Raw genomic sequence first — 134631 nt, 5'->3', positions numbered from 1 at the left:
CTTTGTACCTCAGAGATGTAAAGAACTGAGCTGGGAGAGAGATGGAACTGGGAGAACGTTGGGTCAGGGATGACTTAGCAATGACCTGGGCAGTCAAAGAAAAAGCCAGTAGGAGCAGGGATGCCTTCATGAATAGATACCGACCCAAACCAGGTGAACTCAACCATATGGTGCATATGCATGTGTGTGTGTGTGTGTGTGTGTGTGTGTGTGTGTGTGCGTGTGCTTGTGTGTAAATCCTCCATCGACAGAGCCCCGCAAGTCAACCACAAAAGCTGAATGAGCAAGGGTTGAAGAAACAAAAGAACTGAGGCTGATCAGAGGAAGCCTGTCAAGGAAGCGGCAAAGATGTAACCAGGCAATGGCTTCCTTATGAAAGTTGTTTAAATAGCTCTTTGCAATTTTTTGTTCTATTATGCATGTATGTTCCTTTTGTACTTTATTTGGAAGAAAAATTTTCTTAAAAAACTTAGCTAAATGGTTTAAGTTAAAAAATGCTGATTGCTAGAGAGAAGGTCAAGATGCAGAGGAAGGACACCTGAGGAAAGTTAGTAGGCACTGAGACTCAGAAACATTGAAGAGTAAAGCCTGAGTTTTATTGGGGAAAATTTTTTGGGGGGGGTATTTCATTATTTTTTCTCTATATTTTCTAATTTTCCTACAACAAATGTGCATTACTTGTGTAATTTTTCAAGGGGGGAAAAGACAACTCACGATGCTCATAGTAAAGATGCATATATAATTCTAATCTCCCTTACTCTGTATTTAAGAGAAGGAATAAAGGTAGTAATAATAATAATAATAATAATAACAATCATTAATAATAATAATAAAAGAATAAGTCATAGATAGCTTTATTCTCTTCCCCCATTTGCTGAATCCAGACAGAAATGAAAGAACAGACATTCCAGTGAGCCATCAAAAAAAGCAGAGGCCAGAAGTTCCCAAAGGGAAAGATGTCTTTAGAGGTCCAAAGCCTCAGGAGCCCTCCTTAAGAAGTTACTTCAGATGAAATAGCAGCCCACCTGAGGATGAATGGTTATGTACTTTGGGGCCAGGGTGTGATTTTGTGATCAAACTAATTCCTTATCAATAAAATGTCTTGTGAAGCCATATAAGTTCCAGGTTGCAGTAAATGATAATAATCCCAGATAAAACAAACTCACTGCATCCAAAGTGCATGAATAGTCCTCTGGAGCTCCTTGGAAGTGGGTTTGACTTATGCAAGGTTTTAGCTTTACTGTGTGATGCTAAATATGTCACAAGAGAGAGTTCATGTTATGATTGCACTCATACCTGTGATAAACCCAGACAGAACACACTATTCAAACTGAAGCATCCCGAGAGAATGAAAAGAGAGTAGAAAAATCAGATACAGAAAGAAATGGTGCTGATGACCCAGGGCAGATAACTAATTTGTTCTTATAGAATCAGAGTGAAAAAAGCTTCTTCAGAAGGGGTCAAATCCCCCACACATTTAGAAGCATGAACACCCTTCTTGGCTCTGTGCCCTTCTCCATTGATGTGGTCTCTATGCAAAGAGAATTGGATCCTGGTTCTCAGAAGCTCATGTTTCCTGTTTGTCAGGGATCTCATTTAGCATTTGATGGGAATTTTGTCCTTATCGGCATCATTTTTCAATATTCCTCACAATGATACAAAATCAAAAGGTAAGAAGAGTCCCTTTGGGATGTTTTAGATTATGATTCACCAGTCCCTTCCTGCCTCACTGGGCAATCTCATCTACATACAGAGGTTCCATTGACTCCAATGGTCCCCGTCAAAGCCAAATTTAAGAATGGAAAAGATGAGCTGGAGTCTCTTTCTTGTTGGTCTCATCAGCTAATTTCTGTTGCAGTCACAGGTCAGAGGACCTTAGCATGAAAGAGGCAGGAATAAAAGAGCTGTTCAAATACATGGGGGTTTCTAGCATTCTGACTGTAAATGGATCCAATAATTTACATGCAAACCATTGAGAAGGAGATGAATGAACAACAGAACTCTGCAGAGTCTTTTTTTAACATGCAGTTCACCCTGTTTTAACATGTGCAACTAAAGGGAGTGCTGCTGTCAAAAAGCCTTGCCAATTTTGTTTCATTTTACTTTAATCTTGGAATAGAGAAGGAGGAACAGAGTTTAAGAAAGTTTATTCAAACCTGGGCAATCTAAACTCTTTCTAGAGACATAGCAACATTGGTATTTTGAAAGGCTCACTTAAAGATTCAACAAGAAAAATTATTTTTTTTAAAATTGTTAACTTAGACTAGAAACTCCCTGTACAATATCCCTCACTCTCTCAGAAAGAGAATGGAAGAAAATTGACCATAGCATGTTTATAGGAAATTTGTTCTCTGGAAACATGAGTATTTTTGTGTTATCTGTAAATAAATCACAAGACTTATTTGTCCACTCATCCATTAATCTTTTCATTTTGTTCATCTAGTGAACATTTATTAAGTCCCTTCTATGTGTTAGTAACACTGGTAGACACAGAATGTATAAGATTAAATCAGGCTCTGGTTCCATGTCGGATGAACAAGACAGAATGAGAAAGCTTGGTTTTTTTCACCACTTGGTGAAGCCATAAAACCTGGACAGACTACATGGAACAGGTATTCAATACCAAGAAAAGTAAATAGTAGCATGTGGATTGGGAAAAGAACAGAATCTGATGGATCACTAAGCTGATGGTAAGTTTACTACTTTTCCTCCATCTGGTATCCCTTGGCCTGAACCCAAGGAAGCCCCAAAACCTAGAAGTAGGCACTGACAGAGGAGTAGGGAGGGAAAACGTGTCCTAAATCCCCCATTTTTCTTTTTTCTTCTTTTTCTTTTCTCTACTTCCTCACAGTCCAGACTAAGGCCCCTTGACCTAAAACTCTGAGGGAGAGGAAACTTTCCTTTCTGCTTGGAAGAATTGTGGTCCCAATGGGTAGCACAAATTCCTGGTTTTTTAAATTAAATTTAATTAATTAATTAATTTTTATTTTTTATTTGTTTTAATTATTACACATGACAGTACAATGATCTTGACATGTCATACATTTGAATCAAATGGGGTATAATTTCTCATTTTTCTGAGTGTACAGGTTGCAGAATCACATTGGTCATACAGTCACATAGATACATACACCAATAATAGTGTCTATTTTATTCTGCTTGTCCTAGTACCACTTGGCCCCCTGTGAAAAGGAGTCTGATTATATTTTTGATGTCTGCTGACAACTTCAAGCCCTACCAAATTCCCTTCCCCTCCAGCCTGGTCCTGGTGGGAAGTTCAAACCATGAAAACTCTAGCCCACACATAGGAACTCTACCCCAGATAGCCTAAAAGCCCACCCAGTTTTCTTCTTAGCTTTTTGCAACCATTTTCAGATCAGCTCAGGATATCATCTTTGATTTCCCCAGAGAACTTCATTCATCACGTGGACCTTTTTATACCCTCTTGTTGCATGTTGGTATCACAAATCTCAATATCCAAAACAAATTTAGAGTAGCGGGTCCATCTCGTTTCTACAAGTGTCTACAACAACCCTGAATGTGGGCTCAATTGGGAAATGTTAGGCAGATGAAAATCAAAATGGGAAACTTCAAAGAACCAGAAAGTACCAGAGGGATCTTTGCACCTTATTCCCAATTTGTGCATGAAGACTATATCATAGATTTTGAGGAACAGAACTAGAGGTGAAACCATTGTCCAACTGCCCAAGTAGGCCACTAGGTGGCATATAGATCAGCTAGATCTGAGAAGTACTGCAAAAGCTTTCAAAATAGAACTGACAGGAAAACCACTACCCACAGAAGACTAGTCAGAAAACTTGATGTTTAAAACCACCTAGGTTGATAGCTAAAGAAAAAAAAATTGACATTTTTTTTTAGGATTTAAATAAGACCCAGAGTTTCTTAAGATGATATTCAAAATATCCAGTACATAGTCTGAAATTATTCAGCCTATGAAGAACCAAGAAAATGTCAACTTTGATATTTACAAACTCATAAACTGCACGTTAAAAATTCACTCATGATATCTAAGTTTAAAAATTCAAAAGTTCATATGATGCCCTTTGCTTATAAGAAGTGCTCAATCTAGTGTGGGAAATAGAATCATAAATGGGTAAAGACATAATGTTTGGTACCCATGATGATAGCGATATGGATAGGCCAATGAGGGAGCATAGATGGATACTTAACCTAACTTAGGAAATAGAGATCAGGCAATTGAGATTGGCTTCCAGGAAGAAAAGATACTTTAGTTAGGTCTGAAAAAATGGTAGACAAAGAGGACTTGGAGAAGTAGAAGGTATTCACACATCTAAGTAAGGGATAATATGATCAAAAATATAAGGCTAGTTCTGTTTAGTTGGGATACTTGCTGTCAAGCAGGGAGTGGCAGAGAAGAAGGGTAGAATGCCAAGGACCTGGTCATGGAAGCTTTCAAACACCACCGTATATCACATTTAATCCTTCAGAGCATCCTATCCAGAATCTGATCATAGTTCTGTCAACACTAATACCATAGCCACAGTAAAGTTATGGCACCCATTTGGACCTTGGTTTCTTGTGGCAGGAATTATTGGTACATACCAATATTTGTGTGATCTTACCTGTTTCCCAGCCTCCTTTGTAATTGGTTGACTGCATGATCCATTCTGCCCATGACTGTGAGGGAAAGTGATGCATGTCATACTTCAGATTTGGACATCTGAAGTATCAGGGTGTCTTTCCTGAAGTCTCTTTCCTTTCACAATGACCGTGTGTTTTAGGGCCATGAGAGAAAAGGGAAGGAACCTGATCATTGAATCATCCCTTAAAGGAGAGTTCCTGACTAGGAACATCTATGAAGAAGTTTTCCCAGGTGTGTAAATAAACTTTTCTTGTTTCATAGTTTATTAATGCATCCTCATCCAGCCTACCTAACAGTTTCTCCACCTCTTTATCAAGAGACAAAGAGCCTCCCACCAAAGTCATTTCTGGCTCCATAAGTCCAACTTAATGTAAAGAAAGCCCTCTTCCACTTATCTGATTCCTTTCTGGTTCTTTGCCCAAACTTGATTTGTCCTGCCTAGGTTCTTCTCCAGGGACTTCTGCATCTTGCCTTGAAAAATGATCACGATGTCTTAGATGCTCAGGATTCAGTAGGCTCTCAAAGCTCCTCTAGTTTACCTTACTTTCTGGTGCCAGACTCACTTTTACAACAGCTATGTGGTGTTTTAGGTTCTGATTGAAAAGCTCCTGTAATTAGAAATTTGTTGCTCTTTCTATACAAGAGTTCTCCTCACCTCTACATTCTAAATACGGATACTGCACTGCCTATAAGTTCTAGTCCCCATAGAATGTGTTTACAATCTTTCTATTTCATTTTTGTTTTCCAAATGAGTAAGAGCAATTCCATTTAAGTGAATGGATAGTAACTTCATTTCATTTGGGAAACCTGAGCTTCTTATTTTCCCAGCATGGCAAGAGTTCTTTTATTTCTTTACTTAATGAACTATTTATTTAAGGAGGTTATGTGACCTATGTGTGAGAGTCCAGAAATTCTCCTTATATCTGTCAGTGCCATTTTTCCACAAGTAGAAAGCACTTTTTTAAAAGAGGATCTTGTCTGCAATGTCAAGAACAAGAGCAATAGGAGTCTCAAAATTCAACTTTTGGAAGCTTCAAGACTATCTATATGTCCTTGGGGGAATGTCTGAAACTACAAATATTTTCAAAAGTTAATACAATGAAACAAGAAAACATAAATAGCATCCTCATTAGGCTGAAAAGTTTTAACATGAAAATTATTTGTAACAAGAGGTTCTGTGTTGGATGTAACTGCTGTTCAATTATCTGTAATGCTGGATAATTAATCACAATTCATAAAAGGAAAAATTAATAAACTGAATATGTCAAAATGTAAAACTTTTTTTCTGTAAGACTCTCTGAGAGCATGCAAATAAAAGTTGCAAATAAAATATTTGCTCATCACAAATGTTCTAAAAGACTAGTATCTAGCATATATAAAGAACTCTCAGAACTCAATGGTAAGAAAACAAATAATCCAGTTAGAAAATGGGAAAAAGATGAAATAAGCCCTTGAAAATATGTTCAACATCATTAGCCACTAAAAAAATGCATATTAAAAGCATGATGTGATATCACTATATACCTATCAGAAGAACCAAAGTATAAAAGAGTGACAATATCAAACGCTGGTAAGGATGTAGAGAAACTGAGTCACTCATGTTGCTGGTAGGGATGGAAAACAGTATATCCACTCTGGAACATAGTTTGTCAGTTTCTAAAACAAAACAAAAAACAAACAAAATAATGAAATACGCTCCCATGCAACCCAATAATTCTACTCCATGGCATTTATTCTAGAGAAAAGAAAATGTATGTGCACACACAAAAATATGTACTTGAGTATTTATAGAAAGTTTATTCCTAATAGCCAAACCTTGAAACAATCCAGATGGTTAAATGAACTGTGACACATTAATACTATGGAAAAGTAGCAACAAAAAGGAGTAAGTATTGATACAGGCAACCAGCTGGATGAATGTCCAGGGAATTGTACTGAGTGAAAAGCTAATCTTCAAAGGTCACATGCTATATCATGCCGGAAGCCACCTGTGAAGTACTTGAGGGTCTTCTCTCAGTAGGGCAGCCAGGGAGATTTTAGGCTTAACCTTGGGAACTATCTCCCACACAATAGATGGCCCAAGGCACATGTCCTTTATCTCCTCTCTATTAGGAAGATCTCTCATAGTAGCTCCAGAGATGGGCATAACCCACTGGGAACTGGACAACCTACCTAGAACCTTTTTTGGTGAAGAACATTCTATGGAAGGCCTTTGATGTCCCCGATACAAATAAAGCAAGTGCGGGTTCCATTTGGCCTTTTTAGTATAGAAGCTGGATCTGTGTGATTGGCTAGCCCATCCTGTCCCCGCTTTCTGAAAATATTTCCTGGGTCCTGTGGTTTTTTCGTTGTTCTATTTTCCTTAGCTTTGATTTCGCAGCCAACCCATTCCACCGACGGGAACCCCATTCCCATAGCCTGCGTGAGAAGCGGGTGAGAGTATCACATTCATATCTGATTCTTAAATGTACAATTATAGAAATGAAGAACAGATTTAGTGGTTGCTAGAGGTGAAGGAGGAGGATAGAGTAGGTGGGGAAGTGGGTGTGGTTATAAAAGGCCCACAGGAAATGTTTTGATTCATGAATGTATCAGTGTCAATACCCTGTCTGTGATATTGTATTATAGTTTTAGAAGATGTTACCATTGGGGGAAACTGGATAAAGAGTACAGAGAATCTCTGTGATTTCCTACAACTACATGTGAATCTACAATTATCTCAATATAAAAAAGACTATTTTAAAAATCACTCCTCATGCCTGTGTTGCAGCCCATGCTGATTAAATTACCATGTCTATGGGTGGGAGCCAGGCATCAGTATCTTTCCGACCGGAAGCCAGTTGTGAGCAAATTTGGTAACCAATGAATTAGGCATCTCAAAAACCTCTAAGGAGATCTTTAAAAAGGAGGGTGGAGAGAAGTTTCCCCAAAGTTCTATCTATAAACAGATTTTTGTAAAAGGGTACAACAAAGAAGCACTCTATCATGTATTCTGGTTATAAGCACAGTCAATATGAGGGAGAGGCCTTGGGTACTTTTTATTCATCTGGTAGGCTCCTAACCTTAAAAAGCTTCACTAGATGAAAAGTAGCCTAAAAGCCAACATTATTAACCATTTCATTACTGGAATAATTTACCAAAAATGTTTTTAAAAGTCATTTCATAAATACTGCAATTTCTCCCTATTTGTCTCCATCCTAATACTTTTTTGTTTTTGGTCTTGGGGATTGGATTGAACTCATGGGTGCTTAACCACCGAAACCATATCCCCAGCCCTTTTTATTTTATTTTTTGAGACAGGGTCTCACCAAGTTGCTTAGGGCCTTGTTAATTGCTAAGGCTGGCCTCCTGCCTCAGCCTCCCCCAAGACGCTGGTATTACTGACCTATGCCACCATACTCAGATTTAATACTCTTTATTTAAAAGTCTAGTCGAGCTGAGTTATTCGACTGTTAGGTGTTCCTGAGTCTGCCCAATGTATCACAGGAATGTTGCTCTGTTTTAAAAGTAACATTCCATTCACACCTGGCGGTGTTGAAGATTTACTCTCCTTCCTTCCAAGAAATTTCTTAGAGATCCTACTTATACTTGTTAAAACAAGCAGCCTCTTAGGCCAAGCTGTAAACATAAAGAAGAGAAAAATTAAACTCATTAAAACTTGTACCCAATTTGACCTTTACAGTGAATCCTATTGTATCATTGAAAGGATTTTTAGAATGTTCCCTAATTGGATGTTTTCAAGTATTATCATGCTCTATATTTGGCTTAAACCTTGTCTTGGGATTTTTCTTTTAAATTAAAAACATTGTTAAATGCATTAGTAGAGTAACACTATTGTAATGAGAAGTGGTAGTCTTATCAGATGATAATTGTTTTTCTGTTCTTATTGCCTTAAGGTTCCTTTGCTCAAAGAGTCCTGAGGAAGACATCTGGATTAACCCTGTACATCAAGTCTTCTCCCTCACCACGCCCATTTTCTATTGGATTTTACACCCCAAGAATCACAAGTACAGTAGCAACTCTGGGCACTAACAGAATAGGAAAGATTGAACTATCTTTTAAGTAAGATCAAGTGTTGTTCATCTATGCTAGTTAATGCAGTAACTTTCATCTGTCATACAGAAGAGCAAAATTGTTTTTATTGTTAAGCAAAACAGAAGAGTAAAGAGTCATTTCATTTAAGACTGAGGCTCTTCTGAACTTACATATACACAGACACATAGCGTTAAATTTAGTTATGACAACCAATGAAAAACAGGCTGCACACAAAGATTACCTTTCACCCCATGATGTAAAGTTTCCACTCAGCAACATCTGGAGGCTACAAAGTCCAGATGATTTAAATAGACGACTCAGAGGCAGGAAACCATACTTAGCGGTGGTTCTTTGTGAACACAGCTTCTTGCTGAACCAATTCACTCTGCCTTTAATTCACGATTTTCCAGCCCCAAGTACCTCATTTTGTTTTCACATGTCACGGGCCCTTTCCCCACTGTGGGCCTTGGCTCAAGCCATTCCTGTTGCCCCAAATGTGCTTCCCCTGGCTCCCTGCCCATTGGCTGCCTCTCAAACTTCAGGTTTCAATTAAAATAATATCACGTCCCATCCCTTTCCCTCTAGAGTTAGTTAGTCTTTTGAGTTGGCACTCTGCTTATTTCCAAGTCCTTCTCCAGACTTGATGTCTAATAGAAAAATATCTATGAATTAATAAGTGCTTCCTCCAAAAGTTAATACATCAACAAAATGCTTTCTTTAACTAGAAACAAAACAAAAAACCTCCCCAGATATCACACCATTCCCTAACTGAATTTTAATAACAATATTTTTAGTTAAATGCACACATGTAATAAAAACAAAGAACATAATGATTAGCTCAGTCATTTGGGATCAGAGGCGGCCTTCTAACAGTGACCAAGAGGTAGTCATGCAGAATTTTAAGCAAAGTGCCACATTGAGCAACCTGTACATCAGATCTGACCATTCGATTTCATATGTGGTCCCTCTTCAGAAAGATTCTATGCATCTGTTATGCATCCTGTTCATCCAGTCAGTAGGTCTCTCTAATGCTTTATGAGTCTTGTCGACCTCTTCCACAAGCTATTAAGCTCCTGGAGAACAGGCACAAGTCCTTAAAGAATAATGGCAAATGCTATTGTGTATCTCTTGTGAGACAGTCATAATGCTATGTGCTCTCCCGTAATGATAAATCTATGCAATTAAGCCATAGTTCAAACCCAGGCCAGAAGGACCCAGAATGACCACATGACCTCTACACACACTTTTCTTAATCCTGGGCCTGACAAGTTACCTCAATTTTCTCCTCTGTAATATGGGGAGGATGGTAGTGGCTACCTCAGAGGATAAAGCTTATGAAGTTGGACATAGGTCAAATGCTTAGAATGGTGCCTGGTACACAGTAGATATTACTGTTAGGAGATGTTGTCCTTATCATTGCTTATAGGAAAGCTCAGTGTCCCAGGAAACTCCTCAGTCCCATTTTAGCATGCACAGTCCTTGGCAAAAGTTCATCCTGGATCCAGATGACTAGTCTAGAACAGGGAGTCAGCCAGTGTTCTGGTGGTCACTATCCACTGCCCTGCATCTCCTTCAGAGCTTACCTCAAAAAATATCCTTCTCTCTCCTGTGATTGGCTTTTTTTTTCTTCCTGACACAGTATTTCAGAAAATTGTACTCCTTAGTCCTCAGAGTGTAGTCCAGAGATAGTGTATGGTTTTTGCACATTCTTCCACATAGGCCATCGCCCTGTTTCCGGCATTTACTAAGAGCAAACTATTTGATACATGATAATAATTCTTGAAGGGGTAAAGCGCCACGCCTACCCGAATGCAGCCCTAGTATCTAGTGCCCCCTGCTGCCTTTTCACAGGAAAGGCAAGCGAACGACAGAAGCTTCACTTACTCAATGTTTATTTGCCAAAGCCGAATAGAAAGCTCTATAAATGTGCTAAATTTGAAGTTAGAATCATGTTTATCTTTTCTTGACTCACCCCTTGACTTTTAGATTTTTATTTTGCCTTTGTAAAAATTGTTTTTTTTGCTTAATTATTCTTTTCTCACTTACATTTGATTTCCTTGATTTGTGGCTCTTTTGCTATTTTTCACTTTGGCAAGGCCCGGACTCCAGTGCGTGGCCGAGAGAGTACGGGGTCTCTAGACCTTGGGCATGGACAGGGGGTCGTCCTGCCCATCTCGGGGATCCTCCGCAGGGTCCAGGCTGGGCTGTGTATTAAGTAACCGGAGGACAAATCCACATGGAGAGCACGTTGTTGCAGCCAATGAAACCCTGGTGCACGGCTGATTGTCAGGCAGAATTAACCAGTGAGAATGCGCTTTGGGTGACGTGAGCCCGGCCCCCGAATTGGGTCTTAGAACCGAGCTGGCCCGGGCCAGCGTGGTGAGGAATCCGCTCCACAGCGTACAGTGCCGCGAGAAGAGCCGCCCCGGCCACCCACTATGTCACAGGCAGATGAAAGCAAGCAGCAGGTGGAGCCAACCAGCGACAGCAAGCAGCCACATCAAGCCACCCCCGAAGGCGGTCCCCGGCCAGGAGCAGGACACCCTGGACACGGACCAGAACGGCCAACCTGGCGGAAGGCGGCAGGAGCCCGGAGGACACCGGGCAGGTGCTGTGGAGTTGTGACAGTTGTTGGTGGACTTTGGCGCCGTCCTGGAGTCACCCAGGAAAGAAGATGCGCGACTAGAGGGGCGGGTTTGCTCGCTCCGGGCCCACCTGGGCCCGGGTCTGGGTCCTGAAAGGCCCCCATTCCTTTCCCCAGCCTTCCCTCCGTCCTCCCTTCTTTCCTTCCTCCTGGGTACCAAGTCATTGTCAGAATGAGGTCTCGGCCCTGGGAAGGTAGAGTTCTTTGAATGCGATGTCTGGGCGCCAAGGAAGAAAGGGAAAGAAATGTGGCGGCGAGGTGAGCCTTTTATAAGATGAATTTTAGACAAATTAATTTTCCATTGTGAGCAGTGCCCAGGGATGATGCCAAGGCAGGGTAACGTTGCTTTCCCTCGCCAAAGCCTGGGGATGCTGAGGTCTTGTTCAGCTTTGTTTCTGTCAAGGAATTGAGATCTCAGGAAGACGATAGTGCAGATCTGTGAACATCTTTGATGTAGAATGTATCACTTGGTGTAGACCTTGTTTTGGATAGTGGCTCTGCTTATAATCCTTCCCTCTTCATAAACTCCATCTAATTTCTAAGCTCACTGCTTCCTTGTAAAACTTGTTCCCATGACTATTACACTACCATTTCAGAAAATTATTCACTGATGAGCTAAATTGGGATACAAGCAGAAAGTACCCCCAAAGACTATTTTGCCAAATTTGGAGAGATTGTTGACTATTGTAAAAATGGATCCCAACACTAGAAATCAAGAGGGCTGGGGCTAAAGATGAAGCCAGGGTGGAGAAGGTAAATTGGGTACTCCAACAAGGGCCCCTGTATATGGGATATGATTCTAAGGGAACATTTCTGGATCATGTTTAGTTGGACTGAGCTACATGTGGCCAAGTACATGGAGGGGTGGGTGCAGAGTTCAAGCACTTGTTCCTGTACAGATTAAATGAGGGAGTGAGAGGTATATGGATTGGAGTGGCCCAGGAAGGAGATAGTAGATATTTAGTACCTATTTATGTCTCTATTTTGGGGGAATGTGCTAAATGCTTCACATATGAGGATTAGAAAAACATCCAAGGATGCTATGAGATAGACATTGAAGTGCTGTTTACAGAGGAAGAAACAGATTCAGAGAGGAGTGTAAGTAAGTAGAAGAGATCACACAGAGAGTATGGGGTGGAACAACCAGAATGCCAACCCTAGCAGCCCAGATCCAGGCAACTGTTTTAATCTCTGCTGCTTTACTCCTGGAGGAAACAAGCCTTAGAATGGGACTTTCATGGCAGGAAGAAGGCTCACAGTTAACAAACTCCAAGGGAGTGAGTACAGATTTATGTGTGTTGGGTAAACTGGATTTCAGGCTTAGAGAATATTGGGAGGACAGACTTGGGTAGAGTATGGTGTCTTTGGAAGGGATGAAATATTTTATGTACCTATGGTAGAATCTTGTGACTCAAAGTGAAGGTAGTAACTCCTGGGCAATGCTCCTAAGAAATGCCAATGAGAATTGGAATGAGAGTCTGCTGGTGTTAATGTTAGAGATGCCAATGAGAATTAAAATCAGTTTCTCCTTTCTCAGAAGGACAACTGTGGTTTGCAGTTCATAATGGTTTTCTACCCATTATTGAATTACTCAGAGTAATGTGATTGAACATATTGTAACCATTAAAATTGAGAGTCCATCTTTCACTTTGCTTGTGGATGAACTGCTGTGTTCTGATTTTTAAGAAATCATTATTGAACATTTGACCATGCTTTCTAAGAGATCAGATAATGAAAATGAAAAAAAATTATAATAACCAACACAAGTAGGACCCCCATCACAGAAATAGAAGGCTAAAAATCTGTGACATTTTAATAATAGATGGAAAGAAACATTTCACTGTATTAGGGAGTTAATTAACCAAAACAGAGCATGCTGCATGTTATGCAGAAAATAATTTGGAAACAGAATGGGGGAAGAAGGAGATTGAATCTCACAAGTCAAGAATGAGAAAGGCAAATATTTCTAAGCCAATTAAAAATACTTGTTTTCAAATCATGAAATTTGCAGGGAAATGGATGGTACTAGAGCAGATTATGCTTAGTGAAGCTAGCCAATCCCTAAAAAACAAATGCCAAATGTCTTCTTTGATATAATGAGAGCAACTAAGAATAGAGCAGGGAGGAAGAGCAGGAAGAAAAGATTAACATTAAACAGAGACATGAGATGGGAGGGAAAGGGAGAGAAAAAGGAAATTGCATGGAAATGAAGGGAGACCCTCATTGCTATACAAAATTACATATAAGAGGTTGTGAGGGGAATGGGAAAATAAACAATGAGAGTAATGAATTACAGTAGATGGGGTAGAGAGAGAAGATGGGAGGGGAGGGGAGGGGGGATAGTAGAGGATAGGAAAGGTAGCAGAATACAACAGTTACTAATATGGCATCATGTAAAATTGTGGATGTGTAACCGACGTGATTCTGCAATCTACATTTGGGGTAAAAATTTGGAGTTCATAACCCACTTGAATCTAATGTATGAAATATGATATGTCAAGAGCTGTGTAATGTTGTGAACAACCAATAAAAAAAATACTTGTTTTCCAGAAAGACATCAATGTTTAAAATTAACAGCTGCTGAATTAGCTTGGGCATATCACACAAACAGACATGCATAATTGTATTGCTCTGTGATTGCTCTAAAAAACTGAGTAAAGTTACATTTTCTGATTCAGAAGGGTTGCAATTAAAAAATCCTGTGGGTGAACAATGGGAAATTTTGATAACAGATGTATTGGCCCTTTACTGTGTAGAGCTGATTTTGTCACATCTCACCACCAATCATACTTTCTACAGTGTATCCATTTTAAGTGATGCACTTATCTAGATCACATTGTTGGAATAATGAGGCATTCCAAGAGGGCTTTACTTATTTTTAAAAAGCAATTATGTATTTATTTTTGGGGTACTGGGGTTTAACCCAGGGATGATATATCACCTAGCTACACCCCTAACCTTTTTTTAAAAATTTTGAGACAGGGTCTTGCTAAATTGCCAGGCTGGGTTCCCACCTGTGATCTTCCTGCCTCAGCCTCCTGAGTAGCTGGGATTATAGGAGAGGGCCAAGGGGCCTGGGGAGGATTTTATTTTTATTCTGAAAAGAGAAAGTGTTGAAAGAGAAAGGGAGTCTGAGGAGTGGGGGAGATGGCTGAGATAAGGATGGGCATAGAAGGCAATGGAAAGGACAACTGGGAGAACTCAAAGTCAAACTTGAGAATACCACTTCCTCCACACTCCAGTGTCTTGCCATCAACTCTCCCACGAATCTCCAGGGATCCTATTAACTCCCTAGGACCAACAGACTTCTCTTGAGTTAAATACTGTCGCATTACTTCCCTGAAATACTTTCACGTGCAAGGAATAGATTCAATAAATTTCACAAGATTTAATATGTATATTAGCTTCCCTTCTTTCTTTCCTTCCTGAAATTTTGCTGTTAGTCCAGCCCAACAGAATCCTAGAGCTGCTTGGGCTCCTAAAGGAAAAGCTTCTTCAAATCCCTTAAGGACTGCTGATAAGAGGGTTGGAGTTACTACATCCAGCCGAGAAGGCTGAATTGGAGTGAGATATGAGTGTTCATTGGGAAGCACAATTTCAAATGAATTTAAGGTTTATTCCTGGGAACGGATTATTCTGGACTAGAAAAGTTTTAAAGTGCTTTCCAGCTCTGGGATTCTTACTAGTCCTCCTAGATATTTAAACCCAGCCATTTCGGGCCTGAAGTGTTAAACCAGAATCTTGATCTCCCAAACACATTTTATGACCCCATAGATGATGTAATGAAATCAAATTTGGGTTCTGACTTTAGACATCTTAATCACTTCGCCTCTTGAACTTTAGCTTCTTCCACTGAAAATGGGGGCAATCTGCTTGCTAGTGCGTAAAACCCTTGGGTTTGCTAAAGGTCCCACAAACGTCCCTCGAATGATGAATGATGAATGACCTTCTCTGTTACTCTGTCTCACCTTCTGGGATCTTTCCTGCACCCAGACAAGCTCCCTGCGAGTGCCTGCCAGTCCCGCAGGAGACAGCCTGCTTCAGCCGGAGATTCCTGGCCTGGGATGAAGCACCAAAGAGTACCAAATAGGCGGGACCGGGCGCCTGGGGCTGGGCTGCACCGGGTTCAGTCGAGAGAGGGCGGGACGCAGCGCGTGCGCACAGCAGGGAAGGCGGTGCCCGGAAGGAGCTGCTGGGCTCCGCGTGAAGGCAGTTCGCGGGTAGAAAGGTGCTGGTGTGGAGACCGCTTCCGGACTCCAGGTATGGCTCTTGCCAGCGTCCGGTCCCCTCCTTATCTCACGGGGAGGGTTCAGGCTGCAGCTCTACTGTGCATCCGACAGTCGAGATTTACCTGCCCTGGATTTTCTTGTAAAGGCACAGAAATAAAAGGGCCTTTGCTGAGCGCTCCTCGACCTTTCCAATCCCTACAGCAAACAAGGATGCAGAGGACCTGGGATGGGGTAGGGAGGGACTTTGGGAGGATTGTGCAAAGGGTGGAGTCTGCCCTCTCAGCGACTTTTTTTTTTTTTTTTTTAACTCCTTCTGGGAATTTTCTGAATTACTGCCTTCCTGCGGCCCTAAATCTTCCACCCATACTGCCTTCTACCCTTCTGGAGCTGAGCTGTTGGTTAAGGTGGTGGGATGAATTCATGGACTATTGCAAAATCGCTTGATAGGATTTTAACCTTCCCAGCACCACCCAGATTTCACTCGAAAATGTCAAGTCCAAGGAGCACAAGGATAGGTAACTGTTATATTCTTAGCATGCGAAAATGCTTTGTGTATTAATTTACAGAAGATCTCTTAGTTTTCCAAATTTTGGAGGACTTGGCGCTGGGAGCAAGGCATGGCCTTGTCACCTGGTTCTGTTCGCAGTGCAGTAAACCATTTTGCTGCATTGCACCCAACATGCTTTCTGGCTTTTTATAAGTCTTGAGGATCTACTTTAGGACAGGAGCATGTGAGGGTGTGATGGGCTGCCCTGCCCACACCTCATCTTTTTCAGGTTAACACAGCCTCTGGCTTTAATGTGTGCTTCTGGCCTGGCCACGTGGCCCTGCCGTGGCAGAGGAGCAAGAGGGGTGCTTATTGTTTGTACAGATTTTCTCTGTAACAACAACATTTCGTAGGATTAGGAATATTTATTTTGCCTCTTTAGAATAACAGTTCACTCAGTTTGATTCTTGGCAATATAGCTAGAGGTGGGGGTAGGGAACAGATGAACTACAGGTTATCCTCAGGTGGAAGCTGTTTATGTCCCATTAATTCATTCTTTACTTAGTACCTACCTTGTGCAGGGCAGTGTGCTTGGTGCTGTCAGAACAAAGAAGTGAATCTGGGTTTGTCCTCAAGGTGAGAAGAGAATACTGGCTCCCTGAGCCTGCAGAGGGTGTGTGGGCTAGGGAGAGAGGGAATGGAAAGAGGAGAAAGGATCCCAACCTAAGGAATTCTACACCAGGTAAAAGGGAATGTGTCCCCAAGAGAGAGTCATAGGAACTCCTGGGGGATGGAGCCTTTCATTGCTTGCTTGGCTTTAGGAGAAAAGTAAATCCTCCAATTACTACCTGATGATGAATGATCTCTCATAAGCTTCAGATCTGAACTAAAGGTATTTTCCTGACTCAGACAGAATATAAAAACAGGTCACATTATTCTTGGCTACGTCCCTCCTCCCAGCCGCTCCAGCATTCTGTGTCTCAGGGAATCATTAAGGCCCTCCACCCCTACTTCTCCTGATGGTTTAAGCCAGAGACCTAGAGGCTGAGTCATCCTGACTCATCCCTGCCTCTCCCTCCCCATACCCTGGTCTCTTGATTCTACCTCCTTCACCTGTCTTAAGTTCATCTGTCTCCCTCTACCTTTTTGTCATTTCTTTAGGCCAGGTTACCATCGTCAACTAAGTTCTTGCTTAGTTTACTGCAACTATCTCCCAGCCTCACTTTAATTCATCTTTCACTATCGCAGCCAGGATGCTGTTGCTGGTGTTTAAATCTGGTTGTGAGGCTCACTTCATTCATCTCACTATCCTTAGGACAGAAGCCAAATTCCCTCTGCAGGGCTTACTTGAGGGTCCTGTTTCTCACCAGGCCCTCTCTTTTCACGGCCCCTATGCACTTCCTTTTATTTTGAGATCTTTGTCATGCTTTTTTACATCAGGAAACTTTCACACATTTTCCTTCTTCTGCCTGGATCCCTCTTTCTTCAGCTTCATCCTGATCTCCCCAGGGTACCAGCAACCTGTAGGCATCCTTCTCCCCGTGTCAGATGCCTGCCCCTTAAGGATCACTTAGCATCTCCCTCCTCTTGCTGTGCTATTCTGTGGGTCCTGAAGGACCAAGACCATGTCTTTAAGATAGGAGGCCAAGCAGGAGATTGATCCATAATCGAAAATTCTGAAGCACATCAGCTTTGTTTGCATGCTCAGCCAGCTAACTTAGTTCTCAGAGGTGTTGCATAGTGTTTAGAAGAAGTGAGACTTACTTGAATGTGAAATCTTGGCTCTGCTCTGTGACCTTCTGGGATTGTTTGCCTTTTCTGTGCCTCACTTAGTTTCCTCATCTGGAAAATGGGGATAATAATGTAACATTCAACCATAGGTTTGTGGTGGTGATTACATGAGATGATACATCTGAGACCTCAGAATGGTGCAATTACATGGTAATCGCTCACAAACATTGTTAATCTCAGTATTATTATTACTAGTTTAACCATCATTCAGTCAACAAAGGGTTTTGAACCCAGGGCCTTCCTACCTGTCACATCCTACTGCACCACCTCCTGGGCACAGATGAGGGTCTTTTTGTAGGTGTTGAGGGCTTTTTAGTGCCATCATTTGCTCCTGTGTCCCTCTGGCAGACCCTCCCTCATAGTAATTTTGATTGGCTCTTTGAGATAAGTGCAACAATTCTTTTCTTTTTCTTTTTTTGTTTTTCTTTTTGTTATTTATGTATGATAGCAGAACACATTACAATTCTTATTACACATATAGAGCACAATTTTTCTTATCTCTGGTTGTAACAAAGTATGTTCACACCAATTCGTGTCTTCATACATGTTCTTTGGATAATAATCACATTCCAACATCCTTGTTAATCCCCTGCCCTCTCCCTTCCCCTCCCACCCCTCTGCCCTATCTAGAGTTCCTCTATTCCTCCCATGCTCCCTCTCCCTATCCCATTATGAATCAGCCACCTTATATCAAAGAAAACATTTGGCATTTGTTTTTTTGGGATTGGCTAACTTCACTTAGCATTATCTTCTTTAACTCCATCCATTTACCTGCAAGTGCCATGATTTTATTCTCTTTTATTGCTGAGTAATATTCTATTGTGTATATATGCCACATTTTTTTATCCATTCATCTATTAAAGGGCATCAAGGTTGGTTCCATAGTTTAGCTATTATGAATTGTGCTGCTATAAACATTGATGTGGCTGTGTCCCTGTAGTATGCTGTATTTAAGTTCTTTGGATATAGTCCGAGGAGAAGGATGTCTGGATTAAATGGTGGTTCCATTCCCAGTTTTCCAAGGAATCTCCATACTACTTTCCATATTGGCTGCAGTCCCACCAGCAATGTATGAGTGTGCCTTTTCCCCACATCCTCACCAACACTTATTGTTGTTTGTCTTCATAATAGCTGCCATTCTGACTGGAGTGAGATGGAATCTTAGAGTAGTTTTGATTTGCATTTCTCTAATTGCTAGAAATTAAGAATATTTTTTTATATATTCATTAATTGATTGTGTATCATCTTCTAAGAAGTGCAACACTTCTTTTCCATTCTTCTGAGTTAGTTTATTGTCAGTATAGGGAATAAAAGACTGGTTAACTTAAATGATGAGCAGTGAGAAAATTGAAAAAAATATATAAGAAATCCCATATATCATTCTCCTGTTTACAAAGGTAACTATTTTCCCTGTGGGAGAAATGTAGATATAAGAAAATTGAGATATAAAAGCGCCACCGGGATTCTTAGAATTCAAAAAGCAGAAGAACTTCAGAGCTCCTCTCATTTATTTCTCTCACTGGGAGGACTTGGAAGAAGGAAAGAGCATGGTTTTAGGACTGACTGCCAGCAAGTGACCAGAACCACATCTTTATCCTGTGGCCAGTGCACTTTCTACTACATCTTAAAGAATGTAGAAGCTGGGCACCAGTGTGCATACCTGTATTCCCAGAGACTTGGGAGACTGAGGCAGGAGGATCACAAGTTTGAGGCCAGCCTCAGCAACTTAGTGAGGCCCTAAGCAAATTAGGGAGACCCTTTCTCAAAAAATAAAAAAGGAGCTGGGGATGGGACTTAGTGGTTAAGCACCCTTGGGGTTCAATTCCCACTACCAAAAAAAAAAAAAATAGGGCAGTGTCCACAGGGATCTTCTCACCTTCTCACCCCGAGATATGCTTTGATCGTTGCTGTGATGCAGGATAAGATGTTACTGTCATGCAGTTAACTTTGTGCCAGCCCTTCACTTTCATTTATATTTTTTACTGATTTGTCATCACTCTGGTGTGGATGTCTCTGCCTCCCCAGAACTGTCTAGTGACAGAGCATATGTTTAAAGTGAAACTCTGGCTCAGTCTCCAAGCAGACACCCATGAGCTATATGCATGGGTGTCTTCCTTTTCTGTTCTACAGTATGGGGAGCATGGAAGGATGAATGTCTGCAAAATATGAAAGAATTATACGATGGAGTTTCAGAAGTCATTTAGAGGAAGAAGAAGCTAGAGTGATTAAGGGGATCTGGGTGAGTTAAGGGCAGAGGTGAGGAGAAGGTGCAGAAGCTGGTTGGGGTCCTGTAGGTGGAGGAGAGGGAGGATGTTATAGAAATGGAAGTAGGAAGTGTAGATTGTAGTGTTTCCATCCAGCGAGGAGACCCAGCTGGCAGAGCAGAAACCTTATTTGAGAAGTAGAAGGACCTAAATAGCTGAGGGTGCAGCTTGAAGACAGAAAGAGGAGAGTTAACCTGAGGTGCTCCCCCGCCCCCCCACCCGCCATGCCTGAGAATGAGGATAGCAGGACAGTGGTGTTGGGAGTGGCCTTCACCCTTCCTTTAGGGGACTATAGAAATTAATTTTTATGATTCTGTGGGGTGCCTTTCATTTTACTATTTATTTGTTCCCCCAGACTCTTTATTTTGTATCATTTGTTCCTTCCTCCTTTCTTTAGAATTGCAGCCTCACCAATGGACCTGATTGGTTTTGGTTATGCAGCCCTTGTGACGTTTGGAAGCATTTTAGGATATAAGCGGAGAGGTAAGCCAAAACATAAAATTTTCATCAAAGGAACTTACTGGGGAGTTGCTGAATGTGCTAGGATCATCTGAGGGTCTGTAAGTAGGACAAGAAGTTAATGATATCTTAGAAGGAGGTGAGGACCAGCATGTCATGGAAGAGATTCATGGAGGGAAGGGGTTTACATGGGACTGAGCATGACAGAGCATTCCAACGTGGGGCTTCTCCGGCATAAAAGTTTAATTTCACCTGCCATTATGAATTGCATAGTTAATTGATTTAACCTTCCTCAGAGCTTGCTTATTATTAAATAAGGCTTTTTGTGTTTTACATAATTATGTCAAAAACTGAGCTTTATTGGTATGTGTTGCAAAGGAAGAGATTTGTTAAATACCAAGGTAAAATACCCAAAGCCACCTCTTCATCTGTATCTAAAAGAGGGAGAAGAGCCTAGTTGATTACTTAAAGGGTTTTTATGGAGAAAAGTAAAAGGTCAAGATTTTATACTTTACTTTGTTCGAAGTAGATGCATGTGTAGTCATGGTATCACATGTTTGTTTCTTCTATTTTTAATGAGTTTTTAAAAATAAAGCGGTATTTCAAAGGGCATTACATCTGTGACATGGGTAAATTTGAATTTGAGTGAAAAAAACAGGTGTACATAGTTAGAAGTTAGGAACTTCCTTAGAGGTATCTCAGAAGCAACGGGCAGAACAGTTCTGTCTCATAGCAGAGCAACTGGCAGATTAGAATAGATTCCCTTCTAAGATTCCTTACAGATTGTAGTTCACCTTACATTTTTGTTTGTTGTTTTTCTCTGAGTATGTGTATTGTAGATATTTTTTGAAGGACAAACAATGATGCCACCAAAGTAATACCTGCAAATAATTTCTTAAGGGCTGATATTTTATGATCTACTTCAAAGAGGACTCAGTGTAAAACCCTGATCAGATTGTTACTGAAGAAAGAATTTTTCTTGTCAAAGACATATCTAAAAACTTATATAACAGAAAAGAACACCTAAACAGTATTTTTTTTTTTATGCTACCAGTGATTGAACCCAGGGGCACTTAACCACTCATCCTTCCAAGTCGCTGGGATTAGAGGTGTGCACCGCTGTGCTAGGCTTAAATGTTTTTGCTTGCCTTTTTTAGGGATGTAAAGAATTTGTGTGTGTGTGTGTGTGTGTGTGTGTGCACATGCGTGTGCACGCTCATGCGCAAGCACATATGCTTATGTTTGCATTTCCTGCAGTGGTTCTTATGCCTGGCTACATATCTGAATTCCCTGTGAATATTTAAAAAAATAGAAATACCAGTCTTACCCTCATGGATTCTAATCCAGTAGATTCTAAATGAAAACAAGTTCTGTGAAGCAAGGATTGTGTGTGCTTTGATCACAGTGTCACCCTTGATCACAGTGTCACCAGCATATAGCTCCCTGTCTAGTGCACAGAAGTGCTCAGTGTTTATCATGGTGTCCTGGGCTGGGTGGATAGGCTGCGGACTGGCTTGTTGGGTCAGTGCCCTGTATCTTCGACTTTCTTGGTATAGTCTCCTCTGGCGCCTTAGGGCTTGATGATTTGTTAATTATTCAGGAAAAAACCATTGCTTGGCTTGCACAGACCTTCTGTCTTTACCTCTGTGAGCTAAAAATACCTTTGGGCCTCATTTTCCATCATCACAATTTCATAGTAAAAATGTAGATCCAAGAGAAAAAGCCGGGAGGAAAGAGTTCATAAAAGTGAACTGATTGCCCAAGATCATACAATCAAGTCAGCACAACTACTACAATACAACAATACAAGCTTTTTTTTTTATTCCTCCCAGTGACACCTGACCCCTGCATTGCCCTGTGTTTAGAGTTCCTCTGCCTTATGTTTTGGGGTTCAACATCAAACAGTTGTTTCTTAGAAACCATCCCTGAAGAGACCTGTACTTAATTTGGCTCTGTCACGATGCTCGAGTAGGAATATGTTCAAAGGTGCCTGTGTTGCACTTGAAGTGATGAATGAATTCCTTTCACTTTGAGATTCTCTTTGTGAGTCCATACTTTTCTCCCCAGGTGGTGTTCCATCTTTGATTGCTGGTCTTTTTGTTGGATTTTTGGCGGCCTATGGAGCTTACCGTGTCTCCATGGACAAACGAGATGTTAAAATATCACTATGTAAGTAAGGCACTCCCCCGCCCCAGTTACAGACCATGAGACCTTGGAGCGGCCTTCTTGATACCCTGTACCAGGTTGACTAGAAAATATGTTGTCAAATGTTAAGTGGCCATGCACTTGGGTGGAGACTGAACACAACCCTTGTTCCTTTCTGATAAAAAATGGTACTGCCACAATGCCTTCCAACTCAAATTTCTCTAAAACTTGTTATAAGAAAAATGAAATTAGAAAAAGCAAGGAACCATTTCTAGATTTTCTGCTAATTCTCCTATGTATAAATTAAACATGGTTGTTATATTGCTGTGAAAATATCTAAAAAGAGACAACCTATTTTATTTAATCCACAAACAGCTTTTAGATTATGTCCTGCCTTGAGAAAGCAAGACTGACCCCTTCTTAGCTTCTTCCTTTGTGGGCTTTAGTGAGAGAGTGTCCACAGAAAAAAATGGAAACCTATATGTTTAAGCCCTCAGAGTACTCGGCTTTCTTTTGTCTAGCTTGAAAGAGAAATACAGCAAAGGTTTAGACAACTACACCACGAAAATTGTCTTTATTTGATTTATTCAAAATGCCATGGTGAGATATGGAGGAAAATATAAATAAAAACAAAATTTTATTTTGTTTATATTTGGGGAAGAGAAAGAGATTAGGTGTGTTTTTCTTCCCTTATTTTAAATACAAGAGTAGGGATATTTCTAATAATGAAGATTGTTTCAGAGCTGAACCTATTCAGCAGGGTATAGATATGTTGAGCCTTTTATTCATATATACTTAAGTAGGGTTTTAGTCAGCTTTTTCACTGCTGTGACTAAAAGACCAAACCAGTAAAATTGTATGGGAGGAAACGTTTGTTAGAGGGCTCACAGTTTCAGAGGTTTTAGTCCATAGAAGGTCGGTTCCATTTCTGGGGGCTCGAGGTTAAGCAGGATATCATGACAGAAGAGTGTGGCAGAGGGAGGCAGCTCGAATGATGATCATGAAACAGAGAAAGAGAGACTCCACTTGCCAGATACAAATATAAACCCCCCAAATCACACCCCAATTTCCACCTTCTGAGACCACGCCCTACCCCTTCAGTTACCACTCAGTTAATCCCTATTAGGGAATTAAATTATGATTGGGTTAAGAGACTCACAATTCATTCATTTCTCCTCTGAGCATTTGGGGGATACCTCACATCCAAACTATAACAAATAGTTCCTATGTTTGTTATCAATCATATTTTGCATCAATATGTATTTTATATGAATACATATTTCAATTTTATGTCAACAGCTTTGAAACTGTTTTTAAGTTGTAATAGTGACACCCTGAAGTCTCACACAGAAACATCACTCTCTCCTGTGGGTTCAGCTCCTGACCTGATGATTCTGAATATAAGGTTGTGACTTAGTCTCCAGCCATTTAATCTCCCAAAATAGAATGCTATCAAGAAAACAGTTTGCCTTCTAGTATTAGTTTATAATCAGATCTTTTAAAAGAAACACTTGTATTATTTTCCTTACTAAGTTAACCAGCATTTATTGAGTGACTCCCTGTGGGAACCTTGTGTAGTTCTTGCCTTTGAGGAGTGTCCTGTGAAGAGAAATTTAGGTAGAAAAAGAATCTTTGGAAGATATTTCAGGAATGGACCTTAATATGTTTGTTTACTCAAAAATTTTAATAGACTGATTAATAAAGCATTTTAACAGAGCCCTTTATTTTTTCAAGAAATAGCAACTCAGTGCCTGTACATAATAGTTATTATATGGAAAGCTTTGAAACAATATCCTATTTATTTATTTATTTATTTATTTTTCTGCAGGCAAGCACTGATAACATGTTTGATACTCTGGTTCATGGATTGATTTTGGTTTTCAGTTACAGCTTTCTTCCTGGCCACAATAATGGGTGTGAGATTTAAGCGTTCTAAGAAAATAATGCCCGCTGGGCTGGTTGCAGGTTTAAGGTAAGAACTATTGAGATTTATACTTTCCTCTGCCATCATTTTGAAGGGCTGATTTTTGTTCAAAAGTCAATTTTAATTTGAAAGGTGAAAATAGTTTCTATTATAATAAGCATGATTGTAAAAACTATAAACCGTAGTGGATTCAGTCAGTGTTTGGCACTGATGTGTTCATAGTCATTCTTCCCAGAAACAATTAGTGTCACTGTTATCTGATCACATGTACACAGTTACCTTTTTCATAATTCAGAGCTAAATTCAGCCTTGTTTCCCCACAAGATTCATCCACCTAAAGCTGTAAATTTCTTATTTACGTCTCTTTTAGAGAGGTAGACAGTAATAATCTCGTGTAATTATTTTGAGTTTTTTGAAGGGAGATAAATTTTAGTATTTTTTAAAAAGATAGGTAGGGGGTCTCCAATTTTTGTCAATTTGATCTGGTAATTTTGTCCATGAGATTATCCATGTTACCAAATAAAAATTTAGAGATGATATATATTTTCATTCTTCCTAGCTGACTTTTAAGTGTTAAAATCCGGGGCTGGGGATGTGGCTCAAGTGGTAGCGTGCTTGCCTGGCATGCGTGCGGCCCGGGTTCGATCCTCAGCACCACATACCAACAAAGATGTTGTGTCCGCCGAGAACTAAAAAATAAATATTAAAAAAAAATTCTCTCTCTCTCTCTCTTTAAAAAAAAAAAAAAGTGTTAAAATCCATCAGTAAGTCAGTTCCCTTTGACATGTATTTTCACTGTTTGGAATTTATTTAAAAGAAGTGAGATGTACACAAAGATTGAGCCTTCATTGAGACTTTATTTCTAATGGAAAACATGTTAAACTGAAAAATTAGGAACTGCCTAGAAATTCACCAGTAAGGAAATATTCCAATAAGTATTTTGCCCACGTAATGGAATATTGAGTAGGCATTTGTACATCATGTTTTCAAAACCTGTTTAATAGCATTAGAAAATCTTGATGACATAATAAAGTATAAAAATAAAATCAAAATCCACGGAGCATAATTCGGAACCTATTGTTTTAAAATGTCTGTATGTAAACAAAGAAGATAAGAAGGAAACACCTCAGACTGTTAATAGAGTTTTTTCTGTGGGTAATAATAGCATAATAATAACTTCTATGTTATTTTTTTCCACTTTTGTATAGAATTTTCTAGTGTAGCTAGATGTTATGTTTCTAAGGAGGGGGAAAATTTGATTACAAAGGACTGCTTTTCAGTTATAATCCTGCTCTAAAAAGGATGCTCTGTGTTAGAATCAGAAGTAGGGTTTGCTGTCAAGAGGACAAGACCCAGTTAATGGCCATCTCCTTGATTATTTTTCTAAGTGGCTTTACTTGACTAGCTGTTGAAGGTTTTTGTTTTTTCCTAGACCTTTCTTTCACGAACCCTCATCCCAAGCTTTGGAACAGCAAGTTCTTATTTTTCTCATTCATTCAGTGAACATTTTTATTTCCTGTCTGAGAAGTTAGAACACACAGATGATGTGTTCGCCCTGTTCCAAGGAGTGGAGCTGGGAGAGAGTCCTGGAAGCCAAGGCTTAGTAACATGCCTGCATATAGCGTGTGATCCTTTCTATCTTATGCCAGGTAAGAATGACCTCCCTTTGCCTCTATCTTATTTTAATTCAGCCTCATGATGATCCTGAGACTTGTCTTACTGTTGCTGTGAGCATCCAGAAGAACCGAAAACTAAATTCCTGTCATTCTACTGTAATGGGCAGAGTATTCTTTGTACTTAAAAGATAAATTTCAATATAGAATGTCAAGTCTCTTATTTTATGTCAGAAGCAAAAGTTATACTGTCTCCTCTAAGATGAATAAAAGTTTAAGGTAGTTTTTTTTTTTTCTTAGACAGCAAAAATTCAAACTGTTTCTATTTGTTAAGCGCTGTTTTCATTAAAGGTGTTTAATGAATCCCGATACGCTCTTTCACTTGCTGTAGCTATTTTTATATTTGTAATATTGTTTTTGACAGTTATAAATACTGATGACTCAAGGAAGTTTAAATTAAACTACAACTTATCCAATAAAGGAATTTCCTAAGTAGACTTCACAAAATACTAACTTAGATGTTTGTTACTTGTGCTGTATCAGAAATTTTATTTTTTTTTTCCATTTTAATTGCATTTAATTGCTGCCAGTGTTATTTTTCCTTTAAAAGAATTCCATTCTAGGTATACTCTAACAGAATATATCAGTATTCAAATAAAATAATAAAAATGTTTTAAAAAGTTTCGTTGTTGTATTTTTCTCCCCTCAAATCACCACTTCAAATTTGGGCATAGTTAGAACTTCTAATGTCCAAGGCATCTGCCGCTGACTAGTGTGTTCTTGGGAGGTTACTCCCTGTCTCTGGACTCAATTCCTCTTCCTCAAGGAAGACTTTAACTTAATGGTCAACAAGACCCCTCAGAGGTCTAAAAGCCTGTGATTTTAGTCCTATCGGTTCCATACCCTTTGTTTAAGCGAGGGAGTGCAGAGTCTTCAGCCCTTAGCAGCAGAATAGATCTGGTTGTGCTAGGTTGGTTTCATTTGCCAGCTGATAGTGACAAGGAATTCAATTAAGAGGAAAAAAACCCAAACCCTATTGGTTGAACCCCAAAGGAAACTTAAACAAAGTCCTTGATATACTTTAAAAAAGAACCCCCCCAAAAAAATCCCATCAATTCTAATGATGCCAAAGAAATTATTAACCACAAGCAAGGCTGGAACATACTGTCATAACTGAGCTACTCTCCTTATTTGTCACCTGTCAAAGATGAAGGGAAGAGCCTGCAGGTTCAGACTGACAACAGCTTTTACTCAGCCTTTGATTATGACAGTGATATAGAAATTGATCATAGAAATATATGAAATACTGTGACATACTCAAGTGACAAAGTTTTAGGAAGTAATTGAAGCTGTACAGAGTCCTGGACTGTTCCCAAAAGATGGTAGAAGTGAATGATGGTGATACATGCCCTTCTTGCCGTTCGGTTTTTGGTTTTTAAAGAAATCCTTGATATCTGTTTGCTTACTTATGATTTCACCCTTTGCACATGGAAAATCCAGAAGAATTCTTTATTATTTTTTTTAAAGAATTCATATTTGGATCATTCTAAGTGGTGTCAGAATATTTAGGAAAAATAGAAAAGGAGTTTTCTAATTTGCAGGCAAGTTTTAGGGACTTTATTTCCTTATGCATTTATTACTTTTGTTTCTTTATTAACATATCTTTAGAATATTTTACTGGGCCTTCCTATAAATGAAGTGTGCAGTATGTCCTGAACCTCTTGAATTCAACCTCTTGAATTGCTAATACTCAGCTTCTATAGTGCTCATGTTTTTGAGAAACATGCCATTTTCAAATTTGAATATTTTCTTCACTTTCTTAATGGATTCTTCATCCAGTGGAGGCTTTCTCTGGCTTCCAGGCTGGAGAAATTTGTAAATTGTGGGGATGTGGCTGATTCTGACCTTGAATTCCTACAATATAAAATGTCAAGATTCATGAGAGAAGAATATAGTACAATAAACAAAGTAAAATTCTGCTGACTTGTAAGGAGAAGTCCTCAGTTTTCCTATGCCATAAACATTTTTCATGTTCTTACATGATCTTTGAAAACATCATTTTAAGTAGCTGCACAAAATTCTATCCAGCTGATGTATCTCATTTATGTAGATATTTTTTCAGGTATTGGACATTTAAGTTGTTTGTGATTTTCATTAAGCACAATAAATGGAATATTATGTATTGGAAATTTCAAAAAACATTCAACAGATAAAATTGTGTACAAGTGAGGTAGACTAAATAACAATAGTAAAACATGGTTATAAAGTAATATGAAGTGGAAAATTGAGGCTGCAGAATTGTCATTAACTCATGTTACAAATATTTTAATTTTTGTGTGTGTGAATTTGGTGCTAGGGATTAAACCCAGAGCCTTGCATATGCTAGATAAGCACTCTACCAACTGAGCTACATCCCCAGCCCTCATGTTACCTAGCAATGTTTGAAATATTTTAAAGATTATAAAGGAAGCCACTAATGTAGCAAAATCTTTAGAACTTGGGTCATGGAATCAGACAGACTGAGGTTTGCGTATAAGTCCCAAAACCCAAGTTATTTATGTGCAAGTATGTGCAAGTTATTTAACCTCTGAGTCTCATTTCCTGTCTATCTTGAGGATGGAATAAAATAACTGAGGTAGGGGCTGGGGATGTGGCTCAAGCGGTAACGCACTCGCTGGCATGCGTGGGGCACTGGGTTCGATCCTCAGCACCACGTAAAAAATAAATAAATAAATAAAGATGTTGTGTCCACCGAAAACTGAAAAATAAACTTAAAAAGTCTCTCTCTCTCTCTCTTAAAAAAGATAAATAAAATAACTGAGGTAAAGTGCATTTGATTCTTGGTTCGATGCATGACATGAAGAAGCTTCATCAATGGTTATGTGGTTGTTGTTGAGTAATGTCTGTGCTGGGATGATATTATATATATATATTTTTTGATCCAGGGATTGAACTCAGGGGCACTTGATCACTGAGCCACATCCCCAGCCCTATTTTGTATTTTATTAGAGACAGGTCTCACTGAGTTGCTTAGCACCTCGCTTTTTACTGAGGCTGGCTTTGAACTTGTGATCCTCTTGCCTCAGCCTCCCTAGCTGCTGGGATTATAGGCATGCACCACTGCACCCGGCTATGATATTATCTTATGTTTTTCTTCTTACTTCATCTAGAAAATTAAGCAACTTTTATTGAGGCTCTACTCTGAGGCTTCAGCCCTGCAAGAAGCCTGCCTCAAATCTCTGTGCTGGTGCAAGTGACCCTTGTCTGCTTTCCCATGTTTTATTTTTTAATTTATCACATTGTATAGAAGATACCTGTCTGTGTGTCTGTCTCCCTGACTAGGTATGTTTTTGGAGGGCATCTTTATATTTCTAGTACAGGCCTTGGCATAAAGAAGTTAGAACGTTCTTGAGTGAATGACAATAAAAAAAGGAATGATGCATATTCATTCTCTCTGAAATTCTTGGGGACTCTGGATAGCATTACCTGTAGCAGAGGGAAGTCTGAGAGGACACTGGGTTTGCACTCTTCAGCCATTAAGATGACTTCAAGGAGCTGTATATCAGCCCAGCTCAGCTGACTCCCCACAAGGAAATCTTTCCCAGGGTCTCTTAGTGCCTGCATGATAGTTGAGAAGAAGGTAAAGGACTAAGGGCACACCTCACATGTAAATTAGTGATCTAGTCTTCTAGAAAAGTCTTCTAGAAAGTGTTCTAGAAGTTAAGAGACCTGGTTTCTAATCTGTTCTCTGCCCCCTGGGCAGCTGTATGAGCTTGAGCCAACCCCGTCTCTTGGAGCTTCAGTTCACCTGAAAGAGGTGGAGCAACTCCAATCCCCCTGACCTGACCACAGGAAACGGCTTGCTCCCGTGACCTACCCTGTGAACCTCTATGAATGGTTTTAGTGCAGCACCTGGCTTGGTGGCTTTTCCAGGTCTGAGTGTGCCCTGCCTCTGAGCAGATTCCTTAGTTATGCTGCTTCTGGAGGGGACTTTGTTTTCAGGGAGTTTTTACAAGTGAGTTTTCTTGTAATAGAACTGTAATTTATGAGTCACTTTGAGTTAAAATTGATAGAATACAAAATGAAAAATTAGATTGTAAAGTATATGCTAGCTCCCCAACTTTATGATCTTATGGCGCATGGACATGTGATCAGAATTTAGAGACTTGAGTGCAAGTGTCAGCTTTGTTAGTTGTATGACATTGGGCAAGTTACTTTCAGCTGTTGTTGCCTCATCTATAAAAGGGACAATCATTGCACCTCTTTATGGACTAAGATTAAAAGGGCAAATATGCCAAATACATAGCACAGTACTTATCATTCTGTGGAGGTGACAATGACATCATCATGATTAATACTGCAGTTAGTGATATTGTCATTGTCACTATCTTCAGCCATGAGAGAAGTGTCTTTACTTTATGATACTGTATGACAAAAACTTCAGTCATTAGGAAGAGTGGTGTCAGACATCCTTTCATTGCCAATATTTATAAAATTATAGGGTAAAAATTTCTTAAATTATGTGCCGATTACAAGTTAGTATATTATCTTATATATTTATGAAGGAAATGATACAGAGAAAATGCAAGGTATAGAATATTTACAGTTTGATACAACTTAGAACAAAGAGACCGAAAATTCACAGAATGTGATTAAGAGAAAAAAAGTGTGGTTTGGGAAGTTAGGCTACCTGTAATCTATGCTAAATACCTAAGTATTAATTAAATAGTCTGATTACACGATTTGATGGTGATAAATACATTTAAATATATGTACTACGTCATTCTTTTAGAACTATTGTTCCTGAGCCCAGAAAGGGTGGACTAAACCAGCATTGGCAGTAGATTTGGAAAACTCATCTGGATCATTTATTTTTTTACCAAAACCATGACATTTTTAATGATTCTTTCCGACACTAATATCATAATGAGTGTTCCTAGAGGTAAGAGTGTAGATAGCTAAAGAAGGTCCTAACCCTGGTGTTAGCAATGCAGTCTAGGTGTTTGCTTAAGGCACAAGCTTTTCAGACATAATTTTATAAATGCTAAAAGTTTAGAGACACAAGAAACAAAGGGTTATTTTGAAAACATTTTTTAAAGTTTTAGACTGTTGCATAGGATTCAGCTAACTTGATAAACTTCCCTGAACCCTAGTATTAGCCAGTGCATTTTAGAAATAATATTATCCTTCCCAACAACTCTTTAATTAGTGTGCGACTCTGATTTCCACCCCAAGTCCTGTTTTAAAGCTTTATTTTACTCCAGAATTAAATCAGGTAACTGAAATTCTGTCAGCACCAGAACCACAAATGGTTCTGAAGTTATGCATGAAATCCTTAAAAAATAAAACAAAATTCAGAAGAGCCTAGTGGGAGGAAGGCAGATTTGTTTTATAACTGCAAGTGAGGGAAGAATTTTGAGTTTTTACAGAGGGTTTGGCCATCCTTCATCCACCATAAAATTCTTTATTTACATTTAGTTTAGTTCATTTTTCTTCTCCTTGATCCAAGTCATCAAGCAAAACATAAGTCTGTCACTTACCTTCTCATAGACAGGGAAGAATCTCGTAGTGGCTCGCTGGAGAATATACTCAAGATTCATTTCCTTCTCTTCAGGCAGAGATAGTGGAAAGTACATAATCATGTCACTCAGGTCCCTCAAGCCTTCTACATACATGTCAATCCTATAGGAAGGGTGATAGTTCCAAAAATGATTAAATATATGCATTTAAATATATTTAACATGGCTGAATCATATAATACAAATTATTTAATTAACAGTTATTTAGCATAGGTCATAGGTACCCTAACTTTCCAGGTCGTGTTTTTCCAGAAGAAGGGAATATCATGTTATGGACCAAAGAAACATTTAAAGTAGTGCCTCAGTTTCATCTTCTTGACTACCAGGGGCCCTCCTGGAATATTGTTTTGTGAGCTAACACCAAGCATAATAATGGAATGCTGTTCCTTTGGGATATTAAGAGCTCAATCTGGAAGATAGGAATAATTATAGAACTCAAATATCTAGGCAGGTGTGTGTGTGTGTGTGTGTGTGTGTGTGTGTGTGTGTGTGACGTCAATTATGTAACACTAATGTTAATCTCTCACACACATAGACATACTCACACAAAGTATTAAAAGGATGCCATAATAATAAACTGGTCAAAGATTGTATTTGGTTATTTGAATGTAATAATAGTGTGATCACCATGTTAGTACATGTGATACATGTGGAGGAAGAGGTAACTACAGACCTCTGTCCGGCCCCAAACCTCTCCATCTGTATCAGAAGTTCTCAAACACAGACAGTAGAGCAATTTAACAGAGCACAAAACTTGCTCTGCAAGTTCCCACTTGCCTCCACCTTCATTTCCATGCCTGAATGGAAGGAAAGATGGCCTTATGTCTGTCAAGGAACCAAGGCATAGTGAGAATACTCCTGGTGTGGGTATTGGAAAAATCTCTGTCCAAGGGGAGTTTCCTAATCTTTGTGAAACATGGGCCTTTTAGCTTTAACCCAGAATAGTAATGTGTGTCTTGAAAATGGTCTCAAATTCTTTGCTCCTCCTGCCATTGGATTAAGTCTCATTCTCCCCTTGGATATGAATGGGCTTTGGGCACTTTCTAGACCAGTGTAGGGAAGTAATGTTCTTGGATTTCCATGGGTAGGCCATAAGAATCCTTCCAAATCCCACCTGGTTCTCTTATCAATTGCTCTAAGGGCAGCCAGCCTCTATTTAAGAAGTCTAACTACTCTGAGAACCTCCTGCTGTACACTCAAGCTGGCCACATGGAGAAGGTATATGGGGGAGAGAGAGGTGCCTGATGTTGTCCACATGTTCCAGGTCTCCCAACCCAGATGCCAGACATGAGTGAAGTGCTTCATGAGAGACTCAGCTGAGCCCTGTCAGCTTAGAACTGTGGGAGAGTATGTGGCAGCAATGGATTAATATTAGAGAACCATTAAGCCTTAGAGATGTTGTGGGACTGTGTAGTTGGTTAAAGGAGTTTTAAAATATAAACACATACGAGACTTTATCATAGTGACAAACCAATTAAAGTATGTATAAGTAAATCATTGATTCATTTTCAATTTACAAACATGAGTTCTAGAAATTAACTACTTTAAAACTATTTTACATTAAAAAGAACCACAGCTCCTTAGAGAAATGACTGAGTCCAGGCCTGAAGCAAGAGATAAATAGGACTGATCTGGATCAACACATTATACCAGAAAATAAATAAGTTATCAGAGCCACTAGGGTAAGGTAAAAAAATTCCAGGAGCCACTTGGATCCCATTGACCAAAGGCAGAACAATTTGAGCATATAACAACGGAAATAAATTGAAACATATTAAAGATGTGCAGATTGATTCGTTCAGATGCATAAAGAATAACAACAAGCAATAGGTCACTTTTGGAGGATGCATGTGAACCAATTCATTATTTGGAAAACTGGTCAACAAGGAGAAAGAACCAAGCATCAATCCTGTCTTCTGTCTTCTCTATAGGAAAATGTACCTCCAAGTAACCAGGTAGTACGTGAGGGAGATTTTTTTTTATAGAAGTATTCCAGATAATAAATGTGGAAGGAATGATAGCACTGAAGCCTACAGCTACTAATATCATGACGGATAGATAAGTAGACGTTCTGCTTCTCAACACCCATGAAGTAGTCTTGCAAAACCCACTGGAACCTGTATCTAAAAAACCTGAGTCTGATAAACCCTCTAAATCCAACTAGCCCTTTATAAAAATAGAGACAAAGGATCATGTTAAACTACACTGCAGCAATGTAGTCGGCAGAATTTAGAAGGAACTACTAGAAAGCAAGAGAATGCTTATGGTTAAGACATAACACAGGGTCAATCTAAAAATTTGTATTGCATGAAAATTTTAAACTAAGTTTCTAAAAATACATTTTTGAAATGAAACAATGGCTTAATCAATGAGAAAACACTTCTTATTTAGTAAAAACGAACTCTTTGTTGTTTACCAAACAACGGCTTTCTAATTCTGTGCAGTACTTTACAATTTAGGGTGGTTGTTTTAAACAGGTAAGACAAGACTTTTACTAGTTTGTAGATGGGTCTGCCCACACAAATTGACTGGTTGGTGCACATGAGAATTATCTATAGAGTCTGGGAAGCTGGGGGTGTATCTGGTGTATTCTGAGTCTGATGAGGTAGTTTCCAGGACCGTGTCCAGATTCAATTTCACAGGGTTAAATGGCTCCCTGACAAAATATTCAGTATTCTTTGGATTTACTCTTGAGTGCTGCTTCCACCTAGTGGAGGCAAACAAATCATGAGAAATGCCTGATTTCTTTTATGAATGAGAGCTAAATATAGCATCTGGATGTTAAAAAAAAAAAAAACTGTAGTGTTTGGCCATGAATTGGTAACTATGAAGATAAATGTTTTATAATAGGTGCTATTATATTCTCTCTTTTGATATGTGTTACATTTTTCATGATAAAATGTTAAAAAACAAGAAAAGAATTTTCTATTAATCAAGAATTACACTAAATGTGGCAGCTAATAAACCTCAATGTTAGGTTTTTATTCTGTTTTTAAGTCACAAGTGTTTTCTGTACCAGGCTTGCTCCTTCAGGTTCCTTCCATACAAGCCATATTTTGCAGCTATGTATCTTAGAATGGCCTGGATTCTACCAAATTCATTCCATCCATTTCCACCATGGGCACTCGTTCATACATCAGGGTTCCACCTTGAAAAACACAAAAGAAAGCTGGATTATATATTGTTCTTGATAGTGGTAACTGAGTTTTCTTTTCTAAAGATGATACAAAATGGAACTATTATAATAAAATAATTTTTATCAAAATATTTTTAGAGACTAAGTAAAAGGAGAAATATTTATGCATTCACTTATACAAAAACAAAGTGTGGAGGGTCAGACACAGTATTGAATATCCTGGAAGACACCAAAAAATATATATATATATATAAATATATATTATATTAATATTATATATATTATAAATAAATATAAGTATGTGTATACACACACACACACACACACACTTTCTTGCCAAAGATTCCTCTTTAATTCCTTTGTCTCTCTCTTTTTTTTTTAAAGAGAGAGTGAGAGAGGAGAGAGAGAGAGAGAGAGAGAGAGAGAGAGAGAGAGAATTTTTAATATTTATTTATTTTTTTAGTTGTTGGTATGTGGTGCTGAGGATCGAACCCGGGGCGCACGCATGCCAGGCGAGCGCACTACCGCTTGAGCCACATCCCCAGCCCTCTCTCTTTTTTTTAATACTCTTTTTTTAGTTATACATGGACACAATTCTTTATTTTGTTTATTTATTTTTATGTGGTGCTGAAGATTGAACCTAGGGCCTTGCACATGCTAGGCAAGCACTCTGCCACTAAGCCACGACCCCAGTCCTCCCTTGTCTCCTTTCCTATGGCCACTCCATTCTTTTACCTTTGAGCTACCATGATAATACCCTGAGTGTTAACTCAGGCTCCAGATGGGCCATTCTTGTCTATCCCACCTTCTCTGCCTGGTTGTTTTCATGAAGTCATGAGACTATTGAACATATTTCCATCAATCCCTATTAATTATCAGTGAGTAAGCAGAACTATTTAACCACTGTATTACTCTCTGTAATAAAACCAACCAACAAACTAATCATAACTAGGGAGGGCCATGTTTTGATTAAAAAGAATTCTCTCTCTCTCCCTCTCCCTCAACTCTGTGTGTCCATCTGTCTGCATCTCTTCCTCAGATGGGCAACCGTAAGGCTGGCTCTGCACTTTCCCCATCAAACACCTGAAGCTGGGCCAGTTCTCCTTTCCATTATCTGAGGGTCTAACTGGGAAACTGAGCCACGCCAGTTACTTTTGCAGAGAGAATTTAATATAAAGAAGTTAACTAAGTCCTGGAAAACTGAAAAGAAACAAAGGAGCAGTGCAGTATCGTGACGTTGGAAACCGCAAAAAAAGAAGACAAAGTTCAGGGGAAAGAAAAGGAGAGAGCTGGAACTATTAGACTTAGAAGCGTGGAGGCAGGGCTCCTGCTCATTGCAAGACTCAGGTACTTCCTTCCTTATATAGGAGTAAGATATTGATAGTTACTGTCAGTACGGTTTTTATTTCTCTTATTCAGAGTATTAAACAGAGGGGTGGGGATGGGGGTGGGGAGAGTGATCATAGTAATGGAGACACCATCTCATCTCTTTGATCTAATGTAACATCAAAAGTAATAAGATTTTCATCTCACCTTGAATTAACTTTTCAAATTCTTCACGTGTTTCAAAGAATTTTTCTTCAAACTAAGGAACAAACAAACAAAAAGAATGTAAGAATACATTGTTATTAGTGTTTTTATTATTATTACTCTTGATACCATGGGAAAAAGTTACATGGAAGTCAAAGGATTAGGTATGAAGTGACCCCCAAAACTCATGTGTTGAGGCTCTTTCACCAGTGAACAATGTTCAGAGGTGGGGCTTTTGAGAAGTGATAGGATCACAAGGGCTCTGATCTCATCAGTGGATTAATCCATTTGATGTTTGATAGCTGATATTTGATGATAGAATAGATTACTAGGAGGGAGAACCTAGTTGGAGGAAGTAGATCACTGTGGGCTTGCTCTGAAGGGTAGGTAGGGTATTTCTTGTTCCCTGCATGTGCATCTCTTTCTCTCTCTCTCTCTCTTTCCTTTTCTGCTTTCCAGATGCCATGAGCTAAGTAGTTTCCCCTGCCATGTCCTTCTGCCATGATGTTTCTGCCTTGGATTCAACTGACCATAGACTGAAACTTCTGAAACCTTGAGCCAAAATAAATCTTTCCACCTTTATGTTGTTTATGTCAGGTATTTTGATCACAGTGATCACAGTGATGAAAAGCTAACAAACACAATGCCTAATTACTGACTAAAGTAATGTTTTAAGTATACCAAATATGTAGTTCCTTTGTGTCACTCCTGAATCCTTTAACAATATGAAACTGAAGTGTCAGACCACCTCATTTCTACACCTCAAAGACCAGCATTAACTTTAACTCTAATCCAAGAGCAGGAAACACAGCAGTCTCCAGGGAATTCTGCTATTTTTATAAGACAACAAAGACTGTAATCCCAGTGGATCAGGAAGCTGAGGCAGGAGGATCTCAAGTTCAAAGTAAGCCTCAGCAACTTAGAGTCCTTGTCTCAAAATAAAAAAATCGAAAGGACTGAAGATGTGATTCTGTGGTTAGTGCCCCTGGGTTCAATCTCTGGTGCAAAAAAAAAAAAAAGATGTAAGAGTTCTTACTCATTTAAAATATTATCAATATTATTGTATAAATTATAGAACTCTTCATAGAAAAATCAGAAAATAAAGATATGCTAAAAAAATTGTAAGTCATCCTCATTGGGCTCTCCTCTAGAAATGAGCAGGTATTCAGTAGACATGTTCTTTTCCTATGGCTAAGTCAGCACAAATATGGCATTCAAAAGGTGGAAGTTGGACCCTTGCTACACATTTAAAAGAATCTTTGTGCAGGGATAGAGTGTGTAATATGTATGTGTGAGGGGTCTCTTTTCTCTTAGTCCTTTGATTTGATAAATTTTCTTCTGCTTGATGATCCCCAGTACTAAGTATTAAGTACTATCTTACCATCACCTTCTATTCTTGGTTCAGATAGTTGGTGGTGTTCTCTCTTTTATATTTTCATCAGTAAAAAGAACCATGAATGAAAAGCCAAAAGAAAAACACACACAACAACAACAACAACAACAAAACAAAACAAAACAAAAACAAAAACAAGCTCTGCTGACAGCTGGCATAATATTGGAGCTCTTCTTCTCCAAGTTTTCATTTGATGCTTAGGAAGCCCAGAGAGGCCAAGTGACTTGCCTGAAGTCCCTCGGCTAAAGGATAGAAGAACCAGGGCTGGGTTCCCTTCATTCCAAGGGAAAAGGTTTCCACTACATTTCCAGATATTATTAGCTTGGTAACTGTGTTGTCTTTATTTAAATAATCATTTCAATTTGAAGCCATATTCCACACTTGATACCAAGTATGGGAGTACAGAGAAGGACAATCAAGGTATAAAGCAAAGCTTTCTTTCTTCCTTTTATTTTTATTTTTATTTATTTATTTTTGTGGTGGTTGGGGGGTGTTACTGAGAATTGAACCCATGGATGCCTTACCCCTGTGCTACATTCCCATCCCTTTTTATTTTTTATTTTGAGTTTTTCCTCCTGAACTTTTTTTTTTTTTTTTAATGATTTTGTACTTTGCATAAAGGCTGAGTGAGAGTCTGTGTTGGGCACTGTGGGGTTTCCAAAGATAAGTGAAGCATAGCTATTTTAGCAAACTGGTATATACAAGAGCATGCTTAAGCTTTTGAAAATTCACTGTGACTCATAATGACAAGGAAAAGTTGAGAAAAGAAGATGGATACTGACTGTAGAATTGCCTTCTAATTCTGACAAGTTATGATGTTATCAACATGAATCTAAAACTCTGGGAGGAATCAGAAGGCCCAAGATAGAGATTCATGAGGCTCAGAGAGAAAGACTGATCTATTACTGTTTTGTAAAAATTAGGCCTTTAGAAGGAAAAATGAGAAGTTTAAGTTTTTTTAAAAAACTATACTAAAAAATATTTAGTAACCTCCAAAGAAGTTGGAATGTTTTTGATAGGTAACCCTTGTCTCCTGTGCATGTTTTATGATGCCATATTCTTTCTTCTTGAATGTTAAAAGTATTTACTGACCATATCCTTTGTTCTTATAAATACCATAGTATTATAAAGCAACAATACGAAAAATTGAGATTAAAAAAAAAGATATAAAAGAATGACCTGTGTCTCTCTCTTTCATCTTCAACATCTATCATCTGTCATTTATCCAGCTGAGTTTAAAGAGAAAAATAAAGAATGATACACAGAAGGAGCCATGTAAGTAAATTTTTTCCCCAAAGTGCACAAGTCAAATTTTGGCAAATACAGATAAAAATGCAAAAATATAAAAGCTAGACTTGCTAGATACAGGTTATTCAAGCAGACCGGAAGATGATGGTCCAACTGAATTTTAGCTTTATCTGTTAATGTTTTATTTTTAACAGAAGACTATCTGACTATATTAAGTGAATTAGGACTAAATTTTAACAATTGTTCATCTCAGGTAGCAGGGTCATGTTCATTTATAATATTCTTTGTACATGCTTAACCTTCTAACTTGATTTAAAATTAAAAAAAAAATCCAGATACAACTTTAGAAAAAAATGAAACTTCCACAGATATTTTGTTGTTGTTGCTTTATTCAAGCACTTCTGGAAGACATAATGTGGTACATTTCACAAAATATTCCAATTTAAACCATGTTCTGAGATGCATTCATATAAGGTATTTTCATTTCTGGAGAGCAGATGAACGTAAGACCTCTGTTAGATCTCAGACAGCATATAAAATATCCTAGTGAATGTCAAGTCACCAGTATTGTTTGCTAATTTTTCACTAAGTCACCATGGGACAGACCATAAGTTCAAAGAAAACTTGTTCCTTTATCTAAGAGACCATTTAAGAGTAACTGAAAAATGCTTTTTGTATGGATTCCAGAAGAGGCAAATTGCTTTATATTCAGAATGTGCTAGAGGCACAAAGATTTATTTGGAAAGCTCTTTATAAGCTTTAATAAACTACTTTTAAAATGTATTGAGAAATTTTTAATAATTAAAAAATTCATTGATGTGTAGGACAGCTATAATTTTAGTGGTAAACGATAATGTTATGTCAGTACTGTTCTGTGCTTTTAAAGAAAAGTACTATTATCTTAATAGTCTTGATTCAAATGTAGTTAAATGAATGCCATACTTGGCTGGTAAGAATGGAATCAGAAGCTATGAAGCAAAATGAGTCTCTTCCTTTCTTTCCTCTGTGCCTCCCTCCTTCATTCCTTCCTCCCACACCCTTCCTTCTTCTTTTTTTGTTAATTATTATAGAACACTGTAACATCTTGGATATGTTTAGTATTAACAATTACTACAGTATTTAGGCATTTAATTAAAAGGACTAATTAGTTCTTTCACAGCCAACATTTAAAGAGCATGTGGTAATAGCTGCTTTTTGTTTTCTAGCTGGTGCAGTAGAGTAGGCCTGTAATCCCAGCAACTCAGGAGGCTGAGGCAGGTGGATTGAAAGTTTGAGGCCAGCCTCAGCAATTAGCGAGGGCCCAAGTAACTTATCGAGACCCTGTCTCAATATAAAAAGAGTTGGGGATACAACTCAGTGGTGAAGCACTTCTGAGTTCAACCCCAGTGCAAAAATTTTCAAAAGTAGTTTTCTATAACTTTCCTGAAATAAGTGTTTAATGATCTGCAGACAAAAACAATAGCAGTCCACCCAGCCACCTTACCTCCACTCCTGCTGCAGCCAAAAGCCATCGGATGGACTCCATTCTGCCCCTGCCATTGAAGTAGTGAAGCACAGGCTTCCCCGCCATGACTAAGAATCCCTGAAAATCAAGAGGGAACAACTGAGATTTGTTCACAAAGAGAAACAGAAACTTATAGAGCATCACAAAATTCATCAGAAAGATATGGGCTTGCAACTTATGCCCCAGACCCAAGCGGATCTTAGCTCCAAGACTGCCTGTAATGTAGGTTCCTTCCTCACGAGTGGAGCCTGTCTTCTGAAACTGGTGCTCTAGATTTTTAAAAATTAATTTAATAACTGACTTAAAAAATAGAAAGAAGATAAGTGTAAGCAAGTCAGATAGAAGGAAGGAATTCAGGACTAAGGCTAACCTGTTTTTCTTCTTGTGCAGGTGACAAGATTTTAGCATTTTAATCTTTCCTCTCCCTCTTTTTTATACAGCTCCTCCTCCCTCCTCCTGCCAGGACAAGCCTAGGCTGGAGAAACTGAGTGAGAATGGAGAACTGAGAAGGAAGCTAGCATTTTTCACTTTCCAAAGTCATCTTGACATATTAGTCACAGCATACTCTGGAGCCAAGAGCAGCATGCAAGAGGGTTTTTGACAATTGGGATTTTAAGCAAAAGTACAGTTAGGCAAAGGGTGACTTTTCTCACCTTAACATTTTTTTCCCTTTGGAAAAAAATATTTTTAAGAAATAACAACTCATACTCATTTTGAAGAAATTGAAATAATGCAGAAGTATAGAAATTAAATGCCCATCCTCACACCATCCCAAGAAAGCCTATGTGGCTTGAGGGATGTGAGAGTTTGGCTTGATGGGGTGACAGGTTCTGAACATTCAAAGGTTGCAAAGGGGAGCTGTGGGGAGGAGGAGAGTGGCTTTAGGAATGGGAGGGTCTCCGTGGTATAAGGGGGAGCTGATTTATTTTGTAGCATGTCAATTGGCTCACTTTCAAAACTGGCCCCTCTACACATGAAGAACTCAGCAAAACAAATGAGGAAAGGATAGATTGCGGAAATAACTATCTTGAAACTCAGAATGAAAAAAGTTGATCTACCAAATTACATTGCTGTATTGTGTGCATGTGTGAGAATGCAACAACAAATCCCACTATTATGGACAACTATAGTGCACCAATAAAAATATGGGAAAAAATAAAATTCTATTTTCTATTTATTAAAAAGAAAGTTGGTCTAGGCCAGTGGATTTCCAATCCTACCTGCTGTCTGTTAGAATCATCTGAGGGACTTAAAACATGCCACAATTCCCTTCTCAATTTTTGCTGGTTTAAATTTGAATCTCTGGACTGGAGATCCAACATGGCGGCGGGCGCAGAGAGATCAAGTCTCTGACCTCTTCAGCTGCTTGGGCATAGGGAGTCTTAAACCGTCTAAATGCTGTTTGCTCAGGATCACTAGCCAATGCTGAGCTGACGTGGATCTGGGGCGAACAGTCTGGGCCTCTCAGAACACACACTGAGCCCGGATCGACTGAATTCAAGCTCCCGTTCTCCTACGTCTCGCAGACAAACCACTGTGACTCAGCACTAAACAATCCCACTGAAACAACTGGTCGGCCTTTCTGAACCTGCAGAGGTTAATACCAACCGAGCCTTCATAGGCAGTGGCCACAGGATTGAGACAGGGCTTGGGAGAGCCAGTCAGGACACACCGGTTGCATTGGTCACCCGGCAAAGGGAATGAACTGTCGTCATTTGCATGGGATACCACCATGGCAGAGAACTGACGTCACCAGAATGCGGTGGAGGAGATAACTTCATTGAAACTGGCGGTGAAAGGTGTGTAACCCTAGCCCTCCCTCTCCACACAGTGGGGAAACCTTAAGGGCCCCTCCCAGCTCTCCCGTGAGCGCGATAGTCAGACTGAGGGAATGAGGAGTGGCGCGGGACCCTCAGCGTGGAACCCCCAGCTACCACTCCTCAGTGCTGACAACTGAGGTCTCTTGAACCAGCTACCGGGGGCATGGCTACCGGAGGGCAAGCAAAATACACTGAGGGTTCTCAGCCCCAAGCTCCACAAACTTAGGGTCTGAGGGAATGGCAAACAGGGAGAGTGTGCCCAGTGGTTCAAGAAAATAGGGCTCTCGGGAGCATCAGACCTGGCGTGTAGCCAGTATTGTGGTTAGCGTCACCAGTGAGCAGGGCCTGGCTTGAGGAAAAGTGGGGAAGTGACTAGACTCAAGAAAACGCCCTAGGCACTCAGGATTGGAGACCTGCCCAGTCTGGGAGGAGGAGCTGCTGCACAGTGATTGGTTCCCGTGTATTGAGAGGAGAAGCTCAGCCCTGTGGGCACAGCTCCACCTACTGGAAGAGAAGTTAATCAAACTCTAAGACTGCATTTATTAATTTTTTTTTATTATTTGTTGTTTTTTTCATTTTCATTTTTTCATTTTTTAAATATTTTTTATTATTTTTTTATTTTTATTTTGATTATTTTAAAATTTTTTTCTTATTTATTTATTTTCTATTTTTTTCTTTTCTCTTTTCATTTCTTTTCAATTTCCTTATTCCCCTTCCTTGAATTCTACCTGCTTACTCTAATTCTCTTTAATGACTTCTTCCCTTCCCTTCTAATACCTTTCCTCCCAAGCATCAAATAAATTTATAAGAGTAAACAGTAACTCAGCAGTCAAACAGAACAAGAAGTAACAATAGCAGCATGAAAAAGCAAGGAAGAAAAGAAGTACAAACAATGCAGGACAGCCTATATATTAAGAAGGACCAAGAGGCATCAGAAAAATGGTCAAATAAAGAACTCAAGGAATACCGTAGACAGATGCAATGGAATCTTAAAGAGGATATGAGACAGCAAATTCAAACAATGAAAGAACACATTGAAAATGAATTACATAAACAGATAAAAGAAGCAAATAAGCATCTTTATCAGGAGATAGAGATTAAAAAAATCAAACAATAATTCTAGAAATGAAGGAAACTATGAACAAAATTAAAAACTCAAATGAGAGTATCACTAACAGAGTGGAGCAAGTAGAAGCCAGAAGTCAGATAAAGAAGACAAAATATATCATCTTGAAAAGAGTCTAGCCAACTCAGAAAGGCTGGTAAAAAATCACGAGAAAAACATCCAAGAGATATGGATAACATAAAAAAACCAAACTTAAGAGTCATCAGGATAGAGGAAGGTATAGAGGTTCAAACCAAGGAAATGAGCAACCTGCTGAATGAAATAATTATAGAAAACTTTCCAGAAATAAAAAAGGAAACGGATGTACAAATTGTAGATGCATACAGGACACTGAGCATACAAAATCACAGTAGACCAACGCCAAGACACATTGTTATGAAGATATCCAATATACAGAACAAATAGAAAATATTAAAAGCTACAAGATAAAGGAGGCAGATTACATTTAGGGGTAAACCAATAAGGTTAACAATGGATTTTTCATCACAGACACTGAAAGCGAGAAGATCCTGGAACAACATATTTCAAACACTGAAAGACAATGGATGCCAACCAAGAATTTTGTATCCAGCAAAATTAATCTTCAGGTACGACAACGAAATAAAAATCTTTCATGATAAACAAAAGTTAAAAGAATTTGCAGCCAGAAAACCAGCATTGCAAAGCATCTTGAGCAAAACACTACACGAGGAAGAAATGAAAAACAATAACCAAAACCAACAGTGGGAAGTACCTCAGTAAAGACAGAGGGCAGGGGGAAAGCTAATCATGGAGAAACAAACCAAATTAAAAAAAAAGACAAATAATCAAACATGGCTGGAAGTATAAACCATATATCAATAGTAACTCTAAACGTTAATGGCTTAAACTCTCCAATAAAGCGACATAGGCTGGTAACATGGTTTAAAAAAAACAAATCCAACAATATGCTGCCTCCAGGGGACACATCTGATTGGAAAAGACATACACAGGCTGAAGGTGAAAGGTTGGGAAAAAATATACCACGCACACGGTCCTCGTAAGCAAGCAGGGGTGGCCATCCTCATATTGAATAAAATCAACTTCAAGACTAAGTTAATCAAAAGGGATAAGGAAGGACATTATATACTGTTAAAAGGAACCATTCACCAACAAGACATAACAATTATCAATATTTATGCACCAAATAAGTGTGCTGCAACATTCATAAAACAAACTCTCCTCAAGTTCAAGAATCAAATAGACCACAGCACAATAATTATGGGTGACTTCAACACATCTCTCTCACCATTGGACAGATCCTCCAAACAAAAGTTTTATAAAGAAACTATAGAACTCAATATCACAATCAATAACCTAGACTTAACTGACATATATAGAATATATCAACCATCATCAAGTGGATATACTTTTTTCTCAGTAGCACATGGATTCTTCTCAAAAATAGACCATATATTATGCCACAGGGCAACCCTCAGTAAATATAAAGGGGTGGAGATAATACCATGCATTTTATCTGATCATAATGGAATGAAACTGGAAATCAATGATAAAAGAAGGAAGGGAAAATCCTATATCACGTGGAAAATGAACAATATGTTACTGAATGATCAATGGGTTACAGAAGACATAAAGGAGGAAATCAAAAAATTCTTAGAGATAAATGAAAATACAGACACAACATATTGGAATCTATGGGACACAATGAAAGCAGGAAAGAGGGAAATTCATTGCCTGGAGGTCATTCCTCAAAAAAAGGAAAAACCAACAAATAAATGAACTCAAAGCCCTAGAAAAGGAAGAGCAAAACAACAGCAAATGTAGAAGAAGGCAAGAAATAATTAAAATCAGAGTGGAAATCAACAAAATGGAAACAAAAGAAACTATTGAAGAAATTGACAAAACTAAAAGTTGGTTCTTCGAAAAAATAAATAAGATCGACAGACCCTTAGCCATGCTAACGAAGAGAAGAAGAGAGAGAACTCAAATTAATAACATACAGGATGAAAAAGGCAATATCACAACAGATGCTACAGAAATACAGAAGACAATTAGAAATTATTTTGAAACCCTATATTCCAATAAAATAGAAGATAGTGAAGACATCGATAAATTTCTTAAGTCATCTGATTTGCCCAGACTGAGTCAGGAGGATACACACAATTTGAACAGACCAAAACCAATGGATGAAATAAAAGACGCAATCAAAAGACTACCAACCAAGAAAAGCCCAGGACCGGAGTTTTACAAAACCTTTAAAGAAGAATTAATACCAATACTTTTCAAGTTATTTCAGGAAATAGAAAAAAGAGGGAGCTCTTCCAAATTCATTCTATGAGGCCAACATCACCCTGATTCCGAAACACAAAGACACCTCAAAGAAAGAAAACTACAGACCAATAAATAAATCCTCAATAAAATATTGGCGAATCGGATACAAAAACACATCAAAAAAATTGCACACCATGATCAAGTAGGATTCATCCCTGAGATGCAAGGATGGTTCAATATAGGGAAATCAATAAATGTTATTCACCACATCAATAGACTTAAAGATAAGAACCATATGATCATCTCGATAGACGCAGAAAAAGCATTTGACAAAGTTCAGCATCCCTTTATGTTCAAAACATTAGAAAAACTAGGGATAACAGGAACTTACCTCAACATTGTAAAAGCTATCTATGCTAAGCCTCAGGCTAGCATCATTCTGAATGTAGAAAAATTGAAGGCATTCCCTCTAAAATCTGGAACAAGACAGGGATGCCCTCTCTCACCACTTCTATTCAATATAGTTCTCGAAACACTGGCCAGAGCAATTAGACAGAGAAAAGAAATTAAAGGCATAAAAATAGGAAAAGAAGAACTTAAATTATCACTATTTGTGGAATACATGATTCTATACCTAGAAGACCCAAAAGGGTCTACAAAAAAAAACTACTAGAACTAATAAATGAATTCAGCAAAGTGGCAGGATATAAAATCAACATGCATAAATCAAAGGCATTTCTGTATATCAGCGACAAAACTTCTGAAATGGAAATGAGGAAAAACACCCCATTCACAATATCCTCAAAAAAAAAATAAAATAAAATACTTGGGAATCAACCTAACAAAAGAGGTGAAAGATTTATACAATGAAAACTACAGAACCCTAAAGAGAGAAATAGAAGAAGATCTTAGAAGATGGAAAAATATACCCTGTTCATGGATAGGCAGAACTAACATCATCAAAATAGCGCTATTACCCAAAGTTCTCTATAGGTTTAATGCAATGCCAATCAAAATCCCAATGGCATTTCTTGTAGAAATAGACAAAGCAATCATGAAATTCATATGGAAAAATAAAAGACCCAGAATAGCAAAAGCAACTCTAAGCAGGAAGTGTGAATCAGGCGGCATAGCGATAGCAGATTTCAAACTATACTACAGAGCAATAGTAACAAAAACAGCATGGTACTGGTACCAAAACAGGCAGGTACAGAATAGAGGACACAGAGACTAATCCACAAAGCTACAACTATCTTATATTTGATAAAGGAGCTAAAAGCATGCAATGGAGGAAGGATAGCATCTTCAACAAATGGTGCTGGGAAAAGTGGAAATCCATATGCAACAAAATGAAACTGAATCCCTTTCTCTCGCCATGCACAAAAGTTAACTCAAAATGGATCAAGGAGCTTGATATCAAATCAGAGATTCTGCATCTGATAGAAGAAAAAGTTGGCTCCCATCTACATATTGTGGGGTCGGGCTCCAAATTCCTTAATAGGATACCCATAGCACAAGAGTTAATAACAAGAATCAACAAATGGGACTTACTTAAACTAAAAAGTTTTTTCTCAGCAAGAGAAACAATAAGAGAGGTAAATAGGGAGCCTACATCATGGGAACAAATCTTTACTCCTCACACTTCAGATAGAGCCCTAATATCCAGAGTATACAAAGAACTCAAAAAATTAAACAATAAGATAACAAATAACCCAATCAACAAATGGGCCAAGGACCTGAACAGACGCTTCTCAGAGGAGGAAATACAATCAATCAACAAGTACATGAAAAAATGCTCACCATCTCTAGCAGTCAGAGAAATGCAAATCAAAACCACCCTAAGATACCATCTCACTCCAGTAAGATTGGCAGCCATTAGGAAGTCAAACAACAACAAGTGCTGGTGAGGATGTGGGGAAAAGGGTACTCTTGTACATTGCTGGTGGGACTGCAAATTGGTGTGGCCAATTTGGAAAGCAGTATGGAGATGCCTGGGAAAGCTGGGAATGGAACCACCATTTGACCCAGCCAGTTCCCTTCTCGGACTATTCCCTGAAGACCTTAAAAGAGTGTACTATAGGGATACTGCTACATCGATGTTCAAAGCAGCACAATTCACAATAGCTAGACTGTGGAACCAACCTAGATGCCCTTCAATAGATGAATGGATAAAAAAATGTGGCATTTATACATAATGGAGTATTACTCTGCACTAAAAAAATGACAAAATCATGGAATTTGCAGGGAAATGGATGGCACTAGAGCAGATTATGCTAAGTGAAGCTAGCCAATCCCTAACAAATAAATGCCAAATGTCATCTTTGATATAAGGAGAGCAACTAAGAACAGAATAGGGAGGAAGAACAGAATAGGAACAGAATAGGAAGAAGATCACCATTAAACAGGGTCAAGAGGGGGGAGGGAAAGAGAGAGGGAGAAGGGAAATTGCATGGTAAAGGAAGGAGACCCTCATTGTTACACAAAATTACATATAAGAGGAAGTGAGGGGAAAGGGGAAAAAAAACAAGAGAGAGAAATGTATTACAGTAGATGGGTTAGAGAGAGAAGATGGGAAGAGAGGGGGGGAGGGGAGGGGGGATAGTAGAGGATAGGAAGGGCAGCAGAATACAGCAGTCACTAGTATGGCAATATGTAAAAAAGTGGATGTGGAACCAATGTGAATCTGCAATATGTATACGGGGTAAAAATGAGAGTTCATAATCCGCTTGAATCAAATGTATGAAATATGATATGTCAAGAGCTTTGTAATGTTTTGAACAACTAATAATAAAAAAGAATCAACAATAAATAAATAAATAAATAAATAAATAAATAAATAAATAAATAAATTTGAGTCTCCTCTTCCTTAAAGAGAAGGTTCTTCATAATGAGAGGTTTGGGGGAGCTTCTCTCTCCTCTGTATAGTTGATGGTGTGAGTGGTAAAGAGATGGCTGACAGTGTCCAAACCTTTTCCCTGGACCTTGGCGGGGGAATCAAAGGCTCCATATATCATCTCTAAGCTAGATGCTTGAATTCTATAAAAGAGAGGGGAGCAATGTTGAAGGAGGGCGAGCAGTGTTCTGGGGCAGAGAATAGAGTGGAAACAGAGTGAGCCATGATGATTAGTAGAATTTCCCTGTGCTGTTCTCTGGTTTGGTCTCCTTTTGTTTTCTCCAGTGATTTTCTCTGTGCTTGTCAGTAGCAGCCTGAATTAGGAGTCAATTCCCAGTGCTCTTTGGAAAAGTTGCCATGTTCATGCTTGGAAAAGTCATGAACACCATTTGGTTTTAAGACAGAGCTGACCTAGCATTTGTGCTATCAGGGAAGACGCCTCACCATTCCCATGTGTCAGCAAAATAATTGCTGACATGCTCTTCAACCTTTTGCTGCAGGCTCTTTTCCTTATCCAGAGAATGATTGTGAGTTTCTTTCCATCCATCATGTTGGTTAACTGGTGAGTTTGCTGCATAAATCCCTTTTCTGCTCACTGTACTCCTTTGAACACTGTTGGTTCAATAAAGGAATTTAAATGCACCAGCGATTTTCAACATAAAGGAATTGGCCTTTCTGCTTTGCAACCGGCTTGCCCTTGGCTTTCTCAGCAATGCAGTCCTCACATATTACCGGTGGCTCCTCTTCTCTAGCCTCTTCCCTTCATTCACCATCAGTGTCAATTGAGCAAAGACCCCTAAAAAAGCAAACTTTTGCAGTTGCACCTCTTCTCCTTGGTGATCTTCTTAAGCAAAAGATTCTTTCACAAGACAGTTCACCTGCCATCTGCCCTGAGGAGTTCAACTTCTCTGCAGAGAAGTCTCCTTCACCTCATCCATCTCCTGCAGGCCATGCAGGTCCCTGAGCCACCTGCTCTGCAACGGGGAGATGGATTGGAAGGAAGCAGTGGCAACTCTTTTCTCCAACCTCTCCCGGCCAGGGAAGACAGGATTCACTCTGCCAAGGGTCCTCTTCATATTCCCTTTCCTTTGAGGAATTGAAATTTTTGTTTCTGGTACACAAAAGGCAGAACCTTCCTCACACCAATATGTGAATTTTTTAACATAATTATTAGTCTGAAATTTTTTTTTCTGCAGTTATTTTCTAGCATTTGTCAGCCCCTGTGCCTGGACTGGTTTCTCCCTGTGCCATTCACCCTCCCACCTCTGCTTCCTGCCCTCCAGGATCTTTGAATGAATGGATCTTATGATTCTCTCTGTCATATCTTGTGGGTTTGTTATTTTTGTTGTTTTTCTGTGAAGCACATACATTGGAAGTGGGAAGTGAAGAGTATTTCAGGCGCTCCTAGTCACACACCATTTATGGTCATGTCTTGTTTCTTGTAACTCTGGTTAGATTTTGGTCTCAATGGCTCTTCTGCAAAGAGAGGAAAAGGTAGGAAGGAAGAAAGGAAGGAAGGAAGGAAGATAGATAGATAGATACTGGCTACTCTGCAAAGCCATTTTTGCATTGTCCAGCTTCCCCATTGCTGCAACCTCCTCTGCCACCACAGACTCTGGTAGCTTTATGGCCAGAGTCTCTGAACTCTAGTTTTCTTTTTAATACGCTGCATGGGATCACCAATGTGTCCCACTATGTCAGATGTGGTGGATACCAGCTCCAAGATCACCATCAAGGACTTAAAGGAGAAGGAAGTTGTGGAGGAAGCAGAGAATGGAAGAGATGTCCCCCCCCAAATGGAAATGCTAATGAGGAAAATGGAGAGCAGACAGTGAGGTGGAAGAAGAGGAGGAAGAGGGTGGTGAAGAAGAGGAGGAGGAGGGTGATAAAGATGAGGAGGCCGAGGCTGCTACAGGCAAACGGGCAGCTGAAGATGATGATGTTGATACCAAGAAGCTGAAGACCATGAGGATGGCTAGATAGTGGGGGAATGAAGCAGGAAGGCAGACCTCCCACAAGCAGAAAGGATAATGGCTTCAGAGAAGGGAAAGAGGGAATGAGACCATGCCATCCTGAAAGGAGACATCAGGCCTGGAGAACAAGCTGTCACTGCTGCTGACTAATTGTCAACTAAGGCTCTTCCTTTGCTAACCCTACCCCATACGCCTAGCAACAGACCACCAATCTACCCTCGCCTGAATCACTCCTTCTCCCAGTTTGGACCATCCTCATAAATATGCACTTCTGATTGGCTTATTAAGGTGGGAGCTTGAAGAGTTTTGTTGGTCCTTGGTAGCATTCCTCACCCCGCCAATCACCTGTGCTGGGCCATCAGATATGCCTTTAAAAACCCCTAGACAATCGACACCTGATGGCATCCCTCTCGGGACCCATCCCTCTTCAGGATCTCTGCATTCTTTCTATTCCTCTAATAAATCATGTTACTTTACTTTCACTCTTGTGTCCAAGGATTTCATTCTTTGAATTCCTGAGACAAAGAACCCACCCATCCATGCTCTGTGTTAAAACAGCAAAAAAAAAAAAAAAAGACCACCATGCCTCTTCACCCTCCACTTTGGGTCTCAGAATGAAATGTAGTCACCTTGGATACAGAGGCCCACCTGCCCCCCTCCCCAGTGCTACCCACAGAAAACACGTGCTCTCTACTGCCCCACCAAAACCACAGCGTGACTTTGCAACAGGGGAGGAAAAAAAAAAAACTAAGACTTTCAAGGCCCTGCTTTTTTTCTCAAAAGTACTTTAAGAAAGGAAATGTTCATATTTTTATTTACATTTTATATTTTTGTACATATTGTTAGGGGTCAGCCAGTTTTAATGATGTCAGATGACCAAACCAGCCTTCAGAATATTCTCTGTCCTACTTCTGTTTTTAGTTGTGACATGACCATGTTCATTATAATCGAGAGAGAGAGAGAGAGAGAACCCTTGTAACAAAAAGCAAAAACAACAATAACAAACAAAGAAAATAATCTTACTGCAAGCATTCCAGGAATTTTTTTTTTGTTTATGCACTTTAGCTGCACTGTAACTAGTTGGTTTGTATGAGATCATTAAAAAGGTAAAAGGTTTCTTTCTCTTTTTTTTTTTTTTTGTCTATGGAATTTCTTTTTGTTTTATTTTATTTTATTTTTGGCCTCTTTGATGTATGTGGGAAACAAAGTTGTCCAACAATAAACTGAAATTTTATTTTGCTGATTTGTTCTTATAAAAAGAAAGAGGGGTGGGGTGGGGAGGAGACCCCAAAAAGACAGGACAGAAAGAAAGACCTTCACAGCCAGCTCAGGTTTTGAGAAATAGTTTTCTTTCTACCCCTTGAGGACAAAATAGGTTTTTCCACTGGTACATATAAAGCTCCCAGCTCTGGAAGATACCAACTCTGGACAAATGTCACTGCAACCCAATGCGCAGAGAACCGCAACTTTTTAACTTTGGAGGGTGGGAATTTACTGTTGGCTGTTGCTGGGTCTGACTGGTATTTCAAAAGCATATTGGGTGCTGCAAAGCGGAACTGGAGGGGTGAACTTATTAACTCCATTAAACCTGTGATTGGTGAAGTTTCCCTGTCATTTTAGGAGACTAAATATGGGTTGGGAGCGGGTGTCAAGACACTTGTATGATTTTAAAATTTCACAAATGCAAGTTGACTTCCCACAAACAAAACATATGCCACAGTTTCTTCATCTGTAAAATGGGAATGGTAGCATCAATCTTATAATCACTGACATTTTTGAATGCAATAAAACATGTAATGTGTTTAGCCCTCAGGGGATGATGAGCAATGGTAAATGGTTCATATCTATGGATGGAGGGAAGGGAAGGAGATATTGGGGGAGAGAGAGAGAATAATTATATATGTATATATAATAAAATATATATTTTTATATTTATACATATAATTTTACTTTCATATTAATTGGTTTACTCTGCACCTATTTATAATTGAGGCTTGATTTGTCTTAGGTGAGGTATAGTTATATGAGTTTGAGTTGTTTTATCTTACATTTGCTGGTTTGTTTGTATTCTTCTTAGTCTTCATATTAGCCTCATCAAATCCTAGGGGAGGCTGGTTAAGAATCCCATTGTGATTTCGGGTATGTGAGAACATGGGAGACCATTGCCTTGTTTCTTGAAAATTCAGAATGACTCAAAAACATTGAGTTGACATGTCTGGGTCTGTGCCTAGAAAAGTGGAGTTGAAACAGCCTCAGAGCTCTCCATGTCACAGCAATGCAGTTCCAAGTTTAAAAGGCCTGTGTGTTAACAAAGGGTCACAACAGTCTTTTGCAAAGATCTTCACTGGGAGATTAGAGGGGTGTGAAGATGAAGACATCTTGGCAGTCATGTTTGTAGACAGATATCTGTTGAGGTCAAGATGTCCCTCTCCCTAGTGCCTTGGTATTCCATAAACATAGATGCCACCTTCACAAAAATGTAGGCTGAGCCTTGGGTCGAGGGGGGGACTGAAACTGTCAGATTTAGTTTGTGGTTCCTGATGGAATGTAGCTCAAAACAGAAATTAAACTCAGTTTGGAAATATAAAGAAAGGCTTGCAGTCTGGAATTTGTGAATTGGTTTGTCTCTGTAAAGTTTTTCATCTATATAAAATAAAGTTTCCTTTTCAGAGTGGACATTACTTACAATTTCTTCATTATCAAAAGAAACTTTACAATGAATGCACTTTTGTCACAGAAAATGGAGGAAACTATCTTGTTTTATATTCACAAAGTCTGTTCTTCATAATAATTTCTGAGACTCTGTTAGATCTCAGAGTTTTAGAGTTCCATAAAGATGGCATGTTAGAATTTATTCTGAGAAGCAAGGCTGGCAATATTTTAATCCTATCTTATCCTATTCTTCTCTTCCCTTCCTGTCCTCTTTAGTCCTCTCCTTCTTTCTCTCCCCTCCCTTCTTTTCTTTCTTCTTTCTATTTTCCAGTACTAGGGATTGAACCCAGGGGTTCACACTGCTAGGCAAGTGCTCTACAATTGAGCCACAAATCTCAGCCCTTTAGATTTTTTTTTTTAACATTTTGAGACAGGGTCTTGTTAAGTTGCCCAAGCTGGCCCTGAACCTGCAATTCTCCTGACTCAGTTTCCTGAGTAGCTGTGATTTATTACAGGTGAGCATCACTATGCTTGACTTAAAAGCAAATATGTATTTGGAAGCATTTAACTTAGTTGTTATGTTACATATTTCAAGTCAAAGTGTCTTGTCTTTGTATGGTATTGGTGTATTTATCTCCGAGAGAGAGAGAGAGAGAGAGAGAGAGAGAGAGAGAGAGAGAGAAAGAAAGGAAGAAAGAAAGATTACAAGTGAGTCATCTCTGACAAAATATAATTCTAATAATTCATAGCTATATAAAAGCATAAATTAGGCCCAGGGAGAGGCCCACCCCACCACACTGCCCCAGCAACCAGGGGAGAGGTGCCCCGTGCTGGGGTTCCTTATTCACCAACGCATGACTCCACAGTGCAACATCAGGGTATATATAGGCTTGAGGCTGCTGCCACCTTGAAACTGGAATATGGCCACTTCTATCAAGAGACAACAATAAGGACCTGGTGAGACGTCACCAAGGGCCCTGTGGGACTGGCTGTACCAGAGGTATCTCTACTAGGTGATGCTAGCAGTTATCCTGTTGCTGAGGTAGCAGGGAGTCTTGCATGGGGTGGCCTCTTTCTTGTGCTTGCTTAGCAAGGGTGAGGTCCTGGGTTCAATCCCCAGTACCATACACATATTAAAAAAAATTGTGATTGATGGAGAGAGGGGTGACTAAATGGACACTTAAGATAATCTAAGTATAATAAGACATTCGTTATAATATCTAGGTGGTGGATATCTCTACAAGTTTTTTAAGCATTTATTTAAACTCTTCTGTATATATGAAAATTTAATAATAAAATTTTAAGGTAATATGCACCATTTAGTAAAATATCTCAGTGATATTAAAATAATAAAGAATAGTAAGAAAAACCACACATATATATGATACTTTTTATTGTACTGATTTAAGAGAGTGTTTTGGCTAATACCCTTTCAGACTGTGTATGCATATCAAAGAATGGATGATTACTTGGTACAATAACAAAATGAGGCATCAAATGTTATATAATAATATACACTGTTCATTTACGTATGGAGTGCTTTGATTTCTCAGTACAGATGAGTTGAACTGAAGTGCTGGAGACCTTGCCATCAGTGATGTCCCTTAAACTGTCAGCACCATGAGGGCTGGAGGGGGAACTCAAGAATCTGATTACTCTTAAATCTTTGCTCTTTACATTGGACCTCACGCATAAGCATGAATTAACATTTGTTCAGATGAATGAAAAAATGATCCATTGTTCTGTAAGACAGGAGTTTAGCAAATAGTCTTTTATTTTTAAGTCTTTGATCTTACAATCTTTGCTTGGTTCTGTGATTTTTTTTTATTCAGCATGATATAGCTTTGATCTTGGAATGTTCTCCTTTTAGCCTCAAAAAGAAACCTTAGTTAAGTACTATGTATTTGACTTTAGAAGTTATTTCCTTATTTTTGCATAATTTTTCTCAAAGATCTGAGAGTCATATCCCTAAATTCTGTAGATTATTTTCTCTAATAATGCAGGGATTATAGTCTCTTCATCTTCTCTTCCTCTCCATCTCTCTACCACCATCCCTGTGTGGATACTTCTCATCCATGCTTGAGACACTACAGTACGCTCCTGATGGACAGCTGGTCTCACATCTCCATACACATGGCAACGGAAGATTTCCTGCTGTATTGCTTTCATCATGTTGTTCTTAAGTCAGAAGACTGGGGTGCTCTACATGATCCAGTCCAGTTTCCAATGTGCTCAGAACTTCCCATAACCCAAGTGCTGACTATGACCATGGAATTCTGTCAAATAGAGAATGCTAGTTTGAGTCCTAGTAAACTAAAAAAAAAAAAATAACTTTGGCATAACTAGTGCAATGCTTCTTCATAGTCTATATTTACACAATGCCTTGAGTGCCAGAGAGGTAAGTTAATATGGAAGAAGATATTTGGGAAGTGAAGGTCAATGCCCCAGGATTAGCTGGACATGTTTTTCTGTTTCTGTTTGTTACAGACTGAATGTTTGTGTTCCACAAAGTTCATATGTTGAGATACCAATCCTCCCTGTGTTGGTATTACGAGTGGGTGGTGAGTAAGTCCTGTGATCGAGCTCTCATGAACAGCACAAATGTTCTTATCAAGGGGGCTTCAGTGATCTGTCAGCCCTCCACCATGTAGGGACACAGCCAGGTGTCAGCCATCTATGAACTAAGAAGAAGCACATTGTCACATACTAAATCTTCCCAGGGCCTTGACCTTGTACTTCCTGCTCCTCAGAATGTGAGGGGAAAAAAGTATTATATAAGCTACTTAGTCAATGACATTTTTTGTACTACCATCCCTAACTACAAAGATACTCTTTTAGGTCTAAGATGGCATCCAAACTTTTAGTGCCCTAAAGGTGAAACAGCTCCCAATTACATTTAAAAAGTCAGGAAAATAACAAATTCTAGCTTTCTCTTTGACCCGAGTAAGACTTGCATCTTTCTACTCAGGTGGAAGTTATGGGTGATAAGTATTTCATTCAAATCTGCTGTACTTTCTTCATACCTATCACTCCTGAAAGACAAAAACAATCACTGGATCTTATAGTTTAAAACCTAAGGAAATAGAGCATCACATGGTGGCAAAATAACTCAACTCTAGGGGCCCTTTCATGAGCCAGTCATGATGCTCTCATCTTTACTTATAGGTTAATATTTATCTCTTAAAACAACCCAAGGAGTAATTATGTCTAAAATTTTTGTTAGCCACATGACCAAATATGGGTACATAGAACATAATGACTTGTCTGGAGTCATAGTCATGAGAGAACTTGGGGTAATCTCTGCATGGAACCTCTGATAGTACAAATAGGGTTTGCTGTCTGTGCTGTGGTTTGATCTGGGCACAAGCATACTGTGATTCCTGTGGCTAAACACCTGACTCCTAGGTAAGCTCAGACAAAGCCCCTGGCCCAGCTGTTCAGCCTCTCTCCCTCTCTAAACTGTTACTGGCGCAGGCTCATCGTCATATTCAATGTCAGAAGTTCTCCCAATTATTTCTGATAAAACCTGATTCCACAATCTTCTGCAGAGGCTGAGCCCAACTCTAGTCATGTTTGCATTGTTTGAGACTCACCTAAATACTCCCTTACTTGGTAAAATTCTTCATATGGTTATAACCAGGGCATATTATAAGACCTTCATTTATTTTGTGTCAAAATGGAGCTTTTGAAATACTATTAAAAATAATACCTTAATGATATGTATTTCCATAACATAATCGTCACCTCATTAAAAAATATCAATTAGTGGTTTTGGTACATTCACAGAATTCTGTAAATATGGGCACTCTCCAATTCCAGAACTATTTTTTTTTCACCCAGCAGGTAAAACATATTCAATGTCAATGCATACTCCATTTTGTTGTTATAGTACATTTTGTTCATCTATTCATCTGCTGATGTGCGTGGGCTCGATCTCATTCAGCAAGGAGGTCCACGGAACAGGGTAGAGGAGAGTGTGGCTGCAAAGTCGCTAATCAAGACCTCCAGAGACCAAGCAGGAAGCAGGTCTGATTTTTTTTTCACAGTTACTACACACACACACACACACACACACACACACACATTCAAGCAGTAGCTAAGCCGATTACAGGCAGCCACCAATGCAATGCCTGCTAACTGCCTTTGCAGCGACCAATCAAGGAGTGGGCTGTGGAGCAAGCGCAGGGACTGCAACACATGGCCTCACACCCTGGGCTGTGCCCAGAGGGTAAGTAGCCTACTGCTCACACACCTAGCACGAGGGGAGTGGCCTGCCACTCAGACGCCCTTAACATATGCCATGTATGCAGTACTCCATGCACTTGTCCCCACATTGATGGATGTTTGGCTTACTTCCAGTTTGGAGATATTATCAAGAATGCTGCTCTATGCAATTCTGAACAAGTACAGAGAGGGAATATTTCTGTTTATCCTGAGAATATCCCTAAATGGAATTGCTGAGACATTCCTCTTTAACTATAGAAGGAACTTCCCTCAGTTCCACACAAGGTTTATTTTCAGTCAAGCAGCTCCAGCCAGCAGGGAGGAGACCACCTGCTTTTATGGTGCTGAGTCAGCCTGGTTATGTTAGTCCTTCATGAAATGCTTTAAATCCCAGAATCCTGGGCACTGGCCTCTGCAAAAACTGGCCTCGTCATCAATTCATATAATTACCTGGTAACAGAAGTTTCTGGTCATCATTATTAAAGTTATAATTTACTAACATATTAATTATACAAATTGATGGGTTTCACTGTAAAACTTCCACATGTGCATATGTGGTACTTTGATCATGTCCACCTTCTCTCGTTCTCCACTCTTCTCTTTCCCATCCTTAGTATCTTTTTTCTTCCCCTAATAGTAGCTACTACTTCCAGGTCACTTTTATCGATCTATCTATCTATCATCTATCTATTATCTATCTATCTATCTATCTATCTATCTATCTATCTATTTATTTTTAGTTGTAGATGGACACAATACATCTATTTTTTTTATTTATCTATTTTTATGTGGTGCTGAGGATTGAACCCAGTGGCCTCACATTCAAGGCAAGTGCTCTACCACTGAGCTGCAACCCCAGCCCCCACTTTTATTTTTAGATACCAAATATGAGATTAAACATATGACTTTTCTCTTTCTGACTTATTTAACTTGACATGATGTCCTTCAGTTTCATCCATTTTCCTGAAAAAGATATTAATTCTTTTTAAAAATATATCTTTTTAGTTGTAGATTGACACAATATCGTTGTTCATTTATTTATTTTTATGTGGTGCTGAGGACCGAACCCAGCACCTCACACATGCCAGGCAAGTGCTCCACCACTGAGCTACAGTCCCAGCCCTGATATTATTTCATGTATACCATATTTTCTCTATTCATTTATCTGTTGATGGGCACATAGGCTGGTTCCATATCTTGGCTATTATGAATAGTGCCACAGTAAACATGGGAATGTCTTTCTTTCTTTCATCCTTTCTTTCATTTTCTTTTTTCCTTTCTTCCTTTCTTTTGTACACCAACTTTGTTTCCTTCAGACAAATACTCAAGAGTAGTATAGCAGGATCATATGGTAATTCTATTTTTAATCTTTTGAGGAACCTGTTTTCCATGTGGCTGCACTAATTTACATTTCCACCAACAGTGTATAAGGGATCCTTTTTCTCCACATCCTTGCCAGTATTTGTTATTTAATTTCTTTTATAATAGCCATTCTGACTGGGGTGAGATGGCATATCAATGTAGTTTTGATTTGTACTTCCCCAATGATTAAAAATATTGAGCATTTTTTTTTTGGTATTGAGTATTGAATCCAGGGGTGCTTAACCATGGAGCCACATCCCCCTTTTTATTTTTTTTTATTGGTTGTTCACAACATTACAAAGCTCTTGACATATCATATTTCATACATTAGATTGAAGTGGGTTATGAACTCCCAATTTTACCCCAAATGCAGATTGCAGAATCACGTCGGTTACACATCCACAACTTTACATAATGCCCTATTAGTTATTGGTGTATTCTGCTACCTTTCCTATCCCCTACTATCCCCCCTCCCCTCCCCTCCCATCTTCTCTCTCTACCCCATCTACTGTAATTCATTTCTCTCCTTGTTTATTTTCCCATTCCCCTCACAACCTCTTATATGTAATTTTGTATAGCAATGAGGGTCTCCCTTCATTTCCATGCAATTCCCCTTTTCTCTGCCTTTCCCTCCCATCTCATGTCTCTGTTTAATGTTAATCTTTTCTTCCTGCTCTTCCTCCCTGCTCTGTTCATAGTTGCTCTCATTATATCAAAGAAGACATTTGGCATTTGTTTTTCAGGGATTGGCTAGTTTATCTTTCAACATAGAGATTCTTAGGAGGAAAATTGTCTTTATTATACTGAGAAGGATGCTTGAGTTACTTAAAATAATTTTTTAAATGCAGTTTTATTGTCATTCTGACAAGGTAAGGTATATGATTGTATTTTATGATTTCCTGTTTTCCTTAAGACAAAATATAACTTCTTTCTATGGTCTTCTAAGTGACTCTGAGTCCTGTTCCCTGATCTCCCCCTCAGGGTCACTCTTCCCTGTCTTAAGCTTTAATGCTCCCCTAAGAGCCTGTGTTCTCTTTCCTCAAATACTTGATGATTGGCCTCTCTTCTTGGCCACTGATTGTGCTGATCTCTGCCTGGATTCTACTCCTGCTGCCCAGTGCTGGTGCCACCCCCCTCACTGATTGACCCTCCTGCTTATCTCACCTCAGATATCATTCCCCTCCTTGAGAAACCTATCTCACCCACAGATCCCAGCAGATGCCTACTGATGGTGCACTCCTAGCATTAACTCATGGTGAGTAGATGAAGTTCTGTCCAGAAGGCTATGTGTAAGTCCTTACCCTGACTATCTGTCAATGTGACCTTATATGGAAAGCGTTTCTACAGAAATAATCTAGTCGAGGTCACATTGAATTAAGGCAGCTCCTAATCAAACTGCTGGTGTCCTCATAAAAAGAGGGCAGTTTGGAAAGGCAACACACAGGGAGAATGTCCTGTGACCATGGAGGCAGAGATTAGAGTGTTGTGACAAAAAGTCAAGAAAGAATGGCAGGCTTCTATCAGATACTAGGAAGAGGCTAAGAAGGAGCTTTCTCTAAAGCCTTCAGAGAAACCATGGCATAACTCATGCATTGACTTCAGACTTAGCTCCAGAACTGCAAGAGAATGAATTTCCATTATTTTAAACCATCAAGTTTGCAAGAATTTCTTGTAGCAGCCTTAGGAATGTGATGCATATGGTATATATGATTTCAGATTAGAATTCTCTTTTTTTATTTGTTTCTATCACTAGAGTAACGTCCATGAGGGCAGAAACTGTATCTGGCTTATTCATCATTATTTACTAGCTCCCAGAGTACAGAATGTTCCGTATTAGATATAAATATGCAGGATGTATAATTGGACAAAAAGATTGGTAACCTGAAGGAAAATGATTCTTTACAAAATTTGTTGATTTAGGTGAGAAAGGAAACAAAACACAAAAAAGAAAGACCATTTTTGCATATCAGAATATGGTTTGAAAATTTCTACATAATTTTCTTTGACATAGTATATGACAGATGTTATATGACAATTTTTGGATATATGCTCTTTTTTATTTAAATTCAATATATCCTAGGAGGTGATCAGGATTTCAGACTTCATCAAAACCAAATAGATTGGATTGCAAAGAATTCTGCATAGCTCATTTCTAACTGAATTAGTACATTAACTTTGGAAAGCCTTTTTAGATTCACAATAATCAGTATCAACATTTAGGCAAAGCATTTCATTGTTACAAAAAATGTAGAATATTGATTTGGAATGTCCAGCCTTATTTAACCAAAACTCTTCTTTAATTCTTCAACAAATTTCTCATCTTCAAAGGGCTTCCTCTGGCTGCCAGGCTGCAGAAACTTCTTCACTGTGGGCAGGTTGCTGACTCTGGTTTTCAGGGCCTGCAATGTACAAGTACACAAACACCCATTAACACAACCCAAACAAACACCCATTAACACAACCAGGAAGTCTGCACCCCTCCTTGATAAAGACCAACGGAATCCCTCCATCAGCACAACATGCTGTCTGGGAAATAGACAACCAATGAGAAAAAAAAAGATAAGAGCTAGAAAATAAAGCTCCAATGACAATTTCCCCGTTTTAAAACTGTATATAGTTCCAGCTATCTTCTTTTCTGCCTTACACTTTAATCCTATAGATTCATTCCTGCTGTATGAAATAAGGAAAAACACTGTGCCTGCCACATGTAGATACAGAGAAGCACTCAAACGGGTGAGATGACTATATAGAAAAACTGAGTTAGAAATGATGATAGAAATAGACCAGCAAATGCAGGTGGCAGCCACTACAAATTATCACTCTGAGAGATAAAGATGGGAGTTGTTGAGGATGGGGATAGGAGAGGTAGGTTTGCAGAGAGAAATATGACGCCTGAGGGTAAGTACTCGAACTGAGGGAAGAAAAGATGGAAGGAGACTTGCTTGGATAGACTCAGTGTGCAAAGACAAGGGCATATGTGGGTATCAGGGACTCCAGAGAAATCATGATCAGAACCCAAATGGAATAGGGGGCTGTAAAGAGAAAGCTAGACCCTTGTTTTTTTCTCATTATAGAAGGCAAAATTTCAGCCTTGCTCAACGTCAGCCTTGCTCAGCCTGTTGCCAACCAGGTAGTCTTGCCCATGGCTCTTTAACACCTGCAGAATGGGAGGAGTCGGGTCATGAACACACATAGCCAGACTTGGGCTCCAGCTTGCCCCTGAGCCTCTCAGTCCAACTTTCCCCATATGCTGCCTCCTGGGAAGGTGTGGAGCTGCCCAGAAGATCTTTCTCGAGGCCCTGACTCATGAGGGAGAGTGAGAAGTGGGGCTCTGCTCACTCCTCTGTTAAAGCCCAGGGGACCTTCATTCTCATCCCCACATCTCTGGATGGCTCACACCTCCCACCCTGACCTGCATCTTCCTCCCACACCAAGGGCCGCACCATGTTTCTCTCTGTTCTACACCCTACCCCGGTGCAGCCCTGAAATTTGAGGATGTTCCTTTCCCTTTGTTCTATATGTAATATTCCATGGGCAACTGTTCTATCTACATGACGACACCTTTCATGTATGAGCACATCATCTCAGGGTTTCCATTTCTCCTCTTGTCTACTTTCCTAATGTCCTGGTGATATCTCTGGAATCTAATTACATTTCAGTTTGTCATCTGTCTTTTGACATTCGATCTAACCCTCACACTATGGCATAATCTGTATGTGGAATTATGTAAGGATGAACTGAACTGATGTCCAGAACTTGTTTTGAAATGCATGAAAAATGGTGTTTTATTTGTGGAAAAAGATATAGAGAAATGAAAAAGGTAACATCTAGAGTGTAAATTTTGCTGTCTCTGTGGAGTTTAATGGATCTTTGTCTTGTTGAACTTTCTTTCAATGTTTCTGGATATCTAAAAGTTTCACAAAAATTTTCTGGGTAATATATGATATTTGTTAAAATATCCTAGTAATATTGAGATCATGATGAATTAAGAGAAGAGAAAATAACACATGGCACTACTAATGAAAGATAATGTTTTGCCAAACATGCTATCAGATTATGTGTACATAAAGAAGTACAAATCATTGCTTGGTATAACAATAAAACAGAAGATCAAATTCATAATGTAATTTGCACTATTCATTTATGTTCAAGGGAGTCTTAAGTTTCATGTATGGATGACTTAGCTATAATCACTGGAAAACTTGTCATCAGGTGATGTGCCCTGAACCATCAGTTCTACAGGGCCAGGAGGGTGAATTTGAGGATTTAATCATACCTAAATTCTTACCTCCTTGCCTGAGATCTACATGCAAGAATTTATTTAACATTCACTGAATGAAGGAATGACAGAATGGTATAATACTCTGAAAGTGGGAATTAAGTAGTTAGTTTTTGTTTATGTTTACTGTATCAGTTATGGTCAATTTTGTTTTATAATTTTTGTCACATGATTTCAAGTAATTTTTATTTTGAAATAGTATCCCTTTATGTTCAAAAATAATTCTTAGTAAGATAGGTATATAATGAGGGAACCCGATTTCCTACCTTTTGTGCAACTTTCCTCAAAAATCTGAATGCCATGTCCCTCAATTCTATAGAACATTTTCTCTTACATCTTCCCTTCATCTTCTCTTCCTCTCCACCCCTCTGTCACCATCCCTGTGTGGATACTTTTTATCCATCGCTGAAACACTACAGTCCCCTCCTGATTGGCAGCTGGTCTCATGTCTCCTTATACACAGCAACAGAGATTTCCTGATGTGTTGCTTTTATCATATTGCTCTTGAGTCAGAAGACTGTGGTGCTTTGCATGATCTAGTCCAACTCCCAATGTGCTCAGATCTTCCCATAGCCCAAGTATTGATTATGACCATGAAATTCTGTTACATAAAAATTTCTAGATTGGATTACAGTAAAACAAAACTTTTTGAAAAATTTAACTTTGTTAAATTTGTTAAAAGACTAGTACAATGGCTGTTCAAAGTCTGTGTGTGCACAATGCCTTGAATGGAAGGGTACTAAATCAGCATGAAAGAAGTCCTTCTGGAAGTGAAGGCCAATGCCTAAGGAATCCCAGACTCTGTTTTTCTCCTGCATCTGTTATGGAATGAATATCGGTGGTCCCCCAAATTCATACGTTGTGATCCCAACTCAATATGATACTTTTAGCAGCTGGTGACTTTGGAATGTAATTATATCCTATAGAAAGAGCTCTCAAGAATGGCGATAGTATTTTTATAATGGGATCTTGAGAGCTCCCTTGACCCAGCTGCCATGTGAGGACACAGCCAGAGGTCAGCCATTCATGAACAAAGAAGCAGAGCTTGCCAGATACCAGTCCTTCAGGGCTTTGATCTGGTACTTCTCAGCCTCTAGAACTATGAGAAATAAACATTTTTCTTTTTCCTTTTTGGGGGTTTTGTTGTTGTTTGTTTGTTTGTTTTGAGATAAGTTCTCATTATGTTGGTCAAACTGAACTCTAACTCAGGATGCTCCAGCTTCAGCCTCCCAAGGAGATGGAACTACAGCCACGTACCTTCATGCCCAGGAAAGGTCTGTTGCATAAATCAATGCTCACCATCTATATGGTGCCGTTCACATAGCAGTTCTAAGTGCTAAGACACCTGTTAGGATTAAGACACCCTCTAAACTCTTAGTGGCCTCAGAGAGAAAACAGCTTCCACTTACCTTCTCAAAGGCAGGAAAATTTCTAGATTTCTCTTTGATCTGAGTAAGGCTTCCATCTTTGTCCCCAGGTGGAAGGAAAGGGTAATGAAGAATTATTTCATTCAAATCTGCCACACCTTCTGAATAAATATCAATTCTGAAAACAAAACACAGTAAAGCACTCTGTCAAATGACTCTTGCCCTATATTTTATACTTTAAAAGCCTAAGAGAATATAGCATCATGTAGTAGCAAAGGAATTCACCTCCAGTGGACACCTTCCATAAGCCAGTTACTCATAGATTAACATTTGTTTCTTAGAGCAACCTAAGGGCAGACATATATCTAAAATATCTGTTATACATATGGAGAAAAATAGCACCATTGAGTTCTCAGGGACAGTCTTGAGAGAACTTACTGTCTGTAACTACTGGTGGTACAAACAGAGATTCTTCCTCTGCTGTGGTGTGTTCTGCAAAACTTAGTGTGATTCCAGTACCTAAACCCCTGCCTCCTAGGTCAGCTCAAGACAGTCCCTGACCCAGCCTCTCAGACAAGTCCCTCCCCTTCTCTCATCTTATACAGCCCGGGCTCATTTTCATGTGCAATGTCAGGAGTTCTTCCAATTATTTCCCATAAATCACGTTCCCTAACTCTTTCCTTGTACTGTTGCCCAATGCTAATCATGTTTGCATTTCTTGGGACCCCACCCAAGACATTCCCTGACTTGGTGCAATTCTTTATATGGTTACAAAAAGTGCATAATATAAGAGAGTTTTATTTCTTTTGTTTCAAATAGGCTTTCCAAAAATTCTTCCTTAAATAGCTGCTTTGTTAATAAATATTCATGTCATAATTGTCACCCAATTAAAGTCTACTATTCAGTGATTTTTTTAGTGCATTCACAGAATTCTGCAAATATCAACACTCTCCAGTTCCAGAACATTTTTACCATGTTGGATGGATTACAAAAAAATGTATACCACCTCTTCCACCAGCTCTAGAAACTACTAATCTACTTTCTGTCCCTGTGGATATGAGTGTTCTACACATTCATACTAAAGAAACCATATAATATGTGGCCTCTTGGGTCTGATTTCTTTTATGTGACATAATGTTGTCAGTGTTCATCCATTTTGCCATATGCATCATACTTCATCTCTTTGCACAGAAAATACTATTCCATGGTATAACTGAAGAATCTTCCTTCATCTATTCATCTGTTGCACCTTTAGTTTATTTCCACTTTTTTGATATTTTGAACAATGTACCTATGAACATATGTATAGAAATACTACTCAGTATTTTCATTACTCTTGGGTATATCCCTAGTACTGGAATTGCTGGGGTATTGGTAACTCTTACTTTTTGAGGAACTTTCCACAGATTTATACAAGATTTTATTTTCAGTAAAGCAGTTCCAGCCCAGGAGGGAGGAGACCTAAACCCCAGTGCTGAATCAGTGGGCTTCTTCAAGTCTACATGAAAAGCTTTAGGTCACCCTCATGTCTTGACACCAGACTCCACCAACCCTCATCAAGCTGACCCGTCTGTAGAAGAAGAGGATAGCTTAGGTTCCTGCCTGTGAGTCTTGTACTTTCTGGAAATGGAAAATCAGGTGCTTCAGATCCTTCCTTCTTAGGCCTTCAAGTCTAGACACTAAAACTCTTCCCCTGTCCCAAGCTATTGCATAGTTTAACCTCTAAGCTAAGCAAATGGAATCAGGATTCCACCATCTTCCTGAATTCATAGTTCTCAGGATTTGCAAGCTTCCATGAACCGCGTCCTCTCTACATGACACTGCCCTGAATTCACTTCATGCTTACTCTTTCTGCATCTCAATAGCACTCTCCCATACTGACCTCAGTGTTTATGCCCAGGGTCAGCCTAGTGCTTGTCAGGATCCCCCTGCCTTGGTTTTTCTCACTCAAGGAAGGACCTAAATGCTTCTTGTGTTATCTGAAAAAATAGAAAATATACCGTACAGGGCTCTCTCCTTAATGTCCTTCCCATAGAGGTTGTATTTGGCAGCAATGTAGTTGAGAATGGCTCTGGTCTGCACCAGCTTCATTCCATCTATCTCCACCATGGGCACCTGCTGGAACATCAAACTCCCATCTTGTGGAAGGAGAAAACAAACAGAATGAGATGTCTATGGGTCAGACGTGTTCACAATGTATAACAGTTGTGAAAATGAAGATGCAAAAGGGAAAAATTATTGCTTGGTAAAATTTCAAGTAAGATACTATTTTATTTTTAGCTTTTTTTCTTTTTTATTCTTTTCCATCTTCTTACTTTTAGCCTATTATTCCATTGATGTTTTAATTTCCCATCCATCTAGACACATTTGAATATTTGTGTGTTTAGCTCATCTTCATGGATATTTTAGGAAGAAAATGGGGAACCAGTGATAGGGCAGGAGCCATTTCCATTCAACATAGGAATTTTGCACAGTCTCATGGTGTTCATGACATCAAGGACAGTTCAGAGAGATTTCTATGTGGGCCCCTCTGTGTGCTTTTCCAAAGACAGCATTGGACAGTGTGTGCAGGCTGGACCTTGTGTTCCTCACCCCACAGCTGGCAGAAAGGAAGAACGCTTTCCCTCCTCACTCCTTTACCTGGACTTCCATATTCAGCACAGTCATATTATCAATTCTGCAGTGCACTTGGGTAGTCACCTTGTCAAATCCCTTAAAGAAAAGATCTGAAGTTGATTGCTGGAGCCATTTCTGCTCCTGTCATCTAATGAGTGCCCCTGTGCATGCTTGGATGGGAAGGGAGGTGTGGGATCCTGAGCTGCTTGAAGGTCAGTCATGGAGCAGAAAGCATAACAAAGAAAGGAGAGGGATTTACAAGACCCTGGGATGGTTCCTTAGCAAGTATTCACATAATGGGTCTCACCCTTTTTAACACTGAGATTTGTCAGAACTTATATTTTTACCACTCTCTGCCTCTCCACTACCAACACTACCATCCTTAGATACACAAAGGGATTGCATAGTGTTTAAATCTTCTCCTAGGAACCCTCTTAAGAGGCATTTAGATATTTGTTCTCACTTTTTATTAACTTTTTCATGTCTTCTTGAGTTTTCACTAAGTTTTCTTCAAATTGGAAAGCAAACCAGTAAATGAATCTTTATTAGTGAATTCCATAGCAACACGTGCTTTTCAACTTGGATGGCTTCTTTCTGTACATAATATGAAGGGGGAAAGATTTTTTAGCTTGGTAGCTGATGATGACATTTATAATTTGTATTAGATCCATCAAAAATGCACAGAAAAGAAAAAAGAAAAAGAGAAATGCAATCAGTCACAAAAATAATTGTTCTCGTAGCTCACTTCGCCTCCATTCTATGTCCATGCATAGGTCATGATTTGGGAGGAATCTCATTGGAAGGAGGACAACTGAGAATCTTTTCTTGTTGTGGAGTTGCAATATCTCAGGAAACCTGTCTCTAAGATCAGAATGGTGTTGCGTGCATCTGTAGCATGAGATATGCCATAGACCCACAACCATCTAACATTCTGCCACAATCAAGTCTCCACTGTAACTAACATCATCACAGTCCCAGAATTCCTGCCATTGGTGAAACGAGTTCTAGTTTGTATTTATTTATTTATTTATGGTGATGGGGATTGAACCTAGGACCTTGTAACATGTGAGGCAAGCACTCTACCAACTAAGCTATATCCCCAGCCCCATGGATTCTAGTTTTTACACAGCTTTTACTCTTAAAGCTAGAATTGCCTCTTCTGGAAAATGTGGGGCATGTTAGAATAGAATTCCCAATTTTAGGAAACAATTGGAGTCCCCAAACTCATATTTTTCTTCTCTAAAAATTTTAGTTTTTGATATGACTGTGTGGGTTAAGTGTCACTTCTTTAATGTCCTGGCATCTTGACCTTGGACAATTTACTGAATTTCCTTATGCTTCAGTACTCTAATCCATAAAATGGTTTTATTTATTTATTTTCAATAAACTGGGTTTATTTATGATGCCTATGTTTTGGTTGATTTATGGAGTAAATCACTAAGGCCTGCAAATGACTAAAAAATGTACCAGGTGTCTCTTAAGTTCTTAATAAATCTAAGTCATCATTTGCATTTTGAAAGACAGCTGGCTATTTCACCATATCCTCCTTTAAAAAAACTTTTAGTTATACTAATACAGATGACCATGTACTTTATTCTTGAGCTGTATCCTGTAATTTAAGCCTTATGTGAAGTCACTCAGATTGGATTGGCAGCCAGTAATAAAGGATGTTTCTAGTTGATCAGAAGTGGTGCCCCGTATGAAATACAAATATGACAATCAGTTTTTTTAAATACAGTGAAATTAGCTTAATAGGCAGAATCTTTCAACCTAAAGTCTATGGAAGACTGGATTTTGATGTTAACATGACTTGGTTCCAGCTGTGGCCCTGTCTCATATTACCTGTGTGATCTAGGGATAATCACTTCACATTTATAAGTCTCATGTGGCTCATCTGTAAAATTATGTTGGAGCATTGTCTTAAATAGAATATTGCAGTGTTTTCAAAACACATGATACAGGCCTGATCCACATAACCCAAATAATAAAGAGCATTGGTGTTTGCAGTGACTAATGTATTTAATGGAGTTCTTGATAGTGAAAAGTCCAAATATTGGGGTTTCCTAGAATGCTTTTTGGAATAGTTTCTTGTGGATCTATATGATCATATAGGATCATATCACAGAGACAATGAGGAGGTGTGGGATAGCAGTTTACCAAGCATCCAGTTCATAGAAAACATAGAGGTGATGGGTAGTCATGGCAGATGGCCATGGTGGGTGGGGTGGACAAGTGTGATACTGACTGTGAGGCTGACAGGGATGGATGGGGCTGTAATGATCAACTTCTGGGCACAGACAGCCCAATAATCCTGAGTAAGGGTCTCCAGCCAGCCCTTGCCCACTACTACCCTCTTCAGTCAGCTGGGATAGAGAAGAGGAAGCTGTTGGCATCACCCCTTTCTCCTCTCCTATCCTGAGCTCCTCCTCCCCAGAGGATTGGAAAGCATCTCTGAGACTAAAAAGGTGGCACCTGGAAGATGGTGAAACCAGAGGGCTCCTTTACAGGAAGAAACAACTAGGATGATAAGCAGTTTTTATTTCTTGTGTCCTTGTTTCTCCAAGAAATTGAGAAAGGATAAGGTTAAAGTCCATGTGTTCTTAGAAGAATGGAGAAAATGTCATCTCAAGACTTTGGCAAGTGATTAGAGATTGTCAAGTGATTAGAGATTGTCTTGGGAACACTGAAGTCAAGAGCAAATTCTTAGAGCAGAAAGAGCTCGTGATGCTGAGAGCCAAGGAAACCATTTGACTAGAAGAAAGAACATGAAGTTGGGAGTTATGGGGGAGGTCACTCTAGGATTCTGGCTAGAGAAGGAGTTTGCGGCCAGCACTGGGTTCAGGTTAATGCAATAATATTTTTGAATTCCTCTTTTTTCTGAGTCATATGTTAGGGAAAAAGGAAAGATAAATCTCCATCCTCGAAGAGATGACAGTTAATGGTCTTAGATTTTAGCAAAGGACCCTTGAAAGTTGATCTAATTTTTGTGTTTGATCTAGAAGAATCCTGAAGGATGAGGTTTAAAAATCATGACTGAAGTACCCAATATGGAAATCTGATTGCAATGGATAAAATATTCCAAGATCACTAGATGATGCCATTTCCATGGAATGAATGCTGTGACAATGAGATGAGGGAAGTGGACAGGGACCTTGAGGGTAGGCAAAAAAAAAAAAAAAAAAATGGACTCATTTGTGCAATGTGGCTGAGAACTGGTGTTTGAACTTAGCTCTGGTGTCTCACTTAGGAGAGTGGGGAGAGGACTTTTTACATATTTCTTCTAGTCTTCTCCTTTTTTAATTGGTTAATGAGGTAGAAACCAATATAAAGAAGATATCAGTGACTCAGTTAAAACCTGGGCTACCTTCTGTGTGCTAGTCAGAGTTCTTAAAATTGTTGGATTTTACAAATATGAGATACCCATACATCCTTCAGGGACTCAGAATCTAGGCATGGGACAAGAAGGTATTCTACAGGCAATTCCAGTGTTTGTAGCTGTAATTCTTTGATACCAATTATCTCAAATTTAGTGTATTTATTTGTGGTTTTTGTTACAATTGGAAAACAAAGCTCTTTCTGTTCTTTTTGTTAATTAGGTTTTTTTTCCACAAGAAAGGAATATTCAGGGATGCATAAATAGAGGTCTTTGAGGGTTTTTTTTTTTTTTGCCTATTCTTCATGATCCAATGATGTACAATGCATATCTCTTTTAAAATGGGTTTCATTTAACACTGATGGGGTGGGGCCACTTCTCTGTCTCCATGACTAGACTGGAGCAGAAGCTGTGCCATTCTTTGTGACTTCCTTGCACTTAAAAGAGATTGTGATTCATAGTTCAAAATTGATAGATATTTGAATAAAAGAAAGCATGAAAAAAAAGACTTTGGTAAACCCATTGCTATGAAGTTAAAGTTCCTCTAAAGGGACATAACTGCACTCTGAAACCCTTGTTTTCTGCTGCTACCTGAATACAAGATTTCCTGAGTTTGTCCAGGAGTTCCTCCCGAGGAAAACCCTTGTTTGTTACCTGTTCCTCTATTCTAGACTAAATACCATCTTCTCAGTGTTGCCTCTAGAGGATAGCACTCAGCTGAGTCACAGAGAAACCTACTGGATCCTGCTTAAATACTAGCAAAAATGGTCTTTTAATCCTGCAAGATGCTTGATCTTGTCCCTTGTAGATACATAGGTTGCCCAAGGGCAGGCCTTGTCTGTTGCATTCATTGTATATCCTCAGGACCTCACACAGGACCTGGCTCTTTAAGTGCTCCACAAAATTATTGCTGAATGAATGTGTCCTATGGTTAACTGGCAGTTTGCTACTGTCTCCTGCCCCATCCTTCATGTGTGGTATGTATTTTCACTTTAAATGCATTCCTTTTTCTGAGATTGTACATTTAAATTCTATTATTATGAAAATTTCTGATATGTATAAAATAAAAATAATGTAACATTGCTCCTTACATACTTCAACAATGATCAGTTCAAGCCAACAGCTTTTCATCTATTCACCCACCGGATCTCCTTCTATGAAATAATTTGAAAAAAAATCTAAACTACCATGGACAGTCAAGTACCACATAACAATGTTTTGTTCAAACATGGACTGCTTATACAAAGGTAGTGCAATACAATGATAAAAGAACTGAAAATTTTCTGTCACTTAGTGAATGCACAGCTGAAGAAGGGCAAGATAATAGAAACTATGGAAGAAAAAAAAATTCACAGGGAAGTTTTGAGGCCTCAACAAACTCCTTCGAAATTTGAAAAGAACTCCCAATGTGGGAAAGTTTTCATTAATAGAGAATAATTTTCATGATGTACTCTTTCAAATAAATCTGTATGATGGAAAAAAGAAGTCAACCAGGCAAAGCACCATGGATATATTTCTGCACAGTGATACCTCCTCAGGATGAACATCAGACAGGTCCTTAGTGGCTAGTCACTTTGATCATAGGAGGTGACAGAGCCATGCATGTTACTGTCCTGAAACCCTCAATGGGACAAGATATGGAAGTAGAAGACCATGATATTGATGATCTTGAACCTTTGTAATGTGTGCACCTGTCTTAGTTTTTAACACACAAAAATTTAAGTTAACATAAAATATTAAAGTTTAAAAGCAAAAAAAAATTATAAAGCTACAAAGAAAATATTTATACCTGTACAATATGTTTGTGTTTTCAAGAATCAATAAATAGGATGGAATCAAACTAAAAAATTTCTTCTCAGAAAAGAAACAATCTGTGAGGTGAATAGAGAGCCTACATCCTGGGAGCAAATTTTTACCCTTCACACATCAGATAGAGCACTAATCTCTGGGGTTTAAAAGAACTCAAAAAGCTAAACACCAAAACCCACAAATAACCCAATCAATAAATGGGCCAAGGAACTGAACAAACACTTCTCAGAAGATGATATACAATCAGTCAATACACATATGGAAAAAATGTTCATCATCACTAGCAAGTAGAGAAATGCAAGTCAAAACTACTCTAAGATTTCATCTCACTCCAGGCGGAATGGCAGTTATTATGAATACAAAAAAACAATAAGTGTTGGAGAGGATGCAGGGAAATAGGTACACTCATACACTAATGGTGGGACTGCAAATTGGTTCACCCAGTATGCAAAGCAGTATGGAGATTCCTTGGAAAATTGGGAATAAAACCATCACTTGACCCAGCTATCCCACTCCTTGGTCTATACCCAAAGGACTTAAAAACAGCATACTACAGGGACACAGCTACATTAATGTTTATAGCAGCACAGTTCACAATAGCTAAATTGTGGAACCAATTTATGGTTTATCAATAGATGAATGGATATATACATAATGGAATATTATTCAGCAATAAAAGAGAATAAAATCATGGTATTTGCAGGTAAATGGATGGAATTGGAGAATATAATGCTAAGTGAAGTTAGCCAATCCCCAAAAAACAAATGCCAAATGTTTTCTCTGATATAAGGAGGCTGATTCATAGGGGGATAGGGAGGGAGAGCATGGGAGGAATAGACAAACTCTAGATAGGGCAGAGGGGTGGGAGGGGAAGGGAGAGGGCATGGGGTTAGAAATGATGGTGAAATGTTATGGTCATCATTATCCAAAGTACATGTATGAAGACATGAATTGGTGTGAATATGCTTTGAATACAACCAGAGATATGAAATATTGTGCTCTATATGTGTAATAAGAATTTGTAATACATTCCACTGTCACATATACAATTTTTAAAAATTAATAATAAATAATAATTTAGCATCATCAAATAATGAATATTTATGGTTCTAGTTTTGAATAAATTCCATAAATTGTGTTTTACAATTAAAAAAAAAAAGTCAAAAAAGTTCCACAAGTTGTGATATGTTTATTAAATTATTTTTAATGTTTATGCTCTTTGATGAGAAGATATATTAACTATTTATTAGATCAAGCCTGCGAATCTCTTAATATTTGGCAATTTTTATTTAAGGCACTATTCTTGATAGTGCATTCAGTAAGAAACATACGTAGCTTAGGCGAGAAAATCATCTGATAAAAAAAAATTAGGTACAATTTAATATGGCCTAATTCAGAACCTACCTTTACTCCAGCTGCGGCCAAAAGCCACTGGATAGACTCCATCCTGCCCCGTGAATTGAAGTAGTAAAGCACAGGCATGGCCATCACAATTGCTGTGTCTTGGTTTCTCTAAACACGAATGAATGAAATCATAATATCAGAAATGTACTTTAATATACTTTCAGAATAGCAGAACAGCACCAGCTGTACTGAAGAAGGACCTGCCTTCTTTGTGGCAGGGTTGGAGAAGTTCTTGGAATGTACTACTAGGTCCAATGGGTTACCTCAGATGGCACCAAACCAGTCTCATTTCCCCTTTGGTTAAAATGTGACTGTTCTTGACAGCCTCAAAGATCACAGTGGATAGCAATAATGCCTGAATGTAAGTTAGTGGGCGGAGGAAGAACTGGAGAACTAAGACTGAATGAAAAATGAAATCTATCAAATTATGCTATGTCTAGGTATGAATATACCATAATGAATTTCATATATAAATAAGTACTCAATTATAATATACAAATTAAAATAACAATAACAATAATGGAAGAGTAGAGTAGGTCAGGAGTAGCAGAGGGAAAGGGAAGGTACTGGGGAATGAGATTGATCAAATTAGTTAATGTGCATGTACAATTATGGCACAATTAATCCCACTGTTAGATATAACTATAATGTACCAATAAAATTATTGAAAACCTCCTAATTATATCAGCCCGATACTAATCTCTTTGGATATTGTATTATTAATATTCACAATAGCTTCGGGCACCAGTTAGTATTATCTTTACTTTTCAGTAAATGAAACTGAACATCATGGAAGTGAAATGTAATATCCAGTCACACCAAAGTCACCAGGGGACATGATAAATCACAACATGAAACAAGAACAAGGAGGGTCTAGAACCACACAGGTGAAGGCCTTGAGAACTTTCGAAGGCTCTGAAATCAGAGGACAGCAAGGACCAAGAGGATCAAAGTCACTGTTCAGTCCTTTGGCTGTTAGGCTGTATTGCATCAAAAGTAGAAATTAGGCTTCAAGATTTATTCACTCATAGCTCCCAGTTTCTTCCACAGGCAGAGGTTGCTGATTCCTTGCTTTTTTGGAACTCCGTGCTCTACTCTATGGCTTATATTTTGTCGTGTGATCTAGCAAAACAGATGGTGCTGCATTCACTTGACTGTAAATGGAGTGGAGTTAACATCCATTTAGTGCCAGCCATACATTAGGATTCCATAAATTTATCTACAGTTTAACCTAAAAGGAGTAAATCCTCAGGGGACTTCATGGAATATGATCATTTTACAGTTGGGGATAGTGTGGTTTCTAGAGGAATTTGTCCAAATGAAGTGATGGACCAGGAGTTCAAACTCACCTCTGTTCAAAACCAAAGTCTAGGCTTGATTTTTCTGTTACTGATTTTCAAAAGATGCACTGTAATCCTTCTGTGCATCATGAAATTCATTAATTTTGTAAATGAAGTAGAAACGAACAGCAATATCAGGGTGCGGAAAGGGTAATTAATATTTGGAGAGTGTTTCACTTCAGTTATGTGTATGGAGTGTGCATAGGAGTATGCGCATGTGTGTGCTCAGATGGCCATTGTAAGTGGTACGAGACACACTGATGGCATTATTGAAGGACCTTCGATGGCCCTCCATATGTCTCAGGCTACACAGAACATGGGGCACAGCGTAGAATCAGAGAATGAAAATCAGTGGTTCTAGGAACTGAGGTGACTTTACTATCATGAGTGTGAATACAATCACACAAAACTTACTGAAAACAGGAGTCCCTAATGAGAAGAGTTCAAGGAGTTCAGGGAAAAAATTCTGTCTTCTTGCAAAGTTTTGTCATTGAATTTAATGCAAAAAATATACTTGTCTTTACCATTAGATGTACTTATGAAAATTATGTGTGATTGAATTTTAGGCATCAAAATGTTTTAAATTCCACATTTTAAAATGTGGCACACAGACAAAAAACTAACCTTTATGAAGTATAAAATCATTTAGAAACACCTATTTAACTCTCAGTCTGTTAGGAAGTCTATTGTATGTATGAGGAAAGTGGAGAAGGTGTGTTCAGCACAAGGAAAGGGAGAGTGAAGCTCAAATTATGTAATACGCATGTACAATTATGTGTGTTGAGCTGCTCAGGAGCTGAGTTCACAGGACCACATGATCCTCATCCTCACACTGTGCTCCCTCAGCTGTTGTCTGGATCCTGTTACACAGGGTGATGAGTTTTACCTTACATAAGGCTCTATCATGATGCTCTTTCTTCTAAGTGACTTTCTCCAGCTTCTGAATGTGAGGCTTCCAAAGGCCAGGCCTAGACTGGGACAGAAGTCCCCATGAAGCTTTGCTAGGTGGACAGAAAATGGAACCACTGGATGCTTTGCTGGGGTCCCACCCAAGTTTCTCACTCATAGTCAATATCTAGTTGTGACTGTCCCCTCCATGACTGTTAGGCAAGAGATAGACATGAACAGTGGGTCAGGACTTTAGGAAAATACCCAATACAGAGCAAAATGGTTCATCATAGCTCTGACTTGATGGAGCTCCAAGGTCTGACAAGACAGCTATTTTAGGACCCTTGCCTGGTCTCAGCTCTATAAACTATTCATCCTACAAATGGAGGAAGATCGATGAATTCAAGGGCCAAAAAACAAAGGGCAAGGATATGTTTGCTCAGAAGGGCTTAACTGCTAAGGTGTTTTCAACAAGACCCTACACAAACAACATACAGCAGAGATTTCCAGGCTGAGGAAAGCAGGATGATTCAGACTGGAGCCCCCTGACCTTAAATCTTGTAAAACTAGACCTAATTAAGACCTTTCCGTCAGGCCAAGATAACCAAGAGTTGCCCTTAGGTTGTTAGCTAATGTAGTCTGTCGATCCAGAGGACAGAGACAATACCTGGGTGGGGCCTTTTAACAATCTCCCTCCCACCCCGATAAAAGCTGAGACACAAAGAAGTATGTTGTTACTTTCCCCTCACTCTCCCTTAAGGCTTCGTCTCCCCTTTTCTTTCTCTTTGAATAAACTTAGCTATACTTTCACTAAGTCTTGGGTCTTGCTTGAAACCCTCTGATGTGAAAACACAGAGTTGTGAACACAGTATATTCTCTCTGATAGGATCTTATCTCAGGCCTCTCTATCCTCTGTTACCACAACCACCTGGGGATAACTTCTGGATTCCTAATGCAGAGGAGCATATTGAAGGTAAAGAGGGATGGCTACTCTCCTGCTCACACACTTGAGTGATGGGCTGTTTGAACTCTTCTGGTTCCACCAGGGCTTCTCCACTCCAGCTTGGAACTCTCCCCTTCCTTTATGCTTATCTCAGGACTTTTACATATATTCCCAGCCAGAGTCCTGTAGCCACCTGAAGACAGGAAGCAGAGGGAGCAAGGAGACATAGAATTCATGAACAGCTTTTCAGGGGCTTCATGGGAAGAGAAAAAAATGGTAAAATGTGCCAGGCGCAATGGTTCATGCCAGTAATCCCAGTAGCTTGGGAGGCTGAGGCAGTTCAAAGCCAGCCTCAGCAACAGTGAGGCGCTAAGCAACTCAGTGAGACCCTGTCTCTAAATAAAATACAAAATAGGGCTGAGGATGAGGCTCAGTGGTTGAGTGCTTCTGAGTTTAATCCGTGGAAATCCCCACCCACATTGGTAAAATAGTCTCTTGCTTTCCCTTGACAACTGTAAAAATGAGTAAATTAAAGACTAGAATAAGGATATTTGCCTCATTAAGATAAATGGTCTTGTTTTGAAAGAAATATAATCTATGACAATTCTAGTAGTAGGTTAAAGAGTTATGTCTCTGGGATGGTGTCCATTTCCTAAAATATAGAAGGGTGGTTTATAGAGAAATCACTACTTCCCTTTTAGCATAGGTAACTTAGTGTAGATTGTTTAATTTCTGTTAATTTCCTTTTCTGAAAATACATAGAGTTACAGCTAACTTGGAGGACTTTTCAGAAATTGCATTGAAATAATGTGCATACACTTGTAATTAGGCACTCGTACATGGATGCTCGCTGTTTCTTCAGTTCCTGGGCACTCACCTGTGTGCACCTGGACTCATTGGGTAGCCCATGAATCCTTTCTCTTTCCATTCATCCTTCTTACCAACTGACCATCCACCCATCATGTACTATCCATCTATCTCTATCTCTGTTTTGTCTAGAGAATTCTGGAGCAGTTTCTGTGTACCAAGCAAGGATGATGGCTACAGGGAGCAAGGTCTGACTTGGTCTCTGCCAGGAAAGGGTTTAAATCTAGTCAGGGACACAGCATTATAGACACCTGACAGATCAGAATGACTCTGGAAATGACTTCACTTTATGGGTCTCTGGGAATTCCAAACCAGGATCTGAGACCAGGTAGCCAGATTATCAAAGAAAAGGAAATGGGTAGAGAGTACTTCCCCATCAAGCAGTTGCTAACATCTCCAGGGAGGGGAAGAATCACACTCTCCAACACAAGGAATTGCCCTCCTGGGCAGCTTTGTTCCTGCCTTTTGGTCATGTAGGCATGTTAGGAAGAGGAGAATGAGGAAAGGATTAAAAAAATAAACAGACATTTATAAAAATGCAAGACATTCCATTCCCAGGGTACTAGCTTTGGGTCCCCAGTTTCTCTCTGGAGGGAATCTCTCTCCCCTTGCCTCCTTTCTCTCTTCTGTGTCTTAAACAAAAATTACATTCTACTCTTGCCTTAGCATTTCTAGGGTGTTTAATCATCAACACTGGGGGAATGAAGACCTGAACCTGATTTCCATTTCTGGTATCAGAACCGTGATTCTGCTCACCAGGTAAATCAGCACAAGAGGAGAATCCTGCCAGCCTCAGAGAACTGAGGACCCTGCCCTTTTACCCAAACAAGCTGCAGAGTACCAGGGTAGCCTCTCTTTCTCCAGACTGAATGGATTTTACACCCCAGGTGTCTGTTTCCTACACTGTAAACCAGGATCACAGCTCATCCTTCTCCAAACCCTCTCTCTGCAGCACCTTGCAACACACTTTTCTTCCTTGTCATTTCAGTATCTTCCCCCAGAGGTGCTGCACTATGTCCTGTGATTCTGGTAGACCCTGGTTTCTCTGACACCTGGATTTTCAAACACTCTCCCTGAAACTCAGTCTCTCCTTTATAGAAATGTTCCTTCTTCTCAATATTAACATTCATGCAGATCATTGCTGGCTTTTAAATTCTAATTCTGAAGACTCATGCATTCCAGTTAAGTGTTCCTGTGCTTTTAAGAACTAGTTACATGCTCCAGTGATTGGGGGGTCTTTGCACGTAGACTTCTGAGTCTTTGCACTGGCAAATCATGTCTCCCAGTGACCCTCAGCTGGGGTGATACTGCTTCACCTGCACTGAGGATGGTGGGCAATGTCTGGAGAGGTTTCTAGGCATCAAGGTCTACACAGTGGAGGAATAGGAAATGATACAGCATCAGGTGGGGTGAGGCCAGGATGCCTCTGAATATCCTTCCATAGGCAGGACAGCCCCCCACACTCAGGCCAAATGGGTAGTCTTGTCAAGGTTAAGAAAACTTACCTTAGTCATTCTCCTGTTTTGCCATGAGATGGTGAACCCCAGAAAGGTAAGACTTGCCATCTGGTTAATTAGTAGCAAAGAGTGAAATAAAGTCTAGTTCCTCTGGTATTCAGACTACCTTTCTATATCATCATAAATATGAATTTTGATCTTCACAGGCTAAGTTGAATTACAGTAACACAATTCACAGTTGTGTGTTGACGACTTTTATAGAAAAAAACAACTTTAGCATAAAGTTAGATTAGTAAATGGCCCTTTACTAATTTCTCACAAACATTTATTTATCCAGTATAGTAATTTGTAGAAGTGTGTGTGTGCAAAATGTGATTAAAAAAAGATTTTTTAACAAGGCCTCTGAACTTGAGCTGGAGCTTCACAGAGATGCCTACATTTGTAGGATAAGAGAAGTTACCAATTGGTCTCATGGTAACAGCTGACAGAGGGGGAAAGAAAGGGGAGAAGAAGTTCCCCTTGAAGGGTTAACTGCCTAGAGTAATGAAAGAAAAAGCTGCTTTTATGTGAACTTCTGCAGGCTGTGAACTTCTGAGCCCCTCACCTTACATGCTGGATATAAAGTTCTGAAACTACCTATACTTGGGTTCAGGGGATTAATTCATTACAGCAAAAGCTGTACCCTCTGAACCTGGCTGTGGCCAAGTAAAACTGTTTTCTGTTATCTTTGGTGCCTTGCCTTATCTGCTGTCCCCTACAACATTAATACAACAGTAAAATCTCTAAGGCTTAGAAAAGGATTTCTTCTCTCTTTTTGACCATTCTGAAGCCATCTAGGTTTCTGTGTTATCTTTTTCTCTTTGTTACCAAAAATTTTCAGCAAAATCCATACCGATGAAATTATGTCCATAGTTAGTGTTTCTTGCTGTGCAGAGGAAATCCCACTGAACTAGGAATGCTCATTCCCAGAAATCATGGCCAACAGGGGAGAAAAGATTTGGATTGCAGAATGTGAGCAGGAAAGGTAGGCCTGGGTCAGAGCAACAGAGGATAGTCAACTCCCCAGAGGCACGTCTTGTGGTTTAGGCCATCTTGATGTAGTCCTTTTTCATTTGGTTGCAGTGAGTCAGTCCTTGATGAGGTGTTTCAGTAAACTGTAAACTATGGGGAAGGTATTCTTTGTTTTCCTGGAACACGCTATGAAAAAATTTTCTTACTAAAGAGCAATTATTACTGGATTCGTACTGAGGATTGAACCCAAGGCCATGAGCATGCTAAGCACATGCTCTACCTCTGAGCTACATCACTAGCCCAAATGCACTTTTTATCGACAATGTTGATGAGCTCTTGACAATATATGAGAATTCCCCTTTTATTAAGAGTCCAGAGTTACAGGACAAAATGTATAGGGTTTTTGTCATGATTTTAAATGGAGAAAGATGGTATCTCCCATGGAGATAGGCTTTAAACTGGACACAATTGTGGGAAGAGCTCTTGAGATATGGCAGTGTAAGAGTCAATACATTTTACCAATTGAACATTTATATCATAAATGCTCTAGAATTGGTCAGATTCTATAGACATTGGTATGATTTTTTTCCAGTGAAATTGGAACTTTTATCACTGTATAATCTCCTAATTTGGACTTATTATCATTTTAGAAGCACTTCCATAGCTGTAGCTCATCTATAAAAAAGGCTTTTATCCAATGAGAGAACCTATGAATCAATACTAATAAACATGTTAATAGTGCAGTTATACAAATATGACTCAAAGAATGAGTCATTTTAAAAATGGTTAAATACCATTTTTAAAAACCATTTTTCTATGTGATGTAATAACAAACAAGGTAGTTTATTTTTCTCAGCCTTCCAAAGGTCTTGTGGGATGTTTGAAGTTCTTTTGAGACCCAAAAGACTTAATTTTAGAATTTGATTTGGAGAATTTTGTCATATATTAAGGGTTTAAAACACTTGATCAAAATAGGATCATAGGTCACTGTGAAATAATAGCTATTATTTAGTCACTGTGATTTATGAACCAGATTTAACCACCTATAAAGTGTTCAAGACTTTCAAACAAATAGATTTAAAAAATGTAATTCTTCAAAGTAGACTCAGTTTTTCCTTTATCAGAACTTTAAAAAAGACAGCAAAAAAATTTTTTTTGACAAAACACAAAATCTGTGCTTTTTAGGTTAATTCTCAAAAAGTAAAGAAAAGCCTGTACTGTGATTGTTTCTCCTTAAGGAAAGCAGTTTAGATCACTTGGGAGTCAAACTAGTTCCTGGAGCAGAGAAGTACATGACTTTTAGAAACAGTGAAAAGCACACAAAATGATCTGGTTACATGGAATAATCTGAATGCATTAAGAAAAGCAAAAAGCAAAGAATAAAGTTATTTTGGCTGTTAGCACAAACATTTTTAATATCATGCCCTAACAGCAGAATCAGAACTGGGGAAAAATAGTACACCTATAGGAGCCAATAAAAGAGTTGAGGGAGTCGTGCTTACATGTGCATTGCAAAACAGGAAAAGCCAAAGTTCAAAAGATGGTTGAAAATTTTTTGAAAAGCAGATTTTAGAATTAAAAACCAAACTTCTTGCAATTTTTTTTTAAACTAAGAACAGATCACTATTTCAAGAAAACCCTATTGTTTTAAACATAGTGGACAAAATTTTGTTTTCAATATAGTATGTGGATGACTAAGTTTTAGACAAATCTACAAAAAGTTTTCTTTTAATAGCCAACTTGGTCACATACAACTCTTCTTTAATAAGATTTGTCCTTTACAAACCTTTTATGACTTGCTTAAATCTTTAGTTTTATATTATACAAATATTTTTCGTTCTGGAACAATCCAGTCCTTCAACTTTCAGATAAAAATTTTATTCTATCATGCCAGGCATGGTGGCACATGCCTGTAATACCAGCGACTTCAGAGTCTGAGGCAGGAAGATTATGAGTTCAAAGCCAGCCTCAGCAAGCGAGGCACTAAGCAACTCAGGGAGACCCTGTCTCTAAATAAAATACAAAATAGGGCTGGGGATGTGGCTCAGTGGTTGAGAGCCCCTGAGTTCAATCCCCAGTACCCACACACACAAAAAAAAAAAAAAAACATTTTTTTTTATTCTATCACAAAATTCTTTTTAAATTTCTATACCAAAAATATATCCTCATATTTATAACATCCTTTGTATTTTTCCCACTACTTATTAGTTTCTTTTGGTCTTATTTTTATTCCTTTTATTAAATTTACTTAAAATCCTAAAAAATTCTGAATTTAGATAAACTTTGCCTTTTAAATAAAATATTTTGTCTTTTTATAGTTTTTTATTAACAACTTATTTTTTATATTCTTTGTACAGAGAATTGCATGTTCATTATACTTTTAAACTCTTAGTGAAAACTAGTGAGCACTGAGAGTAGTCCTATATCAACATTTACCATTTTATAATTTCTAGAAAGATATGTTTTCTCAATTTCTTATGATGATTAATAGATTTTATATATTTAGGTTTTCTATACCAAGTAGAAAGAAGATGTCAAAATATATGTAGTTTTATAATTAGTAATTAATGTTTTTGTATTTTAACTTACTTGGAAATGACTTAAGAAATTTTATAAATATCTGCACAACAATATAACTTTATGATCTTTAATTTACCAAAAGATTTTTGAAACTGTTTTTAGTAGATATCTATTATATAATTATTGTTTTGAAATAGTTGGTTTTTAAACTTTGATTCCATTCCTTTATATCATATATAATTTACTTAATTTTAATAATTGTGTTTGACTTCTTTATAAAGTTCTTAGTTGATACTTTATTTATTTTTTAAAAGCAAAACTAAGCTAACCACTGAGCCATAACCACAGCCCTTTTTATTTTGAGACAGGGTCTCACTCAGTTGCTTAGGGCCACACTAAGTTGCTGACACTGGCCTTGAATCCTGCTGCCTCAACCTCCCCAAGTGATTATAGGCATGCACCACCATGCCTGGCTTTAGCTAACCTTGTCTTAACCAAGGTCTTTGAGACATCAGATGCAGTATCCTTCCCAATCCCTCCTTCTCCCTAGTTAGGTGGTGTCCCAAGCACCTATATGGCTCTCAGGGCAGCTATGAAACAGGGCCCATCTGGTCTGGGGCCTTTGATTTATACACTGGGTGTAGAACCTAGAACAGAAGACAGGCAGCTGTGAATGCTTGTAGGCTCTGATTCCTTCCACAATGGCCAGCAGGCAGAACGCAGCTAGGGAGAATAGCCCATATTGGTTTAGCTTTGTCTTGTAGCTGGTGGCTTAGAAGTTTCAGATACATACATATGTCCCCAGGTTTTATCATGGCTACCTGCCTCCTTAGAATATGGAGGCTTAAAACTGAAGACAGCTCACAATAAGAAATGACCAAGGATTTTGGAGCCTAACAGCTGGCCCTTACAGCTTTAACTCACTGCCAAGTCAAGCAAGCATCAGATATATAAAAGAAACAACTGTTTTATGACCTTACATCTAGCAGAGAGAATATAATCTGCCTGACTGGTAGATCCAAGCAAAAATGTCCATTATATTTAAATGCTGACAATTTTGAACATATTTTTATTTCATTTTACTATTTAAAATCTAGCTTTATTTATCAAAGATTTATTGACCCTTATGAACAAAAAGTGGTTTGGATTAATTACTCTATATGGATTTTAAGAGGATAATTTTTGTTTCTTATAAGTGCTGAATTAATTTGCTTAAATTAACTAAAGTATAGTTTTTATAAATCAGTGGTAGAAAAAAGTCACACATTTATAAAATGTACATATATAGACACAAATGCATGGACAGAAATAGATTTTTTAGTTTTTGTCTGTGAAGCTCATAATCGTATCTAGGTCCTGTATTTTAAAATAGGTAAGTTGGGGTTGGAAAAATGAAACAAATTAAGGTTAAGAAAGAACTTTTAAAGACTTAATTTGCTCAAATTTTAAATAGTGAAAGTAGTGTCAAGGGAGTTTTTAGAAGCATATTTTAGTTTTTCTTTCATTTTGTTTTTGAGTATCTAGTACATTTTAGTTCAGTTGAGAAAGCAGGGAAAAAAAAAAAAAAAAAAAACAACCAAAACAAGTTACTTACCTTTCTTTCTTGAGCCAAAGGAATCTTCTGAGAAGAGGGATTTAGAGAATATCTACCTAATTTTGTGGTGTTTATATTTGAAGGACAAGATAGGCATCAGGTTGCCAGAAATAGAGAGAGAAAGAGGGAGGGGGAGGGGAGAGAAAGAGAGAGAGAGAGAGAGAGAAGAGGGAGGGAGAGAGGGGGAGAGGGAAAAACACAACAAGCAATGGAGCGCCCCAGTGTGGCAAGAGAGGTGTCACAGCATTTATTTATTTATTTATTTATTTTTTATTGAGATGGTTGCTAGGTAATCTGAGAATTACTTTCCCTGAAGGAAGCCATAGTTGATTTTCTATTTAATCTCTTTTTCTTTTTTTAAACTACCAGTTTATTTTATTTGGCTTTACTTTGCTTTTCCAATTGAAAGCACACATAGATCAATTTGGAGGTGTTAAAAGATCCCCAAATTGTTTCAAATCATGCAGTTTATAGTAATCTGTGATGGAAGCCACAAGAAACTGATACAGTCTTTCCCACATTCTGCCCTACTAGCCTGGGATTATTTTCAAACAAATGACAGATACTATATCACTTTGCATATGCTGGCATTTATGTCTAATACTTCAAGACTGTTTACTAAACATAATCACATTTTTTAACCATGCCAAAAATTTATAATTCCTTAAATTCAGCAACTATTTAGCATTCAGATTTCTCCAGTTGTTCCGTAGAATTTCTTTAAAGTTGGATTATTCGCATTAAGACCCAAGCAAGGTCCACATAAGGCAGTTGAGTGACAAGAATAAATGTATCTGCAGATGTGACTAAATGAACACAGAGAGTCAGGCAGAAGGTGTGGGGATGTGTGAGGAGTTCTCAAAGCCCAGAGTGAGGAGGTGCAGGGTGTAGAGGCACTGGAAGGGACAAAAGGTGACAGAGAATGGTTCTGTTCTGTTCTTTGTTATTTCCCCATCTCTTAAAAACAAAACTAAAGAACCTATAGTAGACCTAGAACTCTTCAGATGCATGTAAGGAAAAAAAAAAGCATGTTTATATCATGAATAAAATGGTTCCAAATGAAAAGAAAATTTCATCATCCATTTACTCAGAAAAGTATCAAAAAACACAAAGAACTTTTTTTCCTGTGCATACCTGAGACTGTCACTCTTGACTCTGTGACAGACTATGTCACAGATAATATAGGAGAGTTCCTGGGCAAGATCAAACAGGCCACATCATCTACCTTCTTCTCTAGTATTTGACTTTTTAGGGGTACTGGGGATTTAACCCAGTACCACTGAGCCTCACCCCAGCCCTTTTTTAATTTTTATTTTGAGGCAGGGTCTCACTAACTTGCTGTGGGCAACACCATGTCTCCATCTGCCCCACACTTTAAAAGGGAGCACTCAGGAAATGTCAGGATGTTCTTCTTTCTTCTTCTTCCCTTCCCCCTTCCTGTCCCCTCCCCCTCCACTCTCCCCTCCCCATCCCCCTTTTCCCTCCTCTTCCTCCTCCTTCTCCTATTTCATCTTCTTCCTCTCTCTCTCCAGTCTCCTTGGGTAGTGACCACCTTCATGGCTGCACACTTCTCCCATGAGGAGACATTTCAGTGTCTGTTTCTCTTCCTTTTTTCTCTCCTCATGTTCTAGGTTATCTCTGTGGGGTCTGGAGTAAATCTGAGTGAACTTGAACTCATCATCCAATTGGCAACATTGGCTTTGGCCCCCAACCTACACTATGGTTTAATCTCCATGCTGCAGTATCCAGGGAGGGCATGCACTGTTTCTACAACTTACTTTGAAGAGTGTGAAAAAAAATACATTCAATTGAGGGAGAGAGTGGTGGAAAGATGGGCACATAAGATAAAACCAACATAATTAATTATCAATTTTTCCATCTCTGTGGTGGGTATCTGTAGGTCAAGCATTTCTTTCAAATTTTCTGGATGTGTGAAATTTGCACAATGAAATTTTGGGAAAATATGTAATATTTATTAAAAATTTTATAGTTTAAAGTGTTATGGAAATCATAAATAATAAAAGGGAAAACCCACATGGCATAATTTCCTAAGGATAAACCACTATTAAAATCTTTTGGCCAACATCCTTGCAAACTATACTTAGGAAACCATGAAGAGCTATTTGGCACAAAAATAGAGTACCTTGGCAAATTTGCATTGTTCATTTATGTTATCATGAGGCTCTGACTGTCTAGAGAGCTTGTCATCATGTAATGTGCCCTAAATACTCAGCGCAAGGGTCTAGAGAGTGAATCTAAGGATCTAGTTACCTTTACATTCTTCATTCCTTTCAAAGGGCAGAGTAAGCAGTGAATTAGCATTTGCTGAATGAATGAAGGAATAATCTTATGCTTCGTAAAAATGGATGTAGAGGTGTTAGTCCTAATTTATTTGTTAGTTTCCTATATATCTTTTTAAAGTTTTTTTAGTTGTTGATAGACTTTCATTTTATTTATTTATATGGAGTGCTGACAATTGAACCCAGTGCCTCACATATGCCAGGCAAGTGTGCTACTGCTAAACCACAACCCCACCTCCTATATATCTTATAATAATTTTTGGCTCATGACTTTTATTTAGCTTAAGTTCAGGAAGCTTTCATCTTAAAATGTTCTCCTTCACCACAAACGAAATCTATCTTAAAATAGGTCCTATGTGTGTAATTAAAGGACTTTAGTTCCTTACTTTTTGTGGCTATTCTCAAAGTCTGAGAGCCATGTCCCCACTTTTTGTAAATTATTTTTTCTTAGCAGCTCTTCATCTATCTCATCCCCTCTCTCCTACCGGGACCATCCCTATTTAGATACTTCTCACCCATCCCTGAAACTCTACAATCCCTGATGGTCCACTGCTTTCACATCTCTACACACATGGTTTAGAACAGTATTGCTTGCCACAGTCCGGCTGCAGCAAAATAACCGGGGGTGGGGGGGGGTGGGGGGGTGGGGGGGGGTGACAAGCAACTTGTGTACATTGATACAGCAGGAGTGGGAGCCTTTTATTGTAGGACTGGAGGGGTATTTATACATTCCATACAGCTTATCTTAATTAACATAAAATAGATACAGCAGTCAACCAATAAGGAATCTCCACACTTAATGGCTCGCAGGCGTTACTTCACAAACCCCTCCCTCTGGGAAAATGCCAGGCGCCATCCAGACTTGTTTACAGACTCTAGCAATTGCTTTCATTCTTTCCCACTAGAATCAAAATGGTGTTTTGAAAGATCTGCTTTAATGTCTAGTGTAGCTCTCACACACTCCATATTTCATGTTCTTATTATGACCAAGAAATTCAGTCAAATGCAGAACTCTAGATTGGGGTCTAGAAAACTGATGAAAAATTATCTTGTAGCCCAACTTTTTCTTCACAGGTTATTTTTATAATTTTCCTTGAGAGTCAAGATTCTGTATTCAAGAAGGCTGGTCAGAAGAGGTCGGTGTCCCAAGAATGAGTAGGCATTATTTTTCTACTGTCCTCTTACTGACAGGTCTAAAATGGTTAACAGCTTTATTTACTTTTTCAAGAGAAAGGAAATAAGAAATTGTAGTTTTCTCTCTAATCAAAGTGAGAACTTGGCATCTTTTTGATCTATTAGGAGATGAATAATCATTCCACTCAAATCAGCCACACTTTCTGCATCTATGCCCCAATCTCGAAAGACAGAAACAAAAACAAAACCCTGAATGCTTAAAAGCTTCCTGTCTTGGGTTTCACAATTTAAAAAGGGGTTCACCTTTACTGCATGCTAATTTTTCTTTATTTATGCATTTAATCCTTAGAAATCCATTGAGATGATACATCACAAAATTTTTATTATATGCATAGCCAAATCCAGATGTAGAGAGCATGTGTGATCCTCAGCACTACGGCCTACAGCTGTGATAGACATTGTTTGAATCACTACTAGCAAACACTGATGTGATCCCTAGGGTTTGCTCTCTGTTGTGGTGTTCTGTGCACAAATTAAGTGTGATTCACATGGCTAAAGATCTGGCCCCATAATCCCAAGTCCTTGGCACCACCATTTTATCTCTGTTGTGTCTCCATCCCTTTCTCATCCTGTTATATCTCCTATGCCCATTGGTAGACCCAGTATTACCAGTTCTCCCAATTATCCCCCACTTAGCCTGGAGGATCCACAACCAATTCTACAGTGTTACCCAACACAGGCCATATAGCATTCCAAGGATTTTCCCTATGCTTATTCATTCTTTCTTTTTTCTTCCTCCTCCCTCCTTCCTTCCTTCCTTCCTTCCTTCCTTCCTTCCTTCCTTCCTTCCTTCCTTCCTTTCTTCCTTCCTTCCTCTCCTCCTCCTCTTCCTTCTTCTTCTTTTCTCTCTCTCTCTCTCTCTCTCTCTCTCTCTCTCTCTCTCTCTCTCTCCCCCCGCCCCCTTTCTTTATCAGGGATTAAAACCAGGGACACATAACTACTAAGCCATATCCTCATCCCTTTTTATTTTTTATTTTGAGACAGGGTTTTGCCAAGTAGATTAGGGTCTTGCTAAGGGCCTCACTAAGTTGCTGAGAGTGACTTTGGACTTTCAATCCTCTTGCCTCAGCCTCCCGAGCTGCTGGGAATCACAGTGAATAATACTTTATAAAGGTCCAAACAATATATATTATGGGTGACTTTTTCTTCCTTTGTTACAAACTGAATTTCCTATGATAGTTTTATTAAATAACATATTTACTGAGATATAATGAACAGACCATAATGTCACTTCTAAATATATACAAATTTGTGAATTTTAGTAATGCACAAAATTCTGAAACCACAACCATTCTCTACTTCAGGAGTATTTATACCACATTGAAAAGAAATGCATAGGTTTTGTTGCAATTACTTCCAATCCCCATCTCCCTCTAGTCTTTGGTAACCTGTTGAGGGCCACAGCCGAGTCGGGATGACGCATAGCATTTTTGCCAGAAGTAGTGGTTGAGCGGTGACGCCAGTGAGCCATTAAGATGATGACTTTTGAGTTCTCCCCGAGTTCTCCTTGAGTTCCGGTTGCGCTCTTGCGGGGATTCCTGAAGAGTTCGCCTTGGTTGGTGAAGTTGAGAATCAATTCCTTTAGATCTTTTGTTTCCCAGGCCTTCTTGTTTAGACACACACACACACACACACATTTTCTTTATATCCACAGTTGTTTTCTAATTTCACTCCAAATCTCTGTTCTCATTCTCAGGAGGCTCTAATGTACTTTAGTTCAGTGTATATGCCTAAGTCTGCTGCTGGCCATGATCCCTAGCCGTGGGCCTTAGGAAAGATCTAAATCTTCCTGTGTTATCTGTTAATGTAGAACCAGAAAATGTACCATGCAGGGTGCTATCCCTTATGTCTTTTCCTCAGAGGTTGGATATGGTGACAGTGTAGTCGAGAGTGGCTCTGCTGTACCAGCTCCATCCCCTCAGTCTCTCCTGAGGGCACCTGCTGGGACTTGTAACTCCCAACCTTTGGAAGAAGAAAAAGGAGAGTGAACTGTCTTTGGGTCTTAGTCCTTAAGGTGGAAATGACATTTGGTCAAAGTACCAAAGAGGTAAAAGGAGAAAGAACTGTTAGCTTTGTAACCTTTCAAGTCCAATCACACTTTGTTTTCACTTTCCAGTACTCCTTCTTTTTATTATTAATCTTCCTTTTATTTATTTTTTTGTTGTTATTTCATCAATATATTTACTCCCCCTCCAAGTCCAATTTCTGTGTTGATAATTTTCATGAATGTTTTGGAACAAAGTGGGGAGTAACTGCAATAGGGCCACCAACCAAAGGCCATTTCAGGTAGGAAGTTCCCAAAGTAAATCTCAAGATGCTTAGGACTCTGAAGGTAGGTTCGATCTAGTGGTTTCTTTCTGTGCTCTCTCAAGCTTGCAGTATTGTGAGGACCTCACCTTGTCCTAAGCCATAAAAGAAACAGCTGAAGGTAATTCAATGGTTCTTTCTGCGCTCCTCTTGTGATGCATGCCCCTATGTGCACCTGGAAGGGAGGACAGTGTGGGATCCTGAGTTGATGGCAGCTCATTCTGGTGCAGCCAGTGTGAGAGAGCAGGGAGAGGACATTCTCTGGGCCCTGGGGATGGTTTCTTAGTGAATACTCAGAAATAGCCCTTTCATCATTGAAAGTGTTGCCAGATCTGCTGAAGGACTCCCAGGCCTTCCTCGGTATACTTTCTGTCTCTCCACAGTCCCCGTCTACCACCCTATCAACAAGTTGGCATTACCTGGTATTCAAATATCGACTTATGCCGTCTACAAGATACCCCCATCAGAGGCATTTAGCTCTCTCCATCTTTTAACTTTCTCATTTTTTTTCTGGAGTTTCTATAAATTTGTCTTACAACTGGGAGTAGGAACAGAAAATTATTTCTTGTTCATTCCAGAGCATTACAGGCTTTTAAACTTGAGCAACTCGCTACCTGGTATGAATAAAGTAAGATTTCTGAGTTTGTCCCATACAAAAGAGTTTGATTATAGCCATCTGTAAATGTACATTAAATCCAGAATAATCTGCTCATTTTGTAGTTTTCTTCACCTTCAGAAACCAACTGGGACATTTGTGTGCCCATCCATGTCCATGGCCTGGTCATGATTCAGGAGTGGATGTCACTGGAGATGAGGAAATAAAAGTTTTAGTTATGATGCTTCAGTCTGAAAAGATGTCTGTTTCTTCATTTTCTCCTTTTGTCATCAGAGTATAATCTTGTGTGTCTTATTACCTGGGGGATGCTGGAGCCAATTACCATCAGAAGCATCCACTAGAAAGATGCTTCTGCTATAATTGACATCACCCTATTGCCTAGGATCCTTGAAGATGGACATAAATTCTACTTTCTCCACTGCCCTTGTCTTTTTTTTATTGTTGGTTGTTTAAAACATTACATAGTTCTTGATATATCATATTTCACACTTTGATTCAAGTGAACTCCCATTTTTACCCTGTATACAGATTGCAGAATCACATCAGTTACACTTCCATTGATTTACATATTGCCATACTAGTGTCTGTTGTATTCTGCTGCCTTTCCTATCCTCTACTATCACCCCTCCTCTCCCCTCCCATCCCCCTCTTCTCTCTCTACCCCCTCTACTGTAATTCATTTCTCCCCCTTGTATTATTTTTTCCCTTACCCCTCACTTCCTCTTGTATGTAATTTTGTATAACCCTGAAGGTCTCCTTCCATTTCCATGCAATTTCCCTTCTCTCTCCCTTTCCCTCCCACCTCTCATCCCTGTTAAATGTTAATCTTCTTCTCATGCTCTTCCTCCCTGCTCTGTTCTTAGTTACTCTCCTTATATCAAAGAAGACATTTGGCATTTGTTTTTTAGGGATCGGCTGGCTTCACTTAGCATAATCTGCTCTAATGCCATCCATTTCCCTCCAAATTCTATGATTTTGTCATTTTTTAATGCAGAGTAATACTCCATTGTGTATAAATGTCACTTTTTTTAAATCCATTCGTCTATTGAAGGGCATCTAGGTTGGTTCCACAGTCTTGCTATTGTGAATTGTGCTGCTATGAACATCGATGTAGCAGTGTCCCTGTAGCATGCTCTTTTCAGGTCTTTAGGGAATAGACCGAGAAGGGGAATAGCTGGATCAAATGGTGGTTCCATTCCCAGCTTTCCAAGAAATCTCCATACTGCTTTCCAAATTGGCTGCACCAATTTGCAGTCCCACCAACAATGAGCAAGTGTACCCTTCTCCCCACATCCTCGCCAGCACTTGTTGTTGTTTGACTTCATAATGGCTGCCAATCTTACTGGAGTGAGATGGTATCTTAGGGTGGTTTTGATTTGCATTTCTCTGACTGCTAGCGATGGTGAGCATTTTTTCATGTACTTGTTGATTGATTGTCCTCCTCTGAGAAGTGTCTGTTCAGGTCCTTGGCCCATTTGTTGATTGGATTATTTGTTATCTTGTTGTTTAATTTTTTGAGTTCTTTGTATACTCTGGATATTAGGGCTCTATCTGAACTGTGAGGAGTAAAGATTTGTTCCCAGGATGTAGGCACCCTATTTACCTCTCTTATTGTTTCTTTTGCTGAGAAAAAACTTTTTAGTTTGAGTAATTCCCATTTGTTGATTCTAGTTATTAACTCTTGTGCTATGGGTGTCCTATTGAGGAATTTGGAGCCCGACCCCACAGTATGTAGATCGTAGCCGACTTTTTCTTCTATCAGATGCCGTGTCTCTGATTTGATATCAAGCTCCTTGATCCATTTTGAGTTAACTTTTGTGCATGGTGAGAGAAAGGGATTCAGTTTCATTTTGTTGCATATGGATTTCCAGTTTTCCCAACATCATTTGTTGAAGATGCTATCCTTCCTCCATTGCATGCTTTTAGCCCCTTTATCAAATATAAGATAGTGTTAGCTTTGTGGATTGGTTTCTGTGTCCTCTATTCAGTACCATTGGTCCACCCGCCTGTTTTGGTATCAGTACCATGCTGTTTTTGTTACTATTGCTCTGTAGTATAGTTTGAAGTCTGGTATCGCTATACAGCCTGATTCACACTTCCTGCTTAGTATTGTTTTTGCTATTCTGGGTCTTTTATTTTTCCAAATGAATTTCATGATTGCTTTCTCTATTTCTACAAGAAATTTTGTTGGGATTTTGATTGGCATTGCATTAAACCTATAGAGAACTTTTGGTAATATCGCCATTTTGATGATGTTAGTTCTGCCTATCCATGAACAGGGTATATTTTTCCATCTGCTAAGATCTTCTTCTATTTCTCTCTTTAGGGATCTGTAGTTTTCATTGTATAAGTCTTTCACCTCTTTTGTTAGATTGATTCCCAAGTATTTTATTTTTTTTGAGGATAATGTGAATGGAGTGGTTGTCCTCATTTCCATTTCAGAGGATTTGTCCTGATATACAGGAATGCCTTTGATTTATGTGTGTTGATTTCATATCCTGCCACTTTGCTGAATTCATTTATTAGCTCTAATAGTTTCTTTGTAGACCCTTTTGGGTCTTCTAGGTATAGAATCATGTTGTCTGCAAATAGTGATAATTTAAGTTCTTCTTTTCCTATTTTTATGCCTTTAATTTCTTTCGTCTATTTGCTCTGGCCAGTGTTTCGAGAACTATGTTGAACAGAAGTGGTGAAAGAGGGCATCCCTTTCTTGTTCCAGATTTTAGAGGGTATGCCTTCAATTTTTCTCCATTCAGAATGATGCTAGCCTGAGGCTTATCATAGATTGCTTTTACAATGTTGAGGTATGTTCCTGTTATCCCTAGTTTTTCGAGAGTTTTGAACATAAAGGGATGCTGTACTTTGTCGAATGCTTTTTCCGCATCTATCGAGATGATCATATGGTTCTTATTTTTAAGTCTATTGATGTGGTGAATAACATTTATTGATTTCCGTATATTGAACCATCCTTGCATCCCAGGGATGAATCCTACTTGATCATGGTGCACAATTTTTTGATATGTTTTTTAATCCGATTCGCCAGAATTTTATTGAGGATTTTTGCATCTAGGTTCATTAGAGATATTGGTCTGTAGTTTTCTTTCTTTGAAGTGTCTTTGTCTGGTTTAGGAATCAGGGTGATGTTGGCCTCGTAGAATGAATTTGGAAGTTCTCCCTCTTTTTCTATTTCCTGAAATAGCTTGAAAAGTATTGGTATTAGTTCCTCTTTAAAGGTTTTGTAAAACTCTGCTATATACCCATCCGGTCCTGGGCTTTTCTTGGTTGGTAGTCTTTTGATGGTTTCTTCTATTTCCTCAATTGATATTGGTCTGTTTAGTTTGTCTATATCCTCCTGACTCAATCTGGGCAGATCATATGACTTAAGAAATTTATCGATGCCTTTACTCTCTTCTATTTTATTGGAGTATAAGGATTCAAAATAATTTCTGATTATCTTCTGTATTTCTGAAGTGTCTGTTGTGATATTGCCTTTTTCATCCCGTGTGCTAGTAATTTGAGTTCTCTCTCTTATTCTCTTCCTTAGCATGGCTAAGGGTCTGTCGATTTTATTTATTTTTTCAGAGAACCAACTTTTAGTTTTGTCAATTTTTTTCAATTGTTTCTTTTGTTTCGATTTCATTAATTTCAGCTCTGATTTTAATTATTTCTTGCCTTCTACTTCTTTTGCTGTTGTTTTGCTCTTCTTTTCCTAGGATTTTGAGATGAAGTATGAGATCATTTATTTGTTGTTTTTTTCTTTTTTTAAGGAATGAACTCCAAGAAATGAATTTTCCTCTTAGAACTGCTTTCAATGTGTCCCATAGATTCCGATATGTTGTGTCTGTGTTTTCATTTATCTCTAAGAATTTTTTAATTTCCTCCTTGATGTCTTCTATAACCCATTGATCATTCAGTAACCTATTGTTCATTCTCCAAGAGATGCATGATTTTTCCTTCCTTCTTTTATCGTTGATTTTCAATTTCATTCCAATATGATCAGATAAGATGCATGGTATTATCTCTACTCTTGTCTAAGAGTTGCCCTGTGACATAATATATGATCTATTTTTGAGAAGGATCCATGTGCTGCTGAGAAAAAAGTGTAACTGCTTGATGTTGGGTGGTATATTCTATATATGTCCATTAAGTCTAGGTTATTAATTGTGTTATTGAGTTCTATAGTTTCCTTATTCAACTTTTGTTTGGAAGATCTGTCCAGTGGTGAGAGAGGTGTGTTGAAGTCTCCCATGATTATTGTATGGTGGTTTATTAGACTCTTGAGCTTGAGAAGAGTTTGCTTGATGAACATAGCTGCACCATTGTTTGGGCCATATATATTTATGATTGTTATGTCTTGTTGGTGTATGGTTCCCTTGAGCAGTATGACGTGTCCTTCTTTATCCCTTTTGATTAACTTTGGCTTGAAATCTATTTTATTTGATATGAGTATGGACACTCCTGCTTGTTTCTGAAGTCCATATGAGTGATATGATTTTTCCCAACCTTTCACCTTCAGTCTATGTATGTCTTTTCCTATCAAATGCGTCTCCTGTAGGCAGCATATAGTTGGGTCTTGTTTTGTGATCCATTCTACTAGCCTGTGTCTCTTGATTGGTGAGTTTAAGCCATTAACATCTAAGGTTATTATTGAGATATGGGTTGTTCTTCCAGCCATATTTGTTTATTTATGTTACTAAACTTGGTTTGTTTTCCTCTTTGATTATTTTCCCCCCTTTACTGTCCTACCTCCCACTGTTGGTTTTCATTGTTATTTTCCATTTCCTCTTCCTGTAATGTTTTGCCAAGGATTTTTTGAAGTGATGGTTTTCTAGCTGCAAATTCTTTTAACTTTTGTTTATCGTGGAAGGTTTTAATTTCATCTTCCATCCTGAAGCTTAATTTCACTGGATACACGATTCTTGGTTGGAACCCATTTTCTTTCAGTGTTTGAAGTATGTTATTCCAGGATTTTCTAGCTTTCAGAGTCTGTGTTGAAAGATCAGCTGTTATCCTGATTGGTTTACCCCTAAATGTAATCTGCTTCCTTTCTCTTGTAGCTTTTAAAATTCTCTCCTTATTCTGTATGTTGGGCATCTTCATTATAATTTGTCTAGGTGTGGATCTCTTATGATTTTGCACATTCGGTGTCCTGTAGGCTTCTAGGATTTGGGATTCTGTCTCATTCTTCAAGTCTGGGAAGTTTTCTCGTATTATTTCATAGAATAGATTGCTCATTCCTTTGGTTTGGACCTCTATACCTTCATGTATCCCAATGACTCTTAAGTTTGGTCTCTTTATATTATCCCATATTTCTTGGATGTTCTTCCCATGGTTTCTTAACAGTCTTACTGAGCTGTCTATGTTCTTTTCAAGTTGAAATACTTTGTCTTCATTGTCTGATGTTCTATCTTCTAAGTGTTCTACTCTGCTGGTAGTATTCTCAATTGAGTTTTTAAGTTGGTTTATTGCTTCCTGCATTTCTAAGATTTCTGTTTGTTTGCTTTTTATAACCTCTATCTCCCTGTATAGTTGATCTTTTGCTTCTTGGATTTGTTTATGTAATTCATTGTCAAAGTGATCTTTCATTGTCTGATTTTGCTGTCTAATGTCTTCCTTGAGACTCCAGATCATCTGAAACATGTATATCCTGAATTCTTTTTCTGACATTCCATCTGCTGCAGCTATTTCCTCTTCTAAAGTTGAGTTGACCTGCATTGCTTGTGGTCCTTTCTTTCCTTGTCCTTTCATACTGCTAGTGTTTCTTTCTGCTTGGTGAAACTGTTGTGTTTTTGCAATTTTCCCCCTATATATTTATATTGCTCTTGTATAGTTGAAAAGTCTCCCTTGCAGGGGCGGGCGGCGGCTGTGCTCCTCTGTCAATTGGGGTGATCTGTCTACCACGCTGGTGGGCCGCTGGGTCTGTTCTGCCAGTCGGTCGCAGGTCTGCCTACCTTGCAGGCACGGGCAGCGGCTCTGCTCGGCTCCTCCTCCAATTGGGGTGACGTGTCTACCACGCCGGCGGGTGGCTGGGCCTGTCCCGGGCATGGGTGGCGGCTCTGCTCTACCCCTACTCCAATTGGGGTGACATGTCTACCATGCCGGCAGGCCGCTGGGCCTGTTCCTCCGGTCGGTCGCAGGTCTGCCTACCTTGCGGGCATTGGCGGCGGCTCTGCTCTGCCCCTACTCCAAATGGGGTGATGTGCCTGCTGTGCCGGCAGGCCGCTGGGCCTGTTCCGCCGGTCGGGGTCGGTCACAGGCCTGCCTACCTTGTGGGCGCGGGTGGTGGCTCTGCTCTGCCCCTACTCCAATTGGGGTGTCATGACTACCACGCCGGCAGGTCGCTGGGCCTGTTCCGGACGCGGGCGGCGGCTCTGCTCTGCCCCTACTCCAATTGGGGTGACGTGTCTACCACGCCCACGGACCGCTGGGCCGGTTCCGCCAGTCAGTTGCAGGTCTGCCTACCTTGCAGGATCGGGTGGCGGCTCTGCTTGGCCCCTACTCCAAATGGGGTGACGTGACTGCCACGCTGGCGGGTTGCTGGGCCTGTTCTGGGTGCAGGCGGCGGCTCTGCTCTGCCCCTCTGGCCTCCACAGTATTCAGCAGTACCCAGACCGAGAAGCAATTTCCATGGGTTCTTAAGCCCTGGGCCAGAGCATTTCCGGGAGCCAGAATTTGGCCACTCCGGGCTTGGTGTATGTTCTGATAGGAGCAGGCTCCAAGAAGCAGTTTCCGCCAGTTATTTAGCACTGAGCCTGAGTAATTTGTCTGCGAGACGCTGGCGAATGGCAGCCTGAAATTACCTGTTCTATAGCTGAATGAGCTGCGATCAGTCGAAAACAGGGATGGTGACGTCAGCTCTCCAAGATGGTGGCTGCTGGCTTCCTCTGTGGTCTGACCCGTGTGGAGAACCGAATTGGACCGCTTCCTTCCCCTGTCTCAAACCCAGAATTCAGCACTGAGTACAGTGATTGCAGATCTGACAGGAGCCCACAGAATCCTCATCACTGTATCTTTCATTGCTATCTTGTTGTTTCCCAGCGCCCGCAGACTCTAGCTGCAGGGCGATTTGCTGAATAAGCAGCGTGACCCTCCGTGCTGACAAATCGCTCGCGTTTGAGCCCCCATAGCTGATCCTTGTGCGATGAAAATCCTTCCTCTAGTTTTTGGAGCACCCCAATTTTGCTGGAAATTCCTAACAAGATAGCTTTTAGCGGTTCTAACTCATCATTCTCCCGCACAGTGATGCGGTGCACAGGGGTGATGCACTCCCTTCGCCGCCATCTTCCCTTCCCTTCCCCTTGTCTTGTAACTGAGAATTCCTTCCCCTCAAAAAAAAGTGCATAAATAGAATTCTGATATAATGGGGAGGAATTAGTCTATACCCATTTATAGCCAAAATTCTGGTTTCACTTCTTTGTATGTTTACGGTTGTATTATCTATGATAAAGGGTTGTGGTGAGGATTAAAGAAGATGAAGGCATTTGAATCACTTAGTTTTCTTCTCATTTTTTATGTCTCAAGTTTGCTTCCTCAGAGGGGTTTCCTCACTATCTATGTAGAGCTCTCACTCGCCCTTGATCCTCAAGTACTCTATCATTGTCCCTATTTAAAATTCTTCACATTCTGATCAAACACTCTAATTATTGTGATATTTAATCGCCTTCCTTCCTTGCTACCCACCCACCTTCCTTCCTTCCTTCCTTCCTTTTCTGTCTCTTCTCACTAAAATGTGTATTCCATGAGGTTCAAAGGAATACACATTGTCTGTCTCTTTGACCATTGTACCCTGCATCAATGCAACAACACATAGATTAAGACTCAAAAACAATTTCCTGCATCATGAATAAATTCCTCCAATTCCGAGGAACTGGCTCTAGGCTGACTCTACTCTTGATCACATAGGGGACCCAAGGATAAATCTTAGCCTCTCTGGACCCCACTGCATTCATCTGTAAAGTAAGGTCACAGGATATATTGAGGTGAAAATGGCCCCCAAATTTTGATGCTGTCTTCTTCACTTTTTGTTTCCTTCTAATAACACTGGAACAACCAACATAAGGGATCCTAAGAAGGAAGCCTGGATGGGACTTGAGGAAGAGCAGCAGGATAGCAGAGAACAGTGCATGCACATCCCAGGAGCCTGGGGCCAGGCTGCCCCTAAGGTGCACAATGGCCTCCCTCCTGCAGTGTGGGGGATGTTTCTCCATGAAGTTCCCCTCCCTCTACAACAGCTTCCCAGTGGTAACCTGACAAAAGGATCTCTGGAAGACAGGAAAACAGAATGGGGAGGAGCACCATATCTGGAAGGGCCCCTTGCTGGGAGGTCCAGGGTGGGTAGAGTTGACCAGTGAAGGTGTCAGGAGGGAAGAGACACTGACACAGACAGCAGAGATGTGCTGGGAGAGAATCTAAGAGAAGAAGAAAAGGAGCATCACCAGAGGGGAACACTGGGGGTGCCATCCTAGAGGGTGACACAAGCTGCCCTGCCCAGTGGTGCCTCTGCTGCCTGGTGCCAGACTCAGGAAACTCCTCACAGCTTTCACCACAAGGCTGTGCTCTGGGGAGGGAGGACTGTGGTTGGGAACTTGTTATTTATTTTGTGCAAGTTCTGACCTTGTGAAATGAGGCAGGATTAGGTGGATTAGTGTGCCATCCTGTTGACAAAGAAGGTAGAGGAATCACTAAATAAGAAGATGGCCACAGGGAGACATGAGCCCTGAATGGGGGAAAGTTGGAGGCTCTGGGAGAAAGTTGCGAATGGGAAGAGAAAGGAGCTTGGGTTTACTGAGAAGAGAACTAACAGAACTAGCCTGGCAATGATTTTCTTGTGTATTCGATTTCTTGGACCTAAAATATCCCCAAAGTCTCCTGTGTTTGGAGGTGGACATTGGGGGAATCATTGAACCATGAAAGCTCTGGGGATTATTCCATCCATGGCTGCATGGACTACTGACTGGGAAATGGGACCTAGGCAGAGGAAGCAGGTCACCAGTGGTGTGCCTGGAAGGGTTCATCTTCTCTCAGTTCCTTTCACTCTCTCTGCTCCTCAGCTGCTGTGGGCTGAGCAGCTTTCCTCCACTGTACCCTTCCACTGTGATGTTCTGCCTCACCTCAGGCCCAGAGCAACAAAGCCAGCTGAACATGGACTGAATCCTCTGACACCATGAGCCAAAATAAATCCTTTCTTCTCTAAGTTGTTTTGTTAGGTACCTTGGTCATAGCAAGGAACAGCTGACTAACCCATAGTTCAGTGGTTAAAAAATAAAAGTTCAACATTCAGACAGAGAAAGGAGTATAGACTAACTGAATTTTGGAACTAAAATTAGAGAAGAAAATAGCCAAAGGAAAAACCAACCAGAGATAGAGATTTTTTTTTTTCTGACTTGTTAGGAATATTTGTGAGTTTATTCTGAGGAGTGGGGATGAATGTGGCCAAGAGGGTTAGGACAGTAGACAGATAACCCTGTCTATAAGTAAGAGGCAACATGTCAGAGAAGACAGAGGTAGCCAAGAAGGATGGAGAGCAGAGGAAAGCACTGTAGAATAACTGTAAACATTTTAAATCTGCAGTTTTCCATTTGCCTTTGTTATTTTTATTGTCAGATTTGGGGATATAATTGACTTACAATAAAGTGCACATAATTTAAGAGTACAATTGGATTACACCCATGAACTCATTACTACAATCAAGACGTGAACATATTCAAGTCCACATGCCTTTTAAAAAAATTCTTTTTGGAGTTGTTAATGGACCTTGACTCATTTATTTGTTTTTATATGTGGTGCTGAGAACGGAACCCAGTGTCCCATACACGCTAGGCAATTGCTTTACCACTGAGCCAAATCCCCAGCTCTCCTCATGCCATTTTGAAATCAATTCATCCTGCACTGTGCTATACCACTGATATGCTTTTTGTCACAATGCATTAGTTTCAATTTTCTAGAATTTGAAATAATTAAGTATTGCCAGCAAGTCCTCTAATTTTTGTCAGATTCAACCAAGGATCTGAGTCTCAGTCAATCACAGCAGTTAGGCTTCAGACAATCACAGGCTTCCAACCAATCAGACCATGTCCCTAGGAGGCAAATTCACCATTGCATGGTACCTCATAAGGCAAAGGCCAACTGCAGCCAATCGGGTTGTTTCTGTAGGTCACTTCATTTTCTCTGTTTATAATTAAAACCTGCACCTGGGGGAGGGCATTCTGCTCATCTTGTTATGGGCTGCTGCCAGGGTCTGGATCCCTTCTGTTTCTGGAAATAACTGTTCAATGTAAATGGCCTCAGGTTTTCTTTTAACAGTCTCCTGTGGACATTGTAACAAACTCTCACAAGCTGCATGGCCTAAACTGTACAAAAATATTTCTCACATACTCTAGAGGGCAGATGTCTGAAATAAAGGTGACAGCAATTTTGTCCCCCTCTGCAGACTCTGAGGGAGAAGCCACTCCACGCCTCTCTCCCAGGATCTCACAGCTGTCCTTGGTGTTCCTGGGCTTGGAGCAGCATCAGTACAGACTGAAGGAAATGGACAGTGGAAAAGGAAGCAATGAGGAGCCAAGGGATGAAGGGGAAGAGAACGGGGAATGAGAAGGGGAGGTGGAAGACACCAGAAAGTGTTAAGGGCAGGTGAGGAGGACTTTCCACCTCAGCCTTTGCTGATGCAATTTTCAGTTGCTTTTCATCAGTTTATTCCAACACAAATTTAAATTTGGTCAGAAAGTGATCTCTGTCTTGCAGAAAACTCATTGCCCAGGCCACTGCAAAGCCTTGTAACTGTCACTCCTTCACTGAGCACCAGAGGGCGCACTGTCCAGGACAGAATGACCTCTCTGGGGCTGGAAGGACTGCAGTCCTAGGTACACAGCCTCCACAGTTCTCAGGAGACTTTCCACAGAAGAAACTGAGCCCAGCCTTTTAACCTCCCCCCATCCACGTCACAGAGAGAGCCCACTGTCCCATACCTCTGTCCTCTTTGGGAGCAGAACCTCTGGGAAAGGTTTTCTGTAGCCACTGTCTCCATTTCCTCACTTCTCACTTCTCCTCCACCCACTCTAGTCAGGCTGCCTCTGTCTCTGCGACTCCACTGCAGCTGACCTGTCCAAGTCACCAGTGTCCAAGTTCCCAATATGATCTTCCCTCTTCAGTGCTCACACTCATCTCCTGGATTCATGAGGCCATGCTATCTGTCCTGAGTACCCCGGACTCCACTGTCGCAGCCTCCTCAGCCTCCTTGGCTGGCCCCACTCAGCTTCCCTTCTCCCCCCTACTGCCCTCCCCATAGGCCATCTCCTCAGTCTGTCACCATCCTCCAGAGTTTGGCCTCCAATGTTAGGTTCCAGAGACCTTTTAGTTTCTGTCTTGCTCTCTCTTGGGACATTAGTGTCACAAGGACAGTCAAGAGCCCTAAAGAAGAGCAGACATATCAAGGAACTGATCTGGTGCCACCTTCCAGGGAGGAACTGAGGACTCAGCCAACACCTGAGTGAGGGGGCCACGTCTGAAGTGGGCCACCAACAATTAATCCTTCAGGTGACGACAGTACCTGAAGGTAAACTGACTGCAACCTCCTGAGACATCCTGATGCTGAATCCTCAACTAAGTTGCTCCCACATTCCTGACTTCCATTCACAAATTGTGAGCATAGGGCTGAGGTTGTGGCTCAGCGGTAGAGCATTCGCCTAGCATGTGTGAGGATCTGGGTTCGATCCTTAACACCGCAAAAATAAATAAATAAATAAATAAATAAATAATAAAGGTATTCTGTCCATCTAAAATTTAAAACTATTTTTAAAAATTGTGAGCATAATAAATGCTTGTTGTATTAATCCACTAAATTTGATGGCAATCTCTGCAGCCATAGAGGGCTAGCACACTCATGCCCACCTCTCTGACCTCATCCTTCAGTGCTTCCTCCCCAGGACCCTATAACACTGTCCTTCCTTCCTTCCTTCCTTCTGGCCTGAAACACACCAAACTTGTTCCTGACCAAGTTCCCTGCCTTCATCTTCCTTTTGGCTGGGGTTGTCTTGGCCTGGATCATCACATGTTAGCTTCTTTCTCTCATTCAGGATTTGTGTTTTTTATGATAGCCCGCATGCCTAAAGCAACTTGGGGAACACAATAGGTGATCAGTAAATATTAGGTAAAATAAGGAATGAAATCAGGTAGATATCATTTAGAAGAAACATAATCCTTGAGAAGAGCCTACCAATTTCTGTGATTAAAGTCTGAACATTTTTCAATTAGTTCTCCTTTGTTGGCTTGTTGACTTAGACCTTTGCAACTGTACTGAACGTTCCCAGGGACACATAGAGTCAAACAACTATGGAGTTTAGAGGGAAGGTGAAAAAAGATTGTGTTAGATACTTTAAAGGCCTATGTATCAAAGTCTACAAAGATTAAAATTGTGCTGATTCATCCTGCCCCATCTAAGTAGCTCTAATACACATGTGTTCTTCAAGAATATTTTGGAAAACTGAATATACACAATTCCTCCCATCTTGAACTAATCCCCCTAGTTCAGTCAGATAAGATGACATCCACCTTTACCTCAAATATACACACATGCAGCCTCTCTTTGAAAATGGTGGATTAAAAAACAAATGTTGGGCTGTGGTTGTGGCTCAGCGGTAGAGCGCTCACCTAGCATGTGTGAATCCCTGTGTTCCAAACTCAGCACCACATAAAAATAAATAAATAAAATAAAGATGATATTGTGTCCAACTAAAAAGTAAATATTAAAAAAAACAAATGTTGATTTCTTTACATTTTTATATCACAGACTACCAGGAGAAACATTAGAAATATTTAACATCTGTTATGATAAAGGCCATATATAAGTCTGCATATATATCTTAAATTAAAAATATATTTATTCTTATTTTCTAACTAATATAAATGATGTGTCAGATAAAGATGGATAAAGCTGTGGAACAAATCGGTCATTAGTCATTGTCCAATTTTGAGTCATATTGTGATTTCATAAACTGTCCCTGCATCTGGGCTGTTAGGTTTGACAGTGGTACCTTCCTCTTGAAGGCCATCAGGCTGTGGGAGGTGGCCCATCTTGGAGGTGTGATTCTCAGTGAGTTCCTAGGTCCTTATACTAGGACCTTGTCATTTCTGCACTTCTCATTGAGGGATGTGGTGGTAGAGTCTTCTTACTGATGCCAGCTTCAGAATTCTCCAATCCCCACTTGAGGTATCTTCATCCTATACTTATACTTATAAATAGGTATTTCATTCAACTTTCTTCAGTGCCCGCCTCTCTGCTCTTCTATTTTTTCTTTTTTTACTGAGAATTGAACCCAGGGTTGCTCTATCACAAAGCTATACCCCAACTAATTTTTAACTTTTTACTTTGAGACATGGTCTCATGAAGTTGCTCATTGTGAATTTGAACTTGTGACCCTCCTGCTTTTAGCCTCCTAAGTGCCGGGATTACTGGTGTGTACCACCATGTATGGCTTCAGCCACTGGTTTGGATTGGTTCTTTGGCTTCTTGCAGGGACACTCCTTGGCCCAGTGTGACATATTGATTTGTAATTCCTTTTATGAAAAGGTTTTTCATTATGGTTTATTATGCATTCCTCAATCTTGTATTCCTAGAACCAAGAGCAATGAGGTAAATCTTAGGAAATTCACTCCAGGATAAAAAGAAATTCTAAATATGTCATAAGCTAAGCAGTTCTGGATTTGATGAGTTAAAAAATCTTTGTTCTAGAGCATGTTAGTCAGCTTCCCTTTCCATAACAAAGGACCTGAGATAATCATCTTTAAAGAGGAAAGTTTTATTTTGGCTCATAGTTCAGGGGTTTCACTCAGGGTTCTTTGGCCTTATTTTATTTTATTTTATTTTTTGTTCCTGTGGTGGGCCAGTATATCATGGATGGCAAGAACATGTTTCAGAGGAAAACTGCTCAAATCATGTTGTCCAGGAATAAAAAAAGAGCTAAGGCAGGGTGGAGGGAAAGGAAGAGACCAGCTTCCCACAATCCTCTTCAGAGTCACACATCAGGTAGGTAAAAATGCCCCTCTTAAAGATTTTCACTACCTTTCAATAGTGCCAAACTGAAGAACAGTCCTTCAAATGTAGTCTTTTGATGGACATTCCAGATTTAAGGTGAAAAAAAATTGCCTCAGATCCCCAAAGTCTCATGTATATCACAATGCAAACTACGTTTTTCTGTTCTCAAGGCAGATCCAGAGGATAGTGTTGAAAGGGCTTTGAACAGAACTTCCCCACCCCCACCCCTGCTTAATTTTCTAAGGAGTCTCCAGGTGATAGGAAGCAGGTAAATGTGCAAAGGGAACTGGAAACACTTTAGGAAGCTGTCTAGGAAGGAGCATCTTGGTTGGGCTCAGTTGACCTAACATTGAATAGACATTAAAAAAAAATGAGTCCCAGGTCACCCACTGCCCTACCAGAACCATCTGTGGGGAAGCTAACACTATGAAAATGGCTAGCTGGAACTAGGCCAGAAAATTCAACTCCCTAGATCCCGTAGGCTTGACAGAGGACAAATGACTAATTATCTCAATCTGTATTTTGAGATTCCAGATTTAAAGGAGACCTCCTCTTCCTTCCCTTCCTGTAGGGCATGTGAATGTTGCTGCTCTTCAGGTAGAAACATGGTGGGGACAGCAGGGGCAGTGTGTGCAGAGGGCAGCAGAGGACCATTCAGATTTTCAGGTATTGTTTCTGAGCTACTGGATCCTTGAATGGAGTAAGCCCCCAGGCTACCCGATACAATGTGGTGTTTAGAATAGTTAATTGGAGGTCACTAGGATGAGAGATCTCAGGTCCCTAAGTCTATATATATAAACTGAAACCCCACTCATCAGGAAGGTCATGTGCTCAGGAAATATTAACTAAAGCTCATCTCATCAGAAACTGCTGGCTGACATCTAACCAGTGACTTTCCATTTTAACCAAACAAATATTTTCCTTATTTGTTTCCTTTATTACCTTATAATTTTCTTCTCACATCCATCTGGGTGGTGGCCTAATCATTCTGGTTTGTTAATGCCAGATACATGAAATTCTGTCTCCTGAAATAAATCTGTTAAAAATTTAATGTGCCGAAACTTATCTTTCAACATGCATAAGAGACTCTCAGTGGGGGAAAATGTCATTTTTCTGAGTTACTTTAAAGAACAGTATTTGAATGTGATTTTATGACATTTGGGCAAGATAAGGTGTGTGGGTTTACTTTATGACTTTTTGTTTTGCTCTCCACAAAATCTAACTTGTTTCTATGGTCTTCAAAGTCTTTACTCCAAACTTTGAGCCCTGTTCCCTGATGTCCCCTCAGGGTCACTCGTTCCTGTCTTATGCTTTCATGCTCCCCTCAGAGCAGCTGTGTTCTCTTTCCTCAGATACTTGGTGCTTGGCCTCTTCTTGGCCACTGATTGTGCTGACCTCTGCCTGGATTCTACTCCTGCTGCCCAGTGCTGGTGCCACCCCCCTCACTGATTGACCCTCCTGTTCATCTCACCTCAGATATGACTCCCCTCCTTGAGAAACCTGTCTCACCCACAGATCCCAGCAGATGCCTACTGATGGTGCCCTCCCAACATTAACTCCTCTGAGCATGGTGTTGTAGAAGAAAAGCTGTCCTCTGAGAGGGCTATGTTTAAGTCCTACCCTTGACTACCTGTCAGTGTGACCTCATCTGGAAAAAGGGTTTCTGCAGAAAGTCACCCTGGTGAGGTCACCCTGGAAGAGGGTGGCTCTTCATCCAGCTGGTGGTATCCTCATAAGAAGAGGGCAGTTTGGACAGACAACACATACAGGGAGAATGTCCTGTGACTATGAAAGAGGAGATTAGAGTATTGTGACAAAAAACTGAAAAACTCCCAGAATGGCCAGCACCTGTCAGACACTAGGGAGGGGCTAAGAAGGAGCCTTCCATAAAGCCTTCAGAGAGACCACGGCACGGCTCATACCTGGACTTCCCACTTAGCTCCAGAACTGTAGGGGAATGAATTTCCATTATTTAAAACCACCAAGTTTGTAGGAATTTCTTGTAGCAGCCTTAGGAAGGTGATACACATGCTGTGTATGATTTTAGTTTAGTTTATCTGTTGTTTTTTTTTGTTGTTGTTGTTTCTCTCACTAGATCCATTGCCATGAGTGTAGAGAATGTATCAGGTTTTTTTTTTTTTTTCATCATTGATTATCTGGCTCCAAGAACACAGAATATTTCCTGCTAGACATAAATATAGGTTGAACAAATAACAGGAAAAAAGTTGAAAGACAATGGTTCTTTATACATTTGTTTTTATGTCTTTTGGTGAGAAAGGTAGCAAAACACAAAACAAAAAAAATATTTTTGCCTAAGCAGAGTGTCAGATGAAAATTTCTACTTAATTTTCTTTGAGATAGTTCATCACAGATGATATAAGACAATTTTTCTTAATAGATCAAGCCTAAGAAACTTTCTCATTCTATCCAAATTTAAAGAGATATCCAGGAAGTGATCATGCTTATAAACCTCACCAACACCAAATAGACTGCATTGCAAAGAAGTCTGCATAGCTTATTTCTAACTTAAATTTTGGAAAACTTTGTTAGCCTGTTAGTAATCAAGATCATCTTTTGGATAAAGCCCACTATTGTATGTGCTATGTCTCTATGTCTGCCTCATTTAATGAAAATCTTCTTTCCTGCTTCCACACGATTTTCATCATCAAAGGGCTTCCTCTGGCTGCCAGGCTGCAGAAACTTCTTTACTGTGGGCAGGTTGCTGACTCTGGTTCTTAGGGCCTGCAATGCAGAAGTGGAGCCTCAGAGTGGAGCCCAAAACAACACCCATTTACACAACCAGGAAGTCTGAATCCCTCCACCAACACAGCATGCTGTCTGGGAAACACATCGAATGAGAAAAAAATAAAATAAAATAAGAGCTAGAAAATAAAGCTCAATAACAATTTCCCCAACTTGTCCTTAAAACTGTATTCCGTTCCAGCATTCTTCTCATCTTCCTTACACTTTAATCCTGCAGATTCATTGCTACTGTATGATATAAGAAAACATATGTGACATGTGCCTGTCACATGTGGATAAAAGAATCACTCAAACAGAGTGAAAAGAAGATATGGGAAAACTGAGTTAGAAATGATGATAGAAAGAGACCAGCAAATCCAGGTGGCAGTCACTACAAATTATCACACTGAGAGATAAAGATGGGATTGTTGGGGGATGGGGGTCTGCAGAGTGAAATATAATGTCTAAGGCTGGGAACCTGAGGGGGAGGAAGGAAAGCAGATGGAAGGAGACCTGCTCAGCCTGGAAAGACATGGCATACATGGGACGAGGGGATTCCCAAGGAAGTCATAGTTAGAACCCGAATGGAATAGGGGCTGGGAGGAGAAAGCTGGGCCCTTGGTTTCACTTATTATCCAAGCTAAATATACTTCTCAGAGTAGCATCCACTTTAAATGTCCTTGCATAGCAAGATTCTTTTCATTCTACAGAACCAGGGCCTAGAAGACCTTTCTGGAGTCCAGGGAAGGGAGGGTGAAGCCTAGAGATGGCTAGAAGTCAGAACACCACCAGCCCCGGTGTTTAGATGTTAGATTCCTGATGGGAGGTGAAGGCCTCTGTGAGGAATTGAGAGAGAGCACCTTCAGTAGAGGGAAGTTGGCCAGAACGGTGGAGTCCAGCTCTTCTGTGTGGTAGATAAGTTCAGTGAGGAGAACGTCAGCCTTGCTCAGCCTGTTGCCAACCAGGTAGTCTTGCCCATGGCTCTTTAACACCTGCAGAATGGGAGGAGTCGGGTCATGAACACACATAGCCAGACTGAGCCCCAGCTTGTCCCAGAGCCTCTGAGCTCAACTGGCCCCAACTGCTGCCTCCTGGGCAATGTGGAGCTGCAGATCTTTCTTCAGGTCCCTGACTCACAAGGGAGAGTGAGAAGTGGGGCTCTGCTCCCTCCTCTGTGAAATCCAGCAGGATCCTTTCATTCTCCTTCATACATTCTTGCATTGTTCACACCCTTTACCATGACCTATGTCTTCCACACATGCCAAGGGTGTGACATCTGCTGTGCTGCCTTTCCCTGAGCCCCACACTCTAGATGGCACAACAGGTAATTTCAGGATGTTCCTTTCTCCTCTGCTCTCTTTTTCTCTCCAGTCTCCACTTTTTAAAATAAATAAAATTTTTTAGTTGTTGATGGACCTTTATTTTGTATGTATTCATATGTGGTTCTGAGAATCCATCCCAGTGCCTCATACATGCTAGTCAAATGGACTTCCACTGAGTTACAACCCGCAGCCCCAGTGTCTCCACTTAAATAAGCACTTTCCCCTATGAGTATATCAATTCAGTATCTGTTTTTCCTCTTGTCTGATTTCTTAATTTGCTGGTTATGTGTGTAGGATCTAAAACAAACTTCAATCACCATATCTTTTGTGACATTGGCTTTGAGCACTACGTTGCAATCTGCATGCTGCATTATCTAGGCGTGAACTGCACTGACATCTGCATCTTAGTATGAAATGCATGGGAAAAGCAATATGTTTGACCAGCAAGATAGGAGTGGAGAGATGGGCACATGATAAAGTGGACATCATAAGATATAAATTCTGCTATCTCAGAGGTGTGTATTTATGGGTTCTTTAAACTTTCTTTTAATTTCTATGAATGTATTAACATTTTCACAAAAGAAATTTTGGAGTAATATGTGAAATTTGTTCAAACATCTCAGCAAAATTGAAATGAGGAAGCATAAAGAAAAACCACATGGCACAACTAATTAAACAAAATATTTCGTCAACCTGGAAAGACAAGGGCATACATGGGATGAGGGGATTCCCAAGGAAGTCATGGTTAGAACCCAAATGGAATAGGGGCTGGGAGGAGAAAGCCGGGTCCTTGGTTTCACTTATGATACAAGCTAAATATACTTCTTAGAGTAGCATCCACTTTAAATGTCCTTGCATAGCAAGATTCTTTTCATTCTACAGAACAGATTAAGTATACATAGAGAAGTGTGAACAATTGCTTGGTACATGAACAAAACACAACATCAAATTTATGCTATAATTTAAAGCACTCTTTTAGTTTTACCTCCAGTGTATTCAAAACTCCCCACTGCCCAAGGCCTAATTCTGTACTATGAATTCTGTACATAGAGAATTCTAGTTTGATTCCCAGTAATTAAAACTTTGAACTTGGTATCACTAGTGGAAGCCTTTCTCCCAGTCTATCTTCATACAATGCCTGAGTGCCAGAGTACTAAATCGGTATGCAAGAAGGCCCTCTGGAAGTGAAGGTCAGTGTTCAAGGAATCCCGGATACTGTTTTTCTCCTGCTTCTGTTATGGAAAGAATATCTGTGTCCCCCAAACTCATAAGTTGTGATCCCAATGTTGTTAGGTGGGGCCTTTGGGACATAATTAGGTCCTGTGGGAAGAATTCTCAGGAATGGCACTACTGCACATATAATGAGACCTTAGACCCATCTGTCATAGGAGAACACAGCACAAAGTCAGCCATTCATGGACCAAGAAGCAAGGCTTGCTTGACACCAATCCATCAGGTCCTTGATCTGTAATTTCTGAGCCTCCAGAACTATGAGATATATGTATAATGTTTAACCTTCCAGTCTATGGCATTGTTCACATAGCATTCCTAAGTGCTAAGATAACCTGTTAGGACTAAAATACTCTCCAAACTCTGAGACACCCTTTAAACTCTATCGATGTGCTGCATCCTGTTCTATGTGACTCTTCCCTTGTTTCCACTGGATTGTCCCATCAATAGGCAAGCCTTTCTCAGATAAAGAGAAAGCTATAGCCTAAATCCTTCCCATGTTGATGTAAGAATACATGAAACCGTGTTCTTTTCTTTATGTCCTTTCCATAGAGGTTGTATTTGGTGACAGTATAGTTGAGAAGGGCTCTGGGCTGCCCCAGCTTCATCCCATCAGCCTTCAGTTTAGAAGGTGCCCTGAAAGTAAAACAGCTTCCACTTACCTTCTCAAAGGCAGGAAAATAACGGTTTCTCGCTTTCTCTTTGATTTGGGTAAGTCTTCCATCTTTGTCTCCAGGTGCAAAGGATGGGTAATAAATAATCATTTCATTCAAATCTGCCATACCTTCTGTATACATATCAATTCTGAAAGCAAAAAAACAAGTACTCTGTCAAATGCCTTCTGTCCCAGATTTTATAGTTTTGAAATCCAAGAAAACAGAAAACTGGGAATGGAACCACTATTTGACCCAGCTATCCCTCCCCTCGGTTCATACCCCAAAGACTTAAAAACAGCATACTACAGGTACATAGCCACATCTATGTTTATAGCAGCACAATTCACAATAGCTAAACTGTGGAACCAACTTAGATGCCCTTCAGTGGATGAATGGATTAAAAATGTGGCATATATACACAATGCAATTTTACTCAGCAATAAAAGAGATTAAAATCATGGCATTTGCAGGTAACTGGATGGCATTGGAGAAGATAATGCTAAGTGAAGTTATCCAATCCCCAAAAAAGCAAATGCTGAATGTTTTCTCTGATATAAGGAGGCTGACTCATAGTGGAGTAGGGAGAGGGAGCATGGGAGGAATAGATGAATTCTAGATAGGGAAGAGGGGAGGGAGGGAAAGAAAGGGGGCAGGGGATTAGCAAGGATGGTGGAATGTGATGGACATCATTATCCAAAGTACATGTATGAAGACACAAATTGGTGTCAACATATTTTATATACAACCAGAGATATGAAAAATTGTGCTGTATATAAGAAATAAGAATTGTAATGCATTCCACCATCATTTGTTTTTTTAAAAATCAATTTTAAAAAAGAAATCCAAGAAAATAGAGCACATCATACAATAGCAAAATAATTCACTTCCAGTACGTTCCCTTCAAAATCCAGTTACAATTTTCTGGGTTTTATTTATAGACTAACATTTATTTCTTAGAGCAACCTACAGGGAAGACATGTCTAAATTTTTGTTATACACCTGACCACATACGATTTCAAAGAGTATACTGCAACATCTAAATTAAGGTCTTTAGAGAACTTGGTGTCTGTAAACACTGGTAGTACATATAGGTTATGCTCTCTGTGTATAGGTAAACTCAAGACAGAGCCCCTGGCCCAGCCTCTCAGACAAGTCCCTCTCCCTCGCTCTTCCTATCATATAGCACAGGATCATTTTCATGTTCAATGTTAGAAATCACGTGCTCCCAATTATTTCTCATAAATCATGTTCCCTAACCTTTTCCATGTACTGTTGCCAATGCTGATCATGATTTCATTTCTTGAGGCCCCCACCCAAGATTTGGTGCAATTTTTTATATAGTTATAGTATGTGTATAGTATATGAGAGCCTCATTTCTTTTCTTTCAAACAGGCTTTCCAAAATTCTTATTAAAAAGCAGTTTTATTGACAAATATATACACCATAATTGTCACTCAGTTAAAGTCTACTATTCAGTGAATTTTTTAGTACACTCACAGAAATCTGCAAATACTAACACTTTCCAGTTCCACAACATTTTTACCATGCTGGATGGATTACAAAAACATGTATACCACCTCTCCTACCAGCTCCAAAACCACTAATCTCCTTTCCGTCCCTGTGCATATGAGTGTTCTGCACATTCATGCTAGATAAACCATACAATATGTGACCTCCTAGGTCTGATTTCTTCTATATGACATAATGTTGTCAAGGTCCATCCATGTTGCCACATGCATTAGTAATTCATCTCTTTGCACAACAAATACTATTCCAGTATGACTAGAGAACCTTCCTTCATCCATTCATCCACTGCATGTTTAGTTTATTTCCACTTCATGGGATTATGAATAATGAGCTATGAACATTTGTGTACAAATACCACTCAGGATGTATTTTCTTCCTCTTGGGTATATTCCCAGTACTGAAATTGCTGGGTTATTGGTAACTCTTTAACTTTTTGAGGAACTTTCCACAGTTCCAAACAAGATTTTATTTTCAATAAAGCAGTTCCAGCCAAGGTGGGAGGAGACCTAAACTCCAGTGCTGAGTCAGTGGGCTTCTTCAAGTCTACATAAAATGCTCTGCGTCACCTTCATGTCTTGACACCAGACTCCACCGACCCTCATCAACTTGACCCATCTATAGAAGAAGAGGGTAGCTTAGGTTCCTGCCTGTCAGTTTTGTACTTTCTGGAAACGGAAAATCAGGTGCTTTAGATATTTCCTTCCCAGGCTTTCAAGTACAGACACTCAAATCCTTCCCCTGTTTCAAGCTATTGCATAGAGTTTAACCTCTAAAGCTAAGCAAATGGAATCAGGATTCCACCATCCTCCTGAATTCATAGTTCCTCAGGATTTGCAAAACTCCATGAACCACATTCTCTCTACATGACACTGCCCTGAATCCACTCCATGCTTACTCTTCCTGCATCTCCACAGCAAATACCTCCCAAAATGATCTCAGAAACTACTAATCTACATTCTATCACTGTGGATATGAGTGTTCTACACATTCATACTAAAGAAACTATGCAATATGCCCAGAGTCAGCCTGGTGCTGTTCATGATCCCCCAGCCATGGTTTATCCCACTTAAGGAAGGACCTAAATCCCTCCCATGTTATCTGTTGATTTAAAATAAAAAATATACCGTACAGGGCTCTCTCCTTTATGTCCTTCCCATAGAGGTTGTGTTTGGCAGCAATGTAGTTGAGAATGGCTCTGGTCTGCACCAGCTTCATCCCATCGATCTCCACCATGGGCACCTGCTGGAACATCAAACTCCCATCTTGTAGAAGGAGAAAACAAACAGAATGAAATGTCTGTGGGTCAGACGTGTTCACAGTGTAGAACAGTTATGAAAATGACTGAAGATGGAAAAGGGAAAAAATATTGCTTGGTAAATTTTCAAGTAACCCACCACTTTATTTTTAGTTTTTGTTTCTTCTTTTACTTATTCAACTGCTTTACTTTTAGCCTCCTATCTCACAGCTGTTTCAATTTCCCATCCATCCATACACATTGTGTGTCCTTGAATATTTGTGGCTAAAGACACAGGGCTATTTTAGAAGAATGTGGGGAGCCTGAAACTGGTCAGGAGCCAATTGCATTGAGCATATAAGGAAAGGGAAGAAGAGGGCATGCAAGGGTCCCTGAGATTGTTCCTTAGCAAGGATTCACAAAGGCCTCACTTTTTTTTAGTCCCCAGAGAGTTGCCAGGTCTTACATTTTAACCACTCTCTTACCTCTCCTTCGTCAGCACTGCCATCCTCACGAATTCATGAGTATTGTCTGATTTTTCAATCTTCCACTAGGAACCCACTTAAGAGACATTAAGATATTTGTTCTTACCTTTTCTTAACTGTTCCAAGTCTTCTCGAGTTTTCATGAATTTCTCTTCAAACTGAAAAGCAGAAAAGGTAAATGAGTCCTGATTAGTTCACTCAATCGCCTTGCATGCTTGTCAGCTTGAATCACTCCTGTCTACGTGTGATATGAAGGGGTAAGATTTTTGAGACTGGAAATATACATGGAGGAATCTGGTCAAGGCTATCTGGAAATTTATAGTACATCTGTCAGGAAAAATGCATGGGTCACAACCTGAAAAATGCTTGATCCCATCCATTACAGATGTGTGGGCTGCTCGAGGGCAGGGACCTCATCTGTCTAGTTCACAGTGTATCCCCAAGACCTAAAAGAAAACCTGGTTCTTTATAGGTGTCCACACAATTATGTTGAATGATGAGTTCCATGGTTAATAGGCAGTTTGTTACTGTCTCCTCCCTCCTGCCCACCTCACAATTGTGGTGTGTATTTGAGTATAATTGCATTCATTTTCTTATATGGTAGAATTTAGATCTTTTTATGGGAATTTCTGACATTCATAAAAATAAACAATTGAGTATATTGTTGCTCCTTTATCCCTCACCAATTTCAACAATTATCAACTGGTATCAACAGACTTTCATCTAGGTGCCCACCCACTCTTCTTCTCTGGTAATAGTTTAAAGGAAATCTCACCCCAGAATTCATGCACAGTCATGTGCCCCATAACAAAGTTTCAGTCAATCACTGACCAGGTACATAAAGATGGTGCCATAAGGCTATAAAGGAACTGAAATTTTCCCATTGATTAGTGAATACATAGTTGAATAAGAGGCTAGGGAATAGAAAACTAAAGGGAAGAAAAGGAAGAATCCCTAAGAAAACTCAGTGAAGCATTTGGTAGAAGCTTTTGTAGACCTCCATAAGTTCCACCAAAATATTAAAAACATGAGGACTGCAGCATAGCGCTCAGTGATAGAGCACTTGCCTATCTTACACACTGCCCTGAGTTCAATCCCCAGCACTGTGAAAACAAAACAACAAAAAAAGTTGTGATCACTGAGAATAGCCTATATTAAAAACAATTTTTTTAAAAAAAATTGAAAACATAACCTCCAAATGAATGACTAAGTTTCCTTAATAGAGAGGACTTTTCATGGTACATTATCTGCTTCCAAGCAAATATATATAATGAAAAAAAGCAAACCAAGCAATCCACCATGCACATATTTCTGCATAGTGATGCCTCCTCAGGAGAAGCTTCAGAAATGTCCTTAGTAGCTAGACCAGAAGAAGGTACTGTGATCATGGGAGGGGACAGGACCATGCCTGTTACTGCCCCCAAAACCTTCCAGTGGAACACCATGGGGAGGTAGAAGACAGTGATATTGTTAATTCTGAATCTGTGTTTGCTTCTTAACTTGTAACAGAAGAATCTTTTAAAATAAAATTAAATAAAAATTAAAAATGGAAAAAGCTAAGAGAATAAGGAATAAAAATATTTTATACATCTGCACAATATGTCTGAGTTTTAAGTGTTATGATGAAAGAGTCAAAAAGTTAAAAAATTTAAAAGTTTGTCAAATAAAAACTTTACAGTAAACTGAGGTTCATTTATTATTGAGGAAGGAAAACATTTTAATAAACTGAGTGCAGCCTGTGTGTGCAGATTCATAAAATGTGCATTGTGCTAAATCAGCTTTTCATTATTTTAAGGAATACCTAACATAATCAACTTTTAAGAGGGACAGGTTATTTTGCTTATCACTGTTTCAGAGGTTTTGGTCCCTGGTCATTTGGCCCTGTTGCTTGATGACAAGGCAGAACATCATGGCAGGCAACTCATGAGGGAGCAAACCACTACCTCTTGGATGTCAGGAAATCAAGAGAGACACAGGGGCTGCATTCCCAGTATCCCCTCAAAAGCAAGCCCTCAGGACATAACTCCTCCCACTAGGCCCCACCTCAAAATAATTCCACTACCTTCCAATGGTGCCTCAGGCTAGGAACACACCTTTAAAACATAGGCCTTTATGAACTTTTCAAGTCCAAATTAGAGCATTAGGTAGTGACCTGGGCCTTCACTTTGACTCAATACCTGCTCACGGACTCACTTGGAGGAATTGCCAGACCTTGTAAACTCTAGGCCTGGTAGAGTACTGAAATTAAGTGTCCTGTTTTTCATATTTTATACCATACTTTTACTGTGCATGTTTTTGGTTTCAATATACAGATGCTTATCATTGTGTTACAACTGCCTAGAATATTTGGTGCAGTATCATGGCATACAGGTGTGTGACTTACCAACAACAGGCCACACAATATAGCCCACAATATAATAGGCTACACCCTCTGGTTTTCTTTGGTACACACTATAATGTTTGCACAAAAAAAATTGCCCAATGCCAGGTTTCTCAGGCTGTGTCCCCATTGTTCAGGACACAAAACTGTGTTTCATTCTTAAATAGTTCAATTAGTTTCTCTAAAATATAGGAACTATGTTTAAAAATAGCTATCACATGTTATCCCACCGAAAAACATTAATAATAATTTACTATCATCATATTCAATCAACGATCATATTTCTAATTTTTATAAGTTTTATAAATTATGTTCTACAGTTTGTTTAAACACAAATCCACATAACTTCCAGAAATGGTGATATATTTTTTTACATTAATGTTTATCCTGTTTGATGAGAATACTGACAATGTATTTGGTTATGTCTGTGAATTTCTTATAATTGGCAGTTTTGTTTAAAGCACAACTCATGACATGGTATCCAGTAAGAAACATCACCTAGCTGATGTGAGAAAAGTATCTAATAACAGTGAATATTAGATCCAACTTAAAATGACTTGACCCAGAACTTACCTCTTCACCAGCTGCAGCCAAGAGCCATCGGATGGACTCCATTCTGCCCCGTCCATCAAAATAGTGAAGAATGGGTTTCCCTGCCATGATGGCAGTGTCTGGGTTTTCCTAAATGTGTGTGAGCAAATGAAACTGTCACTATGGCAAAATCTAAACAACCCTTTAGCTTCACTTGATCTTAATTGGCTTTAAAAAATGACTAATTTTTGATTCACAAAGTTGGGTGTGGGAGGCCAACCTTACAGGTGACTGAGTTACACTCCCCAGCTGGGTGCTGAGGCACTCAGTCACAGAAATGGGTGTGTCTTGCTGCAGCCTCATGAGTGAAGCTATGCTCACCTGTTCCTTTGTAATGCTGAGGGCCATTGCCAAGTAGGAATGACACATCGAAATTTCCTTGCCAGAGTACCCCATGTTAAATAGACTTGCCTTGGAAATTCGCTGTATCATTGCATGTGTGTTTGAGAAAGGTGACCCTGCTCAAGGACGAGGGTGGATCCAGGTTTAGGGTGTATCCTGCAGGTTTTAGGAAGTATCCCACTCCTTGGGTTTAGGGTGTTCCCGGTTTAAGACAAATTTAGGGTGTTCCCGGTTTAAGACAATCTGGGTTTAGGGCAGTTCCAGGTTTAAGATTATTCCTGCTGGGAATAGGGTGTATCCTGCTGCCTGAGTTCCAGTTGAGTTCTCCTGGAATTCAGACGTGAATTGGGTGGCAGAACTTGGATTTCCCCAGAACGTGTTTGTAGAGGGCCGGTGTGAGTTTGGGAATAAAGAATTGCTGTTTGAATCTACAAAGCTGTGAGTGGCTCGTGATCTTGTGCCCAGCCAAGACTGCGGCATTGTAATATAACCCCTTGCCCTGTTTAGGATAGAATTTTCCATGGAAGTGCCTTGTGTGTGTCCCCTCCTCTTACTGTGCCCTTGGGTGTGGCCTACCCAGGTGTCAGTCAACTTGCTGACAGTGGACATCATGAAGATAGACTCAGCCCCCTGAAACCTGACCCCTTGCCTCATTTGAATAGCTTCTCCTCAATAAAAGGGGTCAGCCCTTGCTCTCCCTCTCTCTCTCTTTCTGCTGATCATTAAGGTCAGAGGAGCCCTCACAGCAACCCCAAAGAAAAAGGTATTTGTGTCTCTAGTGTGGTTGTTTCTTGCAGTCCAGTTAGCCCAGTTTAACTAGAGTGACCCCTGAGCCTTTTAGTCGCAAGAACAGAAACCCCCCGCAGTTGGGCAACACATTGTTAGTCTTAGGTTAAATTTGCAAGTAGAAGACAACTCTGACCGAGGCCACCTAAGGGATTTAAAAATTATTCTTCAGAGAATGTTATCACCCTGTGACCTCCAGGGGAAAGATGCTTTTTCCATCTCACCTGATCTGTGGGGGAAATAAAACTGTGTATCCTAAAAATACAGAAGGAGCTATTCCTGGGAAAAGTAACTAAAAAGAGAAGAACATAAGACTTTCTAATCAGCAAATTTTCTTTCAATTTACAGAACTCAGAACATCCTGTGACCTAGGCCAATATCAATTCATGCAACAAAAAAGTAGGCCACCCCAAATTTTGAAGTACACTGGAATGTGTAACTAATCTGGCACCTGCTTCTGTGATGCAATTCTCACAACTCCCAGTAGAAGCCTTGCACTTGGAACCCTATGCAACACGGTCTTTGTTGGAAGGAGCCTTTGTTTTGCTACATTTTCAATAAATCTTTTTTCTTTTCCACAGCAATTTTCCTTGACTCACTGGCCTTTTCCAGGAGAAGCAGTGAACAGGGATTGAAGGTTTCAAGACCATCATATCAATAGGTACTTTAAGATGTATGGTAGAACAGGCTGCACTGAAGAAGGACCTGCCTCCTTTGTGGCAGGGTCAGAGAAGTTCTTCAAATGTACTCCTAGGTCCAATGGTCACCCATCAGTAGTCACCCTCATAATGCAACAAACCAGTCTCATGTCCCCATTGGTTAAAATGTGACTGTTCTTGGCAGGCTCATGGTCACTGTGGATGGTGCAAGATTTTAGTGGGAAGAGAAAGAACTAGAGAACCAAAATGTATTGAAAACTGCCAGGACCTACCCCAATACAAACCTCATTTGACACATCATGTTTTTAATATTCACACAGCTTTCACATCAGTTGTCTTTAGTCTGCACTCTTCAGTTAATGAAACTGAGCCTCATGGAAGTGAAATGCAATGTCCAGTCACACCAAAGTCACCAGGGGACATGAAACAAGAACAAGGATGGTCTAGAACCACACAGGTGAAGGCCTTGGAGAATTTGTGAAGGCTCTGAAATCAGGATGCCACCAACAGCAAGGACCAAGAGGAGCAAAGTCACTGTTCAGTCCTTTGGCTGTTAGGCTGCATTGCATCAGAAGTAGAAATGAGGGCTCAGGATTTGTTCACTTGTAGCTCACAAGGTCCCAGTTCCTCCCAGAGGCAGAGGTTGCTGATTCCTTTCTTTTTTGGAACAGCTTTTTGTGTGATCTAGCAAAGGGATGGTGCTACATTCACTTGATGGCTCAATGCTAGCCACGCCCTCAGAGTGCCACAAATTTATCACAAGTTTAACCTAAAAGAAACTAATCCTGGGGCTGGGGATGTGGCTCAAGAAGTAGCGCGCTCGCCTGGCATGCTTAAGGCCTGGGTTCAATCATCAGCACCACATACAAAGATGTTGTGTCCACTGAAAACTAAAAAATAAATATTAAAATTCTCTCTCTCTCTCTCTCTCTCTCTCTCTCTCTCTCAAAAAAAAAAAAAAAAAGAAACTAATCCTCAGGGGACTTCATAGAATGTGATCATTTTATAGTTGAGGATGATGTGATTTCTAGAAGAACTTGCCCATATGAAGTGATGGACCAGAGGTCAAACTCACCTTTGTTCAAAACCAAAGTCTAGGCTTGAATTTCTGTCATTGATTTTCAAAATATGCAAAGCAATCCTTCTGCGGATTGTGAGACCCATTAATTTTGTAAATGAATCAGAAAGGAACAGCAAATATCAGGGTGCGGAAAGGGTAAGCAATGTTTGGAGAGGGTTTCACTTCAGTTTTGTGTATGGAGTGTGCATAGGAGTGTGTGCATGTGTGTGCTCAGATGGCCATTGTAAGTGGTACTAGACACACTGGTGGCTTCCAGTGAAGGAGCTTCAATGGCCCTGGCTGTGTCTCAGGCTGCTCAGGGGGTGGAGCACAGCGAAGAATCAGAGAATGAAAATAAGTGACTCCTGGAACTGAGGTGACTTTACTGTCATGAGCATGAATACAATCACAGGAGACTCACTGAAAGCAGGAGTCCTAATGAGAGGACTTCAAGGGAAGACGGTTACATTTAATCTGAAGTTCTATTATAAAACATTTTGTCTTCTTGCAAAGTTTTGTCATTGAGTTTAACACAAAAATATACTTGTTTTTACCATTAGAAGTACTTCTGAAAAATTGTGTGTGATTAAATTTTAGGTATCAAAGTGTTTTAAATATCCACATTTTAAAAGGTGACACACAAAAATCTAACCTTTAACTCCTTTAGAAACACTGAATTAACTCTCAGTCTGTTAGGAAGTCCATTGTTCTTTATCAGGAGGGAAGTGGAAGAGGCTTGGTCAGCACAAGGGAAGGAGAGTGAAACTCACCCAGCTGCCAGGTGCCTTCAGTTGCTCAGAACAAAGGTTCACAGAGTCACATGATTCAAATGATTCAAATCCTCACACTGAGCTTTCTCCAGCTGTTGACTAAGGAGCCTGTTATACAGGGAAGTGAGTTTTACCCTACATAAGGCTCTATTGTGATGCTCTTTCTTCTATGTGACTTTCTCCAGCTTCTGAATGTAAGGTTTCTAAAGGCCAGGCCAAGCCTGGGACAAAGGTCCTCATGAAGCTTTGCTGGGTGCACAGAAAGTGGGAGCAAGAGAGTGGATGTCTTGCTGGGGTCCCACACAGCTTACTCACACATAGTTAGTGCCTAGTTGTGAATGTCCCCTCTATGACTGTTAAACTAAGAGTTAGGCATGAACAGTGGGTCAGAGTTTAGGAAAATACTCAATACAGAACAACATGGTTCATCAACAGCCCTGCCTCATTGGGGCTGCAATTGATAACAAGATGGCTAAATCAGGACCTTTGCCTGGTCTCAGCTCTATTCCTCCTACAAATGGAGGAAGATAGATGAATTCGAGGGCCAAAAGACAAAGGGCAAGGATATGTTTGCTCAGAGGGCTTACCTGCTAAGACATCTTCAACAAAACCTACACAAACAACACACACCAGAGATTTTCAGGCTGAGAAAAGCAGGATGATTCAGACTGGAGCCCCCTAACCTTAAATTCTATAAAGCTAGATTTCATGAAGACCTGTCAGTCAGGCCAAAATGACCAAGAGTTGCCCTTTGGTTGTCAGGTACTATAATCTGTCAATCCAGAGCCCAGAGGCAATATCTGAGTGGGACCTTCTAACAATCTTCCTCCCACCCAAGTAAAACCTGGGACACAAAGAATTTCCTTGTTTCTTTCCCCTCTCTCTCCCCCCTGAGGGTGCTTTCCACCCCTCTTCTTTCTCTTTAATTGAGCCTCATGGAAAGTGAAAGGCTTTCTCTTTCTTCTTTTTTACTTTCACTAAGTCTTGTGTCTTACTTGGAACCTCTGATGTGAAAACCCAAGAGCTGAGATTGTTTAATTTTCTGACTCTCAATTTTCTTTTCTGAAAATTCATAGAATTACAGTTAACTTTGAGGACTTTTCAGAAATTGAAATAATGTGCATACACTTGTAGTAGGCACTCAGTACATGGATGCTCACTGTTTCTCCAGTTCCTGGGCACTCATCTGTGTGCCCCTGAACACATTGGGTAGCCCATGAGTCTTTCTCTTTCCATCCATCCACTAACTGACTATCAACTTATCATGTACTATTATCCATCTATCTGTATATCTGTTTTGTCCATAGAACTCTGGAGCAGTTTCCATGTACCAAGCAAGGACGAGGCTACAGGGAGCAAGGTAACAGTCTGACTTGGTATCTTCCATGAAGGGGTTTAAATCTAGTCAGGGACACAGCATTATAGACACCTGACAGATCAGAATGACTCTGGAAATGACTTCACTTTATGGGTCTCTGGGAAATCCAATCCAAGAACTGAGTCTAGGGCAAAGGACAGGTAGCCAGATTATCAAAGAAAAGGAAATGGGTAGAGAGCACTTCCCCATCAAGCAGTTGCTAACATCTCCAGGGGAGGGAAGAATCACACTCTCCAACACAAGGAATTGCCCCCCTGGGCAGCTTTGTTCCTGCCTTTTGGTCATGTAGGCATGTTAGGAAGAGGAGTAAGCTCATCCTTCTCCAAAACCCGCTCTGCAGCCTCTTGCAACACACTTTCTTCATTGTCATTTCAGTATCTTCCCCCAGATGCTGCACTATGTCCTGAGATTCTGGTAGACCCTGGTTTCTCTGACACCTGGATTTTCAGACACTCTCCCTGAAACTCAGTCTCTCCTTTATAGAAATGTTCCTTCTTCCCAATATTAACATTTGTGCAGATAATGCTGGCTTTTAAATTCCAATTCTAATGACTCACGCATTCCACCTAAGTGTTCATTTGCTTTAAAAAACTAGTTACACACTCCATTGATTGTCTGTTTTGCATGTAGACTTCTGAGTGTTAGCACCTGGATGTCTTGTCTTCCAGTGATCCTCAGTTAGGTGGTGCTGCTTCACCTGCACTGAGGATGGTGGGAATATCTGGAGAGGTTTTTTTTTTTTTGGTTTCAAGGTCTACACTGTGGAGGCCTAGGAAGTGCTACAGCATCAGGTGGGGCAAGGCCAGGATGCCTCTGAATATCCTTCTATAAGCAGGACAGCCCCCCACACTCAGCCAAATGAGTAGTCTTGCCAAGTTTGAGACAACTTACCTTAGTCATTCTCCTGTCTTGCCATGAGATGGTGAACCCCAGGGAGGTAAGACTTGCCATCTGGTTAATTAGTAGCAAAGATTGAAATAAAGTCTAGTTCCTCTGGTATTCAGATACTTTTTCTGTATCATAATAAATCTTAATTTTGATGTTCACAGGATAAGTTGTATTACAGTAACATAATTCACAGTTGTGTGTTGATGACTTTTATATATATATATATATATATATATATATATATATATATATATATATATATAAACCTTTAGCATAAGCTCCTACATCCCTCTTCACTGTTCACAGACTCAGTTGGTCTACACTGTGATCATCTCTCTTTTCTCTGTGTTCCTAGCTCCATGAAACTCTCCTGCCCTAGTTTTCTAAATTCTTCTTGTCAACATTTCTGTAAACATGTATCCAACAGGAACTAAATCAATAGTTCTTGAATTGTCACCTAAGCACAAAAAGAAGACTTAATGTGAACATAAGACAGACTTCTGTTTGTAGCTACAGATATTTTAATGTATTTTTCTTGGTATCTAAAAATGAGCATGTGAAGAAATGTAGGACAATTGATTAGATCAATACTTACCTATTAAGGTTGGCTCCCTCTTAGCTCCACAACACCACAACGGGAAAGAGTCCTTAGTGTGTTTAGGAACTACTTATTCACTGGAATAACTCCTTCCCAGTAAAGAGTAGAGTCTAATTAAGGAAAAGTCACCTGCAAAGTGTTCAGCGGCCACAAGTTTCTCTATTGGACCAGAAGGAAAATGCCAAGTCATCTTCTTATCAGAAAACTGTTGGTTAATATGTTGCTTTTCAGGGTTGGCAAAGCAAGTTTAACCAAAACACTTCAGACAGATTTTGCTCTCTCTGCCTGTCAGTGAGGATTGGGTTTTTGAGGAATCTGCACAGTTTTCATGAATGGAATGCAAGGATTTAGACAGATTTGAAATTTACACTGTGAGGTTAGGCATGTAAGCCAAGAAATTATAATCACAAACACAATTTTATTCTGGTGCAGAATAAATTTGCACATGGGAACACAGTGGCAGTTTAGATACCAACTGAATACTCCTAAGGTTAAGCAGGACTGAGGTTGTAGTAACAAAAAGAATGTCAGTGCCCCAGCTTTGCATCATCCAGGGAGGATTGGCAAGATGGCACAAATTCTGTGCCAATTCAGGTGGTCATGTATTTTGTAAATCCATTGTGGTGTCCAGGTTGAGAGGCAAAAATGACACATTTAGTATTTCTCAAACTTTGTGAAGTATTGTTTTACCACACCAGTAAAATCTCTAAAGCTTAGAAAAGGATTTTTCCTCTCTTTTTGACCATTCTGAAGCCATTTAGTTTTCTGTATTATCATTTTCTCTTTGTCACAAAAAATCTTCACCCAAGACCACACAGATGAGGTTATCTCTGTAGTTAGTGTTTCTTGCTGTGCACGGGAAATCCCACTGAACTGGGAAGGCTCATTCCCAGGAATCATGGCTCACAGGGGAGAGAAGATTTGGTGATTTCAGAATGTGAACAGGAGGAAAAAAGTCCTTTAGGAAAGGTAGGGCTGGGTCAGAACAACACAGAGATTTTTTTTCCCCCCTCAGGAGGAGAGTCAGCTCCCCAGAGGCATGTCTTGTGGTTTAGACCATCTTGATATGATCCCTTTTCATTTGGTTGCAGTGAGCTAAAACTTTGGGGAAGGGGATCTTTGTCTTCCTGGAGCATACTGTGCAAAGATTGTTTTACTGAAGACTAAGTATTGAGTGATTGGCACTGAGGATTGAACCCAGGGACATGAGCATGCTAAGCACATGCTCTGCCTCTGAGCTCCATTGTTAGCCTAAATGCATTTTTTTTTAATCAGAAAAAAATTTATTTGTAATGATTAAAGTTGTGGCCTATCATTATAGTATTAGCTCTGGATTCTTTGTGGGAAGTCACAGAGTTTCTCTGATTTTCTTTTTTTTTATTAGTTGCTCAAAACATTACATTGATCTTGACATATCTTATATCATACATTTGATTCAAATGGGGTATGAATTCTTATTTTTCCCACGTGTATAGATTTGCAGGGTCACATTGGTTACACATCCAAGTTTATACATACTGCCATACTAGTGTCTGTTGTATTCTGCTGCCCTTCCTATCCCCTTTCTATCCCCGTTCCCCTCCCATCCCCTCCCATCTCTCTCTCTCTACCCCATCTACTGTAACTCATTTCTCTCTCTCTTTTTTCCCCTTCCCCTTCACACCATCTTATATGTAATTTTGTTTAACAATGAGGGTCTCCTTCCATCTTCCATGAAATTACCCTTCTCTCTCCCATGCCCTCCCACCTCTCGTCCCTGTTTAATGGTAATCTTCTTCTCATGCTCTTCCTCCCTGCTCTATTTTGAGTTGTCCCCCTTATATCAAAGAAGACATTGGGCATTTGTTTTTTAAGGATTGGCTAGCTTCACTTAGCATAATCTGCTCTAATGCCATCATTTCCCTGCAAATGCCATGATTTTGTTATTTTTTAGTGCCGAGTAATATTCCATTCTGTATAAATGTCACTTTTTTTTTATCCATTCATCTATTGAAGGGCATCTAGGTTGGTTCCACAGTCTAGCTATTGTGAATTGTGCTGCTATGAACATTGATGTAGCTGTGTCCCTGTAGTATGCTCTTTTTAGGTCTTTTGGGTATAGTCTGAGAAGGGGAATAGCTGGGTCAAATGGTGGTTCCATTCCCAGCTTTCCAAGGAATCTCCATACTGCTTTCCAGATTGGCCACACCAATTTGCAGTCCCACCAGCAATGTACAAGTGTATCCTTTTCCCTACATCCTCACCAGCACTTGTTGTTGTTTGACTTCATAATGACTGCCAATCTTACTGGAGTGACATGGTATCTTAGGGTGGTTTTAATTTGCATTTCTCTGATTGCTAGAGATAGTGAGCATTTTTTCGTGTATTTGTTGATTGATTGTATATCCTTCTCTGAGAAGTGTCTGTTCAGATCCTTGGCCCATTTGTTGATTGGGTTGTTTTCTTATTGTTTAATTTTTTGAGTTCTTTGTATACTCTAGAGATTAGGGCTGTATCTGAAGTGTGAGCAGTAAAAATATATTCCCAGGATGTAGGCTCCCTATTTACCTCTCTTATTGTTTCTCTTGCTGAGAAAAAACTTTTTAGTTTGAGTATGTCCCATTTGTTGATTCTTGATTTTAACTCTTGTGCTATAGGTGTCCTATTAAGGAATTTGGAGCCGACCCCACGAGATGGAGATTAGAGCCAACTTTTTCTTCTATCAGATGCAGAGTCTCTGATTTGATATCAAGCTCCTTGATCCATTTTGAGTTAACTTTTGTGCATGGCGAGAGAAAGGGATTCAATTTCATTTTGTTGCATATGGATTTCCAGTTTTTCCAGCGCCATTTGTTGAAGATGCTATCCTTTCTCCATTGCATGGTTTTAGCACCTTTGTCTAATATAAGGTAGTTGTAATTTTGTGGATTGGTCTCTGTGTTCTCTATTCTGGACCATTGGTCTACCCGCCTGTTTTGGTACCAGTACCATGCTGTTTTTGTTACTATTGCTCTGTAGTATAAAGTCTGGTATTGCTATACCACCTGTTTCACTCTTCCTGCTTAGAATTGCTTTTGCTATTCTGGGTCTTTTATTTTTCCAGATGAATTTCATGATTGCTTTTTCTATTTCTGCAAGAAATGCCGTTGGGATTTTGATTGGCATTGCATTAAACCTATAGAGTACTTTTGGTAATTTCGCCATCTTAAGGATGTTAGTTCTTCCTATCCATGAACAAGGTATATCTTTCCATCTTCTAAGGTCTTCTTCTATTTTTCTCTTTAGGGTTCTGTAGTTTTCATTGAATAGGTCTTTCACCTCTTTTGTTAGGTTGATTCCCAAGTATTTTATTTTATTTTATTTTATTGAGGATATTGTGAATGGGGTGATTGTCCTCATTTCCATTTCGGAGGATTTCTCACTGATATACAGGAATGTCTTTGATTTATGCGTGTTGATTTGGCATTACCTGGTATTCAAATATCCATTTATACCATCGACAAGATACCCTCATCAGAGGCATTTAGCTCTCTCCATCTTTTAACTTTCTCATTTTTTTCCTGGAGTTTCTATAAATTTGTCTTACAACTGGGAGTAGGAACAGAAAATTATTTCTTGTTCATTTCAGAGCATTACAGGCTTTTAAACTTGAGCAACTCTCTACCTGGTATGAATAAGGTAAGATTTCTGAGTTTGTCACATACAGAAGAGTTTGATTATAACCATCTGTAAATGTACATTAAATCCAGCAAGAAAAGGGCATGAGACACATAATAATCTGATCATTTTGTAGTTTTCTTCACATTCAGAAACCAAATTCAGCCATTTGTGTGCCCACCTATGTCCATGGCCTGGTCATGATTCAGGAGTGGATGTCACTGGAGATGAGGGAATAAAAGTTTTAGTTATGATGATTCAGTCTGAAAAGATGTCTATTTCTTCACTTTCTCCTTTTGTCATCAGAGTATAATCTTGTGTGTCTTATTACCTGGGGGACACTGGGGCCAATTATCCTCAAAAGCATCCACTAGAAAGATTCTTCTGCTATAATTGACATCACCCTATTGCCTGGGTTCCTTACAAGATGGACATAAATTCTACTTTGTGCACTGCTTTTGTCTTGTAACTGAGAATCCCTTCCCCTCAAGAAAGTTCATAAATGCTAGAATTCTGATACAATGGGGAGGAATTAGTCTATACCGTTTTAGCCAAAACTCTGGTTTCTGACTTCACTTGTTTGTATGTTTGCAGTTGTATTATGTATGATAAAGGGTTACGGTGAGTGTTAAAGAATATGAAGGCATCTGAATCACTTAGTTTTCTTCTCCTTTTTTATGTCTCAAGTTTGCTTCCTCAGAGGGGTTTCCTCACTATCTATGTAGAGCTCTCACTCACCCTTGATCCTCAAGTACTCTATCATTGTCCCTATTTAAAATTCTTCACATTCTGATCAAAGGCTCTAGTTATTGTGATATTTAATCACCTTCCTTTCCTCATTCCTTCCTTGCTACCAACCTTCCTTCCTTCCTTCCTTCCTTCCTTCTTTTTCTGTCTCTTCTCAATAAACTGTGTTTCCATGAGGTTAAAAGAATACACATTGTCCATCTCCTTGACCATTGTACCAACCTGCACCAATGCAACAACACATAGATTAAGATTCAAAACTATTTCCTGCCTCAATAAATAAATAGAAAAGGCCTTGGCCTCCAATTCAGAGGAACTGGCTGTAGGGTGACTCTACTTTTGATCACATAGGGGACCCAAGGATAAATCTTAGCCTCTCTGGACCCCACGGCATTCATCTGTGAAGTAAGGTCACTGGATATATTGAGGTGAAGATGGCCCCCAATTTTGATGCTGTCTCCTTCAATTTTGGTTTCCTCACAATAACACTGGAACAACCAACATAAGGGGATCCTCAGAAGGGAGCCTGGATGGGACATGAGGAAGAGCAGCAGAATAGCAGAGAACAGTGCATGCACATCCCAGGAGCCTGGGGCCAGGCTGCCCCTAAGGTGCACAATAGCCTCCCTCCTGCAGTGTGGGAGGTGTTTCTCCAGGATGTTCCCCTCCCTCTACAACAGCTTCCCAGTGGTAACCTGACAAAAGGATCTCTGGAAGACAGGAAAACAGAATGGGGAGGAGCACCATGTGTGGAAGGGCCCCTTGCTGGGAGGTCCAGGGTGGGTAGAGTTGACCAGTGAAGGTGTCAGGAGGGAAGAGACACTGACACAGACAGCAGAGATGTGCTGGGAGAGAATCTAAGAGAAGAAGGAAAGGAGCATCACCAGAGGGGAACACTGGGGGTGCCATCCTAGAGGGTGACACAAGCTGCCCTGCCCAGTGGTGCCTCTGCTGCCTGGTGCCAGACTCAGGAAACTCCTCACAGCTTTCGTCACAAGGCTGTGCTCTGGGGAGGGAGGACTGTGGTTGGGAACTTGTTATTTATTTTGTGCAAGTTCTGACCTTGTGAAAAGAGGCAGGATTAGGTGGATTAGTGTGCCATCATGTTGACAAAGAAGGTAGAGGAATCACTAAATAAGAAGATGGCCACAGGGAGACATGAGCCCTGAACTGGGGAAAGTTGGAGGCTCTGGGAGAAAGTTGCGAATGGGAAGAGAAAGGGGCTTGGGTTTACCGAGAAGAGAACTAACAGAACTAGCCTGGCAATGATTTTCTTGTGTATTCGATTTCTTGGACCTGAAATATCCCCAAAGTCTCCTGTGTTTGGAGGTGGACGTTGGGGAAATCATTGAACCATGAAAGCTCTGGGGATTATTCCATCCATGGCTGCATGGACTACTGACTGGGAAATGGGACCTAGGCAGAGGAAGCAGGTCACCAGTGGTGTGCCTGGAAGGGTTCATCTTCTCTCAGTTCCTTTCACTCTCTCTGCCCCTCAGCTGCTGTGAGCTGAGAAGCTTTCCTCCGCGGTCCCCTTCCACTGTGATGTTCTGCCTCACCTCAGGCCCAGAGCAATAAAGCCAGCTGAACATGGACTGAATCCTCTGACACCATGAGCCAAAATAAATCCTTTCTTCTCTAAGTTGTCTTTGTCAGGTACCTTGGTCATAGCAAGGAAGAGCTGACTAACCCATAGTTAGTGGTTAAAAAATAAAAGTTCAACATTCAGACAGAGAAAGGAGTATAGACTAACTGAATTTTGGAACTAAAATTAGAGAAGAAAATAGCCAAAGGAAAAACCAACCAGAGATAGAGATTTTTTTTTTTCTGACTTGTTAGGAATATTTGTGAGTTTATTCTGAGGAGTGGGGATGAATGTGGCCAAGAGGGTTAGGACAGTAGACAGATAACCCTGTCTATAAGTAAGAGGCAACATGTCAGAGAAGACAGAGGTAGCCAAGAAGGATGGAGAGCAGAGGAAAGCACTGTAGAATAACTGTAAACATTTTAAATCTGCAGTTTTCCATTTGCCTTTGTTATTTTTATTGTCAGATTTGGGGATATAATTGACTTACAATAAAGTGCACATAATTTAAGAGTACAATTGGATTACACCCATGAACTCATTACTACAATCAAGACGTGAACATATTCAAGTCCACATGCCTTTTAAAAAAATTCTTTTTGGAGTTGTTAATGGACCTTGACTCATTTATTTGTTTTTATATGTGGTGCTGAGAACGGAACCCAGTGTCCCATACACGCTAGGCAATTGCTTTACCACTGAGCCAAATCCCCAGCTCTCCTCATGCCATTTTGAAATCAATTCATCCTGCACTGTGCTATACCACTGATATGCTTTTTGTCACAATGCATTAGTTTCAATTTTCTAGAATTTGAAATAATTAAGTATTGCCAGCAAGTCCTCTAATTTTTGTCAGATTCAACCAAGGATCTGAGTCTCAGTCAATCACAGCAGTTAGGCTTCAGACAATCACAGGCTTCCAACCAATCAGACCATGTCCCTAGGAGGCAAATTCACCATTGCATGGTACCTCATAAGGCAAAGGCCAACTGCAGCCAATCGGGTTGTTTCTGTAGGTCACTTCATTTTCTCTGTTTATAATTAAAACCTGCACCTGGGGGAGGGCATTCTGCTCATCTTGTTATGGGCTGCTGCCAGGGTCTGGATCCCTTCTGTTTCTGGAAATAACTGTTCAATGTAAATGGCCTCAGGTTTTCTTTTAACAGTCTCCTGTGGACATTGTAACAAACTCTCACAAGCTGCATGGCCTAAACTGTACAAAAATATTTCTCACATACTCTAGAGGGCAGATGTCTGAAATAAAGGTGACAGCAATTTTGTCCCCCTCTGCAGACTCTGAGGGAGAAGCCACTCCACGCCTCTCTCCCAGGATCTCACAGCTGTCCTTGGTGTTCCTGGGCTTGGAGCAGCATCAGTACAGACTGAAGGAAATGGACAGTGGAAAAGGAAGCAATGAGGAGCCAAGGGATGAAGGGGAAGAGAACGGGGAATGAGAAGGGGAGGTGGAAGACACCAGAAAGTGTTAAGGGCAGGTGAGGAGGACTTTCCACCTCAGCCTTTGCTGATGCAATTTTCAGTTGCTTTTCATCAGTTTATTCCAACACAAATTTAAATTTGGTCAGAAAGTGATCTCTGTCTTGCAGAAAACTCATTGCCCAGGCCACTGCAAGTCCTTGTAACTGTCACTCCATGACTGAACACCAGAGAGCACACTGTCCAGCACAGAGTGACCTCCCTGGGGCTGGAAGGACTGCAGTCCTAGGTACACAGCCTCCAAAGTTCTCAGGAGACTTTCCACAGAAGAAACTGAGCCCAGCCTTTTAACCTCCCCCCATCCACGTCACAGACAGAGCCCACTGACCCATACCTCTGTCCTCTTTGGGAGCAGAACTTCTGGGAAAGGTTTTCTGTAGCCACTGTTTCCATTTCCTCACTTCTCACTTCTCCTCCACCCACTCTAGTCAGGCTGCCTCTGTCCCTGCGACTCCACTGCAGCTGACCTGTCCAGATCACCAGTGTCCACGTTCCCAACTCAGTCTTCCCTCTTCAGTGTTCAACTCCTCTCTTGGATTCTTGAGGCCATGCTATGTGTCCTGAGTACCCTGGACTCCACTGTGGCAGCCTCCTCAGCCTCCTTGGCTGGCCCCACTCAGCTTCCCTTCTCCCCCCTACTGCCCTCCCCACAGGCCATCTCCTCAGTCTGTCACCATCCTCCAGAGTTTGGCCTCCAATGTTAGGTTCCAGAGATCTTTTAGTTTCTGCCTTGCTCTCTCTTGGGACATTAGTGTCACAAGGACAGTCAAGAGCCCTAAAGAAGAGCAGACATATCAAGGAACTGAGATCTGTTGCCACCTTCCAGGGAGGAACTGAGGACTCAGCCAATACCTGAGTGAGGGGGCCGTGTCTGAAGTGGACCACCAACAATTAATCCTTCAGGTGACGACAGTGCCTGAAGGTTAAGTGACTGCAGCCTCCTGAGACATCCTGATGCTGAATCCTCCACTAAGTTGCTCCTAGATTCCTGACTTCCATTCACAGATTGTGAGAATAGGGATGAGGTTGTGGCTCAGTGGCAGAGCGTTCGCCTAGCATGTGTGAGGATCTGGGTTCATTCCTTAGCACCACATAAAAATAAATAAATAAATAATGAAGGTATTCTGTCCATCTACAATTTAAAACTATTTTTAAAAATTGTGAGCATGAGAGATCCAACATGGTGGCCGGCGAGGAAGCAGTGATTCCAATGTCTCCACTTTAATGGGATAAGAAAGACCCATTGGAACAGATGCAGCCTACGTACGGAGGAACTTCTAGCAAAATTCACTTCGGAGGAGAGCTGCTGTGAACTGGTAGGTTTATTCGAAGTGACAGTTTGTCCCGGAGAAGTGGATCTTGGCCGGCCACACGGGCACAGAGGTCTAGTCCCGTAGCCAACAGCCGCTCCTACAAGCGGCTCTCCTGGGAGGCCGCCCCACCCGCACGGTTCTTAACCACGCGGCCACAGCTATCCGGCTCTACAGGCAGCCCGCGGCGTGTGCAGAAGTCACGTCCTGCACCCAGCAGCCGCTTTCGCAAGCGGCCGGAACCCGGAGCGGCTTGGCCCACCCCTCCCAAACCGGCAGTCGGCCTCCGCCATCCAGGCTCTCACGGGAGGCCCAGGTCTCGCTCTGCGAGAGGCCGCCACACCTGCCCTGCGAGCGGCCGCCCAATCCATCCGGCTCTTAACCATGCGGCCACAGCTACACGGCTCTACAGGCAGCCCGGCGGCGGGTACAGAAGTCCAGTCCTGCAGCCAGCAGCCGCTTTTGCTAGCGGCCTGCACCAGAAGCGGCTTGGCCCGCTCCGCCCGAACCGGCAGTCGGCCTCCGCCATCCAGGCTCTCACGGGAGGCCCAGGTCTCGCTCTGTGAGCGGCCGCCCCACCCGCCCGGTTCTTAACCACGCAGCCACAGCTACCCGACTCTGCAGGTGGCCCCGCAGTGGGTGCAGAAGTCCAGTTCTTCAGCCAGCAGCCGCTTTTGCAAGCAGCCGGCACCCGTAGCGGCTTGGCCCGCCCAGCCCGAACCGGCAGACGGCCCCGCCAACCGGGCTCTCACGGGAGGCCCGTGAGCGGCCGCCACACCCACCCTGTGAGTGGCTGCCACACCCGCCTGGCTATTAACCAAGCGGCCACAATTGCCAGGCTCAACAGGTAGCCCCCCCGGAGGGCGCAGAGGTCCAATCCCAGGGCCACCAGCCGCTTCTGCAAGCGGCGGTGGCCCGGAGCGGAGTGGCAGCCCAAACTGGCAGACGCCTCCGCCATCCCGGCTCTCCCGGAAGGTCCTGCTCTCACTCTGCAAACAGCCACACCACCCGCCCAGATCTTAGCCACGCAGATGCAGATGCCCCGATCTTCAGGCGGCCCCCGGCGGCCTGACTCAGCTAGAAGGGTCCCCGCACTCGCAGGGTGGGCAGACCTGCGAACGACCAGCAGAGCAGGCCTAGCGCCCCACCTTCGCAGTAGACAGATCACCCCAATTAGAGGAGGAGCACGGCCACTACCTGCCCTGCAAGGGAGATTTTTCAACTATACAAGAGCAATATAAATAATTAGGGGAAAATTTCAAAAACACAACAGTTTCACCAAGCAGAAAGAAACACGAGCCGTATGAAAAGATAAGGAAAGAAAGGACCACAAGCAATGCAGGTCAACTCAACTTTAGAAGAGGTAATAGCTGCAACAGAGGGAATGTCAGATAGAGAAGTCAGGATATACATGCTTCAGATGATCTGGAGTCTCAAGGAAGACATGAGACAGCAAAATCAGACAATGAAAGATCACATTGACAAGGAACTACATAAACAAATCCAGGAAGTAAAAGATCAATTTCACAGGGAGATAGAGGTAATAAAAAACAAACAAATAGAAATCCTAGAAATGCAGGAAGCAATAAACCAACTTAAAAACTCAATTGAGAATACTACCAGCAGAGTAGATCACTTAGAAGATAGAACATCAGACAATGAAGACAAAGTATTTCAACTTGAAAAGAACATAGACAGCTCAGCAAGTATGCTAAGAAACCATGAGCAGAACATCCAGGAATTATGGGATAACATCAAAAGACCAAACTTAAGAGTCATTGGGATACAGGAAGGCACAGAGCTCCAAACTAAAGGAATAAACAATGTATTCAGTGAAATAATACGAGAAAACTTCCCAGACTTGAAGAATGAGACAGAATCCCAAATCCTAGAAGCCTACAGGACGCCGAATGAGCAAAATCATAAGAGATCCACACCTAGACACATTATAATGAAGATGTCCAACATACATTATAAGGAGAGAATTTTAAAAGCTACAAGAGAAAGGAAGCAGATTACATTTAGGGGTAAACCAATCAGGATAACAGCTGATCTCTCAACACAGACTCTGAAAGCTAGAAGATCCTGGAATAACATATTTCAAACACTGAAAGAAAATGGGTTCCAACCAAGAATCGTGTATCCGGCGAAATTAAGCTTCAGGATGGAAGATGAAATTAAAACATTCCACGATAAACAAAAGTTAAAAGAATTCGCAGCTAGAAAACCATCTCTTCAAAAAATCCTTGGCAAAACATTACAGGAAGAGGAAATGGAAAATAACATGGAAAACCAACAGTGGGAAGTAGGACAGTAAAGGGGGGAAAGTAATCAAAGAGGAAAACAAATCAGGTTTAGTAACATTAATAAACAAATATGGCTGGAAGAACAA

The 134631-nt window shown here is 40.0% G+C and overlaps 3 protein-coding genes and 2 pseudogenes across 5 annotated transcripts; 2 read left to right on the top strand and 3 right to left on the bottom strand.

Annotated features, from left to right (window-relative positions):
- Positions 1–15474: 15474 nt before the first annotated feature.
- On the top strand, positions 15475–26819 carry Tmem14a (transmembrane protein 14A). Its single transcript, XM_026400888.2, has 5 exons — positions 15475–15563; positions 20472–20557; positions 22601–22702; positions 24563–24650; positions 26294–26819. Exons 2-5 carry the CDS (start codon positions 20488–20490, stop codon positions 26331–26333), a joined length of 300 nt encoding a protein of 99 aa, XP_026256673.1. The 5' UTR covers positions 15475–15563; positions 20472–20487; the 3' UTR covers positions 26334–26819.
- Positions 26820–27758: 939 nt separating this feature from the next.
- LOC113191214 (glutathione S-transferase-like) lies at positions 27759–40671 on the bottom strand (annotated as a pseudogene). Its single transcript, XR_013344152.1, has 5 exons — positions 40585–40671; positions 36464–36515; positions 34811–34942; positions 31756–31897; positions 27759–28129 (listed from the first exon to the last, which is right to left on the bottom strand). The product of XR_013344152.1 is annotated as a glutathione S-transferase-like (transcript).
- A 96-nt stretch (positions 40672–40767) lies between these two features.
- LOC113191206 (etoposide-induced protein 2.4 homolog pseudogene) lies at positions 40768–49658 on the top strand (annotated as a pseudogene).
- A 10027-nt stretch (positions 49659–59685) lies between these two features.
- On the bottom strand, positions 59686–84542 carry LOC113191222 (glutathione S-transferase alpha-3-like). Of its 2 annotated transcripts, XM_077801812.1 has the most exons (8): positions 84374–84542; positions 73759–73861; positions 67631–67687; positions 66557–66689; positions 64594–64729; positions 61997–62062; positions 61812–61880; positions 59686–61304 (listed from the first exon to the last, which is right to left on the bottom strand). In XM_077801812.1, the coding sequence occupies exons 2-8, from the start codon at positions 73835–73837 to the stop codon at positions 61185–61187; spliced, it is 660 nt and encodes a 219-aa protein (XP_077657938.1). In that variant the 5' UTR covers positions 73838–73861; positions 84374–84542; the 3' UTR covers positions 59686–61184. The 2 variants fall into 2 exon arrangements, with proteins under 2 accessions (XP_077657938.1, XP_077657939.1); XM_077801813.1 differs by lacking the exons at positions 61812–61880; positions 61997–62062; positions 67631–67687; positions 84374–84542 and having other exon boundaries at positions 59694–61304; positions 73754–73837.
- Positions 84543–107438: 22896 nt separating this feature from the next.
- Positions 107439–117055, bottom strand: LOC144256582 (glutathione S-transferase A3-like). Its single transcript, XM_077801851.1, has 6 exons — positions 116969–117055; positions 114122–114173; positions 113426–113558; positions 110776–110917; positions 108422–108553; positions 107439–107561 (listed from the first exon to the last, which is right to left on the bottom strand). The coding sequence occupies exons 1-6, from the start codon at positions 117053–117055 to the stop codon at positions 107439–107441; spliced, it is 669 nt and encodes a 222-aa protein (XP_077657977.1).
- Between the last annotated feature and the right edge of the window lie 17576 nt (positions 117056–134631).

This window comes from Urocitellus parryii, chromosome 8, assembly GCF_045843805.1.
Source record: "Urocitellus parryii isolate mUroPar1 chromosome 8, mUroPar1.hap1, whole genome shotgun sequence".
NCBI lineage: Eukaryota > Metazoa > Chordata > Mammalia > Rodentia > Sciuridae > Urocitellus > Urocitellus parryii.
The sequence above is the reverse complement of the archived record's forward strand: the minus strand, read 5'-3'. Positions and strand labels throughout refer to the sequence as shown.

Bases quoted from the DNA above. Each gene is read 5' to 3' on its own strand.
- LOC144256582 (XM_077801851.1), bottom strand. From the start codon at position 117,055: ATGGCAGGGAAACCCATTCTTCACTATTTTGATGGACGGGGCAGAATG. The intron at 108,554-110,775 runs GTAAGTGGAAGC...CCCATTCTGCAG, and splicing joins ATTTTCCTGCCTTTGAGAAG to GTGTTAAAGAGCCATGGGCA. The intron at 107,562-108,421 runs GTGCTCTCTCTC...TCTGCATTGCAG, and splicing joins CCAACTTCCCTCTACTGAAG to GCCCTAAGAACCAGAGTCAG.
- Tmem14a (XM_026400888.2), top strand. From the start codon at position 20,488: ATGGACCTGATTGGTTTTGGTTATGCAGCCCTTGTGACGTTTGGAAGC. The intron at 20,558-22,600 runs GTAAGCCAAAAC...TTTTCTCCCCAG, and splicing joins TTTAGGATATAAGCGGAGAG to GTGGTGTTCCATCTTTGATT. The intron at 22,703-24,562 runs GTAAGTAAGGCA...TTTGGTTTTCAG, and splicing joins AGATGTTAAAATATCACTAT to TTACAGCTTTCTTCCTGGCC.
- LOC113191222 (XM_077801812.1), bottom strand. From the start codon at position 73,837: ATGGCCATGCCTGTGCTTTACTACTTCAATTCACGGGGCAGGATGGAG. The intron at 62,063-64,593 runs GTAAGTGGAAGC...CCCATTCTGCAG, and splicing joins ATTTTCCTGCCTTTGAGAAG to GTGTTAAAGAGCCATGGGCA. The intron at 61,881-61,996 runs GGCTGAAATTTT...TGATACCCACAT, and splicing joins GCAAGGCTGACGTTGAGCAA to ATGCCCTTGTCTTTGCACAC.